Here is a 144,179-nt window from a genome sequence, read left to right on the forward strand (position 1 = left end):
GGTTGTTGCGGACGTTTAGCGGACTTGTTGCGGACTCCAAATTCCGCAATGAAGTACGCAGATGTTATGTGTGTTGTGTAGCGTATTTGTTTTCTGAACATGACATTTCTTCATTCTGGCTGGACCTATGTATTTCTAGGTCTACAGCCAGACTGAGGCCCCATGCACACTAACGTAAAAATGCCCGTAATCACTGGCCGCTATTACGGCACGGGCAGGCCCATAGAAGTCAACGGGGCTCCCGTAATTACGGGTGACTACGTGTGTGCACCCGTAATTACGGGAGCGTTGCTAGGCGACTGTCCAGGGTGCTGAAAGAGTTAAACGATCGGCAGTAACTGTTTCAGCACCCTGGACAGTGACTACCGATCACAATATACATCAACCTGTAAAAAAAATAGAAGTTCCTACTTACCGAGAACTCCCTGCTTCTTCCTCCAGTCCGGCCTCCCGGGATGACGTTTCAGTGCAAGTGACGGCTGCAGCCAATCACAGGCTGCAGCGGTCACATGGACTGCCCTGTCATCCAGGGAGGTCGTGCTGGATGTTGAAAGAGGGACGCGTCACCAAGACAACGGCCGGGTAAGTATGAATTTCTTTTACTAGGGAAAGGGCTGTCCCTTCTCTCTATCCTGCACTGATAGAGAGAAGGGAAGTACATTTCACCTCAATACGCAACGGCTAATCCGCATCAATTTAATGCCCATTTTAGGCAGAGCCGCTACAGAATCTGCAACGCAGATTATGTGCGGCATTGATGCGGACAGTGGCGGAAGAAATACGCCACGTCTGGTCATGCCCTGACAGGTTCAGTGTCAGTGGATCCTGCGTGTCAGATACACACACAGGATCGAGCTGCTATCGATCACCTCTAAGTTCATAACCTAGATTTGATCGATAACAGGTGGATCTTGCATGTCATGAACACGCAGGACCTGCTTTCACTGAACCCGTCAGTCCCGCTGACCTGACGGATTTAGGTCTTAGCAAACGATGCAGCTTCTCTGTATACAGAATACAAAACAGATGTATCTCAAAAAGCAAAAATTATTTTTAATAAAATGTATTAAGGAAGTTGCACCAATCACACTGATGCGCAATTTTATTATTAATAAAAATAAAAATAAAAGAAAAATTGCAAAGGTGTACATAGCCTTTATTGACCAAGCCTTTTTGGGCGTTAATGACCAAGAACAATTTTTTATGTTTCTCCGTCGCAAGTGTCATAACTTTTTTATTTTTCCATCGACAGTCATATGAGGGCTTGTTTTTTGCGGAACGAGTTGTAATTTTCAATTACACAGTTTTTGGTTGCACGTAGTATATTGATCAACTTTTATAAACTTTTTTTGAGAGGGTTATTGAAAAAACCCCCAGCTTTTCCAGCATTGTTTTTCGTGTTTTAAATTTACGCTGCTCACTATGCGTTGTAATTAACATGTTACCCTTATTCTATGGGTTGGTTCGATTGCGACAATACAAAATATGTAGTTTTTTTTATGCTTTACTACATTTGCCATATGTGGGCTTGTTTTTTGCGTGACAAGGTGTAGTTTTTATCGCTATTATTTTGGATGGAAAGGAAAAAGAAGGAATTTTTACATGTTTTTTTTTTGCATTTTTTTTGTACGCTGTTCACCGGGCGGTTTAATCAATGTGTTTACTTCATTGTTCGAGTCGTTACGATCGAGGTGATGCTATATATGTGTATTTTTAATTTTTTTGACACTTTTACTTTTTATTTTTCCTGTGATCTTTTTTTTTTTTTATATAAATTTTGTATAACTATTTTTGCAGGAGTGCCGATGGGGTGACAGAGGGAGCACTCTCCCTATGTCAAACGCTTTAGATGCCACAGTCGCTATTGACCGCAGCATCTAAGGGGTTAAACTGCCGGAATCTGACAGCTCTTCAATTCCGACAGTTGCAGCAGGAGCCCGGCTGTGTATAACAGCCGGGCTCCTGCAGCTGATCTCGTGGGTACAGTGGCAGTATATATCCGTCAGGATGCGAGAACAAGCACCTCCTTGTGACGAATATATTGTTTACATTCAGAAACTGAAAACTCCTGGTCAACCCCTTTTTATTTTGTTGTCATTACGTTGAGGATGTGGCATGCAGGCATGGTCTCTATAAAGGGGTGGGGTATATGTCCATACAAATTTTGGGCCGTCCATGATTTTTGATTTAGGGCAAAATCACACACAGAGTTTTGATGCAGTTTTTTTTTTAACCAAAGCCAGAAGTGGATCTAAAGGAAAGAAAAGGTGTATAGAAAAGACTGATGCATCTCCATTCTCTGGTGTCCACTCCTGTGTTTGGCTCGTAAACTGAGCCAAAAACAGCATCAAAACTGCATCAAAACTCTGTGTGTGGTCCTGGCCTTAGTTGTCCAGAAACCATTGGTGAGGAGGTTGTCAATCCTGATCTGAATACTCGATGCACTATTTTAAGACGGTGTTATGATGATTATATATCCATCAGTGGCCACACACGAGGCTCCTACATTTCCCCGCAGTGTATTTATCCTAAAGGTCTATTTTACAGGTGCACCAATAATTCACACTGTAGGTGAAGTTCACTGCTTGTAATTGCAAAAGAAAAAACAAAACCTGTTGAAAACTTACTGGCATCTAGCACAGCTGGAACATTAAATGCCAGTAAATCTCTCCACCCAAAGGGGTGATTTGTACGCCTCTAAAACAAAGCAATGTGTTTATTATTTTCACATTTGGGAAGGAATGCAGAGAATAAATTCCATAACTGCGGAAACATTCGTCTGTTCATCTGTTTGTTTGCTTTAGGGGATTGTCCTGCTTCTAGTATAGACAGGATAAAAAAAAATAACCAAAGTGTTGTTTGTTATTTTCTTATGTGTTTAGGAGAGGACAATTTCAATTCCAATTTGCTCTTTCAAATCCCTTATAATAAAATGTCTTCTATCCATTTTTTTTTAACTTTAAATAAAAAAAAAAAAAGGAAACTCTTAGCCCCATGCCTTTTTAGGTCCAAAGTTTTGTGCTGATAAATGTCATAATGTATCTTTGTAGGGATCGGAGCTCCAATTTACCTACATAGACATGCCTCTAAGGGTATGTTCACACGATGAGAGGCATTTAAGTGTGAAAAGACAGACTGTTAACAGCTGCCTCGTTTCACACGTAAATGCTCCTCCTCGCATTTTGCGAGCCGTCTGAGACGCTTGTAAATCTTGAGCTGTGCTTCATTGAGTTCAATGAAGAACAGCTCAAATTACGTGGCAAAGAAGTGCCCTGCACTTCTTTGCCGAGGCAGTCCATTTACGCGTCGTCGTTTGACTTACAGGTCGTCTGCACAATACGTCGGCAAACCCATTCAAATGAATGGGCAGATGTTTGCCGACGTATTGTAGCCCTATTTTCAGGCGTAAAAGGAGGCATAATACGCCTCGTTTACGCCTGAAAATAGGTCGTGTGAACCCAGCCTAAGGGTATGTGCACACGATAGCAGGCTTTTACGTCTGAAAAGACAGACTGTTTTCAGGAGAAAACAGCTGCCTCGTTTCAGCCGTAATTCCTCCTCCTCGCATTTTGCGAGGCTTCTCTGACAGCCGTAAATTTTGATCTGTGCTTCATTGAGTTCAATGAAGAACGGCTCAAATTACGTCTGAAAGAAGTGTCCTGCACTTCTTTTGCCGAGGCTGTATTTTTACGCGTCGTCGTTTGACAGCTGTGAAACGACGACGTGTAAATGACAGGTTGTCTGCACAGTACGTCGGCAAACCCATTCAAATGAATGGGCAGATGTTTGCCGACGTATTGTAGCCCTATTTTCAGACGTAAAACGAGGCATAAAACGCCTCGTTTACGTCTGAAAATAGGTCGTGTGAACCCAGCCTTAGGGTATGTGCACACAACCTCCTTTCAGACGTAATTGAGGCGTTTTAGGGTATGTGCACACGATAACGGCAAATACGTCTGAAATTACGGATCCGGAAGGAGGAATGTAAGTACTGTCAGTTACTATAGTAACGGGCGCCGGTGTGGTTTATTACATAGGCCCCAGTTACTATAGTAAATTTTCATTGATGTGGTGCGGAAGGCCGTGGGCCCCCCCTGGTTTCGGGGCCCGGTCGCAATTGTGACCGCTGCGACCCCTACAGTCACGCCACTGCACAGGCTTCTATACAGCTGACCTTCAGATCACCCAAGAACAGGTGAGTACCATCTGCACCAACAAAAAAGCAGAAGGGACAGAGGAGCAAAACACCATGTCACCATGTGCCCCCAAGCTAAGCGCTTTGGGGGGGACTTGGCATTCTTGCACCAGTGGTGCAATCCGTGTTCTCAGAGCTGGTCTGAGAGGTAGGCGAGGGTTAAAATCTTGAGTGGTTTGCTCGCTGTCACTCTCAATTATCCAATTTAGCCTCATATATAACCAGGGGCGTAGCTAGAGGCTCATGGGCCCCGATGCAAACATTCTTACTGGGCCCCCCCCCCCCCCCGCAAACTTCTCATGGCCGACGGTCCGCTGTCAGCTGCATCGCTGGGTCTCCTAAGTGACCCAACAATGCAGCACTAGCAGCCGGGGGCGTCACTAAGGCTGGGTTCACACACACTATTTACGGACGTAATTCGGGCGTTTTAGCATTGAATTACGTCCGAAAATGCGGCTCAAAAGCGTCGGCAAACATCTGCCCATTCATTTGAATGGGTCTTACGATGTTCTGTGCCGACGGTCATTTTTTTTTTACGCGTCGCTGTCAAAAGGCGGCGCGTAAAAAAGTGCCTGTCACTTCTTCAGACGTAAATGGAGCCGTTTTCCATGGACTCCATGGAAAACCAGCTTCAGTTACTTCCGTAATGGACGCAGCGAAAGACGCCTGTACATGCCATTACGGCTGAAATTACGGTGCTGTTTTCTCCTGAAAACAGCACAGTAATTTCAGCCGTAACAGACGCTGCCGTGTGAACATACCCTCAGGGATTAAAATGTCCGGGAAATAGCCCCAATACATATGTGTCCGCCCCAAAAAAAAGTGTGTATATGAGACAGCATAGCATATCTATAGCACTACGACCCTATAAACTATGGATAGGATTAGATACAGTGGCTGAGCAGACAGTATCACACATGATAGGATTAGATACAGTGGCTCAGAAGGCAGTATCACACATGATAGGATTAGATACACAGCTCAACAGACAGTATCACACATGATAGGATTAGATACAGTGGCCCAGCAGACAGTATCACACATGATAGGATTAGATACAGTGGCTCAGCAGACAGTATCACACATGATAGGTTTAGATACAGTGGCTCAGCAGACAGTATCACACATGATAGGATTAGATACAGTGGCTCAGCAGACAGTACCACACATGATAGGATTAGATACAGTGGCTCAGCAGACAGTATCACACATGATAGGATTAGATATAGGGCCCAGCAGACAGTATCATACATGATTGGATTAGATACACAGCTCAGCAGACTGTATCACACATGATAGGATTAGATACAGGGCCCAGCTCGCTGACATTGCGGCTCCAGCGCTGGACCCAGGATAGGTAAGAATAATAATTTTGCTTCTTTATGTGTTACTGATTATTTTTGTGTTTGTTTTTTTTACAGGTTCGGTTGTTGGACTTCGGATACGAGGACTTCAATGACGGCGTTTTTTTTATTCTCAATAAAATGGTTAATGAGGGTTGTTTTTTTATTTCAATAAAATATTTTTTCTATGTGCTTGTATCTTTTTAAACTTTATTATCACCGCCTTAGTAATGGCCGCTGGCTGATTGACAACCTCCATTACTAAGGCGGGGCTTAATGTTAGCCGGTGCAGAGGCTACACTAACCCCCATTATTACCCCGGTACCCACCGCCACCAGGGGTACTGGGAAGAGCCGGGTACAAACCAGTACCCGACCATCTGTAGTGACGGGCAGGCACCAGGGCGGCCGTAGGCTGGTAGATTAGGCTGGGGAAGGCCAAAAACAGTGGCCCTTCCCACCCTGGTGATGCTGCCTGCTGCTGCTGTGTTGTATCTGGCTGGTTATGAAAATGGGGGGGGGACCCGACATCGTTCTTTCCAATTATTTTTTATTTTATTTTTTTTTAAATGACGTGGGGTCCCCCCCATTTTCATAACCAGCCAGATACAATAAAGCAGCAGCAGGCAGCATTACCAGGATGGGAAGGGCCACTGTTTTTGGCCTTTCCCCTCCTGATAATACGAGCCTGCGGCCACCCCAGTGGCCGACCATCACTACAGATGGTCAGGTACTGGATCGTACCCGGCTCTTCCCAGCACCCCTGGTGGCGGTGGGTACCGGGGTAATAAAGGGGGTTAGTGTTAGACTCTGCATCCGCTAACACTAAGCCCCGCCTTAGCTATGGATGCTGTCAATCAGCCGGCGGCCATTACTAAGGCGGTAGTAATATAGTTTAAAAAAAAACCACAAAGACACAGAAAAAATATTTTATTGAAATTAAAAAAAAACACACAACCCTCATTAACCATTTTATTAATAAAAAAAAAAGCTGTCATCGAAGTAGTCCTGGAATCCGCCGTAGTCCAACGACCGAACCTGTAAGAAAACACACAAAAAATGATTAGTAACACATGTGTTAGGGTATGTGCACACACACTAATTACGTCCGTAATTGACGGACGTATTTCGGCCGCAAGTCCCGAACCGAACACAGTGCAGGGAGCCGGGCCCCTAGCATCATACTTATGTACGATGCTAGGAGTCCCTGCCTCTCCGTGGAACTACTGTCCCGTACTGAAAACATGTTTACAGTATGGGACAGTTGTCCTGCAGCGAGGCAGGGACTCCTAGCGTCGTACATAAGTATGATGCTAGGAGCCCGGCTCCCTGCACTGTGTTCGGTCCGGTACTTGCGGCCGAAATACGTCCGTCAATTACGGACGTAATTAGTGTCTGTGCACATACCCTAAGGCTTAGATACAGTGCCCATGTGTGATACTGTCTGTGGGACCCTGTATCTAAGCCTACCACAAGGTAGGCTTAGATACAGGGTCCAGCAGACAGTAATCTTATACAGTATAAGATTACTGTGTGCTGGGGCCCTGTATCTAAACCTACAGTGTGGTAGGCTTAGATACAGGGCCCAGCAGACAGGATCACGCATGGGCCATGTATCTAAGCCTACCATGTGATTGGCTTAGATACAGGGCCCAGGAGACAGGATCACACAATCTGTGATCCTGTCTCATGGGCCCCCTAAGCCTGATACATCGTAGGCTTAGGGGTTGTGCAATCCCTAAACATTGATGGCCTATCCACAGGATAGGCCATCAATAGCTGATGTGTCGCCCGGGACCCGCAAATCAGCTGTTTTGAAGGGGCCGCACTCGTACGAGAGCTGCTTCCCCTTCATTTCACTACTCGCTCACACTGTGAATCGCCGACACCGATTCACAGTGTGACCGGAATGAAGTGACAGGAATGAAGGGGAGCAGCTCTCGTACGAGTGCTGCGGCCCCTTCAAAACAGCTGGTTGGCGGGTCCCAGGAGTCGGACCCCGCCAGTCAGGGTAACCTTACCTTCCTCTTCGGCCGCGGCGGGAGTTCTGTAGTCTCGATGCTGTGCGCGGCGGCATAGCGCTGTGACGTCATGCGCTGCGCACAGCGCCTGACGTCAGGACCTCCGCTGCCATCCGGAACCAGGAAGGTAAGTAAAGTATGTTACTATAGTAACAGGGGCCCGCGGCCCGAGTTACTATAGTAACTTTTTATTGATGTGGTGCGGGGGGCCGTGGGCCCCCCTGGCTTCGGGGCCCGGTCGCAATTGCGACCGCTGCGACCCCTATAGCTACGCCAGTGTATATAACACCCCTGGTGCTAGACCTCTTTGCCAGAGATTAATGTCCTGTGGCTCATTTGTGTGGTTGCTGCTGTGAGATCTGTTTGTTGTTTCCTTGTTGTACTACATTACTTCTCTGTTATTACCGATGTTTATCTGACTACTCTACCTGTCCGCTTCACCTACCAGCAGCTGCCTTTCACCTGCAGGAGCTCTCAGGGTCTGTTAGCAGGTTCCAGATAGTGGGATAGCGGCTTTATTTTGCTGGATGAGTTGTCGTTTTTAATAGTACCAATCAATGTACTGAGAAAGTTTTGAAAAATGATTTTGTGGGGTCGAAAGGAAAAAAATTGCATCTACTCCATTGTTTTTTGGCTTTCAGTTTTACCGTGTTCACTTTGTGTTAAAAATTACATATTAACTTTATTCTGCGGGTCAGGACCAATACGGCGATAAAACTTTTTTTATAGTTGTTTTTATGTTTTACAAATTTTTCAAAATAAAAACAATTTATTTAAAAAAGTTGTTTTGTGACGCCATATTCTGAAACCCATAACTTTTTTATTTTTCTGTCAGTGGAGCGTTGTGTGGACTTATTTCTTGCGGGGTGAGCTGTATTATTTTTTTTTTTGCTATATTTTGGGGGTACATAAGACTTATTGATCACAATTTATCCAAGTTTTTGGGAGAGACAATGTGACCAGAAAACAGTAATTCGGGCATTTTCATTCATTTTTTCACCAAGCAAGATAAGTAACATTATATTTTAATAGTTTGGCCTTTTACACCACGTTATCAATTGTTTTCTTTTTTTGTTTCTTTTTTTTTTTTTTTAAATGGTAAACTCTCTTTTTTTACTTTTTTTAATATTTTTTTGCATTTTTCAAAACTTTACTAAATTTATTTTGACTTGGAATGTATTACCACTAGGAGGCTTAACTTTGCGACCATTGGATTGCTGGTAAAATACACTGCAATAATTATGTAGCCTCTTGCAGGGTTTAATAAGAGGAGTAACATGGCATACCAGGGGCCTTCTTTAGGCCCCTGGTTGCCATGACAACTCGACGCCACCCAAGATCGGTTTTTTGGGGGGCCAATAAGATTATGAAGGGGCCCATCTCATTCTAATGGCGTAAATGCTGTGGTCGCTATTGAACTCTGCAGCTAAGTGGTAAGCTGTACCTCCAGGGCACCCTGTGCGGAAATCATCATCATCAGACATTAAATGTTTATTGTTGGAATACCACTTGAAGCGGTATTCCAATTAAATGAAGGATTGCATACAGTTCAATATACAGATATTTTTTTAAGTGATAGAGTAATATACACAGTCGAGTCACATTATTATTACCACCTCCGACTTTCTATGTTGGCAGAGCGTAGCCCATGAAGAAAGTGATAGGTCATGGACTGGCTTGGAGGGTATATAAGGTGTGCAATAGTCTGAACACATATCACTCGTTGCTGCCATGGGTAAACGGGGCGATTTATAAGAGTTGCAAAAAGGGATGATTATTGGCTTTTGGGCCAAGGGTGGCAGTATTTCTCAAACAGTGCAGTTTGTAAACTGTTCGCATGCTGCTGTGGTGAAAGTGTATTGTGAGTGGACAAATGGCACCATTGTAAAAACCCGGCGTGCAAGCTGCAGTGCACCACGTGCTATTGATGTGAGAGGTGAACGTCGGCTACTTGAGGTGCGTGAAGGCCGAACGACCCGCTACAGTGGAGCAGCTCACCATGAAAATCAACCCGGGCGCTACCAGAAGTGTGTCTAAAACAGTTCAGCAAACCCTACTGCGTATGGGGCTCCGAAGAAGACGGATGGTCACTGCTCATATTCTAACAAAGGTGCATTGGGAAAAAAAGGCTTCAATTTGTACAGCAGTATCGGAATCGGACCACCGATGATTGGCAAAGGGTTGTCTTCTCCGATGAGTCATATTTTAAGCTTTATCGAACGGATGGACGTTGGTGTGTCAGGCGAGAAACGTCCGAGAACAAACACCCTGCAACCATTGCTGGAAGAACAGAAGCTGGTGGCGGCAGTGTTATGTCTGGGGAATTTTTTTCATGGCATTCTCTGACTCATCCATGTAGAAGGGACTCTGAACCGATTTGGGTATGAATCCATCGCTGCAGTTCACGTCCACCGATACATGCTGTTTGTCTTTCCTGGGGCAGATGGAATCTTCCAGCAAGACAATGCGACATGTCACACGGCTAGAAATGTCTGACAATGGTTGGAAGAGCACAACCAAGACTTCCAAGTACTTCCCTGGCCCCCTAATTCACCAAACTTGAATCCAATTGAGCATCTGGGGGACCACCTCAATCGTCTTGTTCGCTCTATGGATCCTCCCCCATGCACCCGCCATCAAATGTGGGATGCACTGCAGTCTGCATGGCTCCAGATACCTGAGACAACCTACCAGCACCTTATTGAGTCACTCCCAGCCCGTCTAGCTGCTGTCCGTGCTGCACATGACGATTACTCTGGATATTAGCTGGTGGTCATAATAATGTGACTAGACCGTGTACCCACCATAATTTTTTTTTAATTTTTATTAAAGGCAACTGTAGGGCACAAAGTAATCATTATATTCTGAGGGTTTAGCTATCAGAGCCCCAAAATGAATTCAGACCCCAAAATAAATGAAGTGCCAGAACACAGAATCTATTCAGACCACTAAATAAATTCAGACACCAGATTACAAAATAAATTCAGAAATTAGAACAGAATGCAAAACTAATTCAGACCTCCAGATAAAACCAGACCCCAATCCCCATCATAACATTATTCCAGGCACCAGACACCCAAGGTAATTCAGATCCCAGTCCTGACCCTAAAATAAATGAAGAACCCCACACAGAAAACCAAAATTAATTCAGGACCCAGAACAGACTCCCCCAAAAATTGAGAACCCAGAACAGACCCCAAAATTAAATCAGACCCTTAAATAAATCCAGACCCTAGACCAAACCTAAAAATTAGTCCAGGCTCCAGACCAGAACCCAAAATTAATTCGAACAACAGGCCTCTAAATTAATCCAGGCCTACAATTATTTCGACCCCCAGACCAAACCCCAAATTTAATTCAGACCCCAGACCAGACAAAAAAATTATATAAAACTCCATCATTTACTTTCCGTTACTGGATCCTCTTCACCTCCAAACATAACTGCTCTAAGTCCTGACGCTGCCCAGCAACAGGACCTTGCGTTTGGCGCTGGATGCATAAGGACTTACTGCAGTGGTGGTCATAGGTTGAAAAGGGGAAAAAGCGGTAAAGCGGTCGATATCTTATTTATTTGATTAGCATTTTTACCATTTAATATGATGTAGCAGCCATAGCGGTAAAGTTAAGTGAGAAGGCATAGTTCTGTCGGCAGCGAACTCTGGCCCTTCTGGCATTTGCTAGTACTGACACCCACTGCATATACTATACACACTACATACATTATACACACCGCATAGACTACACTACACTAAACACATTATACACTAAAGACACACCACATACACATCATAGACTACACTTACACTAAACACATTATACACTATATACACAGTACACACACAGCATAGACTACACTTACTGTACACTATACAAACATCACACTATACACACACAACACACACTACATACACTATAAACACCACACATAGTGTAGTCTGTGCTGTGTGTGTACTGTGTATATAGTGTATAATGTATACACTATATAGTACACACACAGCATAGACTACACTTACTGTACACTATACAAACATCACACTATACACACACAACACACACTACATACACTATATACACCACACAGTGTAGACCACACTTGCACTAAACATTCACTATATAAATTATACACACTACACACATACTACATACACTATAAACATACACCACATACATACATAAATAGCATAGACTACACTTACATTATACACACACACACACACACCTCCCAACATTCAAGTATCGCAAAGAGGGACAATTGTTTTCCTTTTAAGCCACGCTTCTAACACCGCCCAATCCTCACCCATACACACCAAGTTCAGCCCACACAGTATCATGCTCCCATAGTGCCTTCCCCACAGTATAATGCCCCCATAGAACCCCACACACAGTATAATGGCAAATAGCTGCCCCCACACACTGTCTAATGTTCTCTAGCTACCCTCATACAGTATAATGCCCCCATAGATGTACCCATACAGTATAAAGCCAACACAGATGCCCCATATAGTTTAATGCCCACACAGATGCCCCCATATAGTTTAATATGCAAACAGATGCCCCCATACAGTATAATGCCCCATAGCTGCCCCATACAGTGTAAATCCCCCATAGTTTCCCCATACAGTATAATGCCCACACAGATGCCCCCATACAGTATAATACCCATACAGATGCCCCCATACAATATAATGCTGTCCTAGCTGCCCCTATAAAGTAGTAGACTATATAATGCCTTCAGAGCTGTCCCTATTGCCAGTGCTCACGTAGGTAGTGCCACAGTTCCCATGTAGATAGTGCCACACACAGTTCCCACGTAGATAGCACCACAGTGTCCTCTGTAGATAGTGTCAATATAGTGCCACAGTGCCCATGAAGATAGTGCCAACCCCTGTAGATAGCGCTACCCCCACCCCCTGTAGACAGCACCATTGGGGCACCCTCTAGGAGCAAAATCCCCAGCCAGAGATGCGGCCACGCTGAATTCTGCTCCAGGAGGAGCCCCCGATGTCACTGTCCATATATGAACAGTAAAACATTAAAGAAAAAAGTGCCTCATGGTGCAGAAATCCCAATATAATTTGGACGAGACACGATACAGGTGTAGGAGTGAACCTCACCTGGGCAGGTTGTGCGATGTCCAGGCACGACACTGATTATAAACAATAAATTATGTAGTTGCAGCTGCTTTCTAACCGGTGGGACAACAGCATTCCATCGTGTAGTTTTGCATTAAATCCAGAAAAAAGTTGAAGCCAAAAAGCGCTACTTCATCGCAAATAACATTTGTGATGAAGTAGCTCTTTTTGGCTTCCACTTTTTTCTGGCTTTAATGCATATATGAACAGTAACGTCAGGTGTTCCCTCGAAGAGCGGAATCCGCGGCCTGAGCATCGACAATCCTCTGGCAGGGGATTCCGCTCCAGGAGTAGACCGCGACGTCCCAGTCCATATATGGACAGTGACGTCAGGTTCCCCCTAGGAGCGGAATCCCTGGCCAGAGCATCGGCAATGCTCTGGCAGGGGATTCCGCTCCAAAATGAGAACCTGATGTCACTGTCCATATATGTATTGGATTTTTGCTGCGGATGTGCCACAGGTGTGCAGCAGATCTGCATGAGGATTAGTCCCACTGTAATTCAAAGAGGCTTATCCTTGGCTTTTTCATGCAAAATAAGTAGCATGCTACTTATTGCTGTGGTGGATTTCTTTCCATGGTGCAGACAAAAATGTGCATGTAACATTTTTTGTAGCATCATTCACACGCATGGGATGCGGATTGTCATCGGAATACGAGTCAAATCCAACACATGTGAACGGGGCCTTATGGTGAAAATCGTTAGGCTATGTTCACACAGGGCTAGTATGGCGTATACGCCCTTGACCCCGCAGGGATTTCCCGCCAAAAAACTGCGCCGGAATGTTTGCTGCAGAAGATAGTAGGTAACACACAAAAAAAAGAAGCTTATACTTATAATAGCAAAGTGTCTTTCTGACGTCCTGCAGCCCGGCCTCCTCAGATGAAGTTTCATCCCATGTGACCGCTGCAGCTTGAGTGGCTGCAGCAGTCACATGGGATGAAATGTCAACCCTGGAGGCCGGGCTGGACGCAGAAACAGAGAGATTTGGGTAAATATAATCATTTGTATTTTACTGAGTTGCGATTTTTTTGTGGCGGAATCGCAGCTTTTCCGCCGCAAAAATCGCAACATCTGCTATTTGTTGCGGGTTTAAATCCCTATTAAATTCAATTGGGAAAACCTGAAAAAAAAAGCAGCAATTCCAGAACATAAATTGACATCCTGCAGATTAAAAATGCTCCGCAGGTCAATTTATGAACGTTTTTTCAGCACATTTTTTATGCAGCGTGTGGATGAGATTTGTTAAAATCTGATTTATTTCAGTCAATTCGGAAAATCCGAAGTGTTTACGCAACGTGTGAACTTACCCTACGGATTTTGCTAAGGATTTGCAGCAAATTAACCTTTTGCATTGTAAGGCTGGGTTCACACGACCTATTTTCAGACGTAAACGAGGCGTATTATGCCTTGTTTTACGTCTGAAAATAGGGCTACAATACGTCGGCAAACATCTGCCCATTCATTTGAATGGGTTTGCCGACGTATTGTGCAGACGACCTGTCATTTACGCGTCTTCGTTTCACAGCTCTCAAACGTCGACGCGTAAATTGACTGCCTCGGCAAAGAAGTGCAGGGCACTTCTTTGCAACGTAATTTGAGCCGTTCTTCATTGAACTCAATGAAGAGCAGCTCAAGATATACGAGCGTCACAGACGCCTCGTATATTACGAGGAGGAGCTTTTACGTGTGAAACGACGCAGCTGTTTTCTTCTGAAAACAGGCTGTCATTTCAGCCGTAAAAGCCAGCTAGCGTGTGAACATACCCTTTGTCAGCGTCAATTTAGTCAGTGTTAGTTAAGTCATATCTAGTCAGCGCCACTTTAGTCAGTGCTAGGGCGTATTGAGACGAACGCGCGTCGCACGGACCTATATTAGTCTATGGGGCCGTGCAGACAGTTGCGTGATATTTACGCAGCGTTAGTCCGCTGCGTAAAAGTCACGACATGTCCGTTCTTTCAGCGTTTTTCGCGCATCACGCACCCATTGAAGTCAATGGGTGCGTGAAAACCACGCATGTCTCATGGAAGCACTTCCGTGGGACAAGCGTGATTCGCGCAACAGCAGTGAAAAGGATGAATGAAAACAGAAAAGCACCACGTGCTTTTCTGTTTACAAACATCCAAATGGAGTGTCATAATGATGGCGGCTGCGCGAAAAGCACGCAGCAGCGCATCATACAGGGCTGACGCACGCAGCTGTTAACGCTGCGTTTTTTGCGTGCACAAAAAGCACATGCTCGTGTGAATCCAGCCTTAGGGTATGTTCACACGGCTTAGCAAAATACGTCTGAAAATACGGCGCTGTTTTCAGGCAAAAACAGCTCCTGATTTTCAGATGTTTTTGTAGCAACTCGAATTTTTAAATATTCTGCCTGTATAAACGTTTAAAATAATTGTTTAATGTCAAAATTATTAAAATTAGTGGGGCACAGAGTGCCAAAAGATCCAGGTACAGGCGTTGGCAACCAGATCAAGAACGCACACTGGGTTGAATGTGAAAAAAAGACAGTCAGAACGCACTCATTCATAAGTGCCTGAGATGTCTGGTGTGAATTGTCACATAAACCAACTCAGAGTGCTTGGCAAATATTGATAAGATCTGATTGCCACAGATTAGTTAACAGGCACACTTCACAACGCGTTTCTGCACCAGGTATGGGAGCGTCCTCAGGGGTACGAGTTGCCTGAATTATTAACAAAGAGTTCAGAAAGTGCCTATCAGCTGATATTCAGCTGTTCATTTAGTGTAACGGCACATACGAGACACTGATAGCGGTCTAACGCGCGCCGGGGAAACTCGGAAGTTTTAACAACCAAAGCCCCGCCCACAAGGTGTTGCGTAATATCGGGCCGTCCAATGAAGGAGTAAGGCGTGTAGAAACACACGCCCCAAAAGAGGGCGGCTCCATAGTGACCACGCAGCCAGTAAGAAGGATGCATAAAGCATCAGTGGTAACAGGGGGGATCTAAAGGTGGCCAAGACATACATCGCCAATATCAACACTGGAATAAGCGTCATGTATACCGAAAAGGGAATCAGTAGGTGAATAAAGGCACACAATAAAACACAGTGCCGTGTCAGCAGTGCAAGTCATAGATAGCACAGCAATTATCATTGGATGTGACATTAACGGAGGTAGGCAAAGCCACACTCAGATAGGGGGCCATTCATAAAGCAAGCCAAAATGTAAATGTCAGAGAGATGTAGTCACAGAATCGGCAGACTGAAACGGTGTGGAGCGTTATAGGAAGGGAAGATAGGATACAGACTCATTAAGGCCCAGTGGCTTGATGGTTTGCATCCTGAAAATCCACTGGGCCTCTTTCTGTAAAATACGTCTATCCCAGTTGCCTCCCCTAACAGGAGAATTGACATGTTCCATCCCTTGGAACCTGATAGCGGAGGGGTCTCCCTTGTGACAGTCCCATATATGTCGAGAAACAGAGGTATCAGCTCTATTCTGAATGTCACATATATGGTCCCGGATTCTACGTCTGAACTCCCTTATTGTTTTGCCAACGTACTGCATCCCACATTGACAGGTGATAAGGTACACTACCCCCTTCGTGAGACAGTTGATGAACGACCTATTCTGAAACATGGCTCCTGTGACGGTGCTCTTGAACGTTTTACTTTTCCAAACAGAAGTGCATGCTTTGCACCTACCACATTCGAACGACCCAGTGACATTAGTAGAAAGCCATGTAGTGACACCAGGCATCTTCAGATGACTGTGCACCAATCGGTCCTTTAGATTGCGGCCCCTACGGAAGGTGATCTGAGGACGGTCCCCAACTAGGCCACCTACGTCAGGGTCCGCTTTAAGGATATCCCAGTATGAGGTAAGTATTTTTCTGACCTCAAAGTGAGCAGCATCATAAGTACCGATAATCCTCATGACATTATCCTCTTCCGGAGATGTTTTAGGATTTAATAGGGACTCCCTATTTGCTGTCATGGCATGTTGGTATGCTGATTTCAAAACACCACTGGGATATCCCTTATGCTCAAATCTCTTTCTCAGGCTATTGGCCGACATTTGAAAATCTGACAGTGTGGTACAATTGCGCCTGGCTCTGATGTACTGACCCTTTGGAATGCCCATCTTCAGGGGTCTAGGGTGACAGCTGTCCCACCTGAGAAGGCTATTGGTGGCTGTGCTTTTCCTATACATTTGTGTCTGGATATGTCCCTGGTCAGTCTTCTCTATTTGGATATCAAGGAATGTAATATGATTATCCCTGATTTCAGAGGTAAAATAGAGACCCAGGTCATTGATGTTCAGGATTGAAACAAATTCTCCAAACTCTGCTGTTGTACCTGACCACAGTATGAAGATATCATCAATGAATCTTAACCATAATAAAATGGAAGAGACATATTTCTCCATTTTATCGCAAAACACAAATTCTCTCTCCCACCAGCCCAGATAGAGATTGGCATAGGTGGGAGCACAGGGGCTACCCATGGCAACTCCTCTGAGCTGGTGAAAGAACTTCTGTTCAAAGACAAAGAAGTTATGCTCCAGTACAAAACGCAATAGGATGAGCACAAATCGATTATGCGCACCAAACTGAGCCCCTCTCTCATTGAGAAAGTATTCCACAGCCCCACAGCCCAAAGAGTGGGGGATGGAACTGTAGAGGGCCTCTACATCAAGGCTTGCCAAAAGAACATTGGACTCGACTTTGATCCCCTCAAGCTTCCTAAGAACCTCCATTGTGTCACGCACATAGGACGGAAGTGCCGTTACAAATGGCCTCAGGATCCTATCCACATAGATACTTGCGTTCTGAGAAACACTGTCGATCCCAGAGACAATGGGTCTACCCTTAAGTGGACTGAGCCCTACTAATTTTAATAATTTTGACATTAAACAATTATTTTAAACGTTTATACAGGCAGAATATTTACATCTTAGTAATTTAAACGTATACCTCTACACTGTTACTCTGTGAAAAATAACTCGCATTTTTAGCGGCGTATTTTACGGACGTTATTGGAACTGTTTTTCAATGGGGTCAATGAAAAACGGCTCCAAAAACGTCCCGAAAAGTGACATGCACTTCTTTTTCGCGGGCGTCTTTTTACGCGCCGTCTTTTGACAGCGACGCGTAAAATAACACCTCGTGGGAACAGAACATCGTAAAACCCATTGAAAGCAATGGGCAGATGTTTGTAGGCGTAATGGAGCAATTTTTTTCAGCCGTAATTCGAGGCGTAAAACGCCCGAATTACAACTGAAAACAGTGCGTGTGAACATACCCTTAGTTAGTGTCAATTTAGTCAGTATTAGTCAGCGTCAATTTAGTCAGTGTTAGTCAGTGTCACTTTAGTCAGCGTCAATTTAGTCAGCGTCAATTTAGTCAGTGTTAGTCAGCGTCAATTTAGTCAGTGTTAGTCAGCGTCAATTTAGTCAGTGTTAGGCCCCATGCACACGAACGTAAAAACGGCCGTAATTACGGCACATTTTTACGGGCCCGTGGACTTCTATTGGTCACAGGTACCTCCCCGTATGCTTACAGGAAGGTACCCGTGCCGTTGAAAAATATAGAACATGTCCTATTTCAGGCCGTAATTACGGCACGGGCAGGCCCATAGAAGTCTATGGGGCTCCCGTAATTACGGGTGACTACGTGTGTGCACCCGTAATTACCGGAGCGTTGCTAGGCGACGTCAGTAAATAGTCAGGGTGCTGAAAGAGTTAAACGATCGGCAGTAACTGTTTCAGCACCCTGGACAGTGACTACCGATCACAATATAAATCAACGTGTAAAAAAAATAGAAGTTGATACTTACCCAGAACTCCCTGCTTCTTTCTCCAGTCCGGCCTCCTGGGATGACGTTTCAGCCCATGTGACCGCTGCAGCCAATCACAGGCGAATCACAGGCTGCAGCGGTCACATGGACTGGTAAAGTCCCGCCCACCGCGAAAAAAATCAACCCCCAGAATAGGTGTTGTGTTTGTGCCAAAAAAAGCATGAGAAGAGACAAGACATACCAGTGTAACACCTGACCCTCCCACCCTGGACTGTGTATGAAGGCGTGCTTCCGGATATACCACACCTCTCTGGATTTCTAAATTTTATTTTCATCCGTCCCTTTAATTTATAATTATCAGCCCTTTCATTTACAATTACCGTCCCTTTCATTTACCATAACCATTTCACCATTTAAAATTTGAACATCCCCCATAACAAAACTAAAAATTCTCATTATACCCCTAGATGAATATCTAGGATTTGTAATATGGTGTAGTATCTGCACAATTTTTTAGGCCTATGCAAACATGACATGTGCCCAAAAATCATCCAAGTAAAATAAGGCCTCAAAATCCTTGTGGTGTTCCAATACTTTCTGGCCCTGCCATATGTCCAGCAACAGAGAATTAGGGACAATTTGTGGGTATTTCTAAACTCAGAAGAAATAGCCTGATAAATGTTGAGGTGCTTTTCTTCACTTGCATGCTCTGTGTCTGAAAAATCTGTCCTATAAATGAAGCATTTGTGAGAAAATTGAAAATGTTCTTTTTCATGCCAGAATTTCACAAGATTCTGCAAAAAAACTGTGTGGTCAAAAAAGTGCTCACACCCCTAGATAAATTTTTTGGGGGGGTGTAGTTTTCAAAATGGGCTAATTTCTGGGGGTTTTCCATCATTCTGGAGGCTCAGAGTCTCTTCAAAGATCAAATGGGGCTGTTGAACCAATCATGCAAAACTTGGGTCCTGAAAATCTTCGGCTGCTCTTTCACTTCAAGGCACTGCCATGTGTCCACACAACATATTTTGACCCCTGAACTCGGTACAAATAAGCCAATAAATGTTGAGGTGCTTTTCTTCATTGCATGCTCTGAAAAATCTGTCCTATAAATGAAGCATTTGTGAAGAGATTCTTATTCACGCAAGATTTCCACAAGATAGATTCACTGAAATTAGATAGTGTATGTCGTTCAATATTCAATATAGTTCACCGCCTGGAAGAACGATTAAAAAGTAAGTTTATTGGTTAAATTCATAAAATTGTGGCTCTACTAGCCGTTGATGCCAGACCAGACTAAAGCAAGAGATTGCGACACGATAGGTGGTGTGGAGTGATAAATGTCTCCTTCACCCCAAAGAAACCACCTATCTATTTATTGTATAATAACGCTATATCTTTGCCATTAATAATTGTCTATCTAAATCCTAAATCCTACGCGTTTCATCATCACATGTAAAGTGATGCTTCCTCAGGGATTGATAGATTTGGATTATTTCAAATATCGAGGTGATAACAATATAACAGCACTGGATAGCACTGTTTTTGTGCTGATTCATAGTCTCCAGACGCATGCACGGCACTGATGCATTGGCCGTACACGCGCCGGGAAAACTAAAGGCTTAAAAAGGCTAAGAGCCCGCCCTCCAAAGGTAGTCCCCTAGGAAAACCACCAATCCGCGTATTACACGGCAACTAGTGACGTGCCGGAGGCGGGGTCCCGAGGGCCTAGCAACCGATGGAGGTTCCTGGACGACAAAAGCGTCCATGGTAACTGGGGGACGCTAGACGCGGCTCCTGAGTTGTCAAATGACAAGAATACATCGTGTGGATATAATGGTAACATACGGCCCTGTAGAAAAGGGCCGTGTTAATACATGGTGAGGAACTCAAACGTAGGAGGAGTCGTCTCACTCCGAGACTGACTCCCCAAAGTACCATAATTAAACCCCATATCCGTCCAAAATCAAAAATGGGTAGTATCCCATCACACAATAAGCATGAGTAGAAGAGAGATTGCGGCCAACCCGTACTAAATAGACCTAGGGAGGGCGCAACGTAGATTCTTTTGCAGTTAGTGAAAAAATGTTCAATAGCGCACTATTGGCAACAAAGAAGAAAACCCATGTCGTATTTAAGATGTATGTATCCAATAATGTCAGTGACCCATATGAAGCCCTGTATGAAAAACGTGACACAGAAAAAACCGCGGTAAAACCGCATGGTGTGCATAAGGACAAAGGTATAGATAGAGAGTAGCATGTTTAGGTATGTTATAATGAAGTCTATGGTACATTGTATATATGCCCAGACTGAACATAAGGTAAAATAGTGCAGCTAGAGGAAACACGAATAGGAGATTTGTTCATTAATGCCTTGCGGGCTAACAGTCTGCAATCTGAATATCCATTCAGCCTCTTTTTGGAGTATTTTCCTGTCCAGGTCCCCCCCTCTAGGGAGGGGTCTCACATGTTCTATACCCTGGAAGACCAAGGATGTAGCATCCCCGTCATGACAGGACCACACATGTCTTGCTACTGGGGTATCTACTTTCCTTCTGACATCACCAATGTGGTCCCGTATCCTTCTCCTGAATTCCCTTTTGGTCTTTCCCACGTATTGTAGGCCACATTTACATGTCATGAGATAGACAATACCCTTTGTTTTACAATTTATGAATGACCTGTTGTCAAAGGTTTTGCCAGTGTGAGTACTTGTAAAATTCTTACTGCATAATATGGATTCGCAGGCCCTGCATGTTCCACATCTATATGTCCCTCTAGCACTATTCTCCAGCCATGTGCCACATTGTGTGACAGGTTGTAAGTGGCTATGGACCAATCGGTCCCTGAGATTGCGTCCCCTCCTGTAGGTAATAAGCGGGGCGTCCCCAACCAGGGTCCCCACATCAGGATCCGCCTTTAGGATACCCCAAAAGCGTTTGAGGACCTCCCTCACCTCTCTATTAGCTGAGTCAAAGGTACCAATAACTCTAATGGGTTCTTCATGCATATCTTTTGGTTTAGGGTTGAGCAGGTCGTCTCTATTACAACCCAACGCATTCTGATATGCACCTCTCAGCACCTCCTTAGGATAACCCCTATGTCTGAACCTATTTTCAAGGTCACGTGCAGATATCCTAAAGTCCGTGATGGTCGAACAATTTCTCCGTGCCCTGAGATATTGGCCCTTCGGTATCCCTCTCTTAAGATTAATTGGATGACAACTTTTCCATTGTAGTAAGCTATTGGTCGCCGTTTCTTTGCGATACATGTTGGTTTCTAACAGCCCTGTGTCAGTCTTGGATATCGTGATATCCAGGAAGGTAATTCTAGTATCTTGAATTTCGGATGTGAAAAAAAGACCTAGTTCATTAGCATTCAAGATCTCCACAAATTCCTTAAATTTCTCCCTGGTCCCTGTCCATAGAATGAGAACATCATCTATGAATCTCATCCAAAGCAGAATACATGATGACCATTCATCCATAAGTTCACTGAACACAACTTCCTTTTCCCACCAACCCAGATATAGGTTCGCAAAGGTGGGTGCACATGGACTACCCATGGCCACTCCTCTGAGTTGGTGGTAGATCTTTTGATCAAATAAAAAGAAGTTGTGTTCTAGGACAAACCTCAATAGTTCAATCACGAATTTATTGTGGGCCTGGTATTGTACCCCTTTATCCATCAAAAAATGTTCAATAGCTCTACATCCCTGACTGTGTGGAATGGAGCTATATAAGGACTCTACATCCAGAGATGCCAATAGTGTCTGACCATCACACCGTATACCCTCAAGCCTCCTCAGCACATCCATGGTGTCCCTCACGTATGATGGCAGGGACACCACAAATGGTCTAAGGACCTGATCAAGGTATACGCTCGCATTTTGAGTGAGGCTGTCAATCCCAGATACTATGGGACGACCCTTGAGAGGGTACAGGCCCTTATGTACCTTGGGTAAGCCATAAAATGTTGCCGTTAATGGGAACTCTTTCAACATGAACTTCATTTCCCTATCGTTTATGAGGTTATCCGATTTTGCTGGGCCAAGGATATTTTTTAATTTCTCCTTAAATATAGTCATTGGGTTGCTGGGCAGGACCCCATAACAGTCTCGATCATCCAGAATGTCGTAGCACATCTTACTGTATTGTGAACGATTTAACACCACTATATTCCCCCCTTTATCCGAGGGTTTAATAATGATATTATCGTCCCTCTCTAAAGATAACAAAGCTGCCATCTCTCTACTGGAAAAGTTGGAGCCGTGCTCCTTATGATTGATCAGTTTAAGTTGATCCTCCACTACCTTCACAAAAACATCAATGGAGGTATTGTCACTAAGGGGTGCATATTTGGTTGATGGAACCCTTAGCTCCGTAAATGGGCCCTTGCCCTCCTCCCTATGACCCTCCTCCCAAAGATCCTCTAATAGTCTGAAGTGTGGAAGATCCTCTTCCATAATACCTAATTCCAGGCATTGTCGCTTGTTATGCATCTTAAAGAACTTTTTCCACTTAAGTTTTCTGGCAAAGAGGTTGAGGTCCTTAACCCACGTGAAAAGATTAAATTTGTTGGTCGGGACAAATGAGAGACCCCTACTAAGCACCTCCACCTCTTCTGCTGTCAAATTACGTGTGGAAAGGTTCACTATCCGAAGTCTGTCACTATTCCCCAATGAGGTGCCTATAGCTCCCTTCTGTCTCGCAGAAGGTAGTCTGAAATCGGGTGGTTCTTGGCTAAAAAACCACCCCGATGCTGATTCTTTCCTCTACTTCTGCCTCTAAAGTTTTGACGAGTCTGGTATCTACCAGTCTCATTCCCTCCCTGACCTCTTCTGGTTGGAATCCTCCCAAACTCAGAGTCTGATTGCTCTTGTTCAGATGAAGAGGGATCGGTGTCAGGTTCATGAGATGCACCAGACCTGGCACTGTAGTCAAAAATCCTTCCTTCTTTGAAGTCCACCGTGTCACGTACAAATTGGAAATGCTTCCTTTCTTTAATGTGACACGTGAACTTCTCTATTGTTTGTTGTAACACCGCCTCTTTTCTTTCAAATTCTGAATTATTGTTAAATTTTTTTGCTGCAGTAATACACTCTTTTAGTTCTTGACTACTCCGTGCCAGGCTATTCTGTTCTTCCTCTAAAAGGATTCCCATAAACCTCAGCGAGGATTCGACCGATTCTTTCTCCCACTTTTTAAGAAGCTCCGGGGAGCGAACCCTCACTGCCGGGATAAGGGAAATCCTAAGACCCCTTGGAACAATTTTGTTTTTAATATAGGTCTCTAGGGTTTGGATTTCCCACCAGGATCTAATGTGGTCTTTATAGGTTTTGGTTAGATGTCGGAAAGAGGCAGTGATGCTCAAATTTTGGGATTGTGGTATCAGTTCTTTGTCTGAGAAAACCTCCCTAGCATCTGTAAACCATTTATCCGTATTAATGTCACTCGTCAGGAATCCTGCCATCCCCACAAAAATTAGGATATATATAGATTCACTGAAATTAGATAGTGTATGTCGTTCAATATTCAATATAGTTCACCGCCTGGAAGAACGATTAAAAAGTAAGTTTATTGGTTAAATTCATAAAATTGTGGCTCTACTAGCCGTTGATGCCAGACCAGACTAAAGCAAGAGATTGCGACACGATAGGTGGTGTGGAGTGATAAATGTCTCCTTCACCCCAAAGAAACCACCTATCTATTTATTGTATAATAACGCTATATCTTTGCCATTAATAATTGTCTATCTAAATCCTAAATCCTACGCGTTTCATCATCACATGTAAAGTGATGCTTCCTCAGGGATTGATAGATTTGGATTATTTCAAATATCGAGGTGATAACAATATAACAGCACTGGATAGCACTGTTTTTGTGCTGATTCATAGTCTCCAGACGCATGCACGGCACTGATGCATTGGCCGTACACGCGCCGGGAAAACTAAAGGCTTAAAAAGGCTAAGAGCCCGCCCTCCAAAGGTAGTCCCCTAGGAAAACCACCAAACCACCAATAGTGCGCTATTGAACATTTTTTCACTAACTGCAAAAGAATCTACGTTGCGCCCTCCCTAGGTCTATTTAGTACGGGTTGGCCGCAATCTCTCTTCTACTCATGCTTATTGTGTGATGGGATACTACCCATTTTTGATTTTGGACGGATATGGGGTTTAATTATGGTACTTTGGGGAGTCAGTCTCGGAGTGAGACGACTCCTCCTACGTTTGAGTTCCTCACCATGTATTAACACGGCCCTTTTCTACAGGGCCGTATGTTACCATTATATCCACACGATGTATTCTTGTCATTTGACAACTCAGGAGCCGCGTCTAGCGTCCCCCAGTTACCATGGACGCTTTTGTCGTCCAGGAACCTCCATCGGTTGCTAGGCCCTCGGGACCCCGCCTCCGGCACGTCACTAGTTGCCGTGTAATACGCGGATTGGTGGTTTTCCTAGGGGACTACCTTTGGAGGGCGGGCTCTTAGCCTTTTTAAGCCTTTAGTTTTCCCGGCGCGTGTACGGCCAATGCATCAGTGCCGTGCATGCGTCTGGAGACTATGAATCAGCACAAAAACAGTGCTATCCAGTGCTGTTATATTGTTATCACCTCGATATTTGAAATAATCCAAATCTATCAATCCCTGAGGAAGCATCACTTTACATGTGATGATGAAACGCGTAGGATTTAGGATTTAGATAGACAATTATTAATGGCAAAGATATAGCGTTATTATACAATAAATAGATAGGTGGTTTCTTTGGGGTGAAGGAGACATTTATCACTCCACACCACCTATCGTGTCGCAATCTCTTGCTTTAGTCTGGTCTGGCATCAACGGCTAGTAGAGCCACAATTTTATGAATTTAACCAATAAACTTACTTTTTAATCGTTCTTCCAGGCGGTGAACTATATTGAATATTGAACGACATACACTATCTAATTTCAGTGAATCTATATATATCCTAATTTTTGTGGGGATGGCAGGATTCCTGACGAGTGACATTAATACGGATAAATGGTTTACAGATGCTAGGGAGGTTTTCTCAGACAAAGAACTGATACCACAATCCCAAAATTTGAGCATCACTGCCTCTTTCCGACATCTAACCAAAACCTATAAAGACCACATTAGATCCTGGTGGGAAATCCAAACCCTAGAGACCTATATTAAAAACAAAATTGTTCCAAGGGGTCTTAGGATTTCCCTTATCCCGGCAGTGAGGGTTCGCTCCCCGGAGCTTCTTAAAAAGTGGGAGAAAGAATCGGTCGAATCCTCGCTGAGGTTTATGGGAATCCTTTTAGAGGAAGAACAGAATAGCCTGGCACGGAGTAGTCAAGAACTAAAAGAGTGTATTACTGCAGCAAAAAAATTTAACAATAATTCAGAATTTGAAAGAAAAGAGGCGGTGTTACAACAAACAATAGAGAAGTTCACGTGTCACATTAAAGAAAGGAAGCATTTCCAATTTGTACGTGACACGGTGGACTTCAAAGAAGGAAGGATTTTTGACTACAGTGCCAGGTCTGGTGCATCTCATGAACCTGACACCGATCCCTCTTCATCTGAACAAGAGCAATCAGACTCTGAGTTTGGGAGGATTCCAACCAGAAGAGGTCAGGGAGGGAATGAGACTGGTAGATACCAGACTCGTCAAAACTTTAGAGGCAGAAGTAGAGGAAAGAATCAGCATCGGGGTGGTTTTTTAGCCAAGAACCACCCGATTTCAGACTACCTTCTGCGAGACAGAAGGGAGCTATAGGCACCTCATTGGGGAATAGTGACAGACTTCGGATAGTGAACCTTTCCACACGTAATTTGACAGCAGAAGAGGTGGAGGTGCTTAGTAGGGGTCTCTCATTTGTCCCGACCAACAAATTTAATCTTTTCACGTGGGTTAAGGACCTCAACCTCTTTGCCAGAAAACTTAAGTGGAAAAAGTTCTTTAAGATGCATAACAAGCGACAATGCCTGGAATTAGGTATTATGGAAGAGGATCTTCCACACTTCAGACTATTAGAGGATCTTTGGGAGGAGGGTCATAGGGAGGAGGGCAAGGGCCCATTTACGGAGCTAAGGGTTCCATCAACCAAATATGCACCCCTTAGTGACAATACCTCCATTGATGTTTTTGTGAAGGTAGTGGAGGATCAACTTAAACTGATCAATCATAAGGAGCACGGCTCCAACTTTTCCAGTAGAGAGATGGCAGCTTTGTTATCTTTAGAGAGGGACGATAATATCATTATTAAACCCTCGGATAAAGGGGGGAATATAGTGGTGTTAAATCGTTCACAATACAGTAAGATGTGCTACGACATTCTGGATGATCGAGACTGTTATGGGGTCCTGCCCAGCAACCCAATGACTATATTTAAGGAGAAATTAAAAAATATCCTTGGCCCAGCAAAATCGGATAACCTCATAAACGATAGGGAAATGAAGTTCATGTTGAAAGAGTTCCCATTAACGGCAACATTTTATGGCTTACCCAAGGTACATAAGGGCCTGTACCCTCTCAAGGGTCGTCCCATAGTATCTGGGATTGACAGCCTCACTCAAAATTCGAGCGTATACCTTGATCAGGTCCTTAGACCATTTGTGGTGTCCCTGCCATCATACGTGAGGGACACCATGGATGTGCTGAGGAGGCTTGAGGGTATACGGTGTGATGGTCAGACACTATTGGCATCTCTGGATGTAGAGTCCTTATATAGCTCCATTCCACACAGTCAGGGATGTAGAGCTATTGAACATTTTTTGATGGATAAAGGGGTACAATACCAGGCCCACAATAAATTCGTGATTGAACTATTGAGGTTTGTCCTAGAACACAACTTCTTTTTATTTGATCAAAAGATCTACCACCAACTCAGAGGAGTGGCCATGGGTAGTCCATGTGCACCCACCTTTGCGAACCTATATCTGGGTTGGTGGGAAAAGGAAGTTGTGTTCAGTGAACTTATGGATGAATGGTCATCATGTATTCTGCTTTGGATGAGATTCATAGATGATGTTCTCATTCTATGGACAGGGACCAGGGAGAAATTTAAGGAATTTGTGGAGATCTTGAATGCTAATGAACTAGGTCTTTTTTTCACATCCGAAATTCAAGATACTAGAATTACCTTCCTGGATATCACGATATCCAAGACTGACACAGGGCTGTTAGAAACCAACATGTATCGCAAAGAAACGGCGACCAATAGCTTACTACAATGGAAAAGTTGTCATCCAATTAATCTTAAGAGAGGGATACCGAAGGGCCAATATCTCAGGGCACGGAGAAATTGTTCGACCATCACGGACTTTAGGATATCTGCACGTGACCTTGAAAATAGGTTCAGACATAGGGGTTATCCTAAGGAGGTGCTGAGAGGTGCATATCAGAATGCGTTGGGTTGTAATAGAGACGACCTGCTCAACCCTAAACCAAAAGATATGCATGAAGAACCCATTAGAGTTATTGGTACCTTTGACTCAGCTAATAGAGAGGTGAGGGAGGTCCTCAAACGCTTTTGGGGTATCCTAAAGGCGGATCCTGATGTGGGGACCCTGGTTGGGGACGCCCCGCTTATTACCTACAGGAGGGGACGCAATCTCAGGGACCGATTGGTCCATAGCCACTTACAACCTGTCACACAATGTGGCACATGGCTGGAGAATAGTGCTAGAGGGACATATAGATGTGGAACATGCAGGGCCTGCGAATCCATATTATGCAGTAAGAATTTTACAAGTACTCACACTGGCAAAACCTTTGACAACAGGTCATTCATAAATTGTAAAACAAAGGGTATTGTCTATCTCATGACATGTAAATGTGGCCTACAATACGTGGGAAAGACCAAAAGGGAATTCAGGAGAAGGATACGGGACCACATTGGTGATGTCAGAAGGAAAGTAGATACCCCAGTAGCAAGACATGTGTGGTCCTGTCATGACGGGGATGCTACATCCTTGGTCTTCCAGGGTATAGAACATGTGAGACCCCTCCCTAGAGGGGGGGACCTGGACAGGAAAATACTCCAAAAAGAGGCTGAATGGATATTCAGATTGCAGACTGTTAGCCCGCAAGGCATTAATGAACAAATCTCCTATTCGTGTTTCCTCTAGCTGCACTATTTTACCTTATGTTCAGTCTGGGCATATATACAATGTACCATAGACTTCATTATAACATACCTAAACATGCTACTCTCTATCTATACCTTTGTCCTTATGCACACCATGCGGTTTTACCGCGGTTTTTTCTGTGTCACGTTTTTCATACAGGGCTTCATATGGGTCACTGACATTATTGGATACATACATCTTAAATACGACATGGGTTTTCTTCTTTGTTGCCAATAGTGCGCTATTGAACATTTTTTCACTAACTGCAAAAGAATCTACGTTGCGCCCTCCCTAGGTCTATTTAGTACGGGTTGGCCGCAATCTCTCTTCTACTCATGCTTATTGTGTGATGGGATACTACCCATTTTTGATTTTGGACGGATATGGGGTTTAATTATGGTACTTTGGGGAGTCAGTCTCGGAGTGAGACGACTCCTCCTACGTTTGAGTTCCTCACCATGTATTAACACGGCCCTTTTCTACAGGGCCGTATGTTACCATTATATCCACACGATGTATTCTTGTCATTTGACAACTCAGGAGCCGCGTCTAGCGTCCCCCAGTTACCATGGACGCTTTTGTCGTCCAGGAACCTCCATCGGTTGCTAGGCCCTCGGGACCCCGCCTCCGGCACGTCACTAGTTGCCGTGTAATACGCGGATTGGTGGTTTTCCTAGGGGACTACCTTTGGAGGGCGGGCTCTTAGCCTTTTTAAGCCTTTAGTTTTCCCGGCGCGTGTACGGCCAATGCATCAGTGCCGTGCATGCGTCTGGAGACTATGAATCAGCACAAAAACAGTGCTATCCAGTGCTGTTATATTGTTATCACCTCGATATTTGAAATAATCCAAATCTATCAATCCCTGAGGAAGCATCACTTTACATGTGATGATGAAACGCGTAGGATTTAGGATTTAGATAGACAATTATTAATGGCAAAGATATAGCGTTATTATACAATAAATAGATAGGTGGTTTCTTTGGGGTGAAGGAGACATTTATCACTCCACACCACCTATCGTGTCGCAATCTCTTGCTTTAGTCTGGTCTGGCATCAACGGCTAGTAGAGCCACAATTTTATGAATTTAACCAATAAACTTACTTTTTAATCGTTCTTCCAGGCGGTGAACTATTTCCACAAGATACTGCAAATTCCCTGAGGGGTGTAGCTTCCAAAATGGGGTCACTTTTGGGGGGGTTATTCCTTGTAAAAATTAAAAATGTCTAAGTTTTTTCAGAAAAAAAGTAGATTTTCATCTTCACAAACTAATTCAAATAAATTTAGCAAAACAACTGTGGGGTCAAAATGCTAACTATAACCCTAGAAAGATTCCTTGAGGGGTATAGTTTCTAAAATGGGGTTATTTTGGGGGTTTCCACTGTTTTGGCACTACAATACCTCTTCAAACCTGACATGGTGCCTAAAATATATTCTAATAAAAAGGAGGTCCTAAAATCCACTAGGTGCTCCTTTGCTTCTGCGGCCTGTGTTTCAGTCCATTAGCACGCTAGGGCCACATGTGGGATATTTCTAAAAACTGCAGAATCTTGGCAATAAATATTGATTTGCGTTTCTTGGGTAAAACCTTCTGTGTTACAGATTTTGTTTTATTACAAATGATTTTTGGCCAAAAAAATGAAACTTGTATATATTACCTTTACTTTGCTTTAATTCCTGTGAAACGCCTAAAGAGTTAAAACACTTTCTGAATGCCGTTCTGAATACTTTGAGGGGTGCTGTTTTCAAAATGGGGTGATTTATGTGGACTTTCTAATATATAAGGCCATCAGTGCCACTTCAGAACTGAACTGGTCCCTGAAAAAATAGCCTTTTGAAATAGTCTAGAAAATGTGAGAAATTGCTGTGAAAGTTCTAAGCCTTGTAACGTCCTAGAAAAATAAAAGGACGTTCAAAAAACGATGCAAACATAAAGTAGACATATTGGATATGTGAAATAGTAACTCTTTTGTGTGGTATTACTAACTGTTTAACAAGCAGCTACATTTAAATTTAGAAAAGTGCAAACTTTTGAAAACTTTCTTTACATTTTGATAATTTTAACAACTAAATATTGAATTTATCGACCAACTTTTTTCACTAACAGTCTCAGAATCGCTTGGATAGGTAAAAGCATTCCCAAGTTATTACCACATAAAGTAACACATGTCAGATTTTAAAAAATTGGCTTCGCCCTCAAAGCCAAAACAGGCTCAGTCCTGAAGGGGTTAATATAAAGATAGCTGGAGTAAGGTTATTTAAAAAATGCCGCTGTCAGAAAAGCCAAAACTGACTGCGGCAGTAAGGGGTTAATGTTGTTTTTACCAACATTAAAAAAGTTATGTATCAAAACTACTTATGTAAAACTAGCAAACCATAAAGCAAATTGTGCCATCATTACAACATGAAAATTAGATCAACGGCCTGCATCTACTCCATATGTGAAAGTCTTTCTCTTGTTACAATCCATACTTTGGAATTAAATGAACTGAAACCACATGAAAACAAAAATGCAATTATCAAAAGTTTCTTCTTGACAATCAAAGCTTTTACTTCTTCACCCACCCTTGACGACATGAGATAGTTTCTGATCAAGCAGATAAACAAATATCCATTTAACTTTATATCCATTTCCTTGATCAAAGGAGAGAACTTTACAAAGTGTCTAGTGATCTGACTTTGATAAACCGACTTAAATCTGTTTAAAAAAATATGTCATGTGTTAAGTCTCATGTATCCTATGATGTCCTTTTTTTTCTACAGAAATACATTTTTTGTTAACAGCAGATGGAGTAAAGAAATAAAGCTTCACGTAAATTAAAGGGGTTATCTGGAGGCAAAAATTTACGAAGCATTGATTTCCTAACATAATAAGAAAGTACTTACTAATACTGCCAGATCACAACCCAGTCAAGTGGTCCCGAAGCTGTATAGTTTCCTCCGTCTTGGTGATGTGCCGACACAGCTTCACATGACTGAGGGCTGCACCCAGTGGCGGATTATCATTAGGGCAGTTCAGGCGGCCGTCCGGGGCCCAAGGCTCCCAGGGGGCCCATGACTGCCCGAACGCCCTCATGCCCAGTGGCGTCGCTAGCACCGGAGGGAGCCCCGGTGCCAGGACCGCACCTGTCAGGCGAGGGGAGCTTCGCTCCTACTTAGCAGCCGTGGTCTCTGCTGCTTTAGAAGCTCCCCCTTCAGCCTCCCTTCCCTGCTCTAAATATCTCTCCTGCTGCTAGCTGTCGGGACATGGGGGAGGGGAGACTGTCGGCGGGCTCTGTGTCGGGCTGTGAGCAGGAGAAGAGCTGCAGTGAAGACTCACAAATCTCATACATAAAAGGTAAGTGCATGTGTGTTTACAATGTGTTTAATGTGCATATTCATGTGTGTTTAATGTGCATATTCATGTGTGTTTACAATGTGTTTAATGTGCATATTTATGTGTGTTTAATGTGCATATTCATGTGTGTTTAATGTGCATATTCATGTGTGTTTACAAGGTGTACTTTATGTGTATAATGTGCATACTCGTGTGTACTTTGTGTATAATGTGCATACTTTGTGTACTTTGTGTATAATGTGCATACTTTGTGTACTTTGTGTATAATGTGCATACTTTGTGTATAATGTGCGTACTTTGTGTATAATGTGCGTACTTTGTGTATAATATGTGTACTTTGTGTGTAATGTGCCTACTTTGTGTACTTATTGCATAATGTGCGTACTTTATGTACTGTGCGTACTTTGTGCATAATGTGCGTACTTTGTGTACTGTGCGGACTTTGTGCATAATGTGCGTACTTTGTGCATTGTGTGCGTACTTTGTGTACTGTGCGTACTTTGTGCATAATGTGCGTACTTTGTGTACTGTGCGTACTTTGTGCATAATGTGCGTACTTTGTGTACTTTGTGTGTCTGTGATAGAGATAGAGTGTATATATACATTCATATGTATAGTGTGTGTATGTGTGTGTATGTGTGTGTAAGTGTGTATATATATATATATATATATATATATATATATATATATATATATATTTCAGCAGCAATTCCGCAGAAACTAGCAGAAATTCCGCTACAGAAAAAAAGCACCATTTCCTGTGGTTTTTACTGCAGTAAGTGTTGCATATTTTTCTGCGTTTTTCTCAATCTTGGGAGATGGTGACATCTCCTCTGAAAAAACGCAGCAATTCAGTCACTTTCCGCAGCAGGAATTGACATGCTGCAGTACGAGAAATACGCACCACAGGACAAAATGTCTGGTCGGAAATTTTACGCAGCGTCTGGATGAGATTTGGTAAATGTCACTCACTTTGCTGCTACTGTACTCTGTGTATATTCCGGGCGGAAAATACGCAGCAATTCCGTTAAGTGTGGACAAGCCCTAATACAGTAGCAGCAGAGTAGATTAGATGTGAACAATTCTCATCCACATGCTGCGTACATGATAAGCGGGAAATAAAAAGCTCAGAAATTGACCTGCGGTGGGGTTTTTTATTCCGCAGCATGTCAATTGTATTTGCGGAAACGCTGCTCATTTGTTTCGGGTCTTCCCCATTTAACTCAATGGGGAGGTAAAACCCACAACAGATAGCAGATGTCATGTAACGCAATTTAGAAAAAATAAAAATCTTACACTTGCCAAGAATTCTGTTTCTTGGTCCGGGCCGGCCTCCTGGGATGACGTTTCACCCCATGTGACCGCTGCAGCCAATCACAGGCCAATCACAGGCTGCAGCAGTCATATTGGATAAAATGTCATCCCAGGGCTGCAGTGTAGCGACGCTGTGTAGCACTATATACAAGGGGGGGGGGAGCGCTGTGTGGCACTATATACAAGGGTGGGGAGCGCTGTGTGCCACTATATACAAGGGGGAGTGCTGTGTGGCTCTATCTATAGGGGGCTGTGTGACGCTCTCTACAGGGGGTTATGTGTGTGGCGCTATCTACAGGGGTGTGTGGCTCTATCTACAGGGGTGTGTGTGTGTGTGTGTGTGTGTGGCTTTATCTACAGGGGTGTGTGTGTGTGTGTGGCTTTATCTACAGGGGGTGTGTGTTTGGCTTTATCTACAGGGGGGTGTGTGTGGCTTTATCTACAGGGGGGGGTGTGTGTGGCTTTATCTACAGGGGTGTGTGTGTGTGTGGCTTTATCTACAGGGGGATGTGTGTGAGGCTTTATCTACAGGGGGTGTGTGTGTGGCTTTATCTACAGGGGGGTGTGTGTGTGGCTTTATCTACAGGGGGGGTGTGTGTGGCTTTATCTACAGGGGTGTGTGTGTGTCGCTTTATCTACAGGGGGGTGTGTGTGGCTTTATATACAGGGGGGTGTGTGTGTGGCTTTATCTACAGGGGTGTGTGTGTGTGGCTTTATCTACAGGGGGGTGTGTGTGTGGCTTTATCTACAGGGGTGTGTGTGTGTGTGGCGCTGTCTATAGGGGGCTGTGTGACGCTCTCTACAGGGGGTTATGTGTGTGGCGCTATCTACAGGGGTGTGTGGCTCTATCTACAGGGGTGTGTGTGTGTGTGTGTGTGTGTGTGTGTGTGGCTTTATCTACAGGGGGGTGTGTGTGTGTCTTTATCTACAGGGGGGTGTGTGTGTGTGGCTTTATCTACAGGGGGGTGTGTGTGGCTTTATCTACAGGGGGATGTGTGTGAGGCTTTATCTACAGGGGGTGTGTGTGTGGCTTTATCTACAGGGGTGTGTGTGTGTGGCTTTATCTACAGGGGGGGTGTGTGTGGCTTTATCTACAGGGGTGTGTGTGTGTCGCTTTATCTACAGGGGGGTGTGTGTGGCTTTATATACAGGGGTGTGTGTGTGTGGCTTTATCTACAGGGGTGTGTGTGTGTCTGGCTTTATCTACAGGGGGGTGTGTGTGTGGCTTTATCTACAGGGGGGTGTGTGTGTGTGTGTGGCGCTGTCTACATGGGGGGTTGGCGCTGTGTCCCTGCACAGTGTGATACTGTCAGTATGTGACAGGGGAAATCGTAACACCCATTTGTTAATGCTTGTGCAAAAAGGTAGTGTTAGCAATAGTTACAGCGCGGCAGGGTGGTGGTGGAGAAGGGGGGCCCAAGTGTGGGTAACAACCCAGGGCCCATGGTCTTCTTAATCCGCCACTGGCTGCACCAACCTCCAGTTTGTGTCGGCAGAGTGAGCAAAGGAGAAAGGGGAGAACTAGACTAGTGGATTCAGAGTAGTGCCCTGCTGGTGACCTGTGTGACAGCTATGGCCTGGGATGCTTCTTCGGAGGGTAGACTGCTGCGGCAAATCGGTCCCCTGCCTGTCATCATCATTATCCGCAACTGCTGTATGGGTGACACATGCCATGTATGGAGAGAACGGGCAGCCACTGCTCTGTCACTCTGTATAAGGTGTATAAGATGGCGGTGGTAGCGTGCATATCGCCAGGAGTGTCAGTAATTCTCCTGCCAATATGCATGTTCCCACCACCGTATTGTACACCCTATACAGAGTGACAAAGCAGTGGCTAAGTGTTAGACGTCATGACCAAGTCACTACCTGTACAGAGCGACGGAGGAAGTTCTCTGTCGGCTCCATAAGGGGGAGAAGCGTACTGAAGTGACACGTGACGTCATGGCACGGGGGGGAGTGGTGTGGTTGGCGCACAAGGGAGAGAGAAGAAGCAGGGACAGGACGCCATTACAGAGGGAAAGAAAAGATTAGTTAGGATTGCAGCGCTGGGCATAGAGATTCTGCCTTGCCAATGGCTGCACAGTCTGGAGGCTGCTCACGCATGCAACCATGCTGAAGCTGTGGATACCGCTCAAGACAGCCACTCACATTGGTGCATCTTCACTCACTCGGTTTGGCTACCTAAGGCCAATGTCCCAGTGCTGCAGATAAGTGTTACCAACGTGTGTCTAAACTAACGCATGTGATGTAATTTCAAGGAATTACTGCAACTGTTAAATAGAAAGTAAAGTTAAATAGTGTGTAAAGCAGACAGTGAAAACGACAAAAAGACTAAACTGTGATTATACTAACGTATGAACAATACAAGAAATTGTCATATATATATATTCAGATATTTGTCGTCACTGGACTGGTTGCGCTTCCAGGTGAGCCCGAGGTCAAGGTCCCACCGACTGAGGGAGGGCGAGGGATGCCGCGAAAGGTAGTGGTTAGCACTGTAACGACCAGCGGTAGCGCCAGAAGGTCCGGTTAGTCCAACTGACACTCACGGAGTACCCAGTAGCCGAGAGTGTGACTCTTACTGCTGGATATTCCGCTCAGTAGTGGATAGCTACCACAGTGACAGGCGGAGACACTTCCATCACCACATTCGGGCAGCGTGAGTTCAGGCGCGACCTCTCTCAGGGGTACTCCAGCGGGATCGATGTCCCCAACCTCAGTTCTACGGTCTGCTTCATACTGAAGAGGATTATTATCGTGTTCCAGTAAACGGTTATTGCAAGATTCTTTGTTGACTCTTCTCTATCGTATAAAAGCAATTGTACCCTTGTAACATGCTCATTCGCTCACAGAGCAGGATTTGCCATACAGTATATAATTTAGTTGGTAAAGAATGGAGTGTGTGAATCAAATGGCATAAGTGTGGGTGTGCTACAGTAAAGAGCACAAGTTACTGCTTATTGCTATTTATTTTTGTTCTTTACAGAGAAGATAGAGATGGTCCATTCCAAGTCTTGCTAAGATCTCCAATTAATATTAATATATTGAATATTCTAGCCATAAAGTGTCAATAGACTAAAATAATCTCCACGAAGAGAGTACAAAAATGCCAAAAAACGAGAGAATGATATGGGAGCTGCATACTGAGTGTAACGCCCGCGGCCACATACCGCCGGCATCCCCCTCTTACCAGCGGCCGTGACCGCAGGACTGTGTCTCTTCGCTGGCGTTTCCCTCCCCATGGACGCCGGCGCGCTGTGCTCTCTGCTTCCTCTCCCCGGCTGTCCCATAGTAAAATTATCCCCAACCTATCCCTGAGCACCCTGGTCCTTTAAAGGAAACCTGCCCCTTTCCCAAGTGCCTGAGCAATGTTGTGTCTTCCCAGTGTTTGTCCTGCAAAGGTTCCCTAAGCTGTATCCTGTTTTCTGTATCCCGTATCCAGTACCCAATACCTGTGTCCGAGATAACTTCTGTATTCAAATCCATTGTCCGAGACAACTTCTGTGTTCAAGTCCAGTGTCCGAGACGACTTCTCTGTTCAACTCCAGTGTTCGAGACGACTTCTGTTTTCAACTCCAGTGTCTGTGCCAAGTCCAGTGTCTGTGCCAAGTCCAGTGTCTGTGATGACAACAGTTCTTGTGTTGTGTATCTGAGACAAGTCCAGTTATCCAGCACAAGCCAACTTCTGATAGTCCGGCACAAGCCAGCTCCTGAGTAAGCTTGCTTCTGAATATCCAGCACAAGTCAGCAATCCAGGTACTGTTGCCCTAGTGACTGTCATTGACATTTTGTTTGACTAGCTGATACTCCACTATGGCGGATCGGCCCAGTGGGTCCACATACCCCATAGCCGTGACACAGAGCCATATCTCTGTATATAGTATACTGTGATTATCCTGCTTTTTTTTTTTTTAGGTCTCCAGCGGTACAATAGAGCTGTCATATATCATTTAATCCCCTGCCCTCTAATGATAATGCAATTACTCTGCTGACACTGCCTCTACACACCTCATGCACACGTCAGTATTCTTGTCAGTATTTTGCTTCAGTATTGGGAAGCCAAAACCAGGAGCGGGTCCAAAATACGGCAGAGGTGCAAATCTTTCCATTATAGGTTTTCTCTGTTTATGTTCCACTACTGGTTTTGGCTTTCAAATACCGAAGCAAAATACTGACCAGAATACTGACGTGTGCATGAGGCTTTAAGCTGTTAAGTGAGCTGCAGAAAAAAGGAAATGTCAGTTTATTGTATAGCCAGTATGAAAGAATTGTTTCAAGATTTTTCTATATGGATAGTTACATTGCAAAATAAAAATATATACATATTATAATAAAAACCTGAGGTAAATGATATATACATTCCCCTTAGTATTTATTATATAGTTCATGTTCCTTGATTTAAACATATTCACAATCATGATATTTCAGGTCCCTAAATGTAATACTGGAATACTCAAAAGGGAACAAGTTATCACCCCCCACCCCTCCTACGGAGGACCAGCATGTACGTTTTACATTTGTGTGTGTGTGTGAGTGTGTGTGTGTGTGTGTGTATATATGTTTAGATGTAAGTGTTTGTGTTGGTATATGATTCTTTCTAATAGTTTGTCATTTTTAGGGCCTGTTCACATCTGGTATGGGAGCTCCGATAGTGGCCTCCATCACAGATCCGGCAGAGATTACAGGAAAAAAATATTCTATATTTGCTTTGTCTTTAAATATGGACTGCACTATATAAAGAATTGGGGAACCATTGGCATTCAGCTCTAATTATCCTCAGTGTAGGGCTTTTTAGGTTAAATTAAAATGAAAGGTGTGTGTGTGTGTGTGTGTGTGTGTGTGTGTGTGTGTGTGTGTGTGTGTGTATGTGTACATATATATGAGATTAATTTTATAAATGGCGGCTTGGGTGTGGACTGAGACTAAGTCTTGTAATAAACAATGCATTAAATGTTCTCCCCCCGGTCTATAGTTGGTGGTTGGGGTAGTACTTTACATGCAGTAAAGTGTGCAGTATATATGTTGCCATTTAATATAACGATCTCTACGTATATGCTAAACTGTTCCTACTGACAGTTTTGTAGGATTTTGATACATTTCAGGGGGACATTTAGTTAGAGTAGACTGCAACAGAGACCAGGTGGACCGGATATTCAGCCAGTGTTGGATCAGGTAGGATTGTCTTTACTGTGTGTTATCATGTGCATCTGTAATGTCCGTGGCTGCGGGCCGTCAGCTCCAATCCCCCCCCCTGACAGCCGCAGCCACGAGTCGGCAAGTGCTGGCCCCAGCCTCCTCCTCAGAAGATGCCAGCGCTCGCTTCCACTCACATCAGCCGGATCCCGTATGGACCTTTGATGAACTTTGAACCCGTGACTACCCAGGACTATAAGAGGGGTCCAGCCCTCTGCTTCTATGCCTGAGCGTTGTTGATGTTTCCTAAGTTTGTCTATGTGATGGCTTCCTAGTGTTTTCCTGTTCCTGTTCCCAGCATTCCATACTATCCTGGTCGAGCACTGTGCTGTGCCAAAGTCGTGCCGTGTTGTATCCCACGTCTGACCTGCTTCACCTCACCTGACGTCTACCTGCTGCATAGTCTAAGCCGAGCCTGCCCTGCTGCTGTCCGAGCTGCCACAGGTACCTATACGAACTATAGACCTTGACCTGCACCCTGTTGGCCAGCTGCCTTACCGCCAAGGCGGTACGGCCCAGTGGGTCCACAGACCCTTCGTGACAGTACGCTCAGGCCATGGACCCCGCTGGCCGATTCAAGACTATGACGACGTCTCAAGAAATGCGGGCGGATATGCTAGACCTCCGGTCTCGACAGGACCAACTCCAGGCGTTGAACATTCTTGCACGTCGGCAGGAGGCACAAGCTGCCATTCCTCCTACTACACCTCCTGGCAGTGTTGATCCTCAGACTACACCTCTTGGCTGTGTTGACCCGTGTGTTTCTTTGCCACTTCCTGACCGCTATGATGGAGAAGCAAGTACCTGTCGTGGATTTCTGAATCAGTGCCAGATCCACTTCAGCCTGTATAATAGGACATTTTTGTCTGATGGCGCAAGGGTCGCTTTCATCATCTCTCTCCTCGCTGGCAAGGCTCTTGCATTGGCGAACCCTATCTGGGAGAGACAAGGACCAGAGACCCGTGACTTCCAAGCCTTCCACCGGATTTTTCGTATGGTGTTTGAGGAGCCTGGTCGGGTGTCATCTGCAGCAGCTTCTTTGATTAATCTACACCAAGGAGACACCTCCGTGAATGAGTACGCCATCCACTTCCGCACCCTGGCGAGAGAGCTGTTATGGAACAATGGGGCCCTGGTGGCTGCATTCCTGCATGGACTGGCTCCTAAAATTAAGGACGAACTTGCCGCTCGGGATCTGCCGTCTACCCTGGATCACCTCATCCTTCTGTCCGCCCGGATTGATATACAGATCCTAGAACACCTCCAAGAGGTTCGACGGGAGTGAGTCCTCCCCAGTCTGGTTCCTACTTTGCAGAAATCCCTACAGTCCTCAGATGTCGATCTTCCCAAGGAGTCTGTGATGATGGACCAGTGTAAGTTAACCACACAGGAGAGACCACGCAGATGCACTTCTGGACTCTGTCTAAATTGCGGCCATCTTGTGCGCCTGTGTCCCCATAGATCCCAAAGCCTATGGTTGCTAGGAGTGACAACCTTCAGTAAGAATGGACTTCTGTCTAAATTGTCCATACCTCTGACCATAGTGTCTGGCGAGAGAACGCATTAGGTCTCTGCGTATCTGGACTCTGCATCTGCTGCTAATTTCATCCGTAGGGACCTGGTGGACCTTCTGCAATTACCCACCACCCCTCTGGAGAGCCTATTGACAGTTGCTTCCGTAAATGGACTACCTCTGCCAGGCCCAGTTATAGCTGTGACCAAGCCACTGAGGCTCCAAGTAGGGGCTCTTCTCTCCAAACTTCTCTCCTTCTATGTCCTATCCAAAGCTGTTAACCCTGTGTTGCTGGGCCTGCCTTGGCTCCGGATTGCATGCCCCAGTCCTGGACTGGAATTCTGGAGAGGTTTTCCTGTGGGGCCCTGAGTGTCAAAGCCGTTGCCTGGTGCAGATTCGTTTGGTTCAGCCTTCTCTACCTCAGTGATTGGCAGGATTGCCGAGTCATTATGCTTCATTTTCTGACGTCTTCAGCAAGAGGAAGGCGGAGACATTGCCTCCACATCAGGCATATGACTGCCCTATTGAACTGATTCCTGGTGCATCCCTTCCCCATGGTAGGGTATATCCTCTCTCCTTGCCAGAGACTCTGTCCTTGTCCACCTATGTGAAAGAGAACTTGGAGAGGGGCTTCATACGAAAGTCTTCCTCCCCGGCAGGAGCCGGGTTCTTCTTTGTCAAAAAGAAAGATAGCTCTCTTTGTCCTTGTATCGACTACCGAGGTCTCAACCAGATCACGGTGAAGAATAAATATCCATTGCCACTGATCTCTGAACTGTTTGATCGTATATGTGGTGCCAAGATTTTTTCTAAACTAGACCTGCGTGGGGCTTACAACCTAGTCCGGATTCACCAGGGTGATGAATGGAAGACTGCATTTAACACCCGTGATGGACACTATGAGTATCTAGTAATGCCCTTCGGCCTGTGTAATGGTCCCTCGGTATTTCAGGAGTTTGTTAATTACATTTTCCGTGACCCCCTCTATGTTTGTGTTGTGGTCTATCTTGATGACATCTTGATTTTTTCTCCAGATCCTATGACGCATCAGAGACATGTCCGTCAAGTTCTGCTACGGTTAAGGGAGAATCGTCTGTATGCCAAGTTGGAGAAGTGCGTGTTTGACAGAGATGCTCTACCATTCCTCGGCTACATCGTCTCGAATCGAAGTCTCGAGATGGATCCTGAGAAGGTAAAGTCTGTCCTGGAATGGCTACGCTCCCAAGGTGTGAGGGCTATACAGCACTTTTTGGGATTCGCCAATTTTTACAGACAGTTTATTCCGAACTTTTCCTCACTGACTTCTCCCATCTCTAACCTTACTAAGAAGGGTATGAAAGCCAAGGTGTGGACTCTCGAGGCAGAGTCCGCATTCAATAGCCTGAAGAGTGCCTTCACGTCAGCCTCTATCCTCCATCATCCGGATGTGTCTTTGCAGTTCTCGTTGGAGGTGGACGCATTCTCTGTCAGTGCGGGCCCACTCCTGTTCCAGAGAGGTCCCAAGGGCAAGTCAAGGGTATGTGGATATTTCTCTAAGCTCTTCTGTTCCGCAGAACGCAACTACTCGATTAGGGATCCGGAGTTACTGGCCATCAAATTGGCTCTGGAGGAGTGGAAACCTCTACTAGAGGGCGCAGCACATCCGATCCTAATTTTTAGATACCACTAGAATTTGACCTACCTCCAGACGGCCCAACGGCTGAATCCTCGTTAGGCCAGGTGGTCACTGTTCTTTACCAGGTTCCAGTTTGAGCTCCATTATCGCCTGGCCGACAAGAATGTGAGGGCTGATGCCAGGTCTTTTGAGACGGAAGACACCATGGAGATTCCACAGAATATTATTGATCTGTCTTTGTCAATCCCCTGCAAGTTGGGGACATTCCTCCAGGCAGGACTTTTGAGCGCATGGCTGATCGTGGAAGAATCCTCCACTCGGGACACTCCTCTAGACTGGCAGGTCACGCGGGGGTCCGTAAGACCCGGGATCTCATTGCTCATCATTTCTGGTGGCCCACAAGGCCCAAGGACCTTATGGACTTTGTTTCTTCCTGTTCTGTATGTGCAGCCAACAAGGTTGCTCACTCCAGACCTGCTGGTCTGCTTCAGCCATTGCCTGTGCCCAATGCTCCCTGGCAGAATATAGCTATGGGCTTTATTACGTATCTGCCTCTCTCCCGGATGCAGTACTGTCTGGGTGGTGGTGGATCGATTTTTGAAGATGGCCCACTTTGTTCCTCTGACCGGTCTTCCTTCTGCTCCTCAGCTGGCCAAGCTGTTCATTCAACACATCTTCCGTCTGCACGGCTTGCCACAGCATATTATGTCTGATCGAGGGGTTCAGTTTACCTCGAAGTTCTGGAGAGCCCTCTGCGGATTCCTCGGTGTGAAGTTGGACTTTTCCTCAGCCTACCATCCTCAGTCCAATGGTCAGGTCGAGAGGATCAATTAGATGTTGGAGAACTACCTACGCCACTTCATCTCTAAGCAGCATGATGACTAGGTGCAGTTGCACCCATGGGCTGAATTTTCCTACAATAATCACACCAGCGAGTCCACAAGGAATTCACCGTTCTTCATTGTCTACGGCCAGCACCCACAAATTCCTCTCCTGGTGCCCGATACTTCCGAGGTACCAGTGGCTGACTCAGCTTTTAGAGACTTCATGCTGATCTGGCAGCAGACTCGATCCTCCATCCTAATGGCAGTCGACCGCAAGAAACGGAAGGCTGACAAAAGGAGAAGAGAACCCCCTCAGTTTCTTCCTGGCATAAGAGTCTGGCTGTCTTCCAGGAATATCCGACTAAGGTTGCCATCATGCAAATTTGCTCCCAGGTTCCTCGGACCCTTCGAGATCCTACAGCAGATCAACCCTGTCACCTACAAGCTTCGGCTGCCTCCTACCCTCAAGATCCCCAACTCCTTCCCCGTCTCCCTCCTGAAGCCGGTGGTTCTGAACCGCTATACCAAAACTCCTAGCCCTGTGGTTGCTTCCAGTGGCCCTTCAGACACCTTTGAGGTTAAGGAGATCTTGGACACCAAAAAAGTGAGAGGAAAGACTTTTTATTTGGTGGATTGGAGGGGGTTTAGTCCTGAAGAGAGGTCTTGGGAGCCAGAGGAGAACCTCAATGCTCCTACTCTTCTGAAGAAGTTTTTCTCTCGCTCTGGTCCCAAGAAGCGGGGGCATAAGAGGGGGGATACTGTAATGTCCGTGGCTGCGGGCCGTCAGCTGCAATCCCCCCTGACACCTGCAGCCAGGAGTCGGCAAGCGCTGGCTCCAGCCTCCTCCTCAGGAGACGCCAGCGCTCGCTTCCACTCACCCCAGCCGGATCCCGTAGGGTGCGCGCGCACGCTCGTGCTCGCTCTTAAAGGGGCAGCGCGCGCACCGGACCTTTGATGAACTTTGAACCCGTGAGTACCCTGGACTATAAGAGGGGTCCAGCCCCCTGCTTCTATGCCTGAGCGATGTTGATGTTTCCTAAATTTGTCTATGTGATGGCCTTCTAGTGTTTTCCTGTTCCTGTTCCCAGCATTCCATACTATCCTGGTCGAGCACTGTGCTGTGCCAATGTCGTGCCATGCTGTATCCCACGTCTGACCTGCTTCACCTCGCCTGACGTGTCTACCTATTGCCTAGTCCAAGCCGAGCCTGCCCTGCTGCTGTCCGAGTTGCCACTGGTACCTATACGAACTATAGACATGGACCTGCGCCCTGTTGGCCAGCTGCCTTACCGCCAAGGCGGTATGGCCCAGTGGGTCCACAGACCCTTCATGACAGCGTCTCTACTGCGTTACTGGTAAAGGGTGACCCAGAGCTTAGATTTCCCTTCAAATCCTATATTCAATTTATGTAGCCCCAACCTGAGAATAGTGTTGCCCTCACATGGCCCTCACCTTCAAGTAATGGTTAGTTACATTCAAGTTTTAGAAAGTTAAAGATACAACATGACAAGATGTCTTACCAGACTTTTTTTTAAATAGTTATGTATCTACATCTCCGCTGTATGAGAGGTGGACTGAAACACAAAGATACAATCCAGAAATAGAGAATCCTTGTAACATAACATCGCGATCTACAGGTTTGCACTCTGAGGTCTACCAGTAGATCATAAACAGTTTTTTTTGTCAAAACTGGTTTTATAGCCTTCACTTCATGTAAATGGGAGTAAAAAAAAATCTAGCATTTTCCGAGCGTCTTTTGCTGGGCAGCGTCAGTCTCAGACTCCCATACATGACTCTTGCCAATCTGGGCATGCTAAGCATAGCAAGCTGGCATAGGATCAAGGCTATATTGCATGGATAGAATAATATGATTCTAATACAAGAAATGCTAGGATTGCAGCATACAATAGACATTAGCAGCCCATTCTACAGTAAAACTAGCGCTGAATGACTGATATCACTTGCATTCTGACGCCCCAGCATTACTTCTGTTTCCTGCATCTAATGATCAGTATGGTGAACAGGGGACTTTTCTATAATCCTTTGTGATAGATACGGTAAATTTATGATTGATCCCATTATCTGGTTGTTTTCTCGGTTTATGTCAACGTGACGCCAGAGGTATACCTTAGAAGACTGGCGTATTCTATAAAGCTTCTTCCTTTACCCCTCTACAAGATGGTGATTAGTGAGCATCCTGGCTCTCATTCTGCCTGTTTATAAGATTATTTCAGCTGTATTTTACCAATGCCTGAATACACAACTAACCTAATCTCTTGTCTTCTTAGCGCCTCATGCCGACCAACTCAGAAGCCCAGGAAGAATATTTAACCCGTTAGTGACCACCCATTGGTGTTTTTACGGTGGCCACTAACAGGCTTTATTCCCTTGCAATTGCCTTTTTACGGCGCTGCATCGGAATAAATAAATAAATAGAGCAGGAAGCCGTCAAATCTCCCTGCTCTAACGGGCAAGATCGATATCGGTATCAGACGCAAGCACCACATCTGAGTGGTTTTGATCTGAGTGGTAAGATCGCAGGGTGACGGTGGTTTCTATGGCAGCCGGGGGGGCTTAATAAAGGCCGCCGTGTCTGCCACTAGTTATGCCTGCTAGGTTTTATACGGACAGGCACTAATACAAAAGTATTGCAGTATATTATAAAGCGATTGGATGATCGCATAGTGAAATCCCCTAGTGGGACCAGTAAAAAAGTTTAAAAGAAAGATGAATAAAGTTAATAAAAAAATAAGTGAAAAAAAAATGAAAAACCCACTTTTCCCCTTACAAAATGTTTTATTAAACAAAAACGAAAATATCTAAAAAAGTTACACATATTTGGTATCGCCGCATCTGTAACGACACCAACTATAAAGTTATTACATTATTTAACCCGCACGGTGAGCACCATAAAAAGTGATCAAAAAGTCGCATCTACTCCAAAATGGTACCAATGAAAACTACAAGTCGTTACGCAAAAAAAAGGCGGCAAAATAAAAAACTTATGGCTCTTGAAATACGGAGACACAAACACAAATAATTTTGAAAAATAGGGTTTTTACTGTCTAAAAGTAGTAAAACATACAAAATCTATATAAATTTGGTATCGTTGCAACCGTAACAACCCGCTGAATGAAGTTATTGTGTTATTTATGCCACACGGTAAACGGTGTAAATTTAGGATGCAAAAAAAGGGTGGCAAAATTGCTGTTTTTTTTTATTCTACTGGATCAACAACTTTAGGTACAGGGACCTTAATAGTAATAATATGATACTATTATAATAATTGTAAAATATAAGAAGTAAGGTAAAAGAAATAGCAGTAGTATCATAGTAATATATTATAATGATAGTATAGTAACTCAATAATACTGTTAATGATAGAATAATTAACATCAGCAGGTTTGATCCAGGGTTCTAGGACTGATCACCTTTTCCTTGGGTCAAGAAGGAATTTTCCCCCTGTGACACAAATTGGCCCAACGTGTTTAGGGGTTTTGCCTTCTTCTGGATCAACAGCTTCAGGTATAAGAACCTTAATCATAACAACAGCAGAATAACATGAGTAATAACAATTGCGATAATGGTACAAATGTAAAAGTATAATCATAATAGTAATATGTGTTTATTAATAGTAGTAATAGTGTAGTAATACTACTACTAATAATAAGTGTAGGAATAATAAGTAATAGTTTAAAATGCTAAGTATCAATTTGTTATTGATCTCAGCAGGCATGATCCAGGGTTCTAGTGTCACGGCGCGGGGTGTGGACCCACTGTGCCGTACTGCGTAGCGGGGTAGCAGCTGGCCAACAAGGTACAAAACAATGTCTAAAGTTCAGAATGGGTACCTGAGGAAAAGTAACGGAAGCACAACTTGACTTTCACAGCAGGTAGCACCGTGAATGCAGCGGAAGACACAACTTGACTTTCTCAGTAGATACGATAGCACGGGGTACAGGCAGCAGGAACGGGTAACACTGGGAACTAGGAAACACTGGGAGACCATATGCAAGGCAAACTTAGGTATACAACAAAGCTCAGGTGAGGAACAAGTGGGCAGAGCCCCTTTTTATAGTCCAGCAGCCATTTGGGCTAATTATTGGTTGGTGACAGCTGGACGCGTACTGGCCCTTTAAGGCCGTGCAAGCGCGGGCGCACGCGCCCTGCGGGAAACAGTCCGAGGACCTGGAAGTGAGTGCCGGCATCTCCCTGGAGGGAGCTGATGCCGAGATGACAGATGTCCATGGCCAGGGTCGTCAGAGGGTAAGTCTGAACGACGGCCCCCGGCCATAGACATTACATCTAGGAATGATGCCCTTTTCCTGGGTCAAGGAGGGATTTTCGCCGGTGACACAAATTGGCTAAATGTGTCCAGGGTTTTTGCCTTCTTCTGGATCAACAGCTTTAGGTTTAGGGACCTTATAAGAAGTAATTGTATATGTAATGTTAGCGATTACCTCAATGCTGCTTGAGTCTGCAGGGAGAGAGCATGCACGTAAACCAAAAGCCCAAATCTGCAACCACTCTGATCGACAGCATCTAAGGCTACTCTAAGGTGTTCGCCAGAGCCGACCGCAAGGTTGGATGGACTTTGCTGCTCAGAACCTAGGTTGTCTTAGCAGAGTGCAGTCAGGGACAAGAGGTGCAATGCAGGCAAACTTGAGCTGGAAACCAGACAGCCAGAGGGTGACTGAAAGTTCAAAACAGAAGTCAAGCGGATAACAGGAATAGCGAAAGGTCAAAACCGACTGGGAGCGCATAATCAAAATCGGTAAGCAGAGAGTAAACGGGAGACAAGCCGAGGTCAGTTTACACGAGGTCCAGAATCAGAAGTGCAGGTGATGTCAGAAGCTGATCAGAAACCAAAGGAGGAAATTCACAAGCAAAGGACAGGTGGAAAAGACAGGCATAAATACAACTCCACAGCTGATTGGCAGACGGACAGGGAAAAGAGATAGGCTCAAGTCAAAGGAATAAGCTAAAGAAGTCGTCATAAGGGAGCAGGTGTTTTCCTAACAGTATAATATTACAAAAAGAGTGATGGGGTAACATTAATGGGGTTTTCCCATCAGAGACATTTATGACATATCCAGAGGATATTAACCCCTTAGTGACCAGCCCATTTTAGGCCCTAATGACCAAGCTATTTTATTCGTTTTTCTATAGTCGCATTCAAAGAGCTATAACGTTTTTATTTTTTCGTCTACATAGCTGTATGAGGACTTGTTTTTTGCGGGATTAGTTGTGCTTTTTAATGGCACCATTTTTGGGTACATATAATTTTTATATTAACTTTTATTAACCTTTTTGCGGGGGATTATAAAAAAAAACTGAAATTCCGCCATTGTTCTATGCGTTTTTAAATTGACGCCGTTCACTGTGCGACGTAAATAACACATTACCTTTATTCTATGGGTCGGTACGATTACGGCGATACCACATATGTAGAGTTTTTTTTATGTTTTACGACTTTTGCACAATAAAAACACTTTTGAACTAAAATTATTTGATTTTGCATCGTCGCTTTCCAAGAGCCGTAATTTTTTTATTTTTCCATCAATGTAGTGATTTTTTGGGCTTGTTTTTTGCGGGACGAGACGTACTTTTGATTGGTACTGTTTTGGGGTGCATGGGACTTATTGATTCATTTTTATTATGACTTTTTTGGGGGGCAATGGAAAAAAATTGCAATTTCGCCATGGTTTTTTGCGTTTTTTTTTTACGGTGTTCACTTTGCGGTTTAAATTACATATTAACTTTCTTAATGGAGTCATTACGGTCGCGGCGATACCACATAAAAAATGTTAAAAACAGCAATGAAGTTTCAGAGTCCAGGTGTTATCTTATATTCTAGATTCAAACCTCTTGGGTATAAGGTATCTAGTTCAAAGATCCAACGCAATTCCTTCCTTTTCAGTAATTTCTGTCTATCCCCTCCCCTTCTAAGTGTTGGGACACAATCTATTATCCTGAATCTTAATTGATTCAACTGGTGGTTTTTCTCAATAAAATGTCTCGGTATTGGTAATTCAATCATTTTCTTCCTGATTGTGCTCTTATGCTTATTAATTCTCAATTTGATGGGCATAGTCGTTTCTCCTATGTAAATTAATGAGCAGGGGCATGTGATCATGTACACGACAAAATCTGAATTACATGTGAACCTATGTCTGATGTTAAAAGTCTTCCCAGTGTAGGGGTGCTGGAATTTATTCCCCTTCAGGATGTTGTTACAATTGCAGCAATTTAAACACGGAAAATTTCCATTTTTAGGGGGGCAGAGCAATAGTTGTGTGTTCTTCTTTCTACTGCCCACATCTGATTTAACCAATGTATCTCTAATATTTTTGGTCCTCCGATAGGACATAATAGGTGGTATACTCAATGTGTCAATCTCACTATGTCCCTTCGATACTATCGACCAATTTTTTCGCAAAATATTGCCAATATGGCCACTCAGGTTGCCAAAGTTTGAAATAAACGGTATACGTTCAACCTGTTTAGTCTTGGTTTTAGATTCTAAGATATCAGTTTCTAGTCTATCTCTATGTTTTTGTACAAGATTTCTAGGGTAACCTCTCTTTTTAAATTTATTACACATCTGTGTCAACCTAATTTGTTTCTGTGTTGTATCTGATACAATTCTATCAACTCGTAACAGTTGACTCCATGGAAGAGACTCTATCATGTGTCTTGGGTGGTTACTGTTATATAAGAGGAGATTGTTTCTGTCTGTGGTTTTCACAAATAAATCCGTGGAGAATACTCCATCTTTCAGTTGTACCAATGTATCCAAGAACTGCAATTCCTGGTCAGAGCAAACCATAGTGAACTGCAGTGCTGGAATATGGCTGTTTAACTCCAACAAGAATTGATCTAAGCACAATCTATCCCCCTCCCAGATGACAAAAATGTCATCAATGAATCTCCACCAGCAGCGGATGTGACCCATGTGTGGAGAGGTGTAGACATGCTCCTCTTCAAAGGTGGACATGAAGATGTTGGCATACGTTGGGGCCACATTGGACCCCATCGCTGTCCCTCTGAGCTGCAAGTAGAACTGGTCACCAAAGAGGAAGTAATTCCTCCCGAGTACCAACTCCAGCAGCTGGAGGATGAAGCGTCTACACCCTGGGTCACATCCGGCGCTGGCGAGACAATTCTCAACTGCCCTTAAACCTCTATTGTGTTCGATGCTGGTATATAGAGATACAATGTCAAACGAGACTAGCAATAGTGGACCTCTCGCCTCGATGTTCTTTAATTTACACAAAAAAACTGTCGTATCTTTGATATATGATTTTGCCTTGATGGCGAAATCTCTCAAAACTTTATCCAGAAAGATGGCAATGTTATTGAAAATTGAACCTCTCCCTGATACGATAGGTCTACCTGGGGGGGCATGTAGATTTTTGTGAATCTTAGGGAGTGTATATAGTACTGGAGTAATGGGTTCCTCTACCTTCAGAAAATGCCCTAATTGTTGGTCAATAATACCTTGTTCCACTGCAACATCAATAATCACTTTAATCTCTCTGAGTAAATCAGGTTTGGGGTCTCTGGGTAATAATTGGTATATTTCCATATCTGCCAGTTGTCTATAAATTTCGGATTCATATTTATTGCTATCTAAAATAACTGTAGCACCGCCCTTATCGGCCTGTTTTATGGTAATCTCCTTATTGCTCATGAGTTCCTTCAAAGCCTGCCTTTCCTTTCTGGACAGATTTGAATTGATCCTAGTATCCTGAATTGTACTCTCTTTTAATATCCTTTTATTAATATTGTACACTTTATGGGTGACCATCGAGATATGTTCATCTTCTTCCCCCCCCCCTTTTTTTAAACAATAAAAAGCTTTCTGTAAAAATATCTTGGATATTAAAGAAAAAGGTTTTTAATAAAAATTTTTTGCATATCTTTTACAGTTGGGGATTACTCTGCTTGGAGGTCCGTTCACCACACACCAGCGGGCATACGACCAGGTCGTGGACTGTACATTTTTTCTCTTCCCTTCTTTATCGCGAGTGTTTGTGCACTCATTATGGAGAACATAGAGGTCTCAATGGGGATATTATAAGTGATGATCGACAATTTACTAGAAGTCTAGTGTACTATGCAGTACAAATATTCGATGTATTCCATCGAATGTATGTTACGAGCATTCCCTATAATTATTTTCTGTCCACTTTTGGTGATCTAATTCATATAGGCGATTTAACACAACTGATGACTTCAAGATCTTACCACTTTTTGACCCGCATAATTGGTTAACTACAGGTTAAATTTATTTTTTTCATTTCTCATTTGCAGTGGACGCCTGGACACAGGTGACTTGTCGTCACGTAGTGACGGCGTCCTTGACAACATGAGATTACATTCTATAGCGTCTTCCCATGTGATCGCTATCACATTGTGTGGACTGGTACTTCTGAACCACATAATGTGAGAGTGAGGACATTATACCCTCTATAGGCACCTGCGTGAAAGAGATGTTTTTGTAATACTTCTGTTTTTTTTATTATGCCGTTGCGATGCACTGATTGCGGAGCATGCGCGGTGACGTCCTGGGATCGGAGCTGGAACCTGGAGTGTGGTGGACTTCCCTTCTCCGTTTTCTATTCCAAGATTAACAATTCATGGCTTAAATATTTACTACGGATTGAAGATGTATTGTATGTCGGATTTATACACTTTTTGTATTATGTAACAAGTTGTTGGTTGTCATTAAGACTAATATATGATTCACCTGGGAGACCGGGATCACGATTCTCACTGGCTGCAATGTACCATGTGATCATTTGAATTCACCTATTTAGTATGATGTTTTTAGATATAATGTTAGGCTTGACAAAGACCCCACACTCACTATGGGTCGAAACGTTGCCTGTCTGTCGTGGATGTTTTGACAATAAAACCACTTTGATCATCTGGAGACGTGTGCTGTTGTTCGACTATTTTACTTGGAATTCTACAACATGGCGGAGGGGGTTTGCCTGGCTTGACAGCGTGCACCGCGCCAGACTCGGGATCTGTGCTTCTTCAAAACCTTTCATTTTTCTTCATATCAAACCACGGAAGCGGGCACTTTGATCATGAATCCGAATCCACCCAGTGTCATGGGTCTGATTCCCCGAGATATTACTACACCACCTTTGCAAGGTATGTCAAATACATTTGCGTACAGCAATGAAGATGTATTGAGGATTGTACAGAGTGCAACGTACGATTCAGCGTTCCTGAGCACACCATCAATGGATGCCTTGAAAAGGCAATACGAAAGTGAAGCGAAGAGAAGAATTTCACTTGAGTTACATTTATCTACATTGTTGGAGTACTACAAGGCACAGAGGATCCCCAGGGGCTTGAGATCACATCTACGCCCGAATCTTTTTCCAAACAACGAATACTTCTGCACGAAGTTTGAGCATATATCTAACAAATATGCGTTTGATTTGATTCTTCTCAATGTGGAGTACCTACAATCGGAAATTGTGTCGATTGATAATAAATTAAAGGAAATTGAAGCATTAATTGTTCAATCCTCTAATGAGCAGATCTTTGGTTCTCTAAAAGAGAAAATCTCCACTAATTTGGATAGAGTGAAAATGGAAATAGAGAGAACGAAGAGAGATAAATGGCATCGTGATTTGGAGGACTATCGAAATGGTAAAATCTATAATTGGCAAAGTACCAATGTATATGGTCCTCCCCAGAGACGCAGGAAATCAAGGAAACAGGGGAGTGGCAATTTTCTATATACCACAGGCGATTCCGATTCCACTGATGAAGCCAACCATGTACCTTTTTTAGACAAAGGTCCACTTGGAAACATGGACGGTCTAGGAGGGGGGGACGGAAACACCAACGGCAACGTAAGAGGCCAATTCCGCTCGAGATCGAGACCCCCGATGAGGAGGAATCCTCCAAGAACGAAAACATAGTGGTAAATATCTCTTCTATTGATCTTACGAATGACCAACTACAAGTATTACAGAAGGGACTTTCATTTTGTCTTGATACTAATGTCGATTGGTTCCAATTAGATTTGGACCTCAAAGGTTTTTTTAGACGTCTGAACCTTAAAGTGTTGTTTTCTAAAGAGTGTGTTACTGTTTGTGATAAGGTTGATTCCAATTGTATTTTTCAATCTAACAAATTAGGTCTCAGACCGATTAGCACATATATGCCTCCCTCTAGCCCAGTCATTGAGACATTTTCCAAGATTGTGTTAGAAGAGATAAGGATATTAAAAGAGAGTACAATTCAGGATACTAGGATCAATTCAAATCTGTCCAGAAAGGAAAGGCAGGCTTTGAAGGAACTCATGAGCAATAAGGAGATTACCATAAAACAGGCCGATAAGGGCGGTGCTACAGTTATTTTAGATAGCAATAAATATGAATCTGAAATTTATAGACAACTGGCAGATATGGAAATATACCAATTATTACCCAGAGACCCCAAACCTGATTTACTCAGAGAGATTAAAGTGATTATTGATGTTGCAGTGGAACAAGGGTATTATTGACCAACAATTAGGGCATTTTCTGAAGGTAGAGGAACCCATTACTCCAGTACTATATACACTCCCTAAGATTCACAAAAATCTACATGCCCCCCCAGGTAGACCTATCGTATCAGGGAGAGGTTCAATTTTCAATAACATTGCCATCTTTCTGGATAAAGTTTTGAGAGATTTCGCCATCAAGGCAAAATCATATATCAAAGATACGACAGTTTTTTTGTGTAAATTAAAGAACATCGAGGCGAGAGGTCCACTATTGCTAGTCTCGTTTGACATTGTATCTCTATATACCAGCATCGAACACAATAGAGGTTTAAGGGCAGTTGAGAATTGTCTCGCCAGCGCCGGATGTGACCCAGGGTGTAGACGCTTCATCCTCCAGCTGCTGGAGTTGGTACTCGGGAGGAATTACTTCCTCTTTGGTGACCAGTTCTACTTGCAGCTCAGAGGGACAGCGATGGGGTCCAATGTGGCCCCAACGTATGCCAACATCTTCATGTCCACCTTTGAAGAGGAGCATGTCTACACCTCTCCACACATGGGTCACATCCGCTGCTGGTGGAGATTCATTGATGACATTTTTGTCATCTGGGAGGGGGATAGATTGTGTTTAGATCAATTCTTGTTGGAGTTAAACAGCCATATTCCAGCACTGCAGTTCACTATGGTTTGCTCTGACCAGGAATTGCAGTTCTTGGATACATTGGTACAACTGAAAGATGGAGTATTCTCCACGGATTTATTTGTGAAAACCACAGACAGAAACAATCTCCTCTTATATAACAGTAACCACCCAAGACACATGATAGAGTCTCTTCCATGGAGTCAACTGTTACGAGTTGATAGAATTGTATCAGATACAACACAGAAACAAATTAGGTTGACACAGATGTGTAATAAATTTAAAAAGAGAGGTTACCCTAGAAATCTTGTACAAAAACATAGAGATAGACTAGAAACTGATATCTTAGAATCTAAAACCAAGACTAAACAGGTTGAACGTATACCGTTTATTTCAAACTTTGGCAACCTGAGTGGCCATATTGGCAATATTTTGCGAAAAAATTGGTCGATAGTATCGAAGGGACATAGTGAGATTGACACATTGAGTATACCACCTATTATGTCCTATCGGAGGACCAAAAATATTAGAGATACATTGGTTAAATCAGATGTGGGCAGTAGAAAGAAGAACACACAACTATTGCTCTGCCCCCCTAAAAATGGAAATTTTCCGTGTTTAAATTGCTGCAATTGTAACAACATCCTGAAGGGGAATAAATTTCAGCACCCCTACACTGGGAAGACTTTTAACATCAGACATAGGTTCACATGTAATTCAGATTTTGTCGTGTACATGATCACATGCCCCTGCTCATTAATTTACATAGGAGAAACGACTATGCCCATCAAATTAAGAATTAATAAGCATAAGAGCACAATCAGGAAGAAAATGATTGAATTACCAATACCGAGACATTTTATTGAGAAAAACCACCAGTTCAATCAATTAAGATTCAGGATAATAGATTGTGTCCCAACACTTAGAAGGGGAGGGGATAGACAGAAATTACTGAAAAGGAAGGAATTGCGTTGGATCTTTGAACTAGATACCTTATACCCAAGAGGTTTGAATCTAGAATATAAGATAACACCTGGACTCTGAAACTTCATTGCTGTTTTTAACATTTTTTATTAATATTGTACACTTTATGGGTGACCATCGAGATATGTTCATCTTCTTTCCCCCCCCCCCTTTTTTTAAACAATAAAAAGCTTTCTGTAAAAATATCTTGGATATTAAAGAAAAAGTTTTTTAATAAAAATTTTTTGCATATCTTTTACAGTTGGGGATTACTCTGCTTGGAGGTCCGTTCACCACACACCAGCGGGCATACGACCAGGACGTGGACTGTACATTTTTTCTCTTCCCTTCTTTATCGCGAGTGTTTGTGCACTCATTATGGAGAACATAGAGGTCTCAATGGGGATATTATAAGTGATGATCGATAATTTACTAGAAGTCTAGTGTACTATGCAGTACAAATATTCGATGTATTCCATCGAATGTATGTTACGAGCATTCCCTATAATTATTTTCTGTCCACTTTTGGTGATCTAATTCATATAGGCGATTTAACACAACTGATGACTTCAAGATCTTACCACTTTTTGACCCGCATAATTGGTTAACTACAGGTTAAATTTATTTTTTTCATTTCTCATTTGCAGTGGACGCCTGGACACAGGTGACTTGTCGTCACGTAGTGACGGCGTCCTTGACAACATGAGATTACATTCTATAGCGTCTTCCCATGTGATTGCTATCACATTGTGTGGACTGGTACTTCTGAACCACATAATGTGAGAGTGAGGACATTATACCCTCTATAGGCACCTGCGTGAAAGAGATGTTTTTGTAATACTTCAGTTTTTTTTATTATGCCGTTGCGATGCACTGATTGCGGAGCATGCGCGGTGACGTCCTGGGATCGGAGCTGGAACCTGGAGTGTGGTGGACTTCCCTTCTCCGTTTTCTGTTCCAAGATTAACAATTGATGGCTTAAATATTTACTACGGATTGAAGATGTATTGTATGTCGGATTTATACACTTTTTGTATTATGTAACAAGTTGTTGGTTGTCATTAAGACTAATATATGATTCACCTGGGAGACCGGGATCACGATTCTCACTGGCTGCAATGTACCATGTGATCATTTGAATTCAACTATTTAGTATGATGTTTTTAGATATAATGTTAGGCTTGACAAAGACCCCACACTCACTATGGGTCGAAACGTTGCCTGTCTGTCGTGGATGTTTTGACAATAAAACCACTTTGATCATCTGGAGACGTGTGCTGTTGTTCGACTATTTTACTTGGAATTCTACAACATGCCGGAGGGGGTTTGCCTGACTTGACAGCGTGCACCGCGCCAGACTCGGGATCTGTGCTGCTTCAAAACCTTTCATTTTTCTTCATATCCAGAGGATATGTCATAAATGTCAGATAGATGCGGGTCCCACCTCTGCGACCTTCACCTATCTCTAGAACGGCAACAGCTTGAACTTTCGAAGGCTGTGAAAATTAACAAAGACTACTGTTATATCTATATATATATATATATATATATATATATATATATATATATATATATATATATATATACACACACACTACCGTTCAGAAGTTTAGGGTCACTTAGAAATGTCCTTATTTTTGAAAGAAAAGCACAGTTTTTTTCAATGAAGATAACATTAAATTAATCAGAAGTACACTCTATACATTGTTAATATGCTAAATGACTATTCTAGCTGCAAACGTCTGGTTTTTAATGCAATATCTACATAGGTGTATAGAGGCCCATTTCCAGCAACCATCACTCCAGTGTTCTAATGGTACATTGTGTTTGCTAACTGTGTTAGAAGGCTAATGGATGATTAGAAAACACTTGAAAACCCTTGTGCAATTATGTTAGCACCGCTGTAAACAGTTTTGCTGTTTAGAGGAGCTATAAAACTGACCTTCCTTAGAGCTAGTTGAGAATCTGGAGCATTACATTTGTGGGTTCGATTAAACTGTCAAAATGGCTAGAAAAAGAGAGCTTTCATGTGAAACTCTACAGTCTATTCTTGTTCTTAGAAATGAAGGCTATTCCATGCGAGAAATTGCCAAGAAACTGAAGATTTCCTACAATGGTGTGTACTACTCCCTTCAGAGGACAGCACAAACAGGCTCTAACCAGAGTAGAAAGAGAAGTGGGAGGCCCTGCTGCACAACTGAGCAACAAGACAAGTACATTAGAGTCTCTAGTTTGAGAAATAGACGCCTTACAGGTCCTCAACTGGCAGCTTCATTAAATAGTACCCGCAAAATGCCAGTGTCAACGTCTACAGAGAAGAGAGCGACTCCGGGATGCTGGCCTTCAGGGCAGAGTGGCAAAGAAAAAGCCATATCTGAGACTGGCTAATAAAAGGAAAAGATTAATATGGGCAAAAGCACACAAACATTGGACAGAGGAAGATTGGAAAAAAGTGTTATGGTAAAGTGGGAGATTTGTACATGGTAAAAGGGATTTTGAATAAGGAAGGCAATCACTCCATTTTCCAACGCCATGCCATATCCTGTGGACAGCGCTTGATTGGATCCAATTTCATCCTACAACAGGACAATGACCCACAGCACACCTCCAAATTATGCAAGAAGTATTTAGGGAAGAAGCAGGCAGCTGGTATTCTATCTGTAATGGAGTGGCCAGCACAGTCACCAGATCTCAACCCCATAGAGCTGTTGTGGGAGCATCTTGACCGTATGGTACGCAAGAAGTGCCCATCAAGCCAATCCAACTTGTGGGAGGGGCTTCTGGAAGCATGGGGTGAAATTTCTCCCGATTACTTCAGCAAATTAACAGCTAGAATGCCAAAGGTCTGCAATGCTGTAATTGCAAAGTTTGAAGGAGAAAATTTTTATTTAAAATAAAAATCATTATTTCTAACCTTGTCAATGACTTGACTATATTTTCTAGTCATTTTGCAACTCATTTGATAAATATAAGTGTGAGTTTTCATGGAAAACACAAAACTGTCTGGGTGACCCCAAGCTTTTGAACAGTAGTGTGTGTATATATATATAAGAATTCCTTTTTAAATAGGACCTGTCTGTCCTTTTTTAGATAATTTTGGATAATAAATCTTGAAATTAAGCCCATTGTCCCATACTAAATGAGTTTATTTCCGTATGTTATTATAAAGCTTCTTAGGGAGATTGAGAATGAATAATATGTATTAACGAGAAGCTCACTTTACACATGTATTGCGTCCACTGATATATACTCTTTATCTAAGTGGATGCCCTAGCATCTGATAGCTAGATGGAGGGCAGCGAATACTCACGGATATAATAATATGTGCTCGCAATTGTGGCTGAGCTCTTTAGTTCTCCGGAAATCTCTATTGGAGAGCCGCTGTCACGTGATTTTATTCACTTGACAACGGCGTCCTTGGATATGGTAGACAGGATGAATACTCTCCGATTTGAATAATCACATGGGCATCCTTTTTGGCTTTTTTCAGGATAAATGGTTACTTTATGACAGGTAAAAATCTCTATATGTTGCACTTCTTTCCCTTTAGCGTCTTGTACGCATTGATACAATATAAGGCTGAGGCATGTGCAGTATATTGCTTTGAACGACGCTGATTGCTGCAACTTGGTGAGCTGGATTCCCTGCGTTTAGTCTTTATAAGATAGTTAAGGGTCCATGTATACTGATATGTTTTGTATTTTACATTATAGACTGCTGTTAATTGTTTATATGTCACTACTGAATGAATGTTTTATATGGATATACACCTGTGGAATAATTAACTTATACGTGTTCTACCATGATTGGATGAATTTTACCATGTGATATTGCATACCTGTGTATTTAAGAGGACGTTTTAGACACTTGTGTTAGGCTTGAGAAAGACCCTTCACGCACTGTGGGTCGAAACGATGCCTGCTTAATGCTGATGCTTTGAGAATAAATTTCTACCTTGTTTGACTCTACTCCTGGGGATGTGTGCTGCTGTCTACACCATAACTCTTTGATGATATCCTGTGGATATGTCATAAATGTCTCTGATGGGAAAACCCCTTTAATAATAATTAAATAAATGATAAATGATAACTATAACTTGTGTAGCCTCTCATTTATTGTAGGAAGAAAAACATTTAAGTTCACATTTGTTATTATCCATTTTCCATTTCCTTTTTTCTGATTCAGTGATAAAAAAACATTTGGTGAATATGTAAAATGATACAACAGTTCTGCTTCAACAATAAAATGGAGCTACCATTGTGTTCAGTCAATGAGCCCAATTTAAAAAGCAATTCAATAAATAAAGACGAGAACATATATAATAATATATCTAATAGAAATCTCTAAAGAACGATGGCTCTGGCACTCATGTACGTAGCATGCAAGCAAGAGGGAAAAAAACTAAACAAAAAATAGTTTTCTTTTCTGCTTAAACTTTCCAGAACCTGACAACAGACAGCCGGCGGTATGAGTTATGTTCACACCATGTCTGTGGTGCAAGTTCAGCACTTACACCGATGTGCCCACAGATTTTAACAGCCAAAGTGTATTCCAAAAGTGTGTCATTTTTTTTAATTGTATTGAAAAGCTAGTAGAATACCCTTTTCAAAACAAGGTTCTTCCCAAAAAACCTCAATCACAGGTGGTACACTTTTTTTTTTTTACAATTTGGAGTTAATAGCAGACATATGCAACTGTATAGGCCTATAATTGCATATGCTTAGTGGAATATGTGCTACTTAGTCTAGAGGTACTGTCTGCACCACCATCAGATTACACATACCTGATCTACAGTGCTTGAAGACAGTGACCACGTGTTTTAAAAATGCTGTATGTTGCTCCGCACTTTTAATTGTTGGATTTTTTGTAGAAATCTCTTCATGGTTCCAAAGAGGTCATCTTTCTAAATTGCAAATGAGTACAAATAAAAATGGGTTCTACCCTCAAGTCTTTGTAAATAACTAAGATGTTTTTTTTTATCATGATCCTTGTAAACAATATTAGTTTTCTTTATCGGGGTTATGTGTGGACGGAAAAGTGTTAGCAATGTACTCATTGCAGTATGTGAGTACACTGCTAATATATATTACGGTCCCCCCTCGCGCTGATTATGAGATTTTTATAGATTTGGCTGGTAACCCCCAAGACCTCAAGTGTTTACCATGCATGTTTAATGGAATTAAAAACAGTGTCAGGCTCGCAACTCCAAGTGCCAGATGCCCTCTGGTTCCAGGACTGCATGTGCTATGGAGGTTCTATATGGGTGTGCGTTTTTAACCATAAACATAACACCCCTAAACAGCCAGACATAATGTTGAGAATGACGTCTCTGGGTGCCTGGGCTGTTTTTGTTTCCTGTTCAAACACTTGGAGGGGTGTATGTAAACCCAGCATGATGCCTCCCTCACACCACCATAATTGTCCAATAATTGTTAAAGAGGCTTTGCCTACTCCCAGGTGATCTCCAGATGAAGATACTGTCCAGCATTAATCATGTTCAGACTAAAGGTAGATTAAAGACCCAATGTTCTAGTTTCCAAGCTTGACATTCTCTGCACTCAACTTCTGTGTGGGCAGATTATTGGGATGCATATTGAAGGCCATCACTTCTCATCTAATCTTCTGTAGAAAGTTTGGAAACTGTCCTCTTTTTGTATTCTACAAGGTCCCCTATACTCTGAGCATTTGTCATCTTGTAGCTAGGGACAGATAACAGTTTTCTTGTGACATTGCAACCATTTGACATCCACTGGTCGGGAGAGCAGTGATTGTCATTTTTCTCCTGTGGGCACCTATACCAAAAGCTAAAAATGACATCGTGTGGGACAGATATGTTCACTTAAATTTTGTGGAGGACATTTCCACAAAAAATATATATACATTGGGTGCTATCAGGACCAGATTAAAGTATTGTTGTACAGCTTGCAGGGCATGCAGCTCCTTGGACACTACCAACTAGGTTTGACTAGCCGTGAGGCATCATCCTACCTTTCATGAATTCATCAATTTGGGTTCACAGAGACATATTAATCTGGTGACAACCACTGCACGTCATGAGCTTTGTCATGCGTGGTCTCACCTTCTAGTGTTGGTTTAAGCCATGACACCCCTATCCTAGGACAGGGGGGGGGGGCAGTGTTTCTTTGAACCCAATTCCCAACCCTTGTAAGTAAGAAGAGTAGAAACTCTAAAACAGTTCACCACATACTTCTGTATCTGCAATGTATGAGGGAAGATGAACCAAACAATTTACAAAGTTCAACGTTTGATTCAATCAACATAGATTTAATCAGAGCACATTGGAAGTACATCCAATATAAAGATTTCTGTGTAATCCGTGTTATACAGTCTATTGTTCTTTTCCTTCATGTCATTTATATCTTATCAGTTCTCTTTTATTAACAAGTATTATATAGTTCATGTTCTTTTCTTTAAGTTCATTACATAAAGTTCACTAAGTATTTAGAATGTCTCTCAATGCTTTTATCTCAGTATAATCATCAAACACACTTTTCTAAAGATTTAGTAATACCGGAATTAATGCTGTAGAAGAATCAAAATTGTATCTTCAGAATGTTTACTATTTTACATTTCTTTAACTTGTTTTTCGTTTCTCTTTGGCTCTTTGTGTGCATGTAGGATGTTCACATATTGCATTTCTCATGGTGTTACATGGAGTAGCATGATTATGGTTTTCCATAGAAGTATTTTTAGGAACAATTATAAAATCACAGTAAAATAAATGACATGTGCTGCTATTTTTTTGGTGTGTGTGCGTGTGTGCGTGTGGTGGTCGGGGGTATTGATGCTATGTACCAGTACCCTGAAGCGTTGTTGCTTGTCAGTTGCGGAAGTGATACCATGGGATTGTTACTGAAACATTAAGAAAGTTGTAGTTACAGACTTATTTTGCACTGCTGTATTACTGCCCAATGTATGAATAATATATATTAAGCATTAAAAATGTGATTGGATCAAGGGAAATGCAGAGCAACCTTTCCCCAAAAAAATCTTTAGACCAGTTCCCAGTTTTAAGGGCAAACATATAGGACTCTCACACAGAGCAGTGTATATATGTAATGACGGCGGTGGGAAGACAGACAAGTGAGCCCTAATCTACCCACCACTCAGTCCCTGCCTACTTGCAACGACCCGCCCTAGGCGACGGGGTACAACTGGGCGACGGTCCCTACGCTCAATAAGTGCACGACAGACAAACAGACAAGTGTACACAGAGCTAGGGGGAGAAAGGGGCAGTTTCCCACGGCAACACCGTGAGCAACAAGAGAAGTGAACAAGCCGAGTCAAACCAGGAGAGTACGAGGTGCCAAACGCAGAGCAGAAGAGTAGTAAACAAGCCGAGACAAACCAGGAGTGTACGAGGTACCAAACGCAGAGCAGGAGAGTAGTCAGCAAGCCGGGGTCAATATGAAGCAAGGACAATGGTACAAGAAGCTGCAGCAGGGCCAGGAAACCAAACGAGAAGAATCACAAGCAAAGGAGGAACAGGAAAGGCAGGTATAAATAGACAGAGGGCGGGAGCTAGCTCTGTCTGGCCAGGCTGTGATAGGTTCTCCCACTCCTAAGCCTGCCACCCTGAGTGGTGGAAGATGGAGTCAGTCTCACAGACACAGAAGCAGGTGCAGACTGATTATCTATGGGCGTTAACTCCAAAACTGTGCCTGGCAGATCCTTTACAATATAAATCCTGAATTTAACATTTCTACATTAGATTTTATGGCAAATATTTAAGTGGATTTCCAGGTTTATGCAAATAATACTGAATGATTGTATAATAAATGTTATAAAAAAAACCTGTATAATAAGATGCTGTTGACATCTTTCAACTCACAGAGGATTGTCCATATTGGATGCTATTGGCTATCAGCTGTGGACAGGAGGAGGTCGGTAGAGGTTTTCAACTTCTAGACATAATCTTGTTATCCACTGACACCAAGCAGAGGTGTTGACAATAGTGAGGCATTGAAACAAAAAGCACATTAGAAACAAACAATGTTTTAGAAAATCTGCAGCAGAGCTCTGCAGCTGAAACTCAGATTTTTGCTGCAGATTGACCAGGAGATCCACACAAAGATGACCTCTATTGTAATTCAGTGGAGCTAATTCGCTGCTTTTCAGTTCAGAATCTGCAGCAATATTGAACATGCTGTGGGTTTCAGAATTTGCAGTGAATTCTTTATTCCACGTGGCTATTTTCCTAAATGTGTGAATTGCGTATTAAATACAGGCATTGCCTATTTAATGCTAGTGGGTTTTGTAAGGCCTACCAGTCCTTTTGTAATTTATTTTTACGTTTCAATAATTTTATTGAAGGTTTTCAATAAAAAAATATACTGTACATCAAACAATACAATTAGCATCCAGGGGCAATCCCCATGAATTGAATCATGACAGACAAATATATTCCAAATTTGCCATATTTCAAAAAAGAAAGAAGGAATAAAAGGGATGGAGAGAAAGAGGGAAAAGAGGGGGAAAGGTAGGAGAATGAGGGACAAATGTCTTCTAGGCAAAATGAACCTAAGAGATCGTCCCAAGGTATCTGAGCCATGGCTGCTAAACTTGAAGGAAAAGCTCTTCCTTATCTGAGACCATGCAGTGTAAACGGTCATTGACCATAATCCAATTCAGTTTAGTTTTAACCAGATAAAGAGGAATTACAGGACTTTTCCAGGATGCAGCTATAGCAATTTTGGCAGCCAGGAAAAGAAAGGATACAAATTTATGAGAGGCCTTAGATAATCCAGGGATGGTCTCATTAAGTAATGCCTGTGACGGGGAAAGTTTCAATTTAATCTGAGTTATAGAATATAACATATTAAAGATTTGTCGCCAGAACCGTTTTACCCTTGGGCAATCCCACTATATAAGCAGAGGGTCTCCCACACATCCACAGTGTCAGAAGCAAGAAGATGAGGAAGAAGGGAACATCTTGGCCTGTCTAGAGGGAACTAACGATGTACCATCGTAAAAATACTTTATAATTGGCTTCGACCAGCGAAGCATACATGGACATTTTTGAAGTACGTTCCGCCATATCTTGCAATTTCCTAACAGTAAAGGATGTGTTAAAACCACTGCCACCACTGTTAGGGTATGTTCACACGAGGGCGTCCGTTACGGCTGAAATTACGGGGATGTTTCAGCCTGAAAACATCCCCGTAATTTCAGCCGTACCGGCATGTGCAGGCGCTTGAACGCCGCGTCCATTACGGCCGTAATTAGCGCTGCTATTCATTGGAGTCAATGAATAACGGCTCCAATTACGGCCAAAGAAGTGACAGGTCACTTCTTTGATGCGGGCGTCTATTTACGCGCCGTCATTTGACAGCGGCGCGTAAATATACGCCTCGTGTGAACAGACAAACGTCTGCCCATTGCTTTCAATGGGCAGATGTTTGTCAGCGCTATTGAGGCGCTATTTTCAGACGTAATTCGGGGCAAAAACGCCCGAATTACGTCCGTAAATAGGCCGTGTGAACATACCCTTAATATTTTTCTAAAACCAATGGCCATTTTTAGATATGGCATAAAAAACTGCTTATGCTGACAAAGTATTAATGCAGGAAAAGAGGAGGTTACATCAAATGTAACCAAAGAAACATTCCAAATTAATTCTTTCATGAATTGTGATACTGATCATGTAATATACATGATTGAGTGCGAATGCAGAGTAGAGTACATAGGGAGAACAACACAGACACTACGAAGTAGGCTTAATGGTCATTGTTTTAATGCCAAAAAAGGATTCCTCAAACATAGCTTATCGAGACACCTGTTACAAAATCACCAATCCAACTTTAAAAATATAAGAATTTCTCTAGTTGAACACATTGACTCAAAAACACATAATAGAACATCAATATTGAACAAACGTGAATCCTATTGGATTATTACATTTTAATCTCTGAGCCCAAATGGACTCAATGAGAATGTAGATTCTGTTTAAATTAATAGAAAACAAATATTGACTCTGTTTAACCCCTTCCCGCACCTTGACGTAACTGTACGTCGATGTGTGCACTAAGTTCGTGCACCTTGACGTGCAGTTATGTCTGTGCTTTGACAGTTAACCGCCACGCGGCGCTACACCGCAGCGGCAGTTAACTGTGCAGGGTGCCTGCCCTGCATTCCCCGTTGCCGATCAGAGGCCCATCGCCGCTGATTTTGGCAGTTAACCCCTTAATTGCGGCGTTCGATTTTGATCGTCACAATTAAGGTGTTTAGCGCCGATCGGCAGCCCCCACGTGAAATAACGGGGGCTGGCGATGGTACCCATGGCAACCGGACGCCAGACAATGGCTACCGGGCTGCCATGTACAGAAGCCTATGAGGACCAGCCAGAGGGTGGTCGTCGTAGGCTTCCTGTCAGTGTGACTGTTACGTCACAATGACAGTTGGAATGCATTACACTACGTAGGTAGTGTAATGTATTCCAGCAGCGATCAGAGCTGCAAGTCTAAGTGTCCCCTAGTGGGACAAGTAAAAAAAGTAAAAAAAAGAATAAAAATGTTGTAAAAAAAGTGGAAAAATAAAAGTTATAAGTGACATAAACAAGAACTGCTTTTTTTCCTATACTAAGTATTTTATTATAGGAAAAAAATGAACACGTAAAAAAAAAAGTACACATATGTGGTATCACCACGTTCGTAACGTTCCCAACTAAAAAAGTATAATATTATTTTTCCCGCATGGTGAACACCGCAAAAAAAAATAAACGAGAAATAATGCCAAAATCACTATTTTTTGGTCACCACCCCTCACAAAATATACAATAAAAAGTGATCAAAAAGTCGGATGTACGCCAAAATAGTACTAATAAAAACTACAAACCGTCCCACAAAAAACAAGCCCTTACACAGCTTTTTTGACTGAAAAATAAAAAAACTTATGGCTCTCAGAATATGGTGACACAAAAAATTATTTATTTTCTAAATAACTTATTTTATTGCACAAACGCTGCAAAACATAAAAAAACCTATATACATATGGTATCGCCGTAATCGTACCGACCCGCAGAATAAAATATAATGGTCATTTATAGCCCAGGGTGAACGCCGTGAAAAAAAAAAAATTAATTTTCAGAATTGATGGTTTCTGGTCACCTTGCTTAAAGTTTTTTCACAAAAAAAGTAGATTTTCATCTTCACATACTAATTCAAATAAATTTAGCAAAAAAACTGTGGGTTCAAAATTCTAACTACACCCATAGATAAATTCTTTGAGGGGTATAGTTTCCAAAATGGGGTCACTTTTGGGGGGTCTTTACTGTTTTGGTACCACAAGACCTATTTAAACCTGACATGGTGCCTAAAATATATTCTAAAAAAAGGAGGCCCCAAAATCCACTAGGTGCTCCTTTGCTTCTGAGGCCGGTGTTTCCATTACCACACTAGGGCCACATGTGGGATATTTCTAAAAACTGCAGAATCTTGGCAATAAATATTGAGTTGCATTTCTTGGGTAAAACCTTCTGTGGTACAGAAAAAATGTATTACAAATTAATTTTCAAAAAAATAAAAAATGTAATTTGTAAATTTAACCTCTACATTGCTTTAATTCCTGTGAAACGCCTAAAGGGTTAAAACACTTTCTGAATGCTGTTTTGAATACTTTGAGGGGTGCAGTTTTCAAAATGGGGTGATTTATGGGGACTTTCTAATATATAATGCCCTCAAAGCCACTTCAGAACTGAACTGGTCCCTGAAAAAATATGCTTTTGAAATTTTCTTGAAAATATGAGAAATTTCTGCTAAAGTTCTAAGCCTTGTAACGTCCTAGAAAAATAGAAGAATGTTCAAAAAACTATGCAAACATAAATTAGACATATGGGAAATATAAACTAGTAAGTATTTTGTGTGGTATTACTATCTGTTTTACAAGTAGATACATTTACATTTAGAAAAATGCTAATTTTTGCTAATTTTCTCTAAATCTTGGTGTTTTTTACAAATAAATATTGAATTTATCGACCAAATTTTCTCTAACATAAAGTACAATATGTCACGAGAAAACAATCTCAGAATCACTTGGATAGCTAAAAGCATTCCGGAGTTATTACCACATAAAGTGACACATGTCAGATTTGAAAAATCGGCTACGTCCTGAAGGCCAAAACAGGCTCAGTCCTGAAGGGGTTAAACAATGGAAAACAAATATTGAACCTGGATAGAGATAAAAAGAATTTTTTTTGAAGGGAGACACACTGTTCATTGAGAAATTTTGAGCTATATAGGTTCTGTTTCCAAAGAAAGCAATACACAATTTTTTATTCAACAACCCCTAAAGAGGTTGTTGTGATTTAAGTTATACACAAGAAAAGTCAAAATAAAAATAAGAATAAGAATAGACTATTAACATTACCTTGCACGGCTTCCTCTTTCTACCGATTCCTCCGGCGTGTATGGATGCCCGATACTCCAAGGTATTCTGAAAAAGAGCCAGCAAAACAATTGACAGATTTATCCTAATAGTGACGTAGATGTAGGGAAGCTAAATACTCGACCTAAGCTCAATGAACCTCTGATATAGAGGTATGAGCACCAAACTACCTGTCAAATCCTCATAGCAGCGCACTGCGGATGGCGGAAAAACAGATGTAATTAAGAGAAGGTATATAAAAAACTATATAACATTTAGTCTGCTCCGTTCTTTTCCGTTCAGAAACATAACTCATAACAAACAAATGGATACTTCCAATAAATTATCTATAGAGATACTAACAAAAGTTCAAAACAAAATAATATAACTCACACGTACCTCTTGAAAACACCCATAATGAACTCTAACCTTGACTATCTGACCTAGGCGTGAATTACATGACACGGCTATTTAAAATGATGTTTGTCCGAAATCTATATGCCTGACGAAGACCTCAGCACGAGGTTGAAACGCATTGCAGCAGTAACTTTTATTGTTTTTTTAGCATGTATACAAATAAATTGTTTTAAGTCTCATCCGATGGTTCTGTGGAATTACTGAACCACCCACACAAGAGCGCCCGATACAAGGAGCATTTTTCTTAGGTTCTTCATTCTAAGTGACCATGGTAAAGAAACCCCAGCATTGGAGCTATCAACCGTGGGTCTGCTCCAGAGGCTTGCACAGTGTGTCCGAGACCAAGGAGAATTCACCTGACGAGCAGTAAAGTCAAGTTGTGCTGATGATCTTGCACAACTAGATCAGGTGAGTCTATCAAATCTCACTTTTACAAAAAACACCATTTACCTATACGTTATCACCTTAGAGGACCGCCGTTTCTCTCTTTTGTTTTATCTCCACATATCAAGAGTAAAGGATGTGTGTAAGTTCCTCTCCCACATAGACAAATATGACAGTTTGTCCAATGGGGAAACCAAAAATGAGTAAATATTAGACAAGAGATGATGACCACTAGAATTATTCAAGCATAAATTTAAAAATACTGAAGTACTTTGCAGAACCGAAGTAGGTTACAATGAGGACATAAAATGGTGAATCTGGTGAAAGCAAAAAATCTCAGAGTCCGGCACGTGATATATAGACGGATAAAAATGACGGGGTTTTACGCATAGTCTATCAAAGAAGAGTCTAACACGGTAGCGATTTTTATCCAACCGCCATTGGAACGCTGACGGTTGCATTCCAGGAGCAAAGGTAGGATTAGCAAATAATCTGTCTGCAGGTGTGTGTGTAGAACAGAGCCGGGATCTGTGATTCAACCTTATCCCACAGCGCCAAGGAAGAAGAGAGGTGCGGACATAACACAGGTGGTCTGTGTTTGGGTTTCAGCCATAGCAACTGGCCCACAGGAACATCAGGAGTAGCTGCCCGTTCAATTGAAATCCAGCGAGTTTGGTTACTTACACTGTGGAGTGAGACTAAGGGTGTCAGGCGAGCACCATAGTAGTATTTAGTGAGGTTTGGTAAACCCAATCCCCCCGAGACTTTAGGAGCACAGAAAGTACTTTGTGGGACTCTACATAGTTTAGGACCCCAAATAAAGGACCATATAAGCCTTTGAAGGTCTTTTAAATAGGGGGCACGGACAGCTATTGGTAAAGTGCGGAAGAAGTATAAGATTCTGGGAAGAACTGTCATTTTAATAGCTGCTATCCTGCCGAACCAGGAAAGAGGCATAGAAGCCCAGTGTAACAGGTCTGTTTTCAGTTTTAGTTATAGGGGGAGGAAATTTGTGTGAAAAAGGGTGGAATAGCAAGGAGTGAGGTGAACACCCAAATAGGAGATTTTGTCTTCCCTCCATCTCAGCCCAAAGTTCAGTTGTATCAACTTGGCCATGGAATGATGTTCAAAACCTCAGACTTATCATGGTTGACTTTCAATTCTGAGATTTGGGAAAATTGGTCTAAGACGTGATGAAGATTCGGGAGGGACGTAAGGGGGGATCACAATACCAATAAGATGTCGTCCGCATACAGTGCACACTTATGTGTCTGACTCCTAACCTCATCCCCCTTTATGTCTTTATTCATCCTGATCAGATGGGCCAGGGGCTCTATTGCCAAGATAAAAAGGAAAGGGGAGTGAGGGCACCCCTGTCTCGTCCCCCGGGCTATGGATATACGGTCGGAGAAAAATCCCTTGATCATTACCTGGGCAGATGGAGTAGAGAATAGACTTTTCAAAAGGGTAATACATTTATCACCAAACCCCCAACGCCTTAAAACAAAAAATAAGTAGTCCCAGGTCAGGGAATTGAAAGCTTGAAGTCTGGTCAGCCGCTTGTCTGTTCGGTACGAAACCCACCTGAACAGGGTGAATGTATTGTTCTAGAAAGGCATTGAGTCTCGTGGCCAAGATTTTAGTGAGAATCTTCATGTCGACATTAATTAGAGATATTGGCCTATAATTTTGACAAGAAGAGGGGTCTTTACCTGGTTTTGGGATCACTGAAATGTACGCTCTGAGGGCTTCAGGTCCAGGAGAACCACCATCCCTCAAAGCATAAAATTTGTGCTGGGTTAGCAAGAAAAGGGAGTCTCCGCGGGCGCTGCTGCACTTCAATGGGACCAAATAGACACAAAAGTTCGGAGTGACGATAAGTGATGTACGAGAGAATAAATGTGATAAAATAGGATTTATTGATATAATGACTACGCGTTTCAATGCCGCACCGGCATCTTCATCAGGTCTTTATTGTGTCCAACTAATGTGACGTTCTGCGATCTTAGTAAGGCACAAGTTAAGTTCCGTATGGGCACCTTCAATTTTAGACCGTAAATCAAGTTTATTATCTGCCTTTTGTTGTCCAACTAAAGCTAAATAAGCCGCTTCCTTATTTTTAAGAGTTTGGTCTCTAGTTCTGTTTAGACGTGAGCAATCTGAATAAGTTTCTCTCTAAGGGTAGCTTTGTGGGCCTCTCAGTTAATAGCCGGGGAAGTGTCAGTCACGCAATTAATTTGGAAGTAGTGTTCAAGTTCAGTTACAATTTCTTGGGATATTTGGGGATTTGTCAGAATGCCATGAACTAGACGAGGTATAAGCCAGAAGCAATCCAATGTAAACAGAACCAAGTCATGATCTGACCACGAAATGGGGTGTATTTTGGCATAGAGTAGACTATTTAAGAGCTGAGATGGAAGGAAGAGATGATCTATGCGAAATAAAATGAGTGGGCATGAGAATAAAAGGTGTAATCCCTGGTGGAGAGATTGGCGGATCTCAAAGCATCAACAAAATCATGGGAGTGTAAAAGTTTGGCTAATTGCAACCCCTGTTTTGAGGGTAGCGAAGGGAGGAGGGACCTACCCTCAGGATCTGCCACCGTGGTTTGATGTGTGAAGGGAAGATTTCTTTTGAAAAAGATGCCCACTCCTCTTCTGCAGATACCGATAGATAATACAAAGGATAATGATTATGCATAAATTTAGGACAAGAGTTAGTGGATAAATGCAGTTCTTGGAGAATCACATCACAATGCAAGAATTTATATGTTTGCCGCCGTTTAGTTGGCGAGTTGAGACCTTGAACATTGTGAGTGACGATATTAAACGAGGATGGAGGGTCAGCCATGACCAAAATGTTCACAGACACTAAGACACTCGACTTTCATAAAAAGGGGACAGGAAAAGAGGGGAGAGGAGCAAAAGAAAAAAAAGAAAAAACAATAAAAACAAATTATTTTGGTACATATAGAAAGATGTAGAGCAATGCACAAATAAGGCCATAGGGGATGTTGAGAGATCACCACCCCAAGAACAATATAATATCAGTGGGGTCTCTGAAGATTGCAAGGAAGGCATGCCATCACCCAACGGGAGGGCCAGCTCTCAATAGCTCAGCCCACATCTAGCTGAAGGACAACAGCATAAAATACCCCAGTAGTAAAGTCCATATTAATGCAAAATTAAACGTTAATAGTAAACAGTAAAGGGAATTAGCACGTGGAGAAAGTTCCAATCACAGGATCCTGTGAGAATTCTATCAAGAATGCATCAAGGACTTGCAAGTTCAGGTAATAGAAGTTGAAGGTCAGGACGAAGATCTGGAGATCCAGAGTGGTCGAAGACGGGCTGTAGAAGAGGAGGAAGCAGGCGGTGGTGATTTCCTTGGCGAAGGTGTACCATCCTTTGAAATAAGTCCCAAACGTTCCATAATGGCCTCTCCTTCCTGGAGAGAAGTAAAACTGGATTACGATAGGAAAATGTGAGATGAAAAGGTAAGGCCCATCTATATCTAATCTCCTGGCGTATAAGGACATGGAGGAAAGGTTTTAATGAACGACACCTCTGGATCGTGCGAGAAGCCAGATCAACGAAGATCTGTATGTCGCAGTTACGCAGTCGTAGCTGTTCAGAGGTCCTGGAAGCTTTCATAACCTGTTCCTTCACAGAGTAAAAATCAGGCTTCAGCAACACATCTCTGGGCAGACCATCCGTGCGGAGAGCTGTAAGTTCCCTATGCACTCTGTCAATATCAATGTAGCGGTCAGGTAAATTAGGGAGGAGATGTTTGTAAAGATTGTGTACAGCAGTTTCTAAATCCAGGATGTTTCCTGACAGACCCCTTATATGTAAATTTTCCCTCCTGGATCTATTTTCCATATCTTCAAGCTTAGAGTGGGCTTCCTCAAAATGTTGGTATATGTCATCAATGCAATCAGAGTGCTGGTTAACAGTTGTCGTTACTGTGCTATCAATTTTAGTCTCCATTTCTTCCATTCTAGATCCCAGAGCATGAAAGTCAGCTTTAACCCCTTAGTGACCAACAATACGCCTTTTCACGTTCGTCACTAAGGGGCCTTAGGCTAGGCTGACGCCTTTTCATGTGGGCCTAGTCTAAGTCCTGCACGTGTCTCCCGTGCAGGCTGGAGCCGGAGTTCAGCTGTCTGATGACAGCTGAGCTCCTGCTCCAACGCCCGCGATCGAAGTTTACTTAGATCGCGGCCGTTTAACCCGTTAAATGCCGCCGTCAATAGCGACCGCGGCATTTAACTTTGTTTACAGAGGGAGTGCGCTCCCTCTGTCACCCATCGGCGGCCCGCAAATGCAATTGCGGGTCTCCGATGGGTTGTCATGGCAGCCGGGGGCTTCATAAAAGCCTCCAGGTCTGCCCTGGACATATGCCTGTTAGGACGCGTCGGAGGCAAGTCCTAACAGATTGCCTGTCAGATTTACACTGAGAGGCAATAATGCTCTGGTATACGAAGTATACCAAAGCATTATAGCAGCAATCTGAAGATCGCACAGTAAAGTCCCCTAGTGGGACTAATGAAAGAAGTAATAAATGTGAAATAAAGATTATTAATAAAAATGACAGTAAAAAAATAAATAAAACCTTTTTTTTCCATAAAAAGTGGTTTTATTTAGTAAAAGTGTAAAAAAAAAAAAAAAATGCAAAAAACAATGGCGAAATTGCAATTTTTTTCCATTGCCCCCCAAAAAAGTCATAATAAAAAGGAATCAATAAGTCCCATGCACCCCAAAACAGTACCAATCAAAACTACGTCTCGTCCCACAGAAAACAAGCCCAAAAAATCACTACATTGATGGAAAAATAAAAAAGTTACGGCTCTTGGAAAGCAACGATGCAAAAACAAATAATTTTAGTTCAAAAGTGTTTTTATTGTGCAAAAGTCGTAAAACATAAAAAACCTCTACATATGTGGTATCGCCGTAATCGTACCGACCCATAGAATAAAGGTAACATGTTATTTACGCCGCACAGTGAAAGGCGTCAATTTAAAAACGCATAGAACAATTGTGGAATTTCAGTTTTTTTTATAATCCCCCCAAAAAAAGTTAATAAAAGTTAATAAAAAAATGATATGTACCCTAAAATGGTGCTATTATAAAGTACAACTAATCCCACAAAAAAACAAGTCCTCATACAGCTATGTAGACGAAAAAATAAAAAAGTTATAGCTCTTTGAATGCGATTATAGAAAAAAGAATAAAATAGCTTGGTCATTAGGGCCTAAAATGGGCTGGTCACTAAGGGATTAAGTTCAGATGTGATCTTTACCCACGTTTGTTCAAGTTCTTGCTGTAAGAGTTGTGAAAAGCGTGCAATAAGAACTTTGTCACCAGAATATGCGTCAGTGTCAGCTTGCAGCTACAAGGGGGATAATTGAGAAGACCCTCCTGCCCAGCCTGGCTAATTGAAAACTCCTGTACCAGAGGTTCTGTGGAGGAAGCATTCGAGTCATCTTCACCAAACAAATCTGAGGCAGGGCTTGGAAAACATGGGGTACCTCCATCCACACTGTGTATCGGCTCCGGAGAGGGTGCCTGCAACTGTGGTGAGTGAGGTGGGTCTGGCGCCATCATGGCCTGCTCCGCATGTGCAATCTGCAATGGAGACTTATTGCTATTCCCTTTCGCCATCAAAAGATCCCTGAGGGGAAGAAGGAGGAATTCCGGTGGAATGTGAGCGAGGTGAGCAGCTGGAAATAGATGAAAATAGCTGGATACTCCCGCTGGGGTGCGGAGCTCTAGGGAAACACGTCCACCATTAGCCCTACGCGCATGCACCTCTCTGAATCTGTCAGATCAGCAGGACTGACAGCTTCAGTAACAGTGGGCAGGGCCATATTTGTCACTAGGCACTGGGGGTGCAGTGTCTTGAGCATCCAGCAGGGGTAGGCTGCTGCAGGATGTTTTTTTAATTATTTATTTATTTATTAAATTTTCACTTGTGACATGACCGACCAGAGGCCAGGTCACTCACAGGGGAGGGGAGGTGGGTGCGATTCACTAGCGCTCTTCAGGCTGTAAAACACACCCTCTGTTAATGGAGTGGCCAGAACTGCACACGTGAGCAGCTGTGGCCAATCCGAGAACAGTGGGCATGTCGTAGACTCAATCTAAGAAGCACTGTGGGGAACGGACGGCAGAGCAGGACAGGAGGGCACTGCAGCAGGTCAGGTAAGTATGTTCTGTCTAATGTAATGTAATTATGTACTGTCTTCAATTGTATCCACATCCTTAGGAAGCAGATAAAATTGAAAGCCCTGATGAGGAATGGGAATTATTAGTTCCCTTCCTCATCATTTAGTGTTTTCCTTGTAGCACCGCCTGCAATCGTTCCGCTGGAGCAGGCCTGATCTGATCAGAAAAGACCAGGCCTGCATCAACGGAAACTTTACTCCTGATCCCTGCTGACGCTAGTAACGCCTAGTGCAGGGACTCCTTTGTATCCAAAATTCTGGCACATCTTAGGTAATCCTGCGCCACTTACAAGGCTCAGTAAACTGAGCAGTGACAGCTCTAAGCTGTGATTGGCTAGTTTACATCACATGGTCCCAGGTTACCTCAGTTCATTGGCCTATTTTTAAAATTAACCCAATGAACTAAGGTAACTTGACGCCATGTGATATTTTTTTACAGGTTCGGTCATTGGACTACGTCGGATTCGAGGACTACTTTGATGAAAGCGTTTTTATCTTTAATAAATTGGTTAACGAAGGTTGTGTGCAGGGGTATTATTTCAATAAAATATTTTTTCTGTCTGTCTGTGTTTTTTTTTAACTTTATTACTACTGCCTTAGTTATAGCAGCGTCCATTACTAAGGCGGGGCTTAGTGTAAGCCGGTGAAGAGGCTAACACTAACTCCCATTATTACCCTGGTACCCACTGCCACCAAGGATGCTGGAAAGAGCTGGGGACGATCTGGGGCGGCTGCAGGCTGGTATTATTAGGCTTGGAAAGCCCAAAAACAATGGGCCTTCCCACCCTGGTAATGCTAGGCTGCTGCAGCTGTGTTGGTTCTGGCTGGCTATGAAAAATAGGGGGGGCATCACGTCGTTTTTTTAAAAAAAATACAGAATTGAAAAAAACAACATGGGGTTACCCCCTTTTTTCCGTAATCAGCCAGATATTGGGGTGCGTTTTTTTTAACTCTGCAGCATGTCAAATTATGCTGCGGGATCGCTGGTTTTCTGTTGCAGGTTCTCCCCATTGAATTCATTGGGCAAAACCCGCAATAATTAGCACATGTTGCGATTTTTGCAGCAGAAAAGATGTGTTATCTGGGGCGTCAGCACTAAAAGTGCCTAGGGCAGCACCAACTCCAAATACGGCACTGACGTGTCTCTGACATGCTGGTTCCAGCTGTTATCGATCAAATCTAAGTTCATAATATAACAGTTGAGAAGTACAACAGACAGGAAGTTCTCTTTGTTAGCAGCTCTCACTAATAAAGGGGATCTGGGGCAGGTTTGTCTGGTTTAGACAATGTCTTTTGTTAAAAACGTTCCCCAACGATAAGCTGACCCTAGGGTGTTCCACTCATGGGTCCCCAACAATCAGCTATAATTTGTGAAGAAACCAGGTGGCAAATTATTAATTCTCCTGCAGCGCCACTTGAGAGAAAATTAACCATTCCACAATGCCCATTAAAATCATGTTATGCATGGGGTTTTGTTATATTTCCCTCCAAGACAATTTTTTGCATTTTTTTTAAATAGGCACATCCAGTCTTATAACTAGTTGAGTCTAGCTCTAGTGGTATTATAAAGGGTAACAACATCTCATGACAGCTGCCGCTCAGTACAGACACACGGCAAGAGCCCATCAGATCTTTACAAATAACCAATAAAGTAAAAAAACTCATCTGAAAGTGATGGCGAAACAAAACTTCTGTTCTTTATGATTTTAATGAATATAACCCTAAACACCTTCCTCAATACAAATTGATTGTCTCAAAGTGGCTCTGTGAGATATGAACCTTTTACAGTATATGAACCTCTTAACCTTCACTAACAGTGTAATGACTTCTAACAAGACTGCATCATTATGTAACGATAGACAGGTTTACGTTACCACTGAGAATCTAATGCAAGCACTTTACTTGGTAATAATCGTTGTCGAGGTTGCTATGTTCAGAAACCCATTTATGTAATTTTAAAAGTAAAAACAGCTCAAGATTAAACCTTTTTGTGGCCAAGGACTTCTATGCCTAAATGTTGACATTAAAATCTTGGGGCAGATTTATTAAAATGATCTTAAACTTAGATAAAACTAGACCAGGTAGCCAGAATATGCGCCAAATTTATCACAGTGGTGCACGTTGTAGGGTAAATGTAACGCATTTTGCAAGACATGTTAGACACATCCATTGCGCACTAATTTCTGGAAAACACCTGTGGGGTAAAATTACTCACTAAGGCTTCGTTCACATCTGCGTTCTGTCAGAGCTTCCCGTCATGATGGGACCCTGACGGAAACAAACGGAAACCATAAGTTTCCGTTTGCATCACCATTGATTTCAATGGTGACGGATGCGGTGCCCATGGTTTCCGTTTGTCTCAGTTGTGCAAGGGTTCCGTTGTTTTGATGGAATCAATAGCGTAGTCGACTAGGGTATTGATTCCGTCAAAAGGACGGAACCCTTACACAACTGAGACAAACGGAAACCATTGGCACTGGATCCGTCACTATTGTAATCAATGGTTTCCGTTTCTTTCAATCAGAGTCCCGTTCTGACGGGAAGCTCTGACGGAACGTCAGAACGAGACCCTGGCGCAGATGTGAACGAAGCCTAAACTTAGATGAAATCCTTGAGGTGTGTAGTTTCCCAAATGGGGTATCTTCGGGAGGGTTTCCACTTTACTGGTATCTCAGGGGCTCTGCAAATGGGACATGGCCCCCAAAAAATTTTCAGCAAAATCTGCTATCCAAAAGCCAAATGTTGCATCTTCCGTTTTGAGACCTGCCATGTGTCCAAACAGAAGTTTATGACCATATATGGGGTATTGCTGTACTTGGTAGAAATTGTGTGACACTTGTTTTTGGGGGGCTTTTTCTCCTATATTCCTTGGGGGAAAACATTTTGAGATAAAACTACATATTTTGGAAAAAATGAAATCTTTATTTTTATGGTTTAATTCTAAAAAAATCTATGAAACACATGTGGCTTCAAAATGCTCATTATACTCCTAGGTGAATTACTTGAGGGGTGTAGTTTCCAAAATGATCTTTTTGCGGGTTGTGTTGTGGCACCTCAAGGCCTCTGCATACCTAAAATGGTCCATGGATAAACATCCTAATAAAAATGAGGCCCCAAAATTCACAAGGTGCTCCTTTATTCCATTTTGAGGCCTGTGTTTGAGCCAAGTAGCACATTAGGGCCACAAATCAGATATTTCTGAAAATTGCAAAATTAGGGTAATAAACAGTCGTGTTTCCCTGTTCACACCTGCTGTGTTACAGATAAAAATGGATTAAACTTAAATAGCTTAAAAAAATTCAAAATTTAAGTTTCACTTCTACTCTGCTTTAATTTCTGTGAAACACCTAAAGGGTTAACAGACTACTTAAATGCTGCATTGAATGCTTTGAATACTTTGAAGTATAATGGCCCCCCCCCCACGGTATAATGCCCTTTTTAATTCCGACAAATAGTATAATGCCCTCTATAGTGCCCCCACACACTGTATAATGTTCGCCTAATAATAATAATCTTTATTTATATAGTGCCAACATATTCCGCAGCACTTTACAGTTCAGGGGGTACATTGTACAGACAATATCAGACATTACATACTGACTAAATTAATTTACAATTCAAACAAGAGGAGTGAGGACCCTGCTCACAAGAGCTTACAATCTATGAGGAAATAAGTGAGACACAAAATGTAAAAAATGCTTGTTAAGTACAATGGTCCAGCCATCTTTTATACATATGGGGTAGTACACACAAAGCTGCATGATCCTGTCACCAGCCTGTGTCTTTGTGTGACAGACATGAAGTGTATTGGGGTGCAAGGAGTGTGGGGGATACTGCTGAATGAAGGGGTCAAGTTCTCATAACTAATGTAAAAGGGGGGGGTCAGGGAAAGTAGACAGATTAGGAAATGTTATAGGCCCCTATGATTGACTGTGCTTGAGGGAGGGCGGCCTGCAAGGCATTATTGGACAGCCCGCCGGGCCACCGACCGAGGTCATGTGATCCTTCTCCATCTTATTCTGATCTGTAAAATGGCGGCCGCCATTTAGAACAATTTGTGCTAGGCTAGTCTCAAAAGTCTCAGATTCGTAAAAAGCCAAAACTTTTGGGAAATTCGTAATGAATTTGATTTGTGTAGAATCGATTCACTAATCTCTCCTCACTACCTTAGCACATAGTGTTGAAGCATATTTTGACACAGGAATCATTTTTTTTAACCTTTTCAAATAAAGATATAAAATGCGAAAGTATTTATGAACAACTTTGATTTGTGGTTGATGCTGTAATTTTTTTTCTTCGTGCTTGGCATCTCTAAGCAGTAACTCACCTTTGCCAAGCTGCTATATTTACACTGTGATGGAAAATTAGCTTATGCATACACTTTCATGAGGAGACTGAAAAAGGACACAGCGATAAAATATCTTAACTGGTTCCCGACCGCTGGCTGTATTTTTACGGCCAGCGGTCAGGGACGGGTCCTTAAAACCTGAGCCATAGACTTTTTACGGCTCGGGTTTTAATTTCCTGCCCGCGCGATTGGGCAGCTCAATGTCGGGTCTCCGGCTGTCAGTGACTGCCGGGGACCCTGAGGAGAGGATAGAAGCAGCTTTAGCTGCTTCTGTCTTCTCCGATGTCTTTTTACACAGCGCTCAATGAACGCTGTGTATAGGAATAGAGACAGCAGCAGCGGCGCTGTCTCTGTTCCTCCCGGTGATCATGTGTCTGGTCACATGATCGCCGGGTGCCGTTACTGACAGACTGCTGCTGGGTCTTACTAGACTAGTCTTGCTAGACCCAGCACAGCCCAGTTAGTGACAATCGTCACTATGAGAGGGCTGATTTTCCCTGTAACTGGGGCTGGTGTAAAAGAAAGAAAAAAAATATATAAAGCTCCCCAAAGGTCTTTTTTGACCTTTGAGGGACAGACCATAGTAATAAAAAAATAGTAAAGTAAAGTGCAAAAATAAAATAAAATAAATAAATCCACATAAAATACCCACCCCAAAAAAAACGTCCCCCCCCGCCAATCATTGTTGTGACGCTAGCGCTGACCCAATTACCCTAATATAGACATGTAATATATTAAAATTTACGGTAGGCAATGACGAACACAAATAAAAGGACTATTTTAGGGTAAAAGTATGTTGTTAACAAAAAAAAATAGCTGAAACGTTAAAAAGCTTATTTTTTTACTATTATTTTCAAACTTTATGAATAAAAATTCTAAAATAGCAAAAAAGGTGTGTATAAAAACGATAAAAAAAGAAACCTGCATTGTCTATGGAAAAAAGTCACAAAAATCACGTCGTTAGCCCAACAAATAAAAAAGTTATAGCCATTTAACTAACACGGTCCTGAACTGGTTAATGTGCTGAGTAGCTTCATTTTTATAACCCATTCGACACTCAACAGTCAACTATTTATTAGGTGACAAGTATTAAACCACTCCCACTTAGGCCTTATTCACACGAGCGTGTCCATTTTGCACGTGTAAAAAATGCAACATTTTGCGCACGTTGCAGTTCCTTGTGGCATCCGTGTACGGTGTGCGTCTGCGTTTTTTACAAGCATATGTCACACCTTTTTTTTCGTCAGCAAAAAAAACTAAAGGAGGTGTTTTAGGGCCTGTTCACATCAGAGTTGGCTTTCCGTTCCTGGGTTCCGTCGGAGGTTTCCGTCGGGTGAACCCCGCAAGTCAAACTGAAACCACAGCTTGATATCAATGGTAACGGAAACATTGCTAATGGTTTCCATTCGTCACCATTCTGGCAGGTTTCCATTTTTCTGACGGAATCAATAGCGCAGTCCGCTATTGATTCCATCAGAAAAACGGAAACCTGCCGGAATGGTTGCAAACAGAAACCATTAGCAATGTTTTCGTCATCATTGATATAAATGGTGACGGAAACGGAAGCTGTGGTTTCAGTTTGACTTACCGTTGCGGGGTTCATCCGACGTAAACCTCCGACGGAACCCCGGAACTTAAAGCCAACGCTGATCTGAATAGGCCCTATTTTTTCTTCATCATTTCTTTAGCAACTGGTGCGTGACAAACACGGACAGCACACTGATGGCGTCCGTGTGCTGTCCGCTTTTTTCAAACACCCATTGATTTCAATGGGTGCGTGATGTGCAAAATGGTCGGAATCTCCGATCCGAGGAATAGAACATGTTCTATCTTTCCTCGGATCACTGACGGGACTCGGGCGGCACACACGGTCGTGCGCATGGTCTCTTAGGGTGAGTTCACATATATCAGTTGCATCAGCATCCGTTTTTTTGTCCCTCAAGTGATTACAACTGATGCAAAAACTGATGCAAAAATGTATCAGTTGCCATCAGGCTTTCTCACAATTTTTACTACAAAACCATCAGTTGTCATCAGTTGTCCTTAGTTTTCATAATTTTTTAACATCCATTTTTAACATCAGTTTTTACAATGGTCCACCAAAAAGGTAGTCTAGGGTCTGAAAATGTGCCAATTTTATCAGAGTGGTGCATAGCTTGTGATAGATTGGATACATGATAGATTATATACTTGTTGTGTACCATGTCATGGCCCTCCCTCTCTGCCCCAACCTTGGCGCTACACTGAAATCTAACACACACATTTATATTCAGTGCAGTGCCAAGGCCGGCATTAAGAGAGAGAGCCCAGAAGGCAACTGCTGTCCACTGATCTCAGATCAAATCTTCGAATCAGCCTTGTGAGCCTGAAAAGACGCCAACCACTAGCCATAACTTCAGGGAGTAGATCGTTTTTGGCGCCTTTACAGCTACCCAATCCCACCCGCATCTCCTAACCACCCCACACCACGCAGTGATTGCTGTTGTTTCTATTCACACATGGTTTGGGTGTCGGCCATTAAAAACAGCCGTCTAAGTCAGTTTTTGACGACTGTTTTGCATCTGTTTTGTATCAGTTCGGTGTCCGTGTTTTCCATTTTTAACAAATTTTTAAAAACAGATGAATTTCATGCATAGATAATGAAACACTGCCCACTGTAGATAATGCCGCAGTTCCCTCTGTATATAGTGCCACACACCCCCTGTAGATAATGCCAGTTCCCTCTGTAGATAGTGCCACACCCCCTGTAAATAATGCTGCTGTGCCCTCTGCAGATAGTGTCACACACCTCCCTGTATATAGTGCCACACACCCGTTATAGCAAATGCCACAGTGCCCTCTGTATATAGTGCCACACACCACCCTGTAGATAATGCTGCAGTGCCACACCCTCCCTGATAATGCTGATAGTGCCACACCCTCCCTGTATATGGTGCCACACACCCTCCTTTATATAGTGCCACACACGCCCCTTAGATAATGCCGCACTGCCCTCTGTATATAATGCCACAGTACCCCCTGTATATAATGCCACAGTACCCCCTGTAGATAATATCACACAGCCCCCTATAGATAGCACCATGCAGTGCCCCCTGTAGATGGCACCACATGGTGCTCCCTGTTGATTGTGCCAAATAGTGCCCCTCTGTAGCGCCACCCCCACTGTATATAGTGCTAGCCCCTTCCCCTGTAGATAGAGCCACTGAAGCTCGCTCTAGCAGCGGAATCGCGGGCCAGAGCTGTAAAGGATTTGCCTGACACAGCTTCTGTGTTGACGCCCGTGGTTAATCAGCCTGCATCTGTTCCTAGGTCTGCTAGAGTGACTCGATCTGCTACCACTCAGGCTGGTAGGCTGAGGAGTGGGAGAGCCTATCGCAGCCTGGCCAGACGGTTCTAGCTCCCGCCCTTGGTCTACTTATACCTTCAGTTGCTGTTTGTCCTTTGCCTGTGATTCTCTTGTTTCCTGGCTCTGCTGTTTCTGCTGTTACCATTGACCTCTGCTACATATTGACCCTGGCTTGACTGACTATTCTCCTGCTGTGCATTTGTTACCAAGTACACTCCTGGTTTGACTCGGCTCGTCCACTATTCTGTTGCTCACGGTGTTGCCATGGGCAACTGCCCTACTTCCCGTCGCCCAGTTGTACGCCGGCGCCTAAGACGGGCTGTGCAAGTAGGCAGGGACTGAGTGGCAGGTAGATTAGGGCTCACCTGTATGTCTCCCTATCCTGACATTACAAGAGCGTTGCCGAAGCTGTGGCCGGTGATTCCCTCTGGGAGGAGCCCCTGACGCCACTGTCCATATGGATACTTACATCAGGGGTTACTCCCTGAACAGAATCCCCGGCCACAGCATTGCCGATGCTGTGTCCGGGGATTCCCTCACGGTGGACCCCCTGATGCCACTGTCCATATATGGACAGTGACATCAGAGGCTACTCCTTGAGCGGCATCCCCGTTGCTGACTCTAGCCAGGGATTCCGCTCCAGGAGGAGCCCCTGACGTCAATGTTAATATATGGACAGTAACCTCAGGGGTTTCCTCTAGGAGCGGAATCCCCAGCCAGATCATCGGCAATGGGGATTCCTCTCAATCAGTAGCCACTGACGTTACTGTCCATAAATGGACAGTGATGTCAAGGGCTTCTCCGAGCACAGCGCTTAAAGTAGGTTCATTCCTTTAAAGTAGGTTGGTTCTGATGGTTCCCTGCTACAGTATTAAGTTCAACTGTGTCTGCGTCCTAAAGAACGCAGACACAGTTGACAGCAGGACATACCCCTGGCAGCCCGGAGCAGCGGGACACCACCCGGAGTAGCGGGACACTTCCCGGGGTCTGGGACTGTCCCGCTGAATCCGTGGCAGCTGGGAGGTAGTCGTCAGGGGCTCCATCTGGAGCGGAATCCCTGGCAATGCTATGACCGGGGATTCCGCTCCTAGCTCACATCCACCTTCCCGCCGGGTGATGCCAGAAGGTGGATGCGGCAACACCAGGCGTTCATTCAGGCACAGTTAGAAAAATAGATAGGATACAGCGCCGGACCTCCCTGGGAGCCGGAACCAAAAACGCTGCAGGTAATGTTTTTGGATCCGGCTCCTGTGCCAGGACAGATCCCATAGAAATCATCAGTTTCCCTCCGGCTGTTCTGCAGCATGCCGGAGGGATACTGACAGGGGAAACGGATATATGTGAATGGCCCCTAAGTAACCTACTAAACTTGAGCACTTTAAGGTCTAATGCACATAGCGGAGATGTGCGCCTCTGTACGGCATCATATTACAGAGTTATTCTTCCCTAGAAGCAATGCTTCCCATGGAGCATTACAATGAAAGAGATACACGGCACTCTCATTGTGTTGATGCCCGAGTAGGATTCCACTCAACAATTCTCAATGTAAGACTCGGCACTCAATAATGCAAATAGATAATCTTATTTTTATTTTTGCCAATCCACAATATGTGTAAACTTTTTTGGTCTAACACAAACTTCATCGAACACACTAATAGAAACAGAAAAATTTAAACAATCACATTCACAGTTATTTCCACTTTGGAAATAAAATAAATAAGCCAAAAAAGAAAATACTTAACTATACTTGCCCCCTGTGATACAGCGCTGACATTCCAGCGGCACTCCCGATGGTTGTTTACATGCACGTAGCATGTGACTGCTGCAGCCAATCAGACGGCTCAGAGGTCATATGCAGGGTTGCCAACCTCCACTTCAGCAACTTCTGGACAACTGAGCTAAAGATCATGGACAGACGAAAATTTTTACAGACATATTACAAAATCATTGCTCTGTGCCCTGTGCAGTGTTGTAGGCCTGACTCACCAATCACAGCTCCGCTTGTAGCTTTCCCCCGCTAACTTAGGTGATGTTTTCTCTGATTAGTCATTCATTTCCCTTTTTTTCTCTATCCGGCCCAGACATCTGTGACAACTTATTCCAGCTACGACTTGTCTGAATTTGACACACAGACATGTTGGTTTCTCGCTTTTCCAGCATCCTCCACACCTATACCCCATCCTCTAAACAAACACGTAATCCACAGTGCCCCAGATGGTAATAATGATCCCTCATAGCTTGACACAATAAAAGTACCCCCATCAGTAACCATGTACCCTTTATACCCCCTGTAGATAGAGCCACACACAGCCCCCCCCCTTGTAAATAGCACCACACAGCACCCGCCTTGTAAATAGTGCTCCACGGCCCCCCTTGTAGATAGCGCCACACAGCCCTCCTTTTTGATAGAGCCACACAGCTCCCCCTGTAGATAGCGCCACACAGCCCCCCTTGTAAATAGTGTCACACAACCCCCCTTGTAAATAGCACCACACAGCCCCCCTTGTAAATACTGCCACACAGCCCCCCTTGTAGATAGCGCCACACAGCCCCCTTGTAGATAATGGCACACATCTCCCCTTGTAGATAGCACCACAGAGTGCCCACTTGTAAATAATGCCCCATGGCCCCCCTTGTAGATAGCGCCACACAGCGCTCCTTTTTGATAGAGCCACACAGCTCCCACTGTAGATAGCGCCACACAGCCCCCCTTGTAAATAGTGTCACACAACCCCCCTTGTAAATAGCACCACACAGCCCCCCTTGTAAATACTGCCACACAGCCCCCCTTGTAGATAGCGCCACACAGCCCCCTTGTAGATAGTGGCACACATCTCCCCTTGTAGATAGCGCCACAGAGCGCCCACTTGTAAATAGCGCCACACAACCCCCCTTTTAAATAGCACCACACAGCCCCCTTGTAAATAGCGCCACACAGCCCCCCCTTGTAAATAGCGCCACACAGCACGCCTTTGTATATACTGCCCACAGCCCCCCTTGCAGATAGCGACTCACAGCCCCTCCTTGTAGATAGCACCACACAGCCTTCCCTTGTAGATAGCACCACAGAGCTCCCCCTTGTAGATAACGCCACACAGCCCTCCCTTGTAGATAGTGCCACGCAGCCCTCCTTTTAGATAGCACGACACACAGCCCCCCTATAGATAGTGCCACACAGCGCCCTTTGTAAATAGCACCACACAGCCCCATTGTAGATAGCGCCACAAAGCCCCTTGTAGATAGCGTCCCACAACCCACCTTGTAGATAGTTACCCACAGCCCCCTTGTAGATAGCACCCCACAGCCCCCCATGTAGATAGCGTCACACAGCCCCCCTTGTAAATAGCACAACACAGCCCCCCCTTGTAGATAGTGCCACACAGCCCCCCTTGTAGATAGCGTCACACAGCCCACTTGTAAATAATGCCGCACAGTTCCCCCTTGTAAATAGTGCCGCACAACTCCCTTGTAAATTGTGCGCACAGCTCCCCCATGTAAATAGTGCCGCACAGCGCCCCTTGTAAATAGTGCCGCACAGCCCCCCTTCTAAAGAGCGCCAAACAGCCTCCCCTTGTAAATAGCGCCACACAACCCCCCTTGTAAAGAGCGCCACACAGCCTCCCCTTGTAAATAGTGCCACACAAGCCCCCTTGTAGATAGCGCCACACAGCCCCCCTTGTAAATAGTGCCACACAGCCCCCCTTCTAGATAGCACCACACAACCGCCCTTGTAGATACCGCCACACATCCCCCCTTGTAGATAGCGCCAGAGAGCCCCCCCTTCTAAATAGCACCACACAGCCCCCCTTGTAGATAGCACCACACAGCTCCCCTTTGTATATAGTGACCCACAGTCCCCCTTGTAGATAGCGCCACACAGCCCCCCTTGTTGATAGCGCCACACAGCCCTCCTTGTAAATAGCGCCACACAGCCTCCCTTGTAGATAGCACCACACACAGCCCCCCTTATAGATAGTGCCACACAGCGCCCTTTGTAAATAGCACCACACAGCCCCGTGGTAGATAGCGCCACACAGCCCCTTGTAGATAGAGCCCCATAACCCACCTTATAGTGACCCACAGCCCCCTTGTAGATAGTGCCCCACAGCCCCCCATGTAGATAGCGCCACACAGCCCCCCTTGTAAATAGCACCACACAGCCCCCCCTTGTAGATAGTGCCACACAGCCCTCTTATAGATAGTGCCACACAGCCCCCCTTGTAAATAATTCCGCACAACTCCCTTGTAAATAGTACGCACAGCTCACCCTTGGAACTAGTGCCACACAGCTCCCCTTGTAAATAGTGCCGCACAGCCCTCCTTCTAAATAGTGCCACACAGCCCCCCTTTGTACCTAGTGCCACACAGGCCCCCCCCATGTACTTAGTGCCACACTGCAAAGTGCAAACTGAGCGGAGGGCGGTAGTGGTAGCCTACCGCTACCACTCTCTGCTCTGCCTGACATGACTCACCGGTAGGAGGAGCCGAGGTGGTCATTGGCAAAGCGCCGGAGGTGACAGGTCCATTTCTGACTGGGGTCGGCCTGGGAGTGGACTAGTCCAGTCACCTGACCTGAGTCACCTGACCTCATGTCGCTGACGTGAGGTCTGGTGACAGGTCAGGTGACTTGATTGGTCCACTCCCGCCACTGACCCCACTTGGAAGCGGCCTGCATGTTTTCACATTCCGCAGAAATTAAGCAGAATGTGAAAATACAGCAATTAAATTCATATCGAGAGGTAGCAATTAAATTCATACTGAGAGGTATTTAAATAGTGAACTTTTACTCTATCTATACCGTAAGTCAACCTCCCGAGCAACACCTGGTATAAAACCTAGTGTACTCAAAGCTGCAGATATGCGACATCCGTCGCTGAAAGGATAAGCGCTGTCAGCTGGTGAAATTCACAGTCTATTCAAATCTTTATGAAAGGTCATGTGAGCTGGGGACATTTATGGGTACGACATGTGATGCCTGATATAAAACCCACATAAAAAACTTATAAAGTTGAAAGTGTGTCACATGACCTATCTGCAAGTGGTCTATTGTATATATATATATATATATTACGTTATATTCCATACTGCGTTCATAAGGGCCATATAATTACATATGTAGCTAAATAAATTTAGTATACTACATTCTGTAACCTGATAGATTAAATAGGGCATCTTCTTCTACATCAGGTATTTAGGTTCTTCCGAGCCCATTGGGAAGAGAAAGAGAAAAAATAGAATATGTAATTATTAAAGACCTAGAAAACTCTGCACTATACCCTTCTATATATATATAGTGCAAAAAATATCTAGTTTGTGTAGGTCAACAGAAACTGTGAATATCTTACTACCTTTTAAGGCCCCTTGGCTCCAATGACTGCAGGGTATGTATCCAAAAGACCACTCAAGGCCCTTTCATGTGGGCCAATGATTGGGCAAACAGAGCAACGATCAGCCGATGAACGAGCAAACGCTCGTTCAACAGCTGATCGTATAGTTTATGCAGCACAAAATACTATCGTTGTCAACAGCACATCTCTGTGTAAACAGGGAGATGTGCTGCCGACGTGATGGATATGCATGGGGACGAGCAGTGGCGGATTAAGTGTACCTTGGGCCCTGGGCTGTTGACACAACTTGGGCCCACTCCTTCCCCCCTCACACGCAATCCAACCCCCCCAACCTGCTGACACTGTACCAGTCAGTGCCACTGACCTGACGGATACAGGTTTTTGCACTAGATACAGCTGTTCTGTATTCAGAATAAAAAGCAGCTGTATCTCAAAAAGTAAAAATCATTTTTAATAAAAAGTATTTGGAAAGTTGCACCAGACACTAATACACTGTTTTATTAAAGAAAAAGTAATACATAACAACAATAATAATAATTAAAAAAAATGAACACCTCTCTTTAACCCCTTCAGGACCCAGCCACTTTTGGACCAAATGACACAGCCTCATTTTTTTAATCTGACGTGTGTTACTATATGTGGTAATAACTTGGGAATGCTTTTACCTATCCAAGTGATTCTGAGATTGTTTTCTCATGACATATTGTACTTTAAGTTAGTGAAAAAATTTGGTCGATATATTCAATATTTTTGTGTGAAAAACACCAAAATTTAGAGAAAATGTGAAAAAAATCAGCATTTTCTAAATTCAAATGTATCTGCTTGTAAGACAGATAGTTATACCACACAAAATAGTTACTAGCTAACATTTCCCATATGTCTACTTTAGATTGGCATCATTTTTTGAACATCCTTTTATTTTTCTAGGACGTTACAAGGCTTATAAGTTTAGCAGCAATTTCTCAAATTTTCAAGAAAATTTCAAAAACCTATTTTTTTAGGGACCAATTCAATTCTGAAGTGGCTTTGAGGGCCTTATATATTAGGAACCACCACAAATCACCCCATTTTAAAAACTGCACCCCTTAAAGTATTCAAAACAGCATTTAGAAAGTTTCTTAACCCTTTGGGTATGTTCACACGGCCTATTTACGGACGTAAATCGGGCGTTTTTGCCCCGAATTACGCCCGAAAATAGCGCCTCAATAGCGCTGACAAACATCTGCCCATTGAAAGCAATGGGCAGACGTTTGTCTGTTCACACGAGGCGTATATTTACGCGCCGCTGTCAAATGACGGCGCGTAAATAGACGCCCGCGTAGAAGAAGTGACCTGTCACTTCTTTGGCCGTAATTGTCAGGTTAGAAGAAGTCTTGTGGTGCAAAAATAAAGGAAACACCCCAAAAAAGACCCCATTTTGGAACTACACCGCTTGAGGAATTCATCTAGGGGTGTAGTGAGCATTTTGACCCCACAGGTGTTTCATAGATTTCATTAGAATTGGGCAGTGAAAATTAAAAATGACATTATTTTCCAATAAGATGTAGCTTTAACGCAAAATTTTTCGTTTTTTCAAAAAATAAATGAGGAAAAGCACCCCAATATTTGTAAAGCAACTTCTCCAGAGTACGGAAATACCAAACATGTTGTCATAAACTGCTTTTTGGGCAAGCGGCAGGACTCAGAAGGGGAGGCACGCCATTCAGCTTTTGGAGCGCTGATTTTGCTAGATTCATTTCTCTGAACCATGTCGCATTTGTAAAGCTCCTAAGGTACCAGTACAGGGGAAACCCCCCAAAAGTGACTCCATTTAGAAAACTACACCCCTAGAGGAATTCATCTAAGGGTGCAGTGAGCATTTTGACCCCACAGATGTTTCATAGATTTAATTAGAATTGGGCAGTGAAAATGAAAAATTACATTATTTTCAAATAAGATGTAGCTTTACCTCAAAATTTTTATTTTTTTCAACAAATAAATGATGAAAAGCACACCAACATTTGTAAAGCAACTTCTCCAGAGTACGGAAATACCCAACATGTGGTCATAAACTGCTGTTTGGGCAAGTAGCAGGACTCAGAAGGGAAGGCACGCCATTTAGCTTTTGGAGTACAGATTTTGCTGGTTTGACTTCTCTGCACCATGTCGCATTTGTAAAGCTCCTAAGGTACCAGTACAGTGCAAAAAAAAGTGTCTCCATTTGGCAAACTACACCCATTGAGGAATTCATCTAGGGGTGTAGTGAGCATTTTGACCCCACAGGTGTCTCATATATTTTATTAGAAATGGGCAGTGAAAATGAAAAATTACATTATTTTCCAATAAGACGCAGCATTAGTTCAACATTTTTCATTTTCTCAACAAATAAAGGAGAAAAAGCACCGTAACATTTGTAAAGCAACTTCTTCAGAGTACGGAAATACCCCACACGTGGTCATAAACTGCTATTTGGACACACAGCAAGGCTCTAAAGGGAAGGAGCGCCATTTAGTATTTGGAGTGGAGATTTTACAAGATTCGTTTTTTGACTCCATGTTGCATTGAGCTATAGTACCAGTACAGTGGAACCCCCGATAAATTACCCCGTTTTGGAAACTAGATCCCTCAAAGAATTTATCTAGGGGTGTAGTGAGCATTTTGACCGCACAAGTGTTTTGCAAAAATGAGTAAACAATAGATGTTGCAGATTGAAAATGGCTGTTTTCCACAGATATGCCATTTCAGTGCCCAATGTGTTGTGCCCAGCTTGTACCACCATAGACACACATCCCATAAATTGTTAAGCGGGTTCTCCAGAATACAGTAATACCCCATATGTGGTCATAAATTGCGGTTTGGGTACACTGCCAGGCTCAGTTGGACCACCATTTAGCTTTTGAAGTGCAGATTTTGCTTGGTGTTTTAGTGGTATTTTATCTTATAATGTGGGGGCATATGTAAGCTGGGCGGAGTACATCATGGTATATGTAATCTGGGCGGAGTACATGAGGGTATATGTAAGCTGGGCGGAGTACATCAGGGCATATGTAAGCTGGGCGGAGTGCATCAGGGTATATGTAAGCTGGGCGGAGTACATCAGGGTATATGTAAACTGGGCAGAGTACATCAGGGTATATGTAATCGGTGCGGAGTACATCAGGATATATGTAAGCTGTGCAGAGTACATCAGGGTATATGTAATATGCACGGAGTACATCAGGATATATGTAAGCTGTGTGTAGTACATCAGGATATATGTAAACTGTGGAGTACATCAGGGTATATGTAATATGTGCGGGTACATCAGGCTATATGTAAGCTGTGAGGAGTACATCAGGGTATATGTAAGCTGGGCGGAGTACATCAGGGTATATGTAAGCTGGGCGGAGTACATCAGGGTATATGTAAGCTGGGCGGAGTACATCAGGGTATATGTAAGCTGGGGCGGAGTGCATCAGGGTATATGTAAGCTGGGCGGAGTGCATCAGGGCATATGTAAGCTGGGCGGAGTACATCATGGTATATGTAATCTGGGCGGAGTACATCAGGGTATATGTAAGCTGGGCGGAGTACATCAGGGTATATGTAAGCTGGGGCGGAGTGCATCAGGGCATATGTAAGTTGGGCGGAGCGCATCAGGGCATAATAGGATGATGTAATAATGGGGAGAATGAATAATCCATGGATTGGTGTGGTACGCTTTGAACCAATCCTTTATACACAGGCCGGGTTTATTGGGTATTATTCAAAATATCTGCGCTCCAGTGTTGTCTTATATTTGACTTCTTCACTAGCCCTATAAGCCGCACAAGTCCCTAAAGTTTCCTCATCTCCGCTGCGTCTACAGGGTCCACCTGTGGGGTCCAGCAAATAACGATGTGGGGTATTTAGTGAAATTCTACTGGACCTAAATAATTAGTCTGGGCCGTGATTTTGCATCATTGCGTTTTGAGAGTCATAACGTGTTATTTTTCCGTTGACGGAGCTGTGTAAGGGCGTGTTTTTTGTGGAACGAGCTGTAATTTTTATTGGTTCCATTTTGGGGGACATGCAATTTTTTTTATCACTATTTATTCAATTTTTTGGGAGATGAGGAAACCAAAAAACAGCCATTCTAGCACGTTTTTTTTTGTTTTTTTTTACAGTGTTCACCGTGCAGTATAAACAACATGTTAACTTTATTCTGCAGGGCGATACGATTACAGCGACACCAAATTTATATTGTTTTTGTACGTTTCACTACGTTCCCACAACGTTCCCATTTTCTGACAGCCATAACTTTTTTATTTTTTAGTTGCTATCGCTGCGGGAGGGCTTGTTTTATGCGTGACGAACTGTAGTTACTATTGGTACCATTTTGAGTTACTTGCAACTTTTTGATCACTTTTTATTAAAAAAATTTTGAGACAAGATGACCAAAAAAAAAATACTGTCATTGTTTTTTATTAAAATTTTTTACGGTGTTCAACGTGCGGTAAAAATAATGTGATATTTTTATAGATCAGGCCGTCCCGAACGCGGCGATACCTATTATGTATAGTTTTTTTTCATGTTTTAATTTTTTTTCTAATAATAAAGGAGTTGATCAGGGAAACAGGGCAAGTGTTGTATTTATTATTTATTTATTATTAATTTATTTATTTATTTTTCTTTCACATTTTTTTTTACTTTTTTTCACTTTTTCTTTTATACTGACCTGGGGACTTGAAGATCTGGTCTTCTGATCCCCGGTACAATACACTGCACTACTTATGTAGTGCAGTGTATTGTAACTGTCATTCTTCAACTGACAGTTAGCGTATTAGGTCCTGCCTCGGGCAGGACCTAATAGGCTACCGTACCTGGGCAACCAGGAAGCCTAGCAACGGCTTCCTGGTTGCCATAGCAACAATCGCAACCCGCGATCCATCGCGGGGGGGGCGCGGGGGTTACAGAGGGAGCTCCCTCCCTCTGTAAACCACTTCAATGCGGCGGACGTCATTGACAGCCGCATTGAAGGGGTTAAATGGCTGAGATCGGCGGTAACAGTCATCGCTGCCATTGCAGCGGCATGTCAGCTGTGTATAACAGCTGACAGCCGCTGAAGATAAAGTGCGCACAGCTCCTGTGCTCGCTTTATCTCCAGGGCGTGACTGTACGCCCGAGTGCGGGAAAGCACTTGGAATTTGGACGTACAGTCACGCCCAATCGCGGGAAGGGGTTAAAGTGTAACTAAACTTTAAAAAAAAATTTGACATGTTATACTGATATGTCGGAATTTTTAATCGGATAAGGGTCCGAGCACTGAGAACCCCACCGATCGCTAAAGTGAAGCGGCAGAAGTGCACGATTGAATGCTGCGCCACTGATCGGCATTCCTAGGAGTGGTGTACGTCCGTACTCCGCTTGTTTGGCTTTCCGAGAAAAGCAGATCAGAAAAGAAGCGGCACAGCAGTTATCTGAGCGCTTCTGCGACTTTGTTTTAGCGATCCATGGGGGTCTCAGTGCTCGGACCCCCACCGATCAAAACTTCAGACATTTCACTATGACCTGTCAGAAGTTTAGTTTAACTTTAAAGGGGTTTTCCCGTGAGGGAAATTTATGACATATCCTGTGGATCCTGTCAGATAGATGTGAGTGCCACCTCTGGGACCCGCACCTATCTCTAGAACCGGGCCCCCTAAACCCTGTTCTACCTCTTTCTGCTATCCCTGCCTCCCGGCCACTTCCTGACTTCATGGACTTTCCGTAACTTTCATTCAGTTCTTTGGGACTTACGGAAACAGCGTAGCTCAGCAAGCTACGCTGTTTCCGTAACTCACGACCATGTAATCAAGATGGGGCTGGGAGGCAGCGAGAGCAGAAACAGGTAGTAAGCGGATTAGGGGGCCCCGTTCTAGAGATAGGTGAGGATCCCAGAGGTGGGGCCTACATCTAGCTGACATGACAAATTATGTGGTCCTGTGGATATGTCATAAATTTCTCTCATGGGAAAACTGAGGGCTGTATGGGGGGATTATATTGCAAGGGGAGGTGAGGTTGTCTGACTGACTGCTGGGGGCTCTATAGGGAGGTCTGAGTGTCTGATTCTGACATCTCTGTGGGGGGGTAGCCCCCCCATAGAGCCCGTCCCTCAGACCCCCCTATACAGCCCCCAGAAGTTAGTCGCTCAGACCCCCCAGCAGTCAGACAATTTGTCTTACCCTTGTAATATATTAGTAACTAGTGAGGGCTTTTTTGGAGGGATTATACTAAATGGGGGGGGGGGGGGGGGTCTAAGCATCTAAGTGACTCCAGAGGACCCCATGAAGGGGGGGAATAACCCCCCATTCCATCCCCCATAGAGCCCTCAGTATTTCAGTATTTATTATACAGCAGGGGGGTTGAGCGTGTATCTGACTGCTGAGTGTCTATGGGGGGAAATTATTGTCCCCCCATAAAGTCCTCTGCAGTGAGTTACACGCTCAACCCTCCCTGCTGTATACTAAATACTGAAATACTGAGGGCTCTATGGGGGGATTATTCCCCCCTTCATAGAGTCCTCTGCAGTGACTTAGATGGAAATCTCACCCCCCCCCCTTGCTGTATAATCTATCCCCCTTTAGCCTCTGCCGATTGTTGCTTGTGGCAGGCTGGCAGGAGACGAACATAAAGACTAACCTTATTCCTCGTCGCTAGACCACCGCCCTTCTCATCTGTTCCTCACTGGCGGTACGTGCAGCGTCAAAGAGGGGCGTGTTCTACCACGACTAGCAGACGCACGTCTGCTAGTCCTATCCAGCTATTGCTATCCATCCCCCTCCTCCTCATCAGCACTGCGCTGGCGGCTCCATTCTGTTGCAGTCCGACCACCCGCCCCTCCCTCTCTCCCTCCCTCTCTCCCTCCTTCGCTCTCAACGGCCATTAGCGGCACTATAACGCTGTGAGTCTTTAAGTGATTTTTAAAATGATGTGCGGTTCGGTATGATAATCCGCCACTGGGGACGAGCGATCGTAGTAACAATTATTTGTCCCCATATATTACTGAACATAGAACCTTGTGAAAGGAGCAAACGAGCGCCAATCACTGGGCTGTCTCTTTGATCGGCGCTCGTTGTTACGACCAAATTTGGCAAGTGTTAAAGAAGGCTAAGTTTAGGGTATTTCTTATGATCTCTTCCCCTCCAAGAAGGAGAAACTTGCTTCAATACCTGAAACTTTAGTTGAGATACATTATAGCCTGTTCTACCAAAGTAATATGGTAAGGGTAATAATAGGTTCTTGCACCTGATCGTCGAATTGTGTTTAGAAATGTCCCCCCCTATATGTGGGTGGTCTGCCCAATATATCTGAGACCACAGGGACACTTAAAAATGTAAACCACATGTGATGTTCCGCATGTAAAAAAATTCCTTTATGGGGAAACCTTTATCCCTTCTTAATACAATAGTTTCATGCCACATATCCCTTCTTAATACAATAGTTTCATGCCACACTTGTATATAGCAGTACATGGAGTCCCTACGGTACAATACTTTTAAGCCATAGGCACTCTGTGTGCTGCCCTATGGTGCGTTAGTACTGCACTGTTGCTTCTAGGAACTCAATAAAGCAGCACACAATGTTTTGACAGATTCTGTATGATTTTTTTGAGAAAAAAATCTCTATCTTCCCCTGCAGGAAATCAAAGGCATAGTAACTTACAGTAGGGCACCATCGACTTCAGTACACTAAGCACTCTTTAGGCCTCTTGCACACTTCCCACAGCGTTTTCACAGCCGTTTTTGACGGATCCGTGTGCCCGGTTTAGCGGCCGTGTCCACTCCCGTGTGCACTCCGTGTTTCCGTTTCCGAGCGCCGAGCATGGTACTGTCCAGGGTGCTGAAAGAGTTAATGGGCTGCACTGATCGGCGGTAACTCTTTCAGCACCCTAGACAGTATCATGCTCAGCGCTCGTAAAATACAATTTTAATGAAATTATAAAAATTAGTTTATTCTTACTTTCCTCCTGTTCGGCCTCCATGGATGACGTTTCATCTGTCACCGCTGCAGCCAATCACAGGCTGTAGTGGCGGTCACGCACGTCAGGATGACGTCAGAAGGCCGGCCTCCAGGGATGACGCTTCATCCCACGTGACCGTCTCTGCAGCCAATCACAGGCTGCAGCGGCCTCTGCAGCCAATCACAGGCTGCCGCGTCAGACAGAAAGGCCGGACTGGAGGAAGAAGAGGGACTCGTCACCAAGACAACGACCGGGTACGTATGAAATGCTTTTTATTTTATTTTTAATCAGCAGCCTCTTTTCTCTATCAGTGATTGATAGAGACAAGTGGCTGCTGATTAGTGTAATATATCTGTAATGTATTTCTGCCCGCCCGGCCGTTGCTAGGCAACGGCTCCGTCACATACGGACGGCACACGGATGCCTTCCGTGTGCCTTCAGTTTTTTTGACGGCCCCATTGACTTGCATGGGCCTCACGGTCACGGAATCTCGAACCAAAGTAGGACATGCTCTACTTTGGATCGGAACGGAGCAACGGGACCGTAAAAAAAAATGAAGTGTGAATGGCCCCATTGAAATTAATGCGTCAGGGTGCTAGCTGTCAGAAAAACGGCTAGCACCCTGAAGTAAAAGACTGAAGTGGACATGAGGCCTTAGCGCTGTCTGTAAAGTGAACAAATAATTGGTGACATCCAGGCTACATATAGAGAAGGCAGGAGCAGTTTTGTATTGCTTTTGCCTTTTCAATCAATTTATACATAAGCACTCATTAAGCAGTAATATACACTTTATAGGGTAGCACCACATCTTATCTAGATCACTGTGATTATGTGATGTATTATGTGATTTCATGATTCTGTCATGTGTGTGCAGAGCTCCTATATCTAAAGCTGGGCAAAAACACAAGATAGCTGTCAGTCGAACACTATCTACTCGATCCCCATAAACATGCATGACCAGAACAGCCGAATGTGCACGATTACTACCATAGGAGACACCTGGTACCACTTACCTCCCAGGTACCTCCCGATCCTTGCTTCCCTCAACAGCAGACATCATGAGAGATGTCACTTTACTCATTAAATTACCTGTGAATTGATCTAATATATACAGTATAGCAAGCTTTACTAGACATAGAGGAGCACGGATCGTAATAAATATTACAAGTATTGGGGCAGATTTACTAATGATGTTTAACAGTTAAACAGTTAAATTAGACCAGGCAGTCAGAAGATGCGGGAAATTTATCAGAGGTCCACGCTGTATGCTAAATTTGGCACATCTTGCTAGACATTACATAGTTAGTACATAGTTACATAGTTAGTACGGTTGAAAAAAGACATATGTCCATTAAGTTCAACCAGGACACGTTAGAACCCAGACTAAACTCCTTCAGTCCCCTGCTCAGACCTTCTAAATTAATCAGACCCCAGACCAGACCCATTAAATAGCCAGACTCCAGATCAGACCTCCTTAATTACTCAGAACCCAGATCAGGCCCCCTAAATTTACCAGACCACTTAATTAATCAGACCTCCTAAACTAATCAGACCCTCTAAATAAATCCGACCCCAGATCAGACACCCTAAATTAAGCAAACGCCAGATAAAACCCCCCTAAACTAATAAGACCCTAGATAAGACTCCCCTAATCAGATCCCCAGATCAGACGCCTTCTTAGGGTGCAGTCATGCACGATAGATTTTGTTGCCAAAATTTCTGCGACTGAAAATTAGTTCCATTCATCTGAATGGGGTTGTTTCTGCAGCAGGTGTCCGGATTTCTGCAAGTCGAAATCGGATAAATAGAACTGAATTTCTGCCACACGTGACTGCACGCATATACTCACCGCTCCTCGCGCCCCAGGCCACTTCAGCTCCAGGTGCTGCTCGCTGCACACCACGTCCTAACACTCGTGCAGCAAACGGCACCTGGAGCTGAAGTGGCCCGGGGAGCGGGGAAGGTAAATCCAATAGTTGGCGGCTGATTAAAAAATTACTGAATCGGTCTATGGGGGGGGGGGGCAAATGCTTCTATCGCCCCATCCTAAATCCACCCCAAGATTTCTCCTAAGATGTAGAAAAACAGTATATTAGTGACAGAGACACTCCAGACTTCCATGGATATTAAGCGCTAACTCATAGCCACCCAAGAACACCTGAAATATTACAATTAACCCCTACACCACCCTAGACCGACAGAGATAATTACCCATAATCCACTCTAGACCTCTAGATTTATTACCAGGAATGTCAATGAGACCACACAATGTAAAAACATGTCATGTACAGTAGTACATTTGGAAAGTTGGGATAGAGAGTATAACTAGGAATTATTTTTTATTTTTTTTAAAAACCATTTTAATTATCCTACATTTGCCCTTGACTAATCGAGTGTTACCATCTGCCTTGTCAGTAGGCGGTACAACTGGGCTTTTCCATTTCCCTTGTCAATAGGATGTGTACTTAAATAGTCTGATACTGTTAGAATACCCCATTGACCAGGGGAATGGTAACACCCAGTTGTCTATGCATATATTACCAGGAGGTATAATAGAGGAACGGTACAACACAGAGTGTAAGAAAAGGTACTTTAGAATAGTTATTTTATGGTAAATTTACTTAATAAACAATCATTCAAGAGATCTCACAGGTCCAGACACATTTAGGACTACATGCGAGATTCTGTTTTACCATTTAATGTAAGCTGTCACTTACATATTTATTTGTGATTTAGATGTGGATTTTCCTCAAGATGTCACATTTTCCAGCTGGAGAACACAGGGATCATTACTTGTAAATTATTGCTTCCTCTATTCCACTTTCACTGCTTTCTTCAGATACTATTACCAGTAGATCCGATATTCCTAGAATATTCTAATGTTTGTTCATTTGTTCTTTGAAATGTGTTTGTCCAGTGGGATAGATCAGCCGCACAGGAAAACTCTGGGGTTTGGAAATTATGGGAATCCTATTGTTGAACAACACTTCTCTATTATGTAATTTCCTTTCTAATTTCCAGAGCCAAAGACTCAGAGCGAGCTGAACAGTTTTACATATTTTATCACTGACTTCACATATTGAATAGATAAGAAGTGTGAAGCGTGGAACATATTAAAAGTACAGTATGTACTTTAAATAAAAAGGACTCGAGACACGTGTTTTTAAGCGGGTCTACTGTCGTGCACTTGAACACGTGCTACATTTTATATTTATTTGACTTATTTTTTGCATGTTTGCAGCATTCTTAGTGCCTTTTCCCCTCCAGATAGTACAATTTCACAACATAGAGTTACAGTACTTACCTGATATTTCTTTGCCCTAATTATTATTTTTTTTATTGAAGTGAAGCTACTCCTTTGACAAACATTACCTATACATTCAGCATCTTTGTAACATATCTTCATACTAAGGGTATGTGCACACACACTAATTACGTCCGTAATTGACGGACGTATTTCGGCCGCAAGTACCGGACCGAACACAGTGCAGGGAGCCGGGCTCCTAGCATCATAGTTATGTACGATGCTAGGAGTTCCTGCCTCTCCGTGGAACTACTGTCCCATACTGTAATCATGTTTTCAGTACGGGACAGTTGTCCTGCAGCGAGGCAGGGACTCCTAGCATCGTACATAAGTATGATGCTAGGAGCCCGGCTACCTGCACTGTGTTCGGTCCGGGACTTGCGGCCGAAATACGTCCGTCAATTACGGACGTAATTAGTGTGTGTGCACATACCCTAATAGCTAGCTGCAAGCCTGCTAGTTTCTATGTAGCAAAAGTATTTCTTTTTTACACGGCCCACAGCAAAACTGAATCAAATAGTATGTGAGCACAGTATAGAAGGTACTCTAGATATCAGCTCTGATGACTTTAGGCCAATGTTAATCAATTTTTCAATTGAATTCAAAGAAATGGCAATATCATGGTCTAGTCATTGGCATAAAGTTTATGGGGATTTTAAGTCAACCTTCTGGCATGTTACAGAGTCATACCTGAAGATTGTATCTGTGGCGGTCTGTGTGCTTAAAAAAATATTTTTTGTTTATTTGTTTGCTCTTTTATTATGTTGTGCTATATTTCTGTTTATTATGTTGGCTAATGTTTTGTGTGCGGTTGGTGTTACCATCAATTCAGTGGGGGGGAGGGGTATGACCTGGATGACAAGAGGTCGGGACAGACCTTCTGATTATGGCTGTTGAGATGACAGTCCTGTCCGCCATTTTGCACAAGCAATTTTAGCAATTGCAGGTTCCCTTAGGGTATGTGCACACGATAGCAGGCTTTTACGTCTGAAATTACAGACTGTTCTCAGGAGAAAACAGCTGCCTCGTTTCAGACGTAAATGCTCCTCGCATTTTGCGAAGCGTCTTTGACGGCCGTAAATTTGAGCTGTTCTTCATTGAATTCAATGAAAAATGGCTCAAATTACGTCCAAAGAAGTGTCCTGCACTTCTTTGACGAGGCAGTCATTTTACGCGTCGTCGTTTGACAGCTGTCAAACGACGACGTGTAAATTACAGGTCGTCGGCACAGTACGTCGGCAAACCCATTCAAATGAATGGGCAGATGTTTGCCGACATATTGTAGCCGTATTTTCAGGTGTAAATCGAGGCATATTACGCCTCGTTTACGCCTGAAAATAGGTCATGTGAACCCAGCCTAAGGGTATGTGCACACGATTAACAAAATACGTCTGTAAATTACGGAGCTGTTTTCTGAAAAACAGCCTCTGAATTTGAGGCGTTTCCGAGGCGTATTTCGGAGCGTTTTTCATGTTGAGGCGTAATTTGGAGCGTTTTTTCGCCCGTAAATGAGTTGGCTTCCAAGGCGTTTTACAGACGTATTTTCAGGCGTTTTTAGAGGCGTTAACAGGCGTATTTTGGGGCGTTAAGAGGCGTTTCAAGAACCAGCCCACTAGGGGCAGTACTTCTGGCCCAGGCGTACAAAAAGCCTGGGCGAAACCTGCAATTTCCCTTTTTGAGAAACCACTGGTTACTGAGGGAATTCTGCTTTGAAAATGAGTTCGGAGATTACAGCAGGCCCATCCCAGCAGGAGCAGCAGGGACAACATGTGGTGCAAAGGCGCATCAAAGTTCGGCGACGCCACATGGCCACCCTGATGCAGTGTCTTCTGCCACGTCCAGTGTTATCCCCCATATGTGGCGCAACCTGCTGCACCTGGTGCACCTGCTGTCATCCGCCACATCTGGCGTAACCTGCTGCACCCACCTGCATCCATGCTAAAGCCTCGGCCACTGTCTGGACTATTCAGGTACCCTAGTGAGGGACTTTGTATTGCTTGGGTGCTCTGTTTGGCCAGCTGCCTCCCCGCTACAGCGGTGCGGCCTAGTGGGTCCACATACCCACAGACCGTGATAGGGACTTACAGCATTATTCATGTTCCCCTGAGTGTCATACCCCAAACCGCCCTACCACTGGTCTAAAAGACTGTGCCCCAAAGGGTTTTCGGTTCCGTGTATGGTTTCTAAAGATTCTGCCCACTCTGTGAGAGTAACTGGTAAGATTTGTGCCTCCTTGGAGAAATAAAAAATAAATTTGTTTTAACTCACCTCATTCTGGTACATCTTGTTGGCTGGCTATCCCACTGTGGCCTTATGAGCACCATGCAAATACAGCTTGTAACTTGGAGATTTCTGCATCTCTATAAGAGCGCAAGTTCACAGGGCCGGCCTTAGGGGTGTGCGACCTGTGTGAGTGCACAGGGCGCTACACCCTCCCAGCATGTAGGGGGCGCCACTGGGCTCTGCTCTGTCCTCTGCTCTTAGTTACACACACGAGTAAACAACAGCCGATGAGCAAGAGCAGAAATCTCTACCCACAGCCCGTCCTTCAAGAAACCTGTGATCCTGTCAGCAAGGAGAGATGGTAAGCACCTATGTGTGTATATATGTCTCTGTGTGTATATATGTGTGTATATAAGTCTCTGTGTTTGTATGTGTATGTTACAGTGTGTGGGTGTGTGTGTGTGTGTGTGTGTGTGTATATATATATATATATATATGTGTTTATGCCTCTGTAAGTCTGTGTGTTCACTATTAAAGTAGAACAGATAAAATGAAGATATCTGTGCTGCCCCTACATACTATGCTGCCCCCTATATACTATTCTGCCCCTATATACTATGCTGCCCCCTATATACTATGCTGCCACTTATAAACTGTCACGATAGGTGTGTGGACCCACTGGGCCGTACCACCGTAGCGAGATAGCAGCTGGCCAACGGGATACCAAGTGATTGTCTATAGTTCGAATAAGGGTACCTGTGGTAATTCAGACAGTAGCGATGGTTAGGCTCGTATGGGACCTTGGCAGCAGGCAGACACCAGGCGTGGTCTAACACAGCAGGCGTGGTATACGGCACAACACGACTGCCACTCTATGGCACAGGAACAAGGTAGCACGCGATATAGGATACAGGTAGCAGATACGGGAACACTGGGAACTGGAAAACACTAAGGGACCATTTGTAAAGACTAAAACGGGTAAAAACAGGCAATGACGGAAGGGGCACGGCCCTTCTTATAGTCCAATGTGATTATGGGCTAATTTGACATACTTTTCAGGTGCCCCCAACGGGACACAGCAGAGTGTTATCCCCCATATGTGAAGCGGAAGTGAGCGCTGGCGTCTCCTGAGGAGGAGATGCGGGCCAGCGCTCACCGATCCATGGCTGCGGCAGTCGGGGGGTGAGTAATCCTGACGGTCCGCAGCCATGGGTGTCACATATACTATGCTTCCCCTTATATACTATGCTGCCACTTATATACTCTGCTGCCTCTTATATAATATGCTGCCCCCTATATACTATGCTGCCCCTTATATACTCTGCTGCCCCTTAAGGGAAACACCACATTTTCATATGTGGCAACCTATAAAACGTTAGCCAATTCATGGAAATAATCTTTTTAATGTGTATCTCCAGTTTTGAGGTGCACTGCATATATGTTTGTATATGCAGTATATATATATATATATATATATATATATATATATATATACATATATATATATACATATATATTTATATTTTTATATATGCCTCTGTGTGTGTGTTTATATGTGCTTGTGGGTATAGTTATTATTGTGTGTTATCTGTGGTGTTACATAGGACTGCAGGTATCATCTACTAAGTTATCTGTACTCAGAGTGTTATCACTGTGTTATCTGTGGTGTTACATAGGACTGCAGATAACATCTACTACATTATCTGTACTCAGAAGGTTATCACTGTGTTATCTGTGGTTACATAGGACTGCAAGTAATATCTACTACGTGAAGAAAGGGAGAGAACCTCCAGCTCACCAGTGTGCGTCTCCAGACAGCGTCAGTCGGATCCCCGCGACGGCCCGCGGTGTAAGGCAATGGATGTAGAGAAGAGTTGATCCAGCGCTGATGGTAAGTTAAAAGGGAAAACGAAGTCCCATGTTTATTGAAGAAAAAAGCATAAAACAGAAGGGAGACGCAGTCCCAAGGTGTGAGTAGTCAGGGCTTGAACCTGAGCCTACGCGTTTCGATCGCAGTCTGCGATCTTAGTCATGGCATGACTAAGATCGCAGACTGCGATCGAAACGCGTAGGCTCAGGTTCAAGCCCTGACTACTCACACCTTGGGACTGCGTCTCCCTTCTGTTTTATGCTTTTTTCTTCAATAAACATGGGACTTCGTTTTCCCTTTTAACTTACCATCAGCGCTGGATCAACTCTTCTCTACATCTAATATCTACTACATTAATTATCTGTACTCATAAAGTTATCACTGTGTTATCTGTGGTGTTACATAGGACTGCAGGTAACATATACTACATTATCTGTACTCAGAAGGTTATCTCTGTGTTATCTGTAGTGTTACATAGGACTGCAAGTAATATCTACTACATTAATTATCTGTACTCATAAAGTTATCACTGTGTTAGCTGTGGTGTTACATAGGACTGCAGGTAACATATACTACATTATCTGTACTCAGAAGGTTATCTCTGTGTTATCTGTGGTGTTACATAGGACTGCAAGTAATATCTACTACATTAATTATCTGTACTCATAAAGTTATCACTGTGTTATCTGTGGTGTTACATAGGACTCCATGTTAAATCTACTACATTTTCTGCACTGTGTATATGTGTGCCTGTGAGGATACATATGGGTCTGTATGTGAATGTGTCTTTGTGCTTGTATATATGTGCCTTTTATGTATTTGTATATGTTCTGGTCTGTGTATTTATGTTCCGGTGTGTGTGTGTGTGTGTGTGTGTGTGTGTGTGCGTGTGTGTGTGTGTATATATGTGTCTGTATGTCTATATATTTACCAGTATGTATGTATGTATGTATGTATATATTCCAGAATGTGTGTGTATATATATATTTGCCTGTTTGTCTAAATATCTGCCTTTATGTATGTGCAGTAAATATGTTCCAGTATGGGTGTGTCTTTATATGTGGTTAATTTTGGGGTTGTGTAGGGCAGCATCCAACCGAAGGTCGGCCCTGCTTGTACACATTCTTTTTAGTGACTGGGGAAGGTCTTGGCACCCAGACCCCTGGTTCCAGTGTATTGAAGATTTCTTTTGTCATTTTTTTTTTTTAATGTCCTTTATATGAAATAGAAAATGTACATTACCTTGTACTAGTGAAAAGCTAGGTGTCGTAGTGTGCGTCCACTAATCTCAAATGTGGGTGACAGCCAGTTGGCCGCTATTACGGAGCCTTTTACAGATTCCTGAATGGCAAATATGCCTACTTTATGTAGCAATATGGCATAAAGATTGCTGCATAACTATACGGATTCACCACTCTGGATTCTCGAGAAGCTGGGTGATAACTGCCATTTAATGCTGCCAATTTTAGAGAATTGCAGAGAGGGAATACAAAAATAAGAAACAACAGCTGTACACCTTTATACAGTTGTACTGAAGTCCACTACGCTTTTTTTTTTTATACAGTTGAGGCTGCAGGATCCTGAAGCATACTCCCTAAACGGATGCCAAAATGACAGCCTATTGGCATACAATCAGCCCTTAGAGTCTATGGGCACATCAGCTTATACTCCGACCATGCACCACGGACATTGTGTTACTTGAGCTTAATTGTTATTTCCAAAAGGTTCAGATGGGATATAGGAAATAGTTTTTTTAATTAGGAAAATTACGACATTGCTGCTTGATTTCAATTATTGACTGTGTCATTCAGACAAACCATAATTTCATGTTCAGAAGTGGCAGAATTGCAGCGGATTTGATGATGGAAGATATATGGGTGCCTTATGTAATACAGCATAATCTTACTAATGCGTTTCTGGAATAAAGAAAACTGGCCAGTACAGCATCTAAATGATACAAATGTGGACATTTCTCAAGGGCATACAATGCCAAAACCAAGTCTTCCAACAGAGCATTTTAGAGATGTTTGAGAAGGTCCAAAATGCTAAGTCCTCTGAGTAATTGCTGCAGTTCATTACCTCTGTTTATACCGCCCTGAAGGTTTGTGTATTGGCAGCAATATAGAGTTCTATTGATACATTGGTTAAATTTTTCAGCTTTTTTGATTAAGAAAATATGTGTATTTCATAGCTTTAATCAGTGGCGTAACTACCACTATAGCAGCCGTAGCGGCTGCTACGGGGCCCGCGGCATGGCTGGAGGCTCCGCTTGCTGCCGCTATGGCTGCTACAGCGGGACGCCACTGAACACTACGGCAGAGCAGGGAGGTATCTCTGAAAACATGATTACAGTACGGGACAGTTGTCCTGCAGAGAGGCAGGGACTCCTAGCATCGTACATAACTATGATGCTAGGAGACCGGCTCCCTGCACTGAGTTCGGTCCGGGACTTCCGCCCGAAATACGTCCGTCCATTACGGACGTTAATGTGGTCGTGTGAACCCAGCCTAAACCTTTGAAAGTAAATTTTTTTAATAAAAATGCCAGTCAGTGTGTTTTCTGCAACTTTCAAATTAGTTTTTATTTAAAACCTTTTTGAGATACTCCGTATACAGAGCAGCTGTGTCGTTCGCTGATTCCTGTACCCATTAGGTCCGCGTGACTGACGGATTCAGTGTCAGTGGGACTTGTGTGTCTCTGACAGGCAAGATTCAACTGTTATCTATCGCATCTAAGTAAATAATTTTGATGTGATAGATTACAGGTGGATACTGCGTGTCAGAGATACGCAGGACCCACTGACAGTAAATCCGTCAGGTCCTCGGGACTGACGGATTCAGGTCTTAGCGAAAGATACAGCTGATCTGTATACAGAATACAAAGCAACTGTATCTCAAAAAGTAAAAATAATTTTTAATAAAAGCTAATTTGAAAGTTTCACAAAACACATTGAAAGTGAATTAAAAAAATATATATTAAAATTAAATGTCAGTCAAAGGTTTATATAGCCTTTAAGCATAAGATGCTATCTGCTCTACCTTCATATCTGAAACAACAGGAGTGGACGGGGACTCCTGAGGAGTGCAAAGTCTTTGCCCTGTATAATGCAACCAGAACTACCAAAAAAGCAGGGCAAAAAAGGGAACAAGCACATCCAGATAATATATAAATAGCAAAGTTTTATTGAAACCAAAAAGACTAAAAAGACTTAAAAACATTGTTTAGAAATATGCATACAGTAATCCATATTAGGATACACTGGAAGGTGTGTAAATGCCCCAAAACAAAATCTGACCTGTCGGATTATGTATGAAAAACCTGTAGGGATTCCAGCTCAATACACATGGTAAATAACACAATAGGATAAAAAAAAAATATCACAATATGACATTCAGTACAATAAGGCACATACTCAGAAACAGCAATTTAGATCTGAAGCCAGTTTATGTCCAGCAGGGAGGCAACACACCAAGAATAAACCCAGCTCCACGCATATTGCCAGAATGAACCTGGCTCTGTCAGGGATCCTAAGTGCACTGATTTGGTATAAGGCCCATTTCTTTCTCCAAAGTAACTGCTCACAAGGTCCTTGCGCTGTCCAGATTCAGAACCTTGTGAGCAGTGCCCCAACGTCAGGAGCTTGAGGCGGGACCCGGGAGCAATAAGTACATATGGGTCTGGCCTGCGGTCTGCATTTTTTTTCTTTCTAGTCTGTGTTTTGCATTTAGGGGTCTAGTCAGGGCCTGAATTAATTTTGGAGTCAGGTATGGGGTATTAATATAGGGGTCTGTTTGGGGGATGGAATTAATTTAGCGGTCTGGTCTAGGTGTGAACTAATTTAGAGGTCTAGTCGGTATCCGAATTAATTTAGGGGTCTGATGTGGGGTATGAATCAACTTTGAGGTCTGGTTTGGAGTCTAAATTAATTTAGGCGTTTGGGGTCTGAATTAATTTTGGGGTCTGGTCAGGGGTTTAAATAAATTTAGGGTCTGGTCTGGGGGTCTGAATTAATTTAGGAGTCTGGTCTGAATACATTTTCCCAACCTTTTCAGGCTCGAGGCACCCCAGGAAAAAAAAAAATTCTCAGGGCACCCCTACCAAAAATTGTTTACAAAACGACAAAAAATGGCTAAAAACAAGCACTACACTCTTAGGGTATGTTCACACAACGCTTGTTTGTAAGGCAGAAACGAAAAATCTGCCTCCAAATTCATTTAGGAATTTTGAGGCAGATTTTTAATTGACAGCGTTGTTTGACTTTTTTTTTTGCTGTGTACTTTGCCCACATTTTTTTTTTAAGACGTTGAAACGAATGCAAAAACCGCAGACAAAAAAGCACCAAACGAGCGCCGCCGCTTTTTTCTGGCTCCTATTAATTTCAATGGGAGGTCAGAGGCAGAAACCACTCGAAGACCATCAGCCCCCCACTCACAGTAATGACCATAAGCCCCCCACTCACAGTAATGACCATCAGCCCCCCACTCACAGTAATGACCATCAGCCCCCCACTCACAGTAAAATGACAATCAGCCCTCCACTCACAGTAAAATGACCATCAGCCCCCCCCTCACAGTAAAATGACCATCAGCCGCCTACTCACAGTAATGACCATCAGCCCCACACTCACAGTAATGACCACCAGCCCCTCACTCACAGTAATGACCATCAGTCCCCCACTCACAGTAATGACCATCAGCCCCCCACTCACAGTAAAATTACCATCAGCCCCCCACCTCACAGTATAATGACCTCTCAGTAAAGAGACCATAAGCCCCCTCCAGTAAAGTGACCATCAGCCTCCGTCCCCCCCAGTAAAGTCACCATCAGCCTCCGTCCCCCCCCCAGTAAAATTACCATCAGCACACTCCAGTAAAGCCACCATCAACCTCAGTACCCCCCACCCCGATAAAATGACCATCTGCCCCTCTAGTAAAGTGACCATCACAGAGAGAAAGCGTGCTTACTCCTAGGAAAGGAATAGATAAGGACGTATAAGAACAACAACTCCAAGCATGTCCAGGCTATTATTATGTGATATCAATGGACATTACAGGGAGGAGATATAAGAGGAGAGAACTACAACTCCCAGCATGTCCAGGATGTTATGTGATATCAGAGAAAGTTTACAGGAGGAGGAGGAGGTAGAAGAGGAGAGAACTACAACTACCAGCATGACCAGACTGTTATTATGGAATATCAGAGGACATTACAGGGAATAGGTATAAGAGGAGAGAACTACAACTACCAGCATGTCCAGGCTGTTATGAGATATCAGAGGACATTACAGGGAGGAGGTTTAAGAGGAGAGAACTACAACTACCAGCATGTCCAGGCTGTTATTATGGGATATCAGAGGACATTACAGGGAGGAGGTAGAAGAGGAGAGAACTACAACTACCAACATGACCAGACTGTTATTATGGGATATCAGAGGACATTACAGGGAGGAGGTATAAGAGGAGAGAACTACAACTACCAGCATGTCCAGGTTGTTATTATGGGATACCAGAGGACATTACAGAGAGGAGGTATAAGAGGAGAGGACTACAACTACCAGCAAGTCCAGGCTGTTATTATGGGATATCAGAGGACATTATAGAGAGGAGGTATAAAATGAGAGGACTACAACTACCAGCATGTCCAGACTGTTATGTGATATCAGAGGACATTACAGGGAGGAGGTAGAAGAGGAGAGAACTACAACTACCAGCATGACCAGACTGTTATTATGGGATATCAGAGGACATTACAGGGAGGAGGTATAAGAGGAGAGAACTACAACTACCAGCATGTCCAGGCTGTTATGAGATATCAGAGGACATTACAGGGAGGAGGTATAAGAGGAGAGAACTACAACTACCAGCATGTCCAGGCTGTTATTATGGGACATCAGAGGACATTACAGGGAGGAGGTAGAAGAGGAGAGAACTACAACTACCAGCATGACCAGACTGTTATTATGGGATATCAGAGGACATTACAGGGAGGAGGTATAAGAGGAGAGAACTACAACTACCAGCATGTCCAGGCTGTTATTATGGGATATCAGAGGACATTACAGAGAGGAGGTATAAGAGGAGAGGACTACAACTACCAGCAAGTCCAGGCTGTTATTATGGGATATCAGAGGACATTACAGAGAGGAGGTATAAAAGGAGAGGACTACAACTACCAGCATGTCCAGACTGTTATGTGATATCAGAGGACATTACAGGGAGGAGGTAGAAGAGGAGAGAACTACAACTACCAGCATGACCAGACTGTTATTATGGGATATCAGAGGACATTACAGGGAGGAGGTAGAAGAGGAGAGAACTGCAACTACCAGCATGTCCAGGCTGTTATTATGGGATATCAGAGGACATTACAGAGAGGAGGTATAAAAGGAGAGGATTACAACTACCAGCATGTCCAGACTGTTATGTGATATCAGAGGACATTACAGAGAGGAGGTATAAGAGGAGAGGACTACAACTTCCGGCATTCCCCTGGCTCCATTTCTCACACAACTGCTAACAAACTAAAGAAAAAAAAGACTTACCCTGCCCAGCGTTAATGGCTCCTCTCCCTCCGTCAGGCTTCTAGTTGGAAGCGGTGGGCAGCACTCGTAACAGACGTCCACGCATCACGTCTGCTACAACGTCGGGGGCGGAGCTTGTAGCTAAAAAAAATGTTTTCTTTTTTTTTAAATTTTATTTTTTATTTTTTTGCAGTGGATGAGCGGAGTGCCGCGGCACCCCTGGTTGGGAACCACTGTCTTAGAGCCTGGAAGCAGCAACCAGCATTGCATCTTGGTGAGTTACTGTGCTCTGTAAAGGCAACAGCTTCAGTCAGGGGCGTAACTAGGAAGCACTGGGCTCAGTGGCGTAACTACCGCTATAGCAGCCGTAGCGGCTGCTACGGGGCCCGCAGCATAAGCCGGAGGCTCCGCTAGCAGCTGCTATGGCTGCTACAGCACTACACCACTGAAGGGGTTGTTCCTACAAAAGACATGCATTCCCCTATACACAGGATAGGGGATACATGTGTGATCGCTGGGACGCCCCCCGAAGTTCTCCATGACAAACCTCGGACTTCCGGGGTCTGTCTGCAGCTCCATAGAAATGACTTGCGCACCGGTTGCGCTTGTGCGCATGCGTGATCAGCGCTCCTTTCATTTTTATTGAACAGCGCAGACGCCGGAAGTCCGAGGTTTGTCGAGGAGAACGGACTTTCGGTCCCCCGTTCTCTTTATCGCTGCCAGCGATCACACATGTACCCCCTATCCTGTGGATAGGGGATACATCTCTTTTGTAGGACAAACTATAGGCCGTTTTTTTTGGGGGGGGGTCTGTATGGCGTTATCTACAGGGGGGGTTCTATATGGTGTTATCTACAGGGGGGGTCTGTATGGCGTTATCTACAGGGGGGTCTGTATGGTGTTATCTACAGGGGGGTCTGTATGGCGTTATCTACAGGGGGGGTCTGTATGGAGTTATCTACAGGGGGGGTCTATATGGCATTATCTACAGGGGGGTCTGTATGACGTTATCTACAGGGGGGACTCTGTATGGCGTTATCTACAGGGGGGGACTCTGTATGGCGTTATCTACAGGGGGGTGTCTGTATGGCGTTATCTACAGGGGGACTCTGTATGGCGTTATCTACAGGGGGACTCTGTATAGCGTTATCTACAGGGGGACTCTGTATGGCGTTATCTACAGGGGGACTCTGTATGGCATTATCTACAGGGGGGACTCTGTATGGCGTTATCTACAGGGGGGACTCTGTATGGCGTTATCTACAGGGGGGTCTGTATGCCATTATCTACAGGGGAGCTGTATGGCGTTATCTACAGGGGGGATTTGGGGCTGTAAGACGTTATCTACAGGGGGGCTCTAAAGCGTTATCTACAGGGGCCTGTGTATGGTGCTATCTATAGGGGGCGCTGTGGTGGAATCTATAGGGAGGCACTATCTAGGGGGTTGTGTGATACCCAGCGGAGGGGGGCCCCGGTCAAAAGTTTGCTATGGGGCCCAGTCTTTCCTAGTTACGCCCCTGACTGGGCCTCATAGCAAACTTTTGACTGGGCCCCCCTCTCCTGGGTGCCACACACAGCCCGCCCTTGTAGATAGTGCCCCCCTGTAAATAGTGCCATACAGCCCCCACCTGTAGATAGTGCTATACAGCCCCCCTGTAGATAGTGCTATACAGTCCCCCCTGTAGACAGTGCTATACACCCCCCTTTAGACAGTGTTATACAGCTCCCTGTACACAGTGCTATACAGTGCCCCTTGTAGATGTCAGGTCCGTATTTCACACCGAATAACCACCTCTGTAAATTGAAAGCTGAAGGCATGCCTGGAGAGAAGTACACCACACAGAGTAATGTTTGGTACAGCTTCCCCCTGCCAGCCAGGAGGAAAACTGAAAACTTTTTATTCAGAACAAAGAAACACAGAAAGAGACACATGCCTCCTCCCCAGAGATGTGGGAGTGCCCAAGCCCCCACCAGTTTCTCAGACTCACTCTTCTTGCATTCCAGGGGGCGGTGTCTTCCATAGGTGTGTCCAACATGAACAAAGAACTTGTTATATATATCAGTATATTACACAAAGAACTGAAATGTATATACATATGTGTGAGGATAATATTTTTCAAACAATATACATAGTAATGATCCCTGACAGTCCCCCCTAAAAATATTATTACTCTATCCCTGAGTCTTGCCTAGCAACCTACCACTGACCACTCGAACCAGGCGGGTAGGGGTTTTGGATTTCTTCACCAGCTTGAGACGAGCCACTCCTGATGAGTGACCCCCCTTTGTACCTGGACTTCCAAGGTGTCGGAGTGGTCCTAACTTTCCCTATTCTCCTCAGTATACAGGATGGTTGTCTTGATATAATCTACAAACCGCTGCTGGTTGTAATATATATATATAATTAATCCGGTCTACATTTTATTAATGGTAACAATTGTCGCACTGTCACTTACTGTCCTAATGGGACTTTTACCCCTGCAGATATAACAGGTCATGGGCAGCACAGTGACCTTCACCTCACACCTTCACATAAAACTCCTCAGATTGTAATTTGCAGCACCGTGGCATATTTACACACATTATAATTATAAACCTCAGACATTATAAACAATAGGGCCTCAACTAATAACATAATGCTATCACCCTCAGGTTTCGGGTCCCATCAGTTCATTGCCAGTCCTGTACACCATCGTCTTCTTCTTCTCCTGTCTTCTGCTCTTCACTGACTGTCACCCTCAGGGTAACCCACACAATTGTGGAGTCAGACTACATTGGTGTCCAGTGGGGGAGTTATTATTACCCCCTCCTAGCCACTTACTTATCAAAACACTTGATCCTGCTGACGGATTCACTTAGGTCTTTGGTCTTTACTTTGATCTTTGCTGATGTCATCAGGACTCGGTTTGGTCCTTCTCATCTGTCCAACACCGTCTCCTTTAGTTTACGTCATCAGGCTGTACATAGCACCTCATGCTGTGAGCCTGGGGTGAGATCCCACGTAGGCGGATTAGTGGAGTTGTATTGTGACTATCACGAACCCTCCGCATCTGTACTCTTCCTCTGGCAAGTTACTTGTCTGGGCGGCCGCTTAGAATTGTGACACTGCCGTCAGTTCATGATAAACGCGTTGCAGTGGCTCAGGCTGCGCCTGCCGCATCTCAGTGATGGAGTTCATCGTGTTAAAAGTCTCTTAGTTCATATTTACTGGCACTTGCTGGGGACCCCCAACTCTTGTCAATTGTTAAAATAAATACTAATCTGGTGATAACATCATCCGCATACACTATAAACGTTGTTCTAAGTACATACAATAATGTCAGGCCCTTAAACCACATCAAACACCTTTATATATATATATATATATATAAGGAAAAACTTCTCTGTTACAATGGACAGTGCACCTAGAAGATGTGTAATTATTGGGTACTTCATTTGCACTTGGTGATACTCTTTCAGCAGGTTTTGTACCTTGATCTCAGCTGATTGCCTAGAACATCTCCACCTCACAGAAACTTACACAGATTCCACATGTTTATTTGACAAGTGTCTCAAACCAATTTTTTCTTACTCTAATCTGGTTCGTTCTACCTGGGAAGGCCTCTCAAGGTCGGTTCTCTTTGTGGGAGGCGGGTATGATAAGGTTGGCACCGGTCTGCCAGGACTGTTCTGTAGGCAAATCAAACAGCTCTAACAGAATTTAGCAGCAACAGCTGTAAAACCTGGGACATACCAATTAGATCTTACCAGATCGATCCTTGCAGTCTTAGGGCATATGTGAGGTCATACACCATCAATACAAGTGCCATCAAGAGTGCCTTGGGTGTTACCGGTTCACCTTCCCTTATCTGTCCACATTCTGTCAGAATCTGGTTCTCACGCCTTCCGCTCCCAGTTGGACTCTTCCTGTGAAGAACAAGCTTTTCATAGCCTAATCAGTAATTGATCTTAATCAGATAATTAACTTGAAGGAAAACATTAACAATGACAGATTTATTTTAAACGTTCACACTGGTCAGTAACTAAAACTTACAAACTGATTCTTCTTCTTTATATACATATCTATACATACACATATACACTACACAGAATTCTCTGCTCCAAAATTTCCCTTTCACAACAAAAATAAAAATAAACAAATAAAAATGTTTTCGAATGGGAATATTCCGCTTCTGTACCTTTTATCTGACGCATGACTCTAATAGTCCAATGCTAAGGCTGGTCTAGAACTTTACATAAAACTTAACTTCAGAATTTAATATTCCCACAACACTTCTTAAATACAGTTATTAAACAAACTAACTTTGGGACAACGTCTAGAGAACTGCTAACATCTTATCATTGTACAAACATCAGGTCAATACTTGGGATAACACTGTTCCCCTGTCACTTACACACAACGTCTGCAGTGGGGAAGATACCGGCCGGGCTTCAGGCCCCCCTGAGAACAGATCTACACACACGAGCACATTGTCATACACTTCTACCTCGGGTAGTTGTATGTTCTGCAGTCGCTGGGACTGTTAATCTGGCCGGGCTGCACTTTTCACAGGTACCTTTGCTGTTTTACCTATGTCATGCCGTACGCACATCATGCCGGCTGCTACAAACCTAGTGGTGGCATTATTGTATCCAGGGACAAGCCAATTTACTGATACCTGGCTGCACATACCCTTGTTGTCAGGTCTGTCTTCTCTCGCTCTCTCAATTGGCTTACCCGATGATCCAATAAAGTTCCTACGACCAATGGGCCCATAATTGTGGGCGATGCCAAAAGCGTACCTAGAGTCAGTGTAAATGTCGGCCGTCTTACCTTCTGCCAGGTTACAGCCTCAGCGAGCACCTCCAGCTCTGCTCCTTGAGATGAACAAGAAGGTGAGAGTGGTTTCTGTGTAATTTACCTGGTGCCTCGTATCCTGTCTTGTACATACTGTATAATAAAATCTCTTTATTACAAATTTACATTAAAAACCCATGTCACATATAGATAGAACATCTCAAAGGGGTGGCGTCTTCATTCTCTAAAATAAAACCAAATGTTATACACTTCTCCACACTCATCTGATAATCCAGAACACTTTGAGAATCTCACTTTTATCAGGTTCTGCAAATACTTGATTAATACAAAAACAAATAAAAATAAAACATTCCTAAAAACTTTACATCAAATTAACAATGTCCAGACAATTTTTTTTTTGTTTTGCCTTCTCCCCCATCTAAATCTGTAAAGACCCATCTGTGAGTGACGTCACCTCTGCCTCCTGTGTAACTTTGCTGGAGGGGGATGGTCTCTTACACAATACCTCATATTGGGTGGAGACTACAGCACAGCTTACCCAGTGCCATATTTACTGTTCTGGAAAGATCTGGAACCATCTACACAGAAAAACCTCAAAATGTAGGTTACTGTCATACACATTTAATCTGGATTACTCATTGGGGTCTCTTACACATTTTTAGATCTCCTGAAACCAAATTAATTAACTCAAAACAAACCAAAATTGTACCTGATCAGTTCCTTCACCATTCCCCCCTTTGTGGACTCTGCGAATGTAATGTAGCAGAGTTCAAAACTACATCTCAACATAACAAAGTCTGGCACTCTATCTGTGCGGTACTAGTTTAACCCCCTGTAATACACAACAGCCTGGAACAAAAAAATAAATAAAAAAAAATGACTTTTTTCCTGACGAAAATACATTTTATCTTTACAATGACATAACTCATGTGTGAAATCAAAAACAAAACAATTGTAGTTAGTTATTCAATAAAACAGAAAATATTATATCTGATAACATTAATTACTGCAAACAATAAACTATACATAAAAATAGGGAACGGTGGGGGGCACATACATTTTCAAAACCCCGTGTCTCACAGTATCTATAGTTTAATACATCTGAATTAACATCATAAAACATAAATATCGTAACTTTTATAAACAACAGCACATGCGCAAAGAGAAGAAATGTATTTAGGTTTGTAGACATTACTGATATATATATATATATATCAAAGCAGTGCATATTGAAATCCCTTTGTCTCATCAGCCCTGCAGACTGCACCCAGTCAGCCCCCCCCCCTCCTCCTCCCAAACACAGCACACTACAGGGGGGAGGGAGGGGGGTCACACACTCACAGCTTCTAACAGCGTCTAGTCTCAGAATCTTAACACTTTCAATGCCGGCAAAACAACATACGTATCTGCAATCATTCATCACACCATTGTATAGGAATTATCTACGTTGAAAACATAAACCACATAATCTGTAACAGTGTACAATCTGTCGGCCACCATCTCTATATTATGATGACGTGTTGCTTCATCAGTGAACAGCGTCCTGAACACTAGCATGGAACCTAAAAAATAGAAGACACTACAAATTACAAAATTAACAAGGCGATTATTTCATACTGATTTGGTTGGGCCGGGCGTGGCCACATCAGTGGTGGGTGGTGGGGGGCAGCCTCTCCCATTGGAAACACATTGCGCAGCTGTGAAGGGGGGGGTTTCCCACCCACAATGAGGACACACTCAACATGAGGTATGGACACCATTACCGGGCGTCGGCTGGTCCTGTGTTTTCTAATACATATAACATACAATACCTTTCTTATTCCTAACTTCCATTCACTTCACCAAATCATGAATAGGATCGGGTGATCCTGATGATTTGAATATGGACCGTAAACCATCCATTCTAACAGTCTATATTATACACGTAACTTATATAACAATTTTCGGTCTACAACTCTCTGGTCTGGCCACTATATTACCTACAATTTAATACACGACTTAACAGTTTGTTTTTTTTTTTTTCAGTTTATACACCCCGCATATGCCTTATCACATGACTTATCAGTGTTTTTTTTTCAGTTTATACACCCCGCATGCGCCTTATCGCATGACTTATCAGTGTTTCATCAGTTTATACACCCCGCATGCGCCTTATCGCATGACTTATCAGTGTTTTTGCATTGCACCCCGTGTGCACCTGTCTCACGTCTTATCACACGTCTTATCAGTGTATTGACCCCGCGTGCCCGCGTCTCACGTCTTATCACACATGTACTTATGCCCGCGTGCCTATCCACGACTTATCACACATGTACTTATGCCCGCGTGCCCCTGTATAAGACAGGTTATAATACTATCCACGACTTATCACACATATATATTGTGTCCGCGTATTTTCTATCTAGTTCCTAATTACCCAGAGGACGGTTAGTCGGGCGCGACTAAGGTCTCATAGGTTTTTGACCTCACAGCGGGAAATATCACCTCTGTCGCCTGAGATAATCCAGGAAATCAACAAAAGGGTTCTACAGATCGCCACAAGACTGTCCACTAACACAGATAAGACGAAGATTTATAAAATCAATTCGCTTACCGTGTTATTGCGGAGGTGATCAAATTCCTTCAGTGGGCAACTTTGAGTTATCTGTTTCACCCTGTGATTGTCGATTGTCCGGATTTTGATATTTCCTCGAGTGAGGCCCCACGTTCGGGCGCCAAATGTCAGGTCCGTATTTCACACCAAATAACCACCTCTGTAAATTGAAAGCTGAAGGCATGCCTGGAGAGAAGTACACCACACAGAGTAATGTTTGGTACAGCTTCCCTCTGCCAGCCAGGAGGAAAACTGAAAACGTTTTATTCAGAACAAAGAAACACAGAAAGAGACACATGCCTCCTCCCCAGAGATATGGGAGTGCCCAAGCCCCCACCAGTTTCTCAGACTCACTCTCCTTGCATTCCCGGGGGCGGTGTCTTCCATAGGTGTGTCCAACATGAACAAAGAACTTGTTATATATATCAGTATATTACACAAAGAACTGAAATGTATATACATATGTGTGAGGATAATATTTTTCAAACAATATACATAGTAATGATCCCTGACATAGACAGTGCTATACAGCTTCCCCATACAGTGCTATACAGCCCTCCCTGTAGACAGTGTTATACACCCCCCTGTAGACAGTGCTATACTTTCAAGTATCCCAGAGGGACAATCGATGCAGCGCGCAGTGGAATTTTTTTTATTTTAAGCCACACCTCTAATCCCACCCATTCCCCACCCATACACACCCGGTTCAGCCCACACAGTATCATGCTCCTATAGTGCCCCCCACAGTATACTGACCCATAGATTCCCCCATTCATTATAATGCCGAAACAGATGCCCCATGCAGTACAATACCCAAATAAATTCCCCCATGCAGCATAATGCAACATAGCTGCCCCCATGCAGAACAATACCCCCATAGCTGCCCCATACAGTATAATACCACCCATAGCTGCCCCACAGTATACTGCCACCCATAGCTGACCACCACAGTATAATGCTCTCCATAGCTGCCCCACATAGTATAATGCCTCCCATAGCTGCCCCCACAGTATATTGCCCCCCATAACAGCCCCCACAGTATAATGCCCCACGTGGTATAATGCCCCCATAGCTGCCCCATGCAGTATAATGTTCTCTAAAGCTGCACCCCACACAGTAAAATGCCCCCATAGCTGCCCCCACTGTATAATGCCCCACACAGTATAATGCCCCCAAATAGCTGCCCCATACAGTATAATGCCACCCACAGCTGTCCCCACAGTATAATGCCCAATTCCACTCATAGCTGTCCCTACAGTATAATGCCACCCATAGCTGCCCCCACACAGTATAATGCCCCTCATAGCTGCCCCCACAATATAATGCCCCATAGCTTCCCCCACAATATAATGCCCCCCATAGCTGTCCCCACAGTATAATGCCCCCCATGTAGTAAAATGCTCCTATAGGAGCCACCATATCAGCCCCCATTCTCCACCCAGTATAATGCCACATAGTGCCTAATAAAAAAATAATAACATAATTACTTACCTATCCCCGTTCCCACGACGGGTGGTCGGGTGGAGGATTCTTCTCCTCCGGTCTGTCCTGTGAGTGACTCGGTGCAGACAGGCGCGATGACGTCACTATATCGCATCTGTCTGCGCCGAACTGCTCACGGCAGAGTGAATGCTGGAGCTCCTTGCTCCAGCATTCAGGAGGCGGTCAGCGCTGTGCGGCTACAGGGGCCCTGTGGGACCCTCAGGCTTAGGGGCCCGGTCGCAGTTGCGACCGTTGCGACCCCTAGAGCTATGCCACTGGCTTCAGTGAAATGCTGTTTTTATGCTGCCCCTCCTACTCCCCACAGAGACCATACACACCTACTGTCTCCCCGTTTGCCCCTCATAGAGCCCCTGCCTACCTGTCCCTCCCCTGCCACTCCACAAATTCCAAATTCCCTGTCCGGTTGCGTCTCCGCTCTGGCCCTTCTCCTGTTTCTGGCACTTTCCGTTTCTCTAGTCCCTCCCCCCCCCCAGAGCCCTGTCACATAGACTTTCCCCTTTGCCCACCTACTATCTCCACCATGCATCTCCACCACTCCCCTGCCAGTTTGCATCTCACTTCTGCCGCCTCTCCTACCACTTTACGTTGACGTCGTCACCCCCCCCCCCCCAGTAATAGGCCTGGACTTCTTGGCTGTATGGAGTCCAGAAATCCCGATGACACCCATGTCTTGCAGCAGGGAAAATTCTTCTAGTAAAAGCATATTAGGTGATTACAAACAATGCAGTTCCCTAGTATGTTAGCATGGCTACGTCCAAACCAGATTTTTATGTTAGATACTCTGTATACAGTAAGAGGTTCACATAGGGCAGCAGTAATGTCCTTCCACATGGAAGGACATTACAATAAGCGTTCTATTGAATTTGTAATGGTTTGCTTTCTTCCTTGGCTGAACAATGATACATGTTGTACTTTTTCTAAAGCCTTCATGTTGCTTTCTGTAGACTATTGTTATTAGAGCTATATCAAAGTCATTGCAGTTGATGCAGTCATTGTGGTACTTGTGCCATAGATTGACTCTTTGATTCTACTCTTGTAAAACACTCCAGTCCTCTTGTGCCCTGCATTCAGATAAGCCTTTGTTGGATAGGGATGAATATTTCTTGATATATTAGAAGAATATAAAGTACAGGCCGGGGTATTATTTCTCATTTATAATGTAAAATTGTTCAGAAACAAGGTAAATTAGAAATACTGTATTTATAAGACGCAGTTTTTAGCAAAAATAAATCTTGCTAAAAAGTCCCTGCGTCTTATAGCCCGCAGTCAGGGGACCCGGCTTCGCCAGGCCACCTGACCGCTTCATTACTTAACCCCTTCCCGACCCATGACGTGCCGGCACATCATGGAAGGGGGGGGGATGATGATGTATGAAGCGGGCTCACGCACTGAGCCCGCTCCATAGACTGCAGATGTGACACGCTGCTCTAACGGCCAGGAAGAGCAATTTCGCTGTTGCAGGCAGTTTAAAGGGGATGTGCCATAAAAGACATGTATCCCCTATCCACAGGATAGGGGATACATGTGTGATCGATAAGGAGAACGGGGGCTGAAAGTTACCAAGCGCGCTGCACGAGAAGCTGTGACTTCCGCGATCTGCGTCCGGCAGCTTCATAGAGATGAATGGGATTCTTCTGCGCATGCGCGAGCGGCTCTCCATTGATCTCTATGGGGCTGCGGAACAGATAATCCGGACACAGAATCCGGAAGAACAGGCTTCTCATGTAGCGCTCTGGGTGACTTTCGGTCCCCTGTTCTTATCGCTGGGGGTCCCGGTGGTCGGACCCCCAGTGATCTCACATGTAGACATTATCCTTTGGATAGGGGATACATGTGTTTTATGGCAAACTCCTTTAACTAGTTAAATGCCGCGGTCAATAGCGACCGCCGCATTTATAGGGGTTTTTCTATGAAAGACATTTATGACATATCCACAGGATATGTCATAAATGTCAGATAGATGCAGGTCCCACCTCTGGGACCCGCACCTATCTCTAGAACGGGGCCCCCTAAACCCTGTTCTAGCTTTCTGTGCTCTCCCAGCCACTTGGTTACATGTGGAGTTACTGAAACAGCGTAACTCGCTGAGCTACGCTGTTTCCCTAACTCCCATAGAACTGAACAGTAGTTACGGAAACAGCGTAGCTCGCATGCTACACTGCTTCCGTAACTGCCATTCACTACTATGAGAGTTAGTGAAGCAGCGTAGCTCTGCGAGTTATGCTGTTTCAGTAACTCCACATGTAACCAAGTGGTCAGTGGTTAAAGTCCCATAAGGAGACTAATAAAATTATATATTAAAAAAGTAAAAAAAACAAAAACCTTTTCCCATGTTTCCCAAAGCACAATGTAAAAAATAAAATAATTTGGTATCGCTGCGTCCGTAAAAGTCCGATCTATTACAATATACTATTATTTAACTCGCAATAACTCGCAATAACCTCAAAATAGTTTTTTGGTCACCTTAGCGCTTAAAAAATAATCAAAAAAATCGTATGTACCAAAAAATGGTGCCAATAAAACCTACAGCTCGTCTCGCAATAAATAAGCCCTCACACCGCTCAATCGATGAAAAATATATATAAAAAAAGATTTGGCTCTCAGGATGTGGTGAAACACAATAAATTATTTTTTAACAAAATTTTTTTTTACTATTTTCTGTTGTCTAAAACCTGGGTGCGTCTTATGGTCTGAAAAATACAATACATTTCGAAACTCGAAAATAAGACATGCCCCTTCTTTCTGCGGTGCGGGCTCCCGGGCCATGCAAGGACCGTAAAAACTACGGTCGTGTGCATGGCCCCATAGAAATGAATAGGGCCGCAATTCTCCCGTGGATTTTCTGCAAAAGCACGTTCGTGTGCATGGGGCCTAACATGATTTTCACTTTACAATATAATCGTATTAACCCCTTACCAACATTTGACGCAACTGTACATCATAGTCACAAGAGGAGGGGGAGTATGGAGTGGGCTCATGGGCTATGCCAGCTCTATACACCATGGGTGTCAGCTGTATATTACAGGGATCGGAGATAACTCTGATCTTGGCCGTATACCTCCTAAATGTCGCGATGAATAGTGATTGCGGCATCTAAGCCGTTAGAAAGAGGTGGAATCCCCCTCTGTCACTTAATTGTTCCCATCTGTGACGCAATGGGGCCAATGGAGTGACAGATATGGTGGTTAAAAGAAGCTGTAAGAAAACACAAACTAAAGTGTTGGTAAAAATTACAATCTAGGAGCTTCTAACAATCACAATCTATTGGCTGCTTGCTAAAGTCTCCTATGGGGACTAAAAAATATTTCAAACATTTTTAAATACATTTTTTAGTAATAGACCAAAACAAATATTAAAAATAAAAAATAAAACCCTTTTCTTATGTTTCCCCTAAAGTAATGTAGGGATGTAGCCATCCTTATCTTGACTCTGATAACTTGCTGCGGCGTGATATCACACAACAAAAGCCATAGAAAAGTCATTGAAAAAGTCAAGATAAGGGATCTTGTCACTGTGTATTTAATGCGTTAAAAGTCAAGATAAAGATGGCTACATCTGTAAAAAATAAAGAAACATAATTGGTATTGCTGAATCCGTTAAATAACTATTACAATGCATCCTTTTTTTATCCCGCAAAAAAAAGGGCAGAATCGCTGTTCTTTGATCACATTAGCTCCCAAAAAAATGAAATAAAAAGAGATCAAAAAGTTGCTTGCACCCCAAAATGGTAACAATAAAAACTACAGCTCGCCCCACAGAAACAAGCCCTCATACATATCCATTGCTGAAAAAATAAAACTGTTATGGGTCTCAGAGTATGACGTCATAAAAAAAAAATTGTTACAATTATTTTCTTGTAAGACGCATTTTTTTTGTTCATATGCATTTTTAACAACTGATTTTCCGCAAATTATTTTATTGTGGAAAATCCGCATTGTATTACAGTAGCAGCAGAGTGGGTGAGACTTCATCTACACGCTGTGCCGGTCAGAAGTATCCACTTCTAGTGTGCCGCTTCTTTTTGGCTGGCCTGCACAATAGCAGGGATCACTCCGCCACATCGCACATATACAAGAGGATCCGAGCAGTAGGACTGAGCTACTGGGCATGTGTGTCCACCAGCACTGGCCACATTATATGGATATTTTGAAAAGGGAAACAAAAGAACATCAGGGGGCGCCATAACAAGTATATAACAGAAATATCTACATAGAGGAGAAGTTTTAAAAAATAAATTAAACTGAAAAATGTTTATTTTCTCTAAGAGAGAAATTAAATATATTCAACCAAGGGACAACCCATATACGGTGGCATACCAGCAGTGGCGTAGCTATAGGGGTCGCAGAGGTCGCAATTGCAACCGGGCCCCGAAGCCAGGGGGCCCGTGGCCCCCCGCACCACATCATTAAAAAGTTACTATAGTAACTCGGGCCACGGGCCCCTGTTACTATAGTAACTGACAGTACTTACCTTCATGGTTCCAGAGCGCAGCTGAGGTCCTGACGTCACATCGCTGTGAGCAGCGTATGACGTCACAACGCTATACGGTGCGCACAACATCTTGATCCTGGATAGAGTCAGGACAGAACTTCAGCCACGGCTGAAGAGGAGGATAAGATCAATATCAATGTCTGCTGAAGCTGATTGGCGGGGTCCGTCTCCCGGGAGCTGGCCAATCAGCTGTTTTGAAGGGGCCGCAGTACTCGTACGAGAGCTGCTTGCCCTTCATTCCGGTCACTTGCTCACACTGTGAATCCGTGTCGGCGATTCACAGTGTGAGCGAGTAAGAGAAATTAAGGGGAAGCAGCTCTCGTACGAGTGCTGCGGCCCCTTCAAAACAGCTGAATGGCGTGCTTCCGGGAGTCGGACCCCGACACATCAGCTATTGATGGCCTATCCTGAGGATAGGCCATCAATGTTTAGGGACTGGACAACCCCTTTAAGCCTACGATGTAGCAGGCTTAGAAGGCCCATGAGACAGGATCACAGATTGTGTGATGCTGTCTGCTGGGCCCTGTATCTAAGACAATCACATGGTAGGCTTAGATACATGGTCCATGTGTGATCCTGTCTGATGGGCCCTGTATCTAAGCCTACCACACGGTAGGTTTAGATACAGGGCCCCAGCACACAGTAATCTTATACTGTATAAGATTACTGTCTGCTGGACCCTGTATCTAAGCCTACCTGGTGTTAGGCTTAGATACAGGGTCCCACAGACAGTATCACACATGGGCCCTGTATCTAAGCCTAACACATGCGTTACTAATCGTTTTTTGTGTGTTTTCTTACAGGTTCGGTCGTTGGACTACGTCGGATTCCAGGACTACTTCGATAGTGGCTTTTTTTATTATCAATAAAATGGTTAATGAGGGTTGTGTGGGTTTTTTTTTTATTTCATTAATATATTTTTTCTATGTCTTGGTGTTTTTGTTTAAACTTTATTACTACCGCCTTAGTAATGGCCGCCGGCTGATTGACAGCGTCCATTGCTAAGGTGGGATTTAGTATTAGCCGGTGCAGAGTCTAACACTAACCCCCTTTATTAGCCCAGTACCCACCGCCACCAGGGGTGCTAGGAAGAGCCAGGTACAATCCAGTACTGGACCATCTGCAGTGATGGTCGGGCAATGGGGCATCCTGGTAATGCTGCCTGCTGTTGCTTTATTGTATCTGGCTGGTTATGAAAAATGGGGGGGACCCCACGTCATTTAAAAAAAATGAAATAAAAAATAATTGGAAAGAACGATGTGGGGTCCCCCCCAATTTTCATAACCAGCCAGATACAACACAGCGGCAGTAGGCAGCATTACCAGGGTGGTAGGGGCCACTGTTTTTAGCCTTCCCCAGCCTAATACTACCAGCCTGCGGCCGCCCCGTTGCCTGACCGTCACTACAGATGGACGGGTACTGGTTCGTACCCGGCTCTTCCCGGCACCCCTGGTGGCGGTGGGTATCAGAGTAAGAATGGGGGTTAGTGTTAGCCTCTGCACCTGCTAACATTAAGCCCCACCTTAGTAATGAGGTTGTCAATCAGCCAGCGGCCATTACTAAGGCGGTAATAATAAAGTTTAAAAAAATACAAGCACATAGAAAAAATATTTTATTGAAATAAAAAAAACAACCCCCATTAACCATTTTATTGAGAATAAAAAAACGCTGTCATTGAAGTCCTCGAATCCGAAGCAGTCCAACAACCGAACTTGTAAAAAAACACTAACACACAAAAATAATTAGTAACACATAAAGAAGCAAAACAATTATTATTCTTACCTTTCTTGGGTCCAGCGCTGGAGCCGCAATGTCAGCGAGCTGAGCCCTGTATCTAATCCAATCATGTGTGATACTGTCTGCTGAGCCAATGTATCTAATCCAATCATGTGTGAAACTGTCTGCTGGGCCTTATATCTAATCCTATCATGTGTGATACTGTCTGCTGAGCTACTGTATCTAATCCCATCATGTGTGATACTGTCTGCCGGGCCCTATTTCTAATCCTATTATGTGTAATACTGACTGCTGAGCCACTGTATCTAATCCTATAATGTGTGATACTGCCTGCTGAGCTGTGTATCTAATCCCATCATGTGTGAAACTGTCTGCTGGGCCTTATATCTAATCCTATCATGTGTGATACTGTCTGCTGGGCCACTGTATCTAATCCTATCATGTGTGATACTGTCTGCTGAGCCAATGTATGTAATCCTATCCATAGTTTATAGGGTCGTAGTGCTATAGATATGCTGTGCTGTCTCCTATACACACACACACACACACACACACACACTTTTCTTGGGTGGACACATATGTATTGGGGCTATTTCCCCTGACATTTTAAGTCCTTAGTGACGCCCCCCCCCCCCCTGGCTGCTAGTGCTGCATTGTTGGGTCACTTAGGAGACCCAGCGATGCAGCTGAAAGCTGCGGACCGTCGGCCATGAGAAGTTTGCGGGGGGGGGGGGGCCCAATAAGAACTTTTGCATCTGGGCCCATGAGCCTTTAGCTACGCCCCTGCATACCAGATTTATTTATGCAAAGTCCTCATAAAAAAATTGCATCATGCTTTAACGGGTATCATTTATTGGACTTAGTTCTCCCCTAGAAGCACTGACATTAACCGCTTCTAGATGAAACTCCGGTCTAATCCCTGAAACAGAAACTCACACACGACTAAGTGGGCTGCAATATGGTACACAATACAGTTCTGTACTGCAATTTTTGTTACAAGTCAATATGTTTACGCTCATCTGACATGCTGGGGCCTTCTGGGATTGAAATATGTGGCAGAATTTAGGGGGCAGTAACAAAGGTTGGAGGAATCAATTTGATATTCTGTTAATAATATCAGCAATATCTAATTCCACATATGACAGTGGATCACGTTTGTTTTCTGTTTGTTTTACGCATTCCAAAACAATCTAAAAAATCTGCTTTCAGTAAATAGAATGTCTCAAAACGTTTTCTTTTATTTTTAAGTTTAGCAATGTGCTCCAGTTTATGACTTCACTTCCCAATTTTCCACTCCGTGGTGCGCTGTACGCCATGACATAATTGTTTAAATTAAGCATGTCTGCAAAAAAAAAAAATTAGGGCACTAGAGATGAATGTAAACAGCGCAGAGTAATGAGAACAACATGTCCGTACAAACATCAATGAAAAATAAACACAATAATAATCTGATATCTTGCATACTATGTCCTGACCCTGTGGTGATCATAGAGCAGTGTTCTCCACCGGTGGCTCTCCAGCTATTGTGAAACAACAACTCCCAGCATACCCAGACACTACAGTTTAATTTGATACATCACTTTTAACCAGAGTAACAATAATGTAGAGGCAAATAGCATTTGTATAGGTAGAATAGTAAAGGATGGAGAAAGATATTTTCATATTTGAATAATAATATGTGTACAATTTTAAATATACATTATGTAAAGAGGTTGTCTGACATTGAGAAGAATTCTACAAATAGCAAAACTTGTATCAAAGAGGAAAATATGTAATATATCTAACGTTAAATTTTGCTCTGGTCCTGAGCCACTTATTCCATACACAGATCTGACATGAACCATTGTTAAATGGTGGCGTCTGACTGGAGGAACGTTTTTAATAGCAGGTTTATTTTTATCTCATTTATTTCCTTTTGCTAATATAGTGCCAACATATTCTACAGCGATGTACTAAAATTGTCATGGCTCCCATCAGTCCCTTTCCCAATGGGGCTCACAAACTTATTCCCAATTCAAAACACATAGGGCCCACTAGGGCCCAATTCATAGGATGCCGATCAACCTATCAATATGTTTTGGAGTGTGGGAGGAAACCCACCTAAACATGGGGAGAAAACACAAACTCCACGCAGATGTTGCCCGTGCTCAGATTTAAACCCAAGACCCCAGTGCAGCAAGACAACAGTGTAAACCTCTGAGCAACCCCATCGGTTCCTGTTTTTATAGGTTTCACTTATTTTAATGATTTGTCAGAATGTTGGACATCCCCTTAAAGGGGTTCCGTGAGGAGATAAAATTGATGGCCTATCCTCAGCATAGGCCATCAATATCTGATCTGTGGGGTTCCGACTCCAGACCCCCAATAATAAAATGTTTCGAAGGGGGAGCGGCGCTCATGTGAGCGCTGCTTTCCCTTTATTCCTTTCACTGCTCCATACTGTCAAACGCCTACACATTTGTAGCGACGGGTCACACTATTACAGCCTACTCCTAATCACTTGAATGGGAGAAGGCTGTAATACCAGTGGCAGGTTAAGTGTACCATGGGCCCTGGGCTGTTGACACAACATGGGCCCCCTCCTTCTTCCTTAGTCGCAATACCACCCCCAAACATCTTTTCACTTGCGAGGCGCCTAAACAACGCTTTTCTTCTTCTTTCAGAGACATGCAACACCTGCTGTTACTGGACTCGTCAGTCCCGCTGACCTGACGGATGCAGGTTTTAGTGCTAGATACAGCTGCTCTGTATACAGGAAAGTGTACATAGCCTTTAATATATCAAATAAGAAATGTTAACACCTCTATTTTAAAGTGTAACTAAACTTTTAAAAAAACTTGTCATAGTGAAATGTCAGAAGTTTGAATAGGTGGGGGTCCAAGCACTGTGGCCCCCATGATCACTTAAACGAAGCAGAAGGGCTCGGATGAGCGCTGTGCCGCTTTGTTTCTGATCGGCATTCCTCCGAGCAGTGTATGGTCTCAATAGAAAGTCTATGAGTCCACTGCACTATTGATTCCTCAAAAAAAAAAACGGAAAACCTTACGGAACGGAGACAAACAGAAACAATTTGCAATTGAAATCAATGGTAATGCAAACGGAAGCTATGGTTTACATTTGCCTTTCTGTTGATGGGTTCCTCCGACGGAAAGGTCTGACGGAACCCATGAACGGAACCCCGATGCAGATGTGAACACAGCCTTACTGTATCAATAATGCAGTCAATTCAGAAGGCGGTGTGCAGAGAACTGCATTGCTGATTTTTGCAAGCCCCAAAGCATATGTCCCCCCTATCACACAAAAAAATTATCAATATACATATATAGTTATTAAATCATATTACTACACCAGATGAAACATTACCTGCATATTGTTTCTGAACTCAACTCACTATTATAAGACCAATATTACCAATAACAACACAATATGAGGTCCAATAATACCGCCACACCATAACCACATAGTGACTGAATAATACCCCATACTGTTAATGAATAGTACCACTACAACATAACCACATAGTGACTGAATAATACCCCAATACTGATACTGAATAATACTGCCACACCATTACCACATAGTGACTGAATAATACCCCCATAGTGTTACTGAATAATACCGCTGCACCATAACAACAAAGTTACTGAATAATACCTCCATACTGTTACTGAATACAAACCACTATACAAAGACCAATATATCATCAGGTAGTGACCATATAGTGGTAGATGTCAGTTATATACAGGAGCTCTGCAGACCATATAAGTGATTACAGAACATTTACACCGCGTTCAAAATGATTATGCAAATGTTATTTTTCGCTGATTTTCCTAAATAGTCGATGCAAATGACAGTCAGTATAATCTTCAAGCCATCAACCGTTGGAGTATAATGCAAATTTTATTGAACAAATCTCCTAATGATAACAGATTTTTTTTTAGAAGTAAAAAAACTCAAAATGTACTGTTTCAAATTATTATGCACAACAGAGATCAAAAGATTTTAGAGGTTGTAAAGAGAACTAAAATGGTCATTTGTTGAATTTGCAGCATCAGGAGGTCATATTTACAGAAATCAAAAGCTCTTTCAATAAAAAAAAACTTAACAGGCCAAGTTACATTTTAACATAGGACCCCTTCTTTGATATCACCTTCACAATTCTTGCATCCATTGAATTTGTGAGTATTTGGACAGTTTCTGCTTGAATATCTTTGCAGGATGTCAGAATAACCTCCCAGAGCTTCTGTTTTGATGTTCCATCCATCTGGACCATCCAGGGTTGCACGGCACTCATCAGTAAACAACACGGTTTGAAAATTAGTCTTCATGTATTTCTGAATCCACTGCAACCGTTTCTGCTTGTGACATTGTTTAGGGGTGGCCGAATAATAGCTTTATGCACACTTACAAACCTCTGGAGGATCCTACACCTTGAGGTTCGCGGGACTCCAGAGGCACCAGCGGCTTCCAATACCTGTTTGCTGCTTTGCAATGGCATTTTAGCAGCTGCTCTCCTAATCCATATTTGTCTGACAGAAACCTTCCTCATTATGCCTTTATCTGAACGAACCCGTCTGTGCTCTGAATCAGCCATAAATCTTTTCACAGTACGATGATCACGCTTAAGTTTTCTTGAAATATCCAATGTTTTCATACCTTGTCCAAGGTATTGCACTATTTCACGCTTTTCGGCAGCAGAGAGAACCTTTTTCTTTCCCATATTGCTTAAAACCTGTGGCCTGCTTAATAATGTGGAACATCCTTCTTAAGTAGTTTTCCTTTGATTGGGCACACCTGGCAAACTAATTATCACAGTTGTCTGAGATTGATTACAATGATCCAAAGAGCCCTAAGACACAATACCATCCATGAGTTTATTTGAAAAACTAATAATTAAATGTTTATGACACAAATCCAATGTGCATAATAATTTGGAAAACGGTGTATATCTAGTGACTCACAGGTGATGTATTTTCTGATTAGTCATTCACTTTCCGTTTTTTCTCCATCCGGCCCAGACCACTGTGACGACTTATTCCAGCCACAACTCGTCTCTGCAGAAGTCGACACACAGACATTTTTCTCGCTATTCCAGCATCCTCCACACCTATACCCATCCTCTAAACAAACTCGTAATCCAGTGCCCCAGACAGTAATAATGATCCCTCAGTGCTCGACACATTAAAAGAGCCCCATCAGTAACCGTGCCGCCTTTGTCCACCCACAGTAATAATGCCCCCTTTGTGCCTCCTAGATAGCGCCACACACAGCCCCCTGTGGATAACGCCACACACAGCCCCCTGTGGATAGCGCCACACACAGCCCCCTGCAGATAGTGCAACACACACAGCCCCCTGTAGATAGCGCCACACACAGCCCCTTGCAAATAGAGTCACACAGCCTCCTGTAGATAGCGCCACACATAGCCCCTTGCAAATAGCGCCACACAGCCCCCTGTAGATAGCGCCACAGTCCTTCCCCCTTGTATATAGTGCCACCTAGATCCCCTAGTAGATAATGCCACAGCCCCCTTTATTAGATAGTGCCACACAGCCCCCTCTTATATATAGTGCCACGCCGCCCCCCCCCCCCTTGTATATAGTGCCACACAGACCCCCTTGTATATTGTGCCACACAGCCCCCTAGTAGATAGTGCCACACAGCCCCCTTAGTATAGTTTCACACAGCCCCCTGTAGATAGCGCCACACACAGCCCCTTGCAAATAGAGTCACACAGCCTCCTGTAGATAGCGCCACACATAGCCCCTTGCAAATAGCGCCACACAGCCCCCTGTAGATAGCGCCACAGTCCTTCCCCCTTGTATATAGTGCCACCTAGATCCCCTAGTAGATAATGCCACAGCCCCCTTTATTAGATAGTGCCACACAGCCCCCTCTTATATATAGTGCCACGCCGCCCCCCCCTTGTATATAGTGCCACACAGACCCCCTTGTATATTGTGCCACACAGCCCCCTAGTAGATAGTGCCACACAGCCCCCTTAGTATAGTTTCACACAGCCCCCTTAGAATAGTGCCACACAGACCCCCTTGTATATTGTGCCAAACAGCTCCCCTCTTGTGTACAGTGCCACACAGCCGCCACTTGAAAATAGTGCCATACAGCTCCCCTAGTGTATAGTGACACAAACCCATCCTTAGTGTAATGCAACACAGCCCCCTTAGTATAGTACCACACAGACCCCCTTGTATATAGTGCCAAACAGCTCCCCCTTGTGCATAGTGCCACACAGTCCATTGTATATAGTGCCACACAGCCCCCTCCCTTCTATAGTGCTACACAGAGCTTCCCCTTGTATATAGTGCCACACAGTGCCCCCCCCTTGTATATAGTGCTACACAGAAATCCTCCCGTATATATTGCCACATAGCCCCCCTTCTATAAAGTGCCACACAGCGCTCCCCCTTGTATATAGTCCTACTCAGCAATCCCCCCTGTATATTGCCACCCAGCCCCCGCAAAAAAATTATAATATTGTACCCATTCCCGCGACGGACAGTGCGTGGTACGTCATCACGCCGGCATCGTGGCCTGCAGCCTATAGTATTAATTTGTATCTGCGTCCTGAGGACGCAGATACAAGTGAATGTGGCTGTCGCTAGCACCGGAGCCCCCTCCTGTGCTAGCAATGCCACCAGGCATGAGGGGGCCCACCCAAACCACCCTAATGATGATCTGCCACTTTGACCTGCCGCTACAAGTGTGTCGACCTTTTACAGTATGGCGCTGCATGAGTGAGAGCCGTGGCCCCTTCAGAGCAGCTGATTGACGGGGGTGCCGAGAGTCTGCTTCCAACCAATCAGATATTGATGGTCCATCCTGAGAATAGGGCATCAATTTTATCTGTCCGTTCCCCAAAACCACCACAACTATTGCACCCTGCAGTACTGGCCTTTTTGGAAACAGAGTGTCAATTATGAGGACTGAAGTAACCCTATTCCTGTCACTTTTAATTAACCATTTTGTCTGCCAATCGTCGCGACTGCAGACCCACAGTGAGTAAAGTTTAAGGGAGGATTGCATGCCAGCAGTCAACATCTGCTTTTTTATGCAAGGAGAAAAATTGACTTACGGTTTTGTTTTACTTCATATGATGTCTTCCACAATAGCATTGCCTCTTCCCTGTCACTGCGGTTTGTTACAATTCTTTTCATCTAAATATAATCCAAAAAGGAAAAATACAGAAAGTCTTTAAGGGAATATGATGAATAATATCTGTTTAAATTCCTGCCACATGTAACTTTAACAGTCATACTAAAAGACAGAAAAGCACTTAATTAGAAATAAAAAAGATTTTAGATGAAAGGGTTTGTCCCACAAAGGACATTTATCACCTATCATCAGGATAGGTGATAAATGCCTGATTGCAAGGAGCACTGATCACGAATGGGGGGTCCCAAGACCCTCTTCACTGCACAAATGCAGAGAGAAGGAGTTTGAAAAAAGCAGTGGTCTTGCTTGCACTTTGCCGCCCCATTCAATGGCTATGGGCTGACAGTTTCTGTGAGCCCCTTAGGCATTGATTGGAGCAGTGGGCCGCATGCATTATAACCACTCCATTCAAACACCTTACTGCGGTTGTGCAGTGAGGAGGAAAGGGGGACTCAGGTCCTCTGTTCTAGTGATCAGTGGGGATCCCAGCAGTGGGGCACCCGTGCCCGAGCAATCAGACATTTATCACCTATCCTCTCCATAAATGTCCTTCGTGGGACAACCCCTTTTAGTATTTTATAATCTCTATCTCTGATGTGTGTGTGTGTGTGTGTGTGCGTGCGTGCGCGCGTGCGTGCGTGCGTGTGTGTGTGTGCGCACACAAAAATAAGTGCAAAGAGGTTTCCAGTTTGATGTAAATATAGCTTAAAGTGTAGCTAAACATTTGACAAACTTCTGACGTGTCTGTCACGGCGCGGGGTGTGCACCCACTGGAAGGTACCGCGTAGCTGGGTAGCAGCTGGCCAACTAGGTACAAAACAATGTCTATAGTCCAAAACGGGTACTTGAGGCAATGTAGACAGTAGCGGAGACACAACTTGACTTTCACTGTAGATGGCTAGTAGATGCAGCGGAAGACACGACTTGACTCTCACTGTAGATACGATAGCACGGGATACAGGGTACAGGCAGCAGGAATGGGTAACACTGGGAACTGGAAAACACTGGGAGACTATTTGCAAGACAAACTTAGGTATACAACAACGCTCAGGCAAGGATCAAGTGGGCAGAGCCCTTTTTATAGTCCAGCAGCCATTTGGGCTAATTATTGAGTAATGACAGCTGGACGCGTACTGGCCCTTTAAGTACCTGGTCCATTGGAGAGGATACGGGCCTGAGGAGAGGACTTGGGTACCCGCCCGGGATGTTCACGCCGGTATATTGCTCAGGAAGTTCCATCTTCGGTTCCCCAACAAGCCAGGCCCACCTAGGAAGGGTCCAGTGGCCCCTCATAAAAGGGGGGGTAGTGTAAAGGGTTTGCCTGACACAGGTTCTGTGTCGACGCCCGGGGGTTAATCAGCCTTCATCAGCTCCAAGGTCTGCTAGAGTGACGCAATCTGTTACCACTCACGCTTGCAGGCTGAGGAGAGGGAGAACCTATCACAGCCTGGCCTGACGGTTCTGCTCCCGCCCTTGGTCTATTTATACCCTCACTTGCAGCATGTTCCTTGCCTGTGATTCTCTTGTTTCCTGGCTTTGCCTTTCCTGCTATTTACCTGATTGATCGCTGTAACTTTTTGACCCTGGCTTGCCTGACTATTCTCCTGCTCTGTTTTGCTACTACGTACTCTTCTGGTTTGATTTGGCTTGTTCACCACTGCCTGTTGCTCACGGTTTTCCATGGGCAACTGCCCTTACTCCCCTTTGCTTCTGTGTGCCCTTGTCTTGTGCTGTCTGTCTTTGCACTTACTGAGCGTAGGGACCGTCGCCCAGTTGTACGCCGTCACTTAGGACGGGCCGTGCAAGTAAGCAGGGATTGAGTTGCGAGTAGATTAGGGCTCACCTGTCGTCTCCCCACCCCGCACCATTACACCTGGAGTAGCGGTTCAGAACCACGGGTTTCAGCAAGGAGACATGGAAGGAGTTAGGGATCTTGAGGGTAGGAGGCAACCGAAACTTGTACAACACAGGATTGATCTGTAGCAGAATCTCGAAGAGTCCGAGGAACCTGGGAGAAAATTTGCAAGACGGCACCCTCAGCCGGATATTCCTGGAGGTCAGCCAGACTTTTGTACCTGGAAGAAACTGGGGGGCTCTCATCTTCTAGTGTCTGCCTTTCTCTTCATGCGGTCCATCGCCAGCAGAATAGAATATCATGTCTGTTGCCATATCTGCAGAAAGTCCCTGAAGGTAGAGTCAGCTGCCGGCACCTGGGACAAAGTAGAGACAGGCAGAGGAATTCGAGGATGTTGGCTGTAGACGATGAAGAACGGACTGGAGGTGGTGGACTCACTAGTATGGTTATTATAGGAGAACTCAACCCACGGGAGCAGCTGCACCCAGTCATCATGCCATCTGGAGAAAAAGTGCCGCAGATAGTTCTACATAATTTGGTTAACCCTTTCAACTTGTCCATTGGACTGAGGATGATAAGCCGAGGAGAAGTCCAACTTTACACCGAGGAGGCCGCAGAGTGTCCTCCAGAACTTCGAGATGAACTGGACCCCTCAATCCGAGACAATATGCGGAGGCAAGCCGTGCAGACGGAAGATGTGTTGAATGAAGAGGTTGGCCAGTCGAACAGCAGAAGGCAGACCAGTCAGGGGAACAAAATGAGCCATTTTAGAAAATCGATTCACCACCACCCAGATCACACTGCATCCCGCAGAGAGAGGCAGATCTGTGACAAAGTCCATAGCAACATGCCGCCAGGAGGCATTGGGCACAGGCAGTGGTTGGAGCAGACCGGCTGGTCTGGAGTGGGCAACTTTGTTTGCTGCACACACCGTACAGGAGGAGACAAAGTCCATGACATCCATAGCGGGGGCCACAAGAACTGACGGGCAATTAGGTCTCGGGTCTTACGGGCACCCGCGTGACCTGCCAGCTTGGAGCTATGACCCCAGCGAAGGATTCTTCCTCTGTCTGGCAGACGTACAAAAGTACTTACCGGAGGAATGTCTTTAACTTGCAGAGGGTTAACAGAATACACCGCGTTCCAAATTATTATGCAAATGTTATTTTTCGCTGATTTTCCTAAATAGTCGATGCAAATGACAGTCAGTATAATCTTCAAGCCATCAACCATTGGAATATAATGCAAATTTTTGTTGAACAAATCTCCTAATGATAACAGATTTTTTTTTAGAAGTAAAAAACTCAAAATGCACTGTTTCAAATTATTATGAACAACAGAGATCAAAACATTTTAAAGGTTGCAAAGAGAACTAAAATGGGAATTTGTTGAATTTGCAGCATCAGGAGGTCATATTTACAGAAATCAAAAGCTCTTTCAATCAAAAAAAAACTTAACAGGCCAAGTTACATGTTAACATAGGACCCCTTCTTTGATATCACCTTCACAATTCTTGCATCCATTGAATTTGTGAGTATTTGGACAGTTTCTGCTTGAATATCTTTGCAGGATGTCAGAATAGCCTCCCAGAGCTTCTGTTTTGATGTGAACTGCCTACCACACTCATAGATATTTTACTTGAGGATGCTCCTAAGGCTCACTAGGGTTGAGGTCAGGGGAACATGGGGGCCACACCATGAGTTTCTCTCCTTTTATGCCCATAGCAGCCAATGACACAGAGGTATTCTTTGCAGCATGAGATGGTGCATTGACATGCATGAAGATAATTTTGCTGCGGAAGGCACAGTTCTTCTTTTTGTACCAATGTGCATAATACTTTGGAACATGGTGTAGATGCAGAAGGGTCGATAATATTCTGTGGGGACTCCACAGTGTCCTCTGTTTAAAATGACCTAGACAAGGCATCGGCCCTCACATTCTTGTCGGCAGGTCGGTAGTGGAGTTCGAACCGGAACCACGCAAAGAACAACGACCACCTGGCTTGATGAGGATTCAGCCATTGAGCCATCTGTAGATAGGTTAGGTTCTTGTGGTGCGTGAAGAGCAGGATAGGATGAGCTGCGTCTTCTAGTAGGTGTCTCCACTCCTGCAGGGCCAGCTTGATGGCCAGTAACTCCCAATCCCCAATCGAGTATTTGCACTCTGCGGGAAAAAAACAGCTTGGAGAAGTAGCCACATACCACCATATTGCCTTTCGAACCTCTCTGGAACAAAAGTGCACCAGCACCAACAGAGGAGGCGTCCACCTCTAACGAAAACTGTAGGGATACATCAGGATAATGAAGAATAGAGGCTGACGTGAAGGCTTTTTTTAAGGTTTTAAATGAGACTTCAGCCTCTGGAGTCCATACCTTGGCATTCATACGCTTTTTAGTTAGGGTGGAGATGGGAGGAGCTGTCAAAGACGAAAAGTTGGGAATGAACAGTCGGTAGAAGTTGGCAAATCCCAGGAAGCGTTGTATGGCCCTTAAGACTTCGGGCGTGGCCACTCCAGGACAGCCTTGACCTTCTCAGGGTCCATTTTGAGACCCTGATCAGAGATGATATAGCCCAGGAAGGGTAGAGACTTCTCTTTGAAAATGCACTTCTCCAACTTGCCGTAAAGATGATTCTCCCTTAATCGAAGCAACACCTGGCGGACATGACCCTGATGAGTCACAAGATCTGGGGAAAATATCAAAATGTCATCGAGATACACCACAACACAGACATAGAGGAGATCATGAAAAATGTTATTGACAGATTCTTGAAACACCGCTGTGGCGATACACAGGCCGAAGGGCATGACAAGATATTCGTAGTGTCCATCACGTGTATTATATGCAGTCTTCCACTCGTCACCCTGACGAATCCGGATTAGATTGTAAGCCCCCCACAGGTCTAGCTTGGAAAAAAAATTTGCCCCCCGTATGCGATGAAAGAGTTCCGAAATCAAAGGCAATGGGTACCTGTTCTTCACCGTGATCTGGTTGAGGCTTCGGTACTCAATGCAGGGTCGGAGGGATCCATCCTTCTTGACAAAGAAAAACCCGGCTCCGGCCTTGGGTGAGAACTGTCGTATGAAGCCCTCTCCAGGTTCTCCTTAATGTAGGCTGACATAGACTGGGTCTCTGGCAAGGAGAGAGGGTATACTCTACCGCGAGGAGGGGATGAAACAGGAACCAAGTCGATAGGGCAATCATGTGCTCGATATGGTGCCAATGTCTCTGCTTCCTTCTTGTTGAAGACATCTGCGAACTGAGAGTAACAAGGAGGCAACCCTGGCAGTGACTGATGCGGAGAAGACTGAGGCGGATGGACATGCACCAGACAGCGGTCGAGACACATGAGGCCCCACTGGAGAACCTCTCCAGAGTTCCAATCCAGGACTAGGGCATGTAGACGGAGCCAAGGCATACCCAGCAGCACGGGGTTGACGGCTTTGGGCAGAACAAACAGGGAGATGAGTTCAGAGTGAAGAACTCCCACTTGGAGCCTTAACGGCTTGGTCACAAACAAAACTGGGTAAGGCAAAGGCAGTCCATCTACCAAGGCAACGATCAATGGCCTTTCCAGCAGAACAGTGGGCAACTGAAGAAGATCCACAAGGTCTTGGCAGATGAAATTGGCTGTGGAGCCAGAGTCCAGGTAGGCAGAAACTGGATGAGGTCTTTCGCCAGCGATGATGGTCACAGGAATGAACAATTTGGAGGAGAGTTCTCTATTAAATGCCGTATCACCCAGAGTTGTCTCTCCGACCAATCCCAGGTGTTGGGGTTTCTTTGGCTTCTGAGGACACAGACGCACGACATGACCAGCGAGGCTGCAATATAAACAAAGTCCAGAGGAGCGCCTGCGCTGTTTTTCTTGAACGGACAGTTTAAGCCAATCCACCTGCATCGGAACCTCGGGTGGAGCAGAAGAAGAAGGCAAGAGGGTTTGCTGGAAGTTGGGCACCAGTCTAGGAAGCCATCTCTCCTGTCGAATCTCTTGAGGTCTCTCTCTGAGCCTTATGTCCACTCAAGTAGCCAGTTGAATCAGGTCATCCAAGGCAGCTGGTAGATCTCGAGCAGCACGTTAGTTCTTGATCTCGGGCGATAGGCCATGCCAGAAGGATGCTACCAAGGCCTCATTGTTCCAGGACAATTCTCCTGCCAGGGTCTGGAACTGGAAGGTGTATTCGCCCACGGAGGCATCCTCCTGGCGCAGGTTAAAGATAGCAGTGGCTGCTGATGAGACTCGTCCAGGCTCCTCAAATACAGTAGGGAACAACCGCATGAACCCCTGGAAGTCTCGGGTCCCTGTCGTTCACAGATTGGATTCGACCACGCCAGGGCCTTTTAGAGACATAATGAAGGCAATCCTGACTCTGTCCGAAGGAAATGCTCGGGCGTGCAGAGTGAAGTGAATATGGCATTGGTTCAGAAACCCCCTGCACAAACTTGCGTTTCCATGGAACTGAGGTGGCAATGGCAGCGAGAACCGAGGATCCGAACCGGAGCTGCCAGGAGGTGTAGCAGGAGGATCGATCGGAGGAGCTTGAATAGGAGCAGTGAAGGAAGTAGCTAGCGCCCCTAGCTGCTGTGCCATGGAGTCTACTGCCACAAGGAGTTGATCCTGTCGTGCTTGCACATCCTGCCGGTCCGCCTGCATGGCTTGGGAGGATGACAGGCCCTTGAATTGGCCAGCGGGGTCCATGGCCTGAGTGTACTGTCATGGCAGGGGGTGTGGACCCACTGGGCCGTACCGCGTAGCGGGGTAGCAGCTGGCCAACTAGGTACAAAACAATGTCTATAGTCCAGAACGGGTACCTGAGGCAATTTAGACAGTAGCGGAGACACAACTTGATTTTCACTGTAGATGGCTAGTAGATGCAGCGGTAGACACGACTTGACTCTCACTGTAGATACGATAGCACGGGATACAGGGTACAGGCAGCAGGAATGGGTAACACTGGGAACTGGAAAACACTGGAAGACCATTTGCAAGACAAACTTAGGTATACAACAACGCTCAGGCAAGGATCAAGTGGGCAGAGCCCTTTTTATAGTCCAGCAGCCATTTGGGCTAATTATTGAGTAATGACAGCTGGACTCGTACTGGCCCTTTAAGGCCGTGCACGCACGGGCACGCGTGCCCTGCGGGAAACAGTCCGAGAACCCGGAAGTGAGTGCTGGCGTCTCCCTGGCGGAAGATGTCGCCGAGGACACAGATATCCATGGCCGGGACCATCAGAGGGTAAGTCTAAACGACGGCCCTCGCCATAGACGTTACAATGTCATAGTGACATGTCAGAAGTTTGGATTGGTGGGGGTCCGAGCACTGAGACTCCCACCAATTGCTAGAATGAAGCAGCTGAATCGCTCGTGTGAGTGCTCAGCTGCTTCGTTTCTGTTCGGCTTTTTCCGGAAAGCCGATGTAGCGGTGTATGGGCTCATAGACTTTCTATTGAGTCCGTACATCGTACATTTATTTCAGGAAAACGCCGAACAGACACGAAGCAGCTGAGCGCTCACACTAGCAATTCAGCTGCTTCGTTCTAGAGATTGGTGGGGGTCTCAGTGCTCGGACCCCCACCAATCCAAACTTCTGACATGTCATTATGACATGTCAGAAGTTTGTCAAACGTTTAGCTACATTTTAATCATTGTATAAATTAAAAGTTCTTCAAAAGTTCTAATATATTTTGTGCTTCAATTCCCCACTATTTTCAAATTTCTGCATGCTGTCAGAAAATAGAACAAATATTTTTTACTAGTCAGGGCTGTAAACCCATACTGTTCTAGTAATTCCACAGTTTATGGGGCTGCCACATTTGTATCCAGTGTAGACATTCCTCTGTGAAATAAATACATTAAAAAAAACAAATCTCCTTCCTATTCTAATAGTTTGGTACAATGTATCAGCATAGCTTAATTTTTTTTTTATATATAATCTTCATCAAGAGGCAGCTGCGCAGAGATCTACAAGGTTTCAGACACACAACCATATTCGTGATTGTACAGATCCATAATATGGTTGTAATAGAAATTTATCAGCTCATATTGTACCTCCATATGCCACTGATTCCATACAGAGAAACATAAATGTGTGGCATGTTGCAATGAATGCCATATTACTGAGGTATTCTCCCCTAAAGGCACTGCTTGTAGGGGGGAATAAGGTGCCATCCATAGGTACCAAATGGCAGTACATGGAGTCCCTATAGCTCCATAACACAGACCTGTAGGGACTCCGTGTGTCAGTGTTGGTTATATGCAGTCCGGTAATAATGGAGGAGCGATCAGCCAATAAAGGCATTTTGCTAATATCATCTTTTATATGTCTTTTTTTCTTTTAATCTCCACATTTTGGGTATAAATTAAACTTGACGTTAAACCGATGTAGATGATCATGTTGTTTGATATGTTTATTAAAATTACTCTCCACTAGTCTACAATCCTGTGGCAATGAACGGGTTTTAGGACATGGAAAGAGCAAAGCATCTCTCAAGAGGCAACTGGTTCAGACCAGATAGGCTTTCCTGAGCTGCTGTATTGTAAAATATTTACTCAGCAGTGGGGTCTTCTGAGTGGAAAATTCGTCAAGTGGGGTAATGTACTCTTGACTGGGTGAAACTAGATTGGCCTGACATGTTATTATTACTTCGAGGGCTGGAGAATTTGAGGCCTGCTTAGCAATGAATGCCAAGAATGCGGATGTTACACTCACAATATGTATAAAAGGCTGAAATTGCTGGGTAGTCACCATCTGGGAACAATAATGCAGTGAATAGCACTGAGTGATGTATAGTGCTGTGTAATAGGCAGTCTCTATAGGCCAGATGATTTTCACCTCACTGACCTGTATCATCACCATGACTAGCAATATAAATGCACCAAATAAAGAGAAGCCCAGCGGCTGCTAATTCAAACCATGACTGGACGCAGCCAGAGGTTAAACTGATACATTTTATCAGAATGTATACTCCCTATGAAGCTTATTAAAGCTGGAGACCGGTAGTGCTGGATACAATGATGTTGCCGCTCCCTTTTCAAGTGCAGTAAACCTTAGTGACTCACTTATTAAATGTAGACTTAGTGAAGACTTTATTCCAGTAGTAACGATAGATCAGTTTCAAAGTAATGTTTTTGTTCTAGTCAAGATATCATTTTTAATTTTAGAGAATACATAGTTGAATGGTATATATATTACGCCTAGGCATGAAATATAAATGTATCCATGTGTTGAAAGCCTATTAGTTTTAGCACCTGAGCCTAATTCATTGTCTCATGAACAGCAAGGCTGAGTTCCTCCTAAGACCATGGCTCCACAATTATTATACTTACGAATGCGGTAGATAGTATACATTAACCCCTTCAGGACTGAGCCTGTTTTGGCCTTGGGGACGAAGCCGATTTTTTAAAATCCGACATTTGTCACTTTATGTGGTAATAACTTTGGAATGCTTTTATGTATCCAAGTGATTCTGAGACTGTTCTCTCATGACAGATTGTACTTTATGTTAGTAAATAAAATTTGGTCAATAAATTCAATATTTATGTGTGAAAAACACCAAAATTTAGAGAAAATGGTTTCAGGAGATTTTGTTGCTGCAGAGAATGGAGGAGGCAACACAGGCCCAACGAGAAGCTACGAGAGCGGGACGACTGGTCTGGCAGGAGTGGCAGGAGTTTTGTGAGTCAGACGAGTATCTTCTTTACGCATAGGCAATATAGGACATAGCAGGGGGGAGTGTTGGCCTGATCCGCCTAGGGGTTGATAGTGGGAGGTTGGGTCCTCTGGTTCTGTATACTGTATACTTTCTTTCTCCTTCATCTGATGTGGAGTCATATGATGCTTTGTCACATGATAGGGTACCTTCCCGCCTGCCGTGGTGCCCACTGCTCCGGATGCATCTTCAATGTCGAGGGTAATATAGACATATGTCCTCGATGCCCGGGTAGCCTGTCCATTGTATTAATTTAGTCTCTGCTGGTACAGAGGTCTGTGTTGCTTTATATTGATGTGTTATATGCATATTACGGCTTGTTCATGATTTCTTGCCTTCGGCGTGTGTTTGATGAGTCATTATGTAAAATGGATGTATTTGTGTATGTTTTTTACATTATTGTATACTACTGGCTTGTTATGATTTCTTTTTGTGGAAACATACCCAAAAATAAAGAATGTTAAAAAAAAAAAAAAAATGTAGAGAAAATTTGCAAAATGTAGCATTTTCCTAAATTTAAATGTATCTGCTTGTAGGACAGATAGTAAAATAGTTACTGTTTCATATATCCCATATGTGTACTTTATGTTTGCATCGTTTTTTGAACATTCTATTATTTTTCTAGGACATTACAAGGCTTAGAACTTTAGCAGCAATTTCTCATATTTTCAACAAAATTTCAAAAGGCTATTTTTTCAGGGACCAGTTCAGTTCTGAAGTGGCTTTGAGGGCCTTATAGATTAGAAAGTCCCCATAAATCACCCCATTTTGAAAACTGCACCCCTCAAAGTATCCAAAACAGCATTAAGAAAGTGTTTTAACCCTTTAGGTTTTTTTAGGAATTAAAGAACTGTAGAGGTGAAATTTACAAACGTCATGTTTTTTTTTGCCATAATTCATTTGTAATACAGTATTTTCTGTAACAAAAAAAGTTTTACCCAAGATATGCAACTCAATATTCATTGCCCAGATTCTGCAGTTTTTAGAAATATCTCACATATGGCCCTAGTGTGCTAATGGACTGAAACACAGGCCTCAGAAGCAAAGGATCACATAGAGGATTTTGGGGCCTCCTTTTTTTTTAGAATATATTTTAGGCACCATGTCAGGTTTGAAGAGGTCTAGTGGTGCCAAAACGGTGAAAATCCCTCAAAAGTGACCACATTTATTTTTACATTACTTTAGAGAAAAAATGGGAAAAGGGTTGTTTTTTGGACTTTTTTTTTTACATATTTTATTAGTCCCCCTAGGGTACTTGAACCAGCGATCATTAGATCCCTGGTACAATACGCTGCAATACTAACGTATTGCAGTATATTGTCATTTTTACAGGCTCCTGTAACAGCGTGATCGCTGTTCCTGTCCGTTAGTCCCACGTGTCAGCTGTAATACACAGCTGACACCTGCAGCGTATGGCACGGGCTCAGCGAGTGAGCCCGCTCCATACATCACCCCCGCACCACGACATGATATTAAGTCGTGGTGCACAAAGGGGTTAATGTGCAGCGGATGGTGCGGAGAGAAAATTTAAATTTTCCACTGATATGCCATTTTAGTGCACAATATGTTGTGCCCAGTTTGGGCCACTGAAGACAAATACCTCATAAAATATTAAGCAGGTTCTCCCGGGTATGGCGATGCCATATCTGTGGACGTAAACTGCTGTTTGCGCACGCTGCAGGGCTGAGAAGGGAGGCAGCGCCATTTGGCTTTTGGAGCGCAGATTTAGCTTGATAGTTGTTCTGTTTGGAGTTTAACTGGTATTTCAGTTTATAATGTGGGGGCGTATGTAATCTGTGCGTAGTACATCAAGGCATAATAAGGCCTCATGCACACGACCGTAAAAACACCCGTTATTACGGGTCGTAATTACGACCCAAAATAACGGGCCCATAGACTTCTGTTGGCCACGGGTACCTTCCCGTTTTCTCACAGGAAGGTGCCCGTGCCTTTGAAAAAGATAGAACATGTTCTATATTTTTCTTTTACGGGCCGTGCTACTATACTTTATAATGGGAGCACGGCTCGGAATAACAGCCGGCTGCCCGTGGCCGGCCGTGCCCGGCCATGCTCGTAATTACGAGTCGTAATTACGAGCACGGTCGTGTGCATGGGGCCTAAGAGGGTATAATAATGCAGTAAATAAATAATATTTCACAGATGTATGGCCAGTATCAGCGATAAATGGTGCCCGATCTTAACCGCTTTTGGAACACTGCACATTTTGCGTCACCAAATTCTGAGAGCCAGAACTTTTTATTTTCTCACCACCGAAGCTGTGTGAGGGCTTATTAGTTGAGGGACAATCTGTCGTTTTCATTGGTACCATTTTGGGGTACATGTGATTTTTTGATCACTATTTATTCACTTTTTTGACAAGCAAGGCGACCAAAAACTATTAATTCTGAAAAAAAAATTAAATCTTTGTTTTTTACAGTGTTCACCGTGGGCTATAAATGTGACCGTGTGTTGTCACGATTACGGTTATACCATATGTTTATAGTTTTTTTTATGTTTTGCAGCGTTTGCGTACCATATCCTGAGAGCCATAACTTCTTTTATTTTTCAGTCAAAAAAGCTGTGTAAGTACTTGTATTTTGCGGGACAGGTTGTAGTTTTTATTAGTACTATTTTGGGGTATATGGGACCATTTTGATCACTTTTCAACTGCTGCATCTAAGGTGTGAATTGCAAGGAATGCAGGGCAGACACCCTGCACAGTTAACTACCAGACGTAACTGCACATTAGACATTATTCACACAAATGTGTTTTACGTCCGTGATACACGCGTGAAAATCACGCGCGCCGCACGGACCTATGTTAGTGAATGGGGACGTTCAGACGGTCCGTGATTTTCATGCAGTGTATGTCCGCTGCATAAAACTCACGACATGTCCTATACTTGACCGTTTTTCGCGCATCACGCACCCACTGAAGTCAATGGGTGCGTGATAATCGCGCACGGCACACGGAAGCACATCCATGTGTCGCGTGTCATTTGCGCAACAGTAGATAAAGAAATTAAGGAAAAAATAAAAGCACTTCCTTCATTTCTTTTTCTGAACTTCAAAACCGCGTGTCATAAGCATGGCATATGCGTGAAAATCACGCAGCAACGCAGCACATACTGATGTCACACGCAACTGCAACGCGTAAAAAACGCAGCGCAAAAAGCACACGTTCGTGTGAATAAGGCCTTAAGGTGCACGAAGTTACTGCTCACCTCAACATGCAGTTACGTCATGTAAGTGGTTAAATCTCCATGGAGCCCCAGCCTACATCTGATGGATTAAAAGCTGCAACCATAGGTTTTAAAGAGGCTCTGTCACCACATTATAAGTGGCCTATCTTCTACATAATGTGATCGGCGTTGTAATGTAGATTACAGCAGTGGTTTTTTTATTTAGAAAAACTATCATTATTGATGGAGTTATGAACGATTTTAGCTTTATGCTAATGACTTTCTTAATAGACAACTGGGCGTGTTTTACTTTTTGACCAAGTGGGCATTGTGGAGAGAAGTGTAT

This window comes from Rhinoderma darwinii, chromosome 1, assembly GCF_050947455.1.
Source record: "Rhinoderma darwinii isolate aRhiDar2 chromosome 1, aRhiDar2.hap1, whole genome shotgun sequence".
NCBI lineage: Eukaryota > Metazoa > Chordata > Amphibia > Anura > Rhinodermatidae > Rhinoderma > Rhinoderma darwinii.